A 143,182-nucleotide genomic window follows, 5' to 3' on the forward strand; every position below is an offset into this window, starting at 1 on the left:
ATGCGTGTCATGCCTTACTAAAGCAATCTTGATTCTGCACAATGTGTTTTGGGATAGAACCATCTATAATAATTACTGGGGGGGAGGGAATGGCGTTGTAGGGCATCTCCTTGCTTGTTTATTCCAAAATAAGCACTGCTTGACTGCAATTAAAAGGTAGTATAGGAATAGGAAGAAAAGAATATGAAAATTAAGATTTACCCACAAATACTACAAAATGTGATGGTGGGGTACAGCAAGTGTCAGCCTTTCCTGTGTGTCAACACAGCTTTGGAATCTGAATTATTCAAGACCCTTGGAAGGATATATTTTTTAAATGGTCATGAGTACCAAAGCTAGGTTTGAATTGAAGTTAATGTTCTTGCCCTCAAGCACAATAGAGAGAAAAGTTAGGAATAGTACTCCCTATTAAATTGTAGGTGTTATGGAGAAAATGCAGGAGTCAAAAACAAAGCTTACAGCCCATGGCAGCACCAACATTTTTTGGATGTGAGCAGAAATTAATTTCATTTCAGTGACAAGCAAGAACCAGACTGGTAACTGAAAATTAGACAGAGAAGTTCAATTCTTGTTTAAAACAAATCACAGTTCAAACCAACGAAATAATAATAATCTATCAGAAAGCTGATAGCTGACTAGGTAGCATTCACAGGAATTTGTTTCGCTTCCACAGTGCCTCCAAGTAAGGAATGTGTAGCCAAGGAGCACACCTGCCTCACAGCACAGCTGCAGCCTGTGATGTTACTCCAGATGTCCTGTACTTCCCCTTCCTCCCGCTCACCAGCCCACAAATCCAGCCTTCTCCTGTCCCAGAGCTCAGACAACTCCTGTTGTCCTGCACATCAGCTTCCTAGGTCTCATTTCATACCAGACTATTTCAAGCAGAATAGACTAATGCAGAATAATTAGCTGCTATGCTCATACTTGAGTTTTATTCTTCAGCAATGATGCTACTTTGTCCTTTAACAGGACACATGGAGATTTAGCAATTAATAACACTAACATTTGTTAAACTTAACTGAATTTGAAACAATAAGTTATGAAAAAAAAAAAGATTGAAAGTTTTGTGATCATGCTGTCTTGTCTTTCCCCCTTTTTAAGAACAGCATTTTTTTTAGTTCCATTTCCTAAAGGTTTTAAAATTTTATTTCAATGTTCCATATCGCCTTATGTGATCTCTGCCCTCCCCAAGCCTCCAAGTTAAAAGCTCTAAGGCCAATACAATTATGTAAAAAGGAATGCACTTTATAAAGTTCATTAGTATCAACAACAGTAATACAATAGTATTCACCAGCAAGCACCCAGTATCATAAAGATTTACACAGCACTGCTCCAAAACAGCTACAAAACCAGAGCATTTCTAAGAAGTTCTAGTTGTCAATGTAATAGAAAATAAACCTTTTTTATATACTGTTGCCAAAGAAGCGTTGAGCTGTTTAGTCATTACTAGCCAAGATTATTGCCTGTAACAAAACACATTCTCACTTTGCATTACATTTTCAAGTGTTTTACATTTTTAGCATCTAGTTCTAGCAGCTTGGTTGATTTTTTTGTTTTCTTTTGTTAAGCATGGACTTCAATTTCAAGTTACTATTTTAAACAGTATAAATCATCTGTAGATCAGATAAACTATTAGTCAAAAATGAATTGCAAGGTAAATTATCTTACCATTAATAGCCCACAGGACTTTTTTTTTTTTTTTTGCCACTTTGTCCAAAGATGTTATTTAAACATATACACAGAGAGCACATATGACTTTTCTGTTTTATGTAAAAACAAGTAGGCAACCCTCCACTGCCAAAACTGGTGGTTCACAGATGGAAGAAAATGGAATTAAAGAAACTCTCAAGAGGCCATTTGTATGCATAAATTAATTTCTGAGAAATTCAGCCACACAAAACTGTACTCATCTTCACCTAAAAAGTAAGTACAATTTCCAGCATAAACAGCTACAATAAATCCCATTTTCAAAACGTGCAATAGTATGAAACATGGCACAAAAGCATTAAATACATCACATGAACTCAGATCTCCAGATAAAGGATCTTCTTGAACTTGGTTCATGGCACTCTGAACAAAGAGCGGTGCACAGATAAAGGCTTCAGTCTTTGAAAGTATTAAAATTAGAACTCAAAATATCTTATAGTTGGCATAACTCTGCAAAGCAAGAAATTGCAAATCCAATAAGTTTGTACAGACGTTACTCAGAAGCACACAATCACTAGATTTTAAGCTGCCTGACAATTTTCTCCAGTCTTCTTAATGTACCTGTTCAAAGCAATTTTTTGATCCTGCAGATTAATACTTCATACAGAATATGAAATGCTGTACTGGAACAAACAAGAGCAGACAGCAACAACATTAAGACACGGCCAGATGAACACTAGGGGAACATTCAGGTAGTCAACTTTAGTTACGTTTTTAATAGCCCACTTGAACTCAATTTAAAACAAACAAACAAAAAAGGACTCAAGCCTCTTCCAAAACGGACAAAAACCAGTTCCATGTTTAATCTTATTTTAGCATAGAAGAATGACTTCGTACTCTTTGGCAGGGAATCTATCAAACCAGAACACGTCCTGTCAATGTGAACCTTTCCTGAGGAACAGTTCATAGCCATAAACTCATTTAGAATGTATTATGTAGGAGATGGCAAGTCATAACAGTTTGAGAGTCAAGAACATGGAATGTACCAGTAAGTTTATGAAGAGTGACAGTAGCAGTTATTTACATGTTCAGGGTAGTTTACCTATTCTTTATGAATTACTTCTCCCTTGTATAAATTAGAAAACTACAAAAAGTCAAAACTGAGAGAACTCCTCGTCATCTTTACAAGTTCAAGTAAAAACACCTTTGCAGAACCTCCTTTAGACAATAGCATATTGCTTGTATAAAAGGTCTCTTATTCTATAGAAGTCTTGACAGAGACAGCCTTCCAATCCGATGCGCCCTGTTTCGGTCTGAAACAAAAGACATATTTCAGTTTATTATCTTTACACTAACAAGAAATTTAATTTTCATTTAGAATATTATTTACCAAAGAGTTTAAGATACAGAACACCTACCCTGCGAACAGCCACCAGATTGTTGCAAACAAGCACTCCTCCTACAAATTCAGCTTGTATACCTTCTCGCAAGAGAACTTGCTTGAAGTCTGATAGTCTTGGCTCATTCATAAACACAGACTGGTGACCAAGAACCTTTAAACAACATACAAAAATTTAACACTTGTGCTACTTGTTGTCTTCCATTTTTCCAAATATCTCCTCAACACTGTGTTGGCAACAGCATTGCCTATGGACAGGCTGGGGGACTATAACTGAGCAGGTTGTATTTCTGTCTACTTGCAGCAAGATGTTTCCAGGACAGGATAGCATAGAAATTACTTGTCAAGTAAATAAAGGATTTCTTTCTGCACTCATATATTGCATAGAAAATTGTCCTTGAAGATCTCTTCTGAGACATGCGACAACCAGGGACAGAGCTGCAGTAAGCTGCACTGCTGATCACTACAGATTCATAACAACTGTCACAGAAGTATGAAGAGACTTTAGAGATGTCTCCACTTTTATCTAGCCCCTGAAACAGACTACATTTAGGACTGTAAAACAGTATTGTAATTCTAGGATTAGAAGCTATTTTAATCATTCACTGAAAAATGAAATAATATTCACACAAGCAATCATTTTCATTTCAGAGTAAAGAATAAGATAAAGAGATTAAATTAATGAACTCAGATCACTACTAGAGGCAGAGGTGTATGAATTTCCAAGACATGTATTTCTACTCAAGTATATGAAGTAATTCCTATAGCATCAACAAAATAGAACAAGACTCAAGAGTAAATAAGTAACTGATTTACAAATCCACAAGTACTAATTACAAATTGATTTACAAATCCACAAGTACTAATTACAAATACGAAACATTAATATCTCATTCACAGATAGTCGGTAACTGTGTGCTAGGCACTGTTTGTGAATGCAACAGATCATCCTAATTGAAAAGCTTAAAATCTGAAAGAACAGTAGCAGGCTTAACTAAAAGAAAACCAAACATGAAAAAACAGACTTTCATTTGAATAAGATCATAACTGTCAACCTCTAAGTACTAGAAAGAAATCAGTGAAGTTTCTATACCTCATGAGGTGGCAGAGGTTCCAAAGTAGGAATGATCTCACTCTCCTCGCACATCTCCTTATCGTCATCACCAAAGAGGCTTTTCATGGCCTTTTGTTGTGCAATGACACTAGAGTCTGAAGAAGGCATATCCACTTGCATCTCTAGGTCTTCATCTTCCCTCAGCTCTCCCTCTTCCAAAATAACTCCAGTATCCACTTTTGAAACTCTCATGTCCAGGACACCATCTATCCAAGCCAACTCAGCATCCTTGGCTTTACAGAACTGAAGGGAGCTGACAAGAGAGTCTTTTAACCTCACCTGGGTTGCACAAAAATAAAAGTACTGTTGGTTTGATGGAAAACACATGGAGTTCTTACTTCAAGTTTCCAAAATTAGCAGTTTTCCTTTCACCATCTTTCTGCACAGTTTTGACTCAGTCTTTTGGAAAGAGAAAGAACTTGGTATCTCTAAGACAAGACATTCTATACTTAAAAAACACAGATGGTATAAACTTGATATCAGCAGTCAACTTAAAACAAACCAAAAAAAAAAAAAAAGCAAAGAACAAAACCTTTGTTTTTCCACGATTAACTTAAGAAACTTATATGACTACAAACAAGTTAAATTTATGGCAGGAACAATCATTGCTTTTTAAAACATCAGATTTTTTTTGTGGCCAAGGGATTCTTCAGTTGGCCTTAGTAATTCTATGGAAAATTTACACAGATACATTCAGGTTATGAAACTGCAGCTCCAAAATTCAACCTTCTTTAAAAAATGATAATTAAATTTTATTGCAAGAGGGGATGTTGTAAATATCAGACTAAGTGTCCAAAACATTACCCTGATTCCTCTGGCACATTCCAGGACTCGAACTCATTAAAACCCTACTCTGAAAGACTGCTATCCACATGAGATTGTGCAGGATCACAATAGTAGAATCAAGGCTGCAACTGTACAAATGAAATTGCAACTAATTAACTATCTGCAACAAAATTCACCCAACAGACATTAGGATTCCAAGATCCCACTCCCATCTATTTTTTAATTCAATGTCTCCAATGTACTTCATCTGTTCAGACAGCTTCCAATTGAAAACAAAAAATTTTAATCTTTGAAGACTGAATTATCCCCTTATAAAATAAAACTGAAACAAAATATGGAGCTATTAAATTTTTATTCAGACAAATATTTAGTGAAAAATCAGAAATCTCATTTCTTTCACACTAGCAATCCTCAGAGCTTTAAAACAAACAAACAAACAAAACCACAGAAAACACTGCTGTTTTAAGATTCTCCAAACAAGTTAATTTTGAGTTACTGGAGCTTTCTGCTTCCACGGGTAACAGATTTTTCTCTGTGAAGTCACAAAAGCACCTCTTTCAACAATTCTACTGATGTTTTTCTATTAACTTTAAAAGTACAGAAGGCATGAAAGACCAAATACCTAAACTGCATGTGAGATGCTTTCCTCTGAACAACTTCATAATTTGCATCAGGACCATATGAATTTTCATATGCTTCACACAAAGTATCCGAGTTTTTTCATTTTGAGCTTAACAATGAAAACTAAATACAATGTATTAAAGGAAGTGCAACATTTTATTGTTACCTCACTTTTTTTTTGTGAGCAGAAAAGAGGTGGTGGTAGGCAGACGTACCTTTTTAAATAATTTCTTTAACATTAACTTGCCCCTGACTGTACGTGTTTATCTCCAAGCACTACTTTTTTCTTCGCTAATTCTCCTTTTGAGATTAGAGAAAGAATCCTGAGTTCCAAGCAGTTGTAGCGTACAGTGGTATTTTAAATGCAGACACAATGTATCTACTAAGAGTAAAGCAAACTGACGTTCCAATGGACATAAACTTCGCCTTCTGCACTACAGGCAAAGGTGGACTGATCTCACATTCCAGTTTTGTTTTAAGCACTTCGGAGTAACATTCATTTAAGCATAAGGAGAATGCCTACCCATAAGACAGAAAAAAGCTGCCAGTGTCAAAATCAAGTGGACACATGTAGCATTTTGTGCCTCCTCTCCCGAAAAAACAGCCAAATAAGAAAGCCTGCCAGTACAGCTTTATTATAGTTGACATTACTTACACAAGTAACAAAATCCTGTAGCTTACCTGATAAATGTGAGTTTCACTGGTTGCATCTACAGTTTCATGTAGTTTTGGCATGTAAACTTTAATGTCTTTTCCACCAAAAGCTCTGCAACATTCTGCAAGGTCCTGGCTGGCTTCAGGTGGTCCGTGGACAATGATCAGTTGTCTTGGTTTCATTTGGTTAATAATTTTTTTAATTGAGTCCCCATCTGAGCGTCCTTCATAGTCAATGTATGTAACCCTAGCTCTAGTTTGAATTAAAAAAAAAAAAAAAAAAAAAGAATAACAGATTTTTAAGTTTAAATAAAATATTTTGAAGCACTCAAAGTTAGATCAAAAATTTTCATTTAAAAAATGAAAAATTTTAAAATTATTCTACATCAGAAAAAGTTGTCATCACAAGACATTTTATGGATCAATGAAATAAAGAATTGTCAAATATCAGCACATACATATATTTAACACTAAGTTCCCAAAATTCACTTACATAGTTATCAAAACATGACTTAAGAGTATGTGAATAAGTTCAATCCTTTCTAGCAATATATACATACACACTTCCTTATCTGTGCTGACAAACTATTGTATCATTTGCTCTTCCTTTTCCAATTCTCCTCAAACAGGAACCAAAGTGTATATTTCTTAAGAGTAAGAGCCATAAGATTCTGTATCATGCTCCCAGAAAGACTAGTAAAAAAAATAATTGTGATTAACCTGGAGAAGAAAAGAGAATCCTATATGACTTTTTTTAATTTCAAGCTAGCTTTTTAAACTAATTTGTACAATATCCGCGCCACTATTCTAATAGCATGGACTAAGGCTCATAAAGCTCAAGACTCACTGGATACATACACAGCTGCAAACAATACAATACACAACATTTTCCTACCCACACACTGTATTTCCCTACAAGCACTGAGCTCGGCAGTAGCTCCAAAGAATCCTCTAGCATCAGAGACCTTGGAGGATAGACTCAGGAGACACATGTAGTACTGGAATTCTCCCATTATCCCTTTATATAACACAGGTGACAAGCAGAATTCAAAGCAAAACAGAATGTGAAATATAGGCACTATTAACAGCTGATATTACGTTGGCATGCATTTCCTATTAGCACTTCTACAAAAGACCCTCTTGTTGCATGAGAAATAAACATAGCCACTGCCTATTGTCACAATGTAAAAAACCCAAATGCTTGAAACGCTTGAAGCTTAAAGCACCAGTTTCAGCTTGAACAAGTATTTCTGGAAAGAAGGCAAAACAGCTGAATGCTGGTTACAACACATTGGCCTTTCAAACAGTACCCTCCTAGCTATGAAGTTACCAAAAAATGGAACAAAGCCAGTCCACTCACTTAATTTCCATGGATTCTGTTGCTGAAATACATTTGGTGGGAACATCTGATAAATCCTGGTCCATAGGCTCCTCTCCATTTGTCAAGCCAGATTCTAGTTTGCTTTTTTCTTCTTCTGTTGCCTGAAGTTCTGGAACTAGAAAATCTTCAGGTCTAAAGGATGAAAGGCATTTTGTTTTTAATAGTCTTATAGTAACTGCAAAGCTCTACACAGTATAGAAACAAGTAATCCTCATTATAACTACTGACTTCTTTTAGAATCGTTAGTGCTAACAGTTTTATTACACTTGCCTTCAACATTTTCACATGTGAACACAGCTTATCTGGAAAATATTACCTTCATATCTCAAAACAACGTTTTGATATCCTACAGAACATTAGCAAGGTGAGGGTTTCTAGCATGTACTCCTCACACAAATATTACAAATATTGCTAAATTTTCCTAGGTTGAAAGATGCTCCTTCCTGTCATAGTAAATTTAACAAAATTGTGTCATTTAAAGTAGAAAAAAGTCAAGTTCAGAAAAAATAGTCTTCTCTCTCAAAAATAAAAGAAAAACCATAGCAAAAATACAACATAAGAGATGTAAACTCATGCCAAGAACCAGTGCTCTGCTTCCTGTGAAATTTAGCACAAACTATTTTACAGAAGTCATTCAAATGTTACTGTGTTTAGGAGAGCATATAACAGTGTAGCAAGGGAGAGAATGCTGGTTTCTATTTTTATTACTTCTATTTTTGAACTATTTCATAGCTGTTACATGTTACTAAGCACTATCATTGCTTTCTCTACATACTTGATAATCTCGCCATATTCATCCCATTTAATTCTTTCTTCGGGGGCTGGAAACATTGGGTAAGATTTCTTTGCTTGTTTGAAGAAGCTTCCTTTTCGGCTACCTTCACCCTTCATCATCAAATCATGTTTGGTCTTATGTACAGTTGGCTGATCAATATCTTCTTCGGCATCACTCTCATCACTGGAATCGATATCTGCCCTGAAATGGCATTCCAAGAAGAAAAGAATTTTCTTTCTAATTCAGGTTTAGTGTTACATAAACACACTGACTGGACAGTAACAGACACTAAGAGCAAAGACAATTTATGCATCTGAGAAGCTGTGCACAAAAAGCAGATGAAACAGGTCTATCTTAACGACATTAAAGACAACCATTTCTGACTCCTCAATGCCCTCAGACAAACCTATCAAAACTACGATTTTCATTTATCCCTGTAAACAGTTGACACATCAAGCTGATCACACAAATGTCAACTCTAACAATAACAGCAGAACGCAACAGCCCACATACTTACTCTTTAGACTGTTCTAACTTTTTAGCCGCTTCTTTCTTTAGTTTCTCCTTTTCTAGGTATTCTTCAAGTTCTTTTCCTTCCAACTTGACACGTCTTCTCAACTTATAGATAGAATAAAAATTAACATTACTGTGAGTAGCTGATGTGATTTTAACATTTCTCCTGTACACTGCTGGTAAGATACTATTTATATTTAAGTACCAAGGACAAACACAACTTGTTTGTCACATACAGAACAAGAATATGTAAATGTGTGGCACCTTAGCATGGCAATATCGTGACAATGTTATCAATTAGCAGAGACTAACAGAAAAGCATTTCTAAGGTATTAAAATCAATTAGGTTTACAAAAATTCCTTAGACAAAACATCTTCAGGAAACACTTCTCTTCAATAACTGAATGCGAATACTCTATAATGAGCACTTTTTTTTTTTTTTGACCTTTGTGTAACTAACAAAAACAGAACCTTGCAAAATGCTATACTAGTACGCAAAGCAACATCAAGTTTTGTTTCTTGTTTTCCACAGAACAAATTAGAATACAGGTCACATTGGATAACACAGAAATCTAGAAATAAGTCTAATACTGTAATTGAACATTTCCAATCCAATCTAAAACTAAAAGCAGGCTGCATCATCAGGATTGAAGTTATCATTGCAACCACAGGGGACTCCTGTAAGTTGTAAGATGTAAGAAGTGTTGTTTAATAATAAATAATTATTATTTTCTTAACTATTTAAATATTTAAAAGCAACTTCGTGTTCATCTCTGTGAAGTATTAATTCTACCACACCACTGAAAAACAATTTGCATTTCCTAATGTAGGATCTATTTTTATGTAAATTTATCCTTAACCTTTTATATATGCAACATACTTACTTCAGATTTCCTTCCACCACTACAAGCATTTTCAGCAGGTCAAAAAAAAAATAAATCAGTTTTGCTTATACTCTGCCCACAACAAAAACTTTTAGATAAATAGACAAATTCTTACCTCAATATCTATAACTTTCTCAGAAGGATTATCAATCAGGAATCGTGCTAATGTTCCAGGTGTAGTGCGGTAAGTTAAAATTATAGAGTTTTTGGAATCCTGGCACCACTGAATGAAAAGATCTCTTGAAAACCCACACTCTAAATCAGGTTGACTGGCAAGAACAACTTTTGGACTAGGTACTCGAGCTAGATCAGAAAGACTATGACATAAGGAGAGATGGCGGAATTGAAAAGGATTGTTTCTCTTGTCTTCAAAGCACCTCATCAACTTATCGCTCATCCATTCAACCTAAAATATATATTAAGAAAAAATCATTAATAGGAACACAAGCTCTGTAAAAACATAAAAACCTGATATTAAGTACAGAGGTGAAATGTGTGATTACATCAAGGTTTCTCAGTGAAAATAATAGAAATAATGCTGAGTGTAAACACCACAGAAACGAGTACTTTTTAATAGCTACACTCTATACTGACAAGTCTTGTGATTAAAAACAAAGTAGAAACAAGTATCAAGCAGTACAACAGTAGCAATGACTAGATACTGCCCTACTTGATCAAAACATCTGAGAGACAAATACCAACTCCAGAACAAGGTAACACCCAGTCTTTGGCTTTTTTTTTCCCTTTAAACTGTTGAAAAGAAAAAACCTCTTAAACATACAAACTGTTATCCCCTTCACAATTGCATTTTAAAAATGAAAACAAACCAAACCTGTGATTTGGAGAACTCCACTACATTGTAGCTGACATTATTCAGAAGTGCTAGAGAGTAGACTCCTAATCCCGCATCTTTTGTTCTCCAGATCTGATCAAGAAGTTGAGCAAGTTCCAGAACTCTACCTGCTGTATCCACAGCTATTAATACATTTCCATCACCTCGTAATGTCTCCAAAACATTAGCTAGAAAAAAATAAAACAAAATGCTTACACTTTAAACCACAACTTCGATGTTTGTAGGGTGGTGGTGTTTTTCTTTACCCTTCCTGTATCACACTTACAGTCATTAGTCAAAAGCAAAATGAACTCAGCAATAAATTAAACTTCAAGACAGAGCCAAAACCACATTTCCAATTAAATTAAAATGAGCTGGACTTTTCTTGGTAGTTCTGAAGATCCCACTGTCTTGATATTACTTTCTAAAATAAATAAATACAATGTGTATAATGGAGCTTAAAAAAAAAATTGCATTACAAAAGGTCATTTAAAAAATCCTTAAGTAATCAAATGATCCTGGGTAAAATACCCCACTTTCAAACAGTTTTATATAGGGTACAATTCTTTGTTTTTAGGAAAATGTTTTGCCTACAGAATCGGTACCATCAAAATCTGTTAAATTTTGATAAAGATTCTTAATTTAGATGCTGGTGAGCTTCTTACAGGAAAACAATTTACAGTGGCTAATAAATCCTGTTACTGCTATCTTGAACCCCCAAACAGAATACATACTCAGTAGCTGCTCATCCCGTTGCTTCCTCCTGGGTTGTACATAGGTAGCATTAAATGAATCTGTAATAAGCAATGAAGGCCTGCTCAACATTTCCAATGAACATCCATTCAGGTGGCTGTGGAAAAAAGGCCAAAACTCACTTTCTGCATTTACATTTTACAATAAAAAAATAAAATGGCTAGTTTCCAGATTTTTACATGTACAGAAGTCAAACTCCTCAATAATAGAAAACTACTGTATCACATATAAACAAATCAGAGAGCTTCCTAAAGAAAAGACTTTAGACCAAGAATAAGAGGATGTTTAAAAAGATTCCAAGTCCTAATGTACAAGTAATTTTGAGGCAGTTGACACATAGCATAAATTATATTTAATATCTACAGTTGATCATTAGTAAGAACAAAGGCAGTTTCAATTAGCTTCATTTTTCTACTTTCTTCTCTTCTCATTCCCCAAAAGCCTCTTTTGTATAACTTTAATTAGACCTGGAACAGACCCAAATTAGAGCCTGGAACAGGTTCCCCAGAGATATGGTCAGAGCACCCAGCCTGTCAAGGTTCAAGAAGTATCTGGACAATGCTCTCCAACATGTGGTTTAATTTTTGGAAGGTCCTGTGTGGAGCCAGGAGTTGGACTCAATCATTCCTGTGCATCCCTCCGAACTTGGGATATTCTACAATTCTATGTTTCAATGATTAAATTTGGCTTGATACATAATACAAGACATTAATTAATATTAATGTGGAAAATTATCTTATTTCAATGTTCATTTTCTTGCCTTTCTTCTTTTAAATAAGCATTTTAAAGAAGGAAGACAGGACATGAGAAGAATCCTGTCCGTTACTGTCTAAGGTAGAAGAAAACACATTTTTTTCTTTATCAATGTCTATGCTTTCTACGCAACAATGAGCTTTGTGTTATTATTTTCCTTCTTAAACTCGCAAGAAAAGCTTTTCCAAACTGCACAATACAGATGTTTCTTGCTTCAAACTTACAAATAAATAAATCTGAGTGGAATGAGGAAACCCAGAGTTAACACTTGTTTGAAATCAATTAATCTGAATGCATGTGAAATGAGCATCTTATTTCTGGAAAGGCACTTCCGTACCTATTTATTTCACAAAATGATGCACACCTTACACATCTAAGAAATACAGATAGCTACATTGAACTTACATCTCCCTCTTGTGGTTGAAATCAACTGCATAAACAATTTCTTCCTCTCCATCTTTGACAATCTTCCAAATTGTTCCTCCTATCATGTGACCAGCTGGCAATGGTGTGATTGACAGACCATGTCCTTTGCCTACAAAAAAGAACCGTCTTTTAAAAACCTCTCAATATTTTAGGTATCTTACACGTACTAAAATCCATTACTCTAAATAAAAAGTACATAAATAACTCCACAACTACTACCTGGAAAAAAATCAAATGAAGAGTGAAAATCAGTAGCATCTCTCTCCTTGCCATCTAACCAGTAACTTCATGATGTTACACTTCTTGCAATTCATTTCTACTCTGTCTCCAGAAAAAGAAACTAAAGTGAAGAGCACTTCTTCACGCCACCTCCCACCAGTACTCAGTGGCATTGCCAAGCTGCTATAACTACAGACCTAAACAGCAGCAAGTTACATAACAAACACATCCCAGAAAAGCAAGTCAGCTGTGAAAGGCAGACCCCTCTCTGCTGCACCACAAAATGCTTACTGTATCAGTCACTGCCTGAATACTCAGAAAAAAAAAAAAAAAAAAAAAAAAAGTAATTTACACAAACCAGAAATTCGCCGGAATAACAAACAGGCAAGTGAAAGAATTCCAAGGAAAGGTGTCTACGTGCTACAGTCAGGAGGGATGGCTGATCTTTTCAGCACTACCTGCCGCTTTTCTTACTTTTTTAAATGCACGGCTGCCTCTTGTCACTCATGGTAGCCTTGATCTTTGTCAGAGCAAAACTAGAGCAACCATGATCATTACTCATTGTCTTTGATCCATGACACCAACTAGAACTGCATGACTGCACAGCTTTAACAATGATTAGAACACACATTATCTTCTTAGATGTGTCTATTGAAACTTCACATCACTTCCATTAAATATGAAAAAGGTGTTTTGACACAGTTGTTCACTAAAACACTTATCAGATGTCAAAGTTGGTAGCACAGATATATCCGTGCTACAAATACCTTGAAAAAGGGTCAGCAGCCTTTCAAGAATGGAAAAGAAAAATAGAAATGGGATGCCAAATTACAGGGCAAGAATTTCAGCAGGCAGCACTGAAGAGCTGGGAGATACAGCATCTTTGAGACAAGCTGCTGCTGATCAGCTTATGTGTGTCTGTGCAAGAACTGCGTTTCCATCTCATTCTGATCTTTGAATTCAGCAACAGTGAAAAGATGCTGATTATCTGTATGTCACAGTTCCTAGCAATAAGCTATGCTGAATTTCATTCAGAGTCTACAAAGACCTCGTTAAATCATTCACATGCTAAAACTTAGTATCTGCACATTATTTGTTCTCTGGAAAACTTTCTTTTGTGTTACTGAGGAGCTCTGAGGTATAAGTATTTTTTAGACATGTGAACAAGCTCCAAGAAAAGTTACACACAAAAAAAGGAGAAAACAATGCCTAAATATGCTTTGGCATAGCCTTCTCCTCATTAAGTGGAACTTCTACCCACCTCCATATACAAATACTAATGCCATGTGTTCAGCTGATATAGATTGGCACCATGTTACTGAATTCAGATCTGCAAAATGTGTAACCTTCATAAACATACTCCTTTTAAAAAGTTACCTTAACTGTTAATGAAAGTAAGAGAGACCCTAGAAGCAGTTTATCAAAACTGTTCCTTACAGAACAACTTTACCTTTCAAGTTCACAATCTGAGAAAACTTGAGCTGTTGTATCTTATCAAAGGCTGCATCTACATCATCCAATGTAAAGAGTGTGAAATCTTCAGTATTATGGCGGGACTACAACAAACAAGAAGCAAAGAATGTTCAAGAACTTGAGCCATCTACCTCATCAATGATGTTGTGTATTAAAGTATGAACTTAAATATACCTGATACAGATCATACATAAACATCTGTCCCATCTTATATACAGGAATAGTTGCATAAATGGCACAATTCAACCCCATTTTTCCAACTGCATATGGGAGAGCACCAAGGTGTAGAGGGTCAGGATGAGAAAGGAGAACAGCATCAACCTGGTGGACATGCCTACAAAGGAAGGACAACAGAAGTTGCTGAAAAGAGTTCTGAAAGTAATAATACACTTCAAGCTATGACTATTTTGCAAGCAACTGCACAGTCTGAATACCAACCAAGAAAATTCAGATTCTTCCAGGTTTAAAAAACATAACTAAAAGTCAGAGATATTTCCAAACATTCTCAAGTAACGTTAGAACTTAAATATGCAAGAGAGTTCTTAAAATGTAACTTCAAGGCCCGGGTCATTTATGAACTTTCAAAAGTTTCACATTAAATTGTTGATTAGAAAGACCTTAATATATACTCTGACACCAGAAAGTTCATTAACTGAAGAGTCAAAAGTATTTTTGGTGCAGGTACGTTTATATATCTAAAAACCTAAAACAGACTACAACTTTTTTTCAGATGAGAAAAAACAAATAACAGGATCCAAGTCTCAATAATCTTTATATTGATAAGAATCAAATCAAAACATTTCTTTTTCAAATTGAAACAAGCCAAATTATAACTCAAGAAAAGTGGTATACAAAATTTAGATTTTACTTTAAAAAAATATATAACTAAAAACACAGAATATGTTATGTTTCACAGATTTTTTTATGTTTCAGTCTTTTACCAGCAAACAATTTCTGCATCAGGAAAGCTCACTATAAACATGCAAGAGTTCAGTACTAAAGACTAGACAGGTTGATGTCTTGACAGCACTGAGATACTAACAGAAGCTGTTTTCCAGACTGACAGTTTGTTAAACTTGAATTAAGGGGCAAGAGTTGATCCACTTTATCTTCAGCCTTCATACAATAAGGGCTCTCATTTAAAACTTAGCTAAACATCCTAAATTACTTTAAAGCCAAGGTCAGCCTCCCATAAACTTGATGCAGAGCAGAACATATGTAAAAACATGAAACATCCAAACCAAAACAAACTCTGAACAGTTTGAGAACTGTAGTTAATTGAGGTTACTCATTAGGATAAAGAAAAAAATTTACTAGAGATGTTTTAGCAGTATCATCCCCTTCACATAAAGCGCATTTTGAGCAAAAAAGAACAACTTTGGATATAACATCACCACGTAGATACCACAGACTAGCATTTTAAAAACTTTAAGAAAGAGATAAGTCCTATTTAAAGTGTCTGAGCTACTTACTTCCTTAGGGAATCAATAATGTCCATAGAAAAGTTCTCATCCCAGCCACAGTCCAAAAGAAAGCGAAATTCATCTACTTGCAATAGATAGCAGAGGGCAGACTCCTCCTGCACCCCTGAAAGCGTGGTCAGCTTGATAATCGATGTCATTTTTCTGTCCAAGCGCTTGATCTCAGAAAAAACTAATCTGAATGGGGGAAGAAAGCATTTTATTATGTAATCCAGAGGAAATGTTTATTAATTTAGATCTCCCTCCTTTTCCTTAGATTTCTCTCAAGTTCTGACAGCACGCACAGCAATGGTGGTGAATAGCATTCAATAGGGCTGCCAGGTGCCAACCCCTAACTTCCAGATACCAGCTTTTGATCCTTGGGGGTCTTTTGTTGTTAAGAGAGAGCTTCGAAGTTTATTAGACATATACCTTAAAAAATAAAATAAGGGAGTGCCAGAAGCGGCGCAGGGACCAGCTCCGCGCCTCTGGGGTCTCAGGGGAGCCCCACCGGGGCAGACCCCGCCGCGGAGGGGCCGGGCCGGGCCGCGCCTCGCCGCCGGGGCTCACCGGGGAGGAAGAGGAGGAAGAAGAGGAAGAGGAGGAGAAGGAGCCCGGCTCAGAGCACTGGAGCCTTTGGCCGCCCGGCAGCGGGCCCAGCCCTCCGCTCCCGGCGCGGGTCGCCCCGCAGCGGTGCCCTCCGAGCCGCCGCCGCTGCCTCGAGGCTCGGCCGCCCTCAAGCCCCGCGGGGCGCGCCCCCACCGCCGCCTCCTGCCCCGGCACCGCCGACCGCCATCTTGTGAGGGGCGGGGAGAAGGAGGAGGGAAGGTGGAAGGGGAACGGGCGGCACCACCGCCGGAGAGATGATGGGGGGGGAGGAGGCTCCCCCCGCTCCCTGTGCTGCCGGTGGGCTCTCCCGGCCTGCTCGCGCCGCCCGTTGCCCTTGGTGCGGCCGCTGCGCGGGGCCCGGTGGCGGCGAGGATCGGTAATGGCGGGCGGGCTGTGAGGGGGGGGGGGGTCGTGTCTTTTCCCCTCTTCCCTCCCCTTTTCTCTCCCTGGGGCCGGGAACGGGTCATAAACTTCTTCGGTGTCTCATAAAATCTCCATTGAGGCTGGGAGGTTGTGGTTTGAGAAGGCCGGCGAAATTCGCTTGATGGGTTTCTACAAACGAGCCGTTTTCTCCAGCTGTCAGGTCCCATACGGCTGGTTAGTGGTAATAGAGCGCGCGTCTCTGGGATTTGGTGTAACCAGTGCGCTCCTAATGGTCTGCAGAGCTGCAAACTTCTGTATGGTTAGGTTTTAACGAATAAATTGATCGATTAAGTGTGACTGATTCACTGGTAATATCCGAAAAGAGATATTCCCTTCCCTTTTTAGGATAAAATCCTATTTCCCAGGGCCAAGAGCTGGTTAGAATTATTTCTAAGAAACTTCTGTATGTATCTGAAAACAACATGTATCCTATAGGAAGTGTTCGGTGGCCCACATATCTGTTAGTGGCCCACATATCTATTATCCTATGGTAGGATCCTAGTAAGCGTAAATAAATATTCCAGGGACGCCACAGCCTCCATTTCCAGATGTATTAGCAGCTCTTAACCTGTTATACTTTCCTTTCTAGCAGCCATGGTGAATTTCGCCCAAGTTGTGCGTGATCACTGGGTTCACATCCTCGTTCCCTTAGGATTCGTGGTTGGATGCTATCTGGACAGAATGAACGATGAAAAGCTGTCAACCTTCCGAAACAAGAGCTTATTGTATAGAAGGTCTGCTTTAATTATGACTTTTAAATATGTACATTCAGTTATTTTGACAAGTTGAGTTAAGTACTTCTCTGTTGTTAAAAGTCTTAAATATGAAAAAAAAAAATCAGTGATACTACCAAAATATTGGGGGGGGGGGGATAAAAGTTTCAGCAAGCATTCCTGATGGGTTTTAGGTAGGTCACTGATGCCCTCTGAATATCCCAGCATTAGGACCCATCTTAGTGCTCTTAATTGTGAAAAGAAAGTATGTGTAATTCTATCTGTTTGATCATTTAGCCAATATAACTGATTTAAAATAATCAATTGCACCAGTCAATTATAAGTGTTGATATGAATGAATTTTGTTTGTGGAAGCAAGGTAAAAGCAAACATTTGTGAATATTAAGACTGATTTGTATCTAAATAAACTTAGTTGAAGGATGCAGTACATGAGATCAAAATAAAAAGTAAACGCATACAGATGAATAAGAATAGGAAAAAGTCATCTTAAAATAATAAAACTTAACCATTAAGTCATATTAAAATAACAAAACTTAACCATACTTCACAGCGTAGTTAACATGGCATGCCATTAACTAAATCTTAGTATAGTATTGTTAGTGGCAAGCACTGTTCTTACAAACAAACATAACTTTAAAATACCGCTAATAAGAAGAAATCTCCAAGGATTATAGTAAAAATACCACTTCAAACCTTACTGTAGAGTATACTTCCAAGGAAAATATCTAACAGGGTTTTTTTTGGGGGGGGAATTTATAGGCCAGGAGAAAATGTGTGGGACTGTGTATGTAGCATGCATTTAGCATTATTTTGTTAACTGGGGGAAGCAGAGTTACAAAGTGCATGAAGAACTAACAAGTTAGGGAAGTATTTTCAGTAGGTATGAATTTGCCTACCCCCCAACCCCAAGTCCTTGAAGATTCTACAGGTGGAAGAATGAGTATCTTGCATCTTAATGTTGTTTGTCAATTTAAAATGGAATATGATCTTTTTCAGCTCCTAATTAGTTTTTAGTTAACTCATTATTGATTTGAAATCAAGTAATTTGGAAAAATAAGGTATATTCACTTTAGTACAAAAATCTTTGCCTGTCCAAAGCTTGTTAATTGTTAGCTGCTGGCCGGTTCTCAGTCATGAAGTATGGAAACCATTATTTTGTCTGTGAAACCTCAGTGGGAAACAGTCATTGAATTTTATTTTAGTGGATAATAGCAAGCTTCTGTCTTAAATTTAAAATTATCACAGCACTTATTAACTCAATGCTTGTGTAAATTTGTTATTAAAAGTAATGAATTTTTAAATTAACACAAATGTTTATGTTGGCAATTGCTGTATCTTCACTTCAGGGTATGATTATATATAGTAAACAGTTTGAGCTTGCTGGCAAATTTCTCAGGGAGAATTTAGATAACTTAATGTAGTGCATCATCTGTATCGGTTCTAATTTTACATTACACCATGGGGTTAAGCAATTAACAGAAATAAAAGTCATGCTGCATAGCATGGACTCATCATAGGAATGTTATCAGTTTGATTTTTTTTTTTAAGCTCTGCTGTCACCTAGATTAGTTCTGAGTAAAAAAGTAAGATGATATAATTCTTGCCACTGTTACATGAGCACTGTGCAGTTGCTTGTGACATTTAGCTGTTATTTCTGCATATTACAAAAACCTCTAAAAATATAAGATAACTTTCAAAATCAAGGTATTCTAGAATAATTTATATATTTTAGAAATTATTCTACAAAAATCATCCTAATTTTAGTCTCTTTTCTGTTTGTTTTTTTTTTTCCCCACAGAGAGTTGAAGCCTGGTGAAGAAACAACATGGAAATAAAGACTGTTGATGAAATGAGGAATATTTTCACTTGATTAATTATCTCGTCTTGAGCATTGAAAGAATACAATTATGGTTTTCATCTTAAGACTATATAAAGCTACAGAAAAGAACACCTGCAAGTCCATCACTGCCAATTTAATTTCCAAACATACTTTTTGGAAGATGATTTAATTATATGACTAATTTGCGTCCAGGAAGTCCATAACTGTTGAGAAACTTGTCCCTGTAAGTCATACTCTAGAAAAAGAGGATGTAATAAAGAAAAAAACTATGCAAAAATCAGTTACGTTGTTATTACTCTGTGCGGTGTGGAAGTTTATAGCTGATTTATGAGGTATATTTCAAGGGGATACTTAACAAAGGCCCAAAAGGCGGTTGGTAGGGATTTTTCTTTGTTGTTTTACAGCTGTTTTTGTTGTGTTTTGGAGGTGTTGTTTTTTTTTTTTGAACATGCAGGACTTTCCTTCCCCGTGGCCGCCCAGGCAGGCTGGGCGGAGCGCCGAGGGAGCTGCCCTCGCTGCGCTGTTTCTAACCCGCGCCCCGCGCAGCACTCAGGCCTGACTGAGTAGGAAGAGCCGAGGGCGTCCCTCGGCCGGGAGCCCGGCGTTAATTAGCCAGGCGTTAATTAACCAGGCGTTAATCAGCGCACGCCCCCCTCCCGGCCGGCAGGGGGCCCGCGCGGCGCCCGGCGAGGCGAGCTTTGGTTGGCTGCGGGGGGCACGGGAGGCGGCGGCCGTTGGCAGTAAACATGGAGGCGATCTTCCACGAGCGGGTGAGCGGGCGCCTGGGGGGGCTCCGACGGCGGGGGGCAGCCGGCCGGGCCGGGGGTGCCCTCCCTGAGGAGCCGGGGTGGGGCGGCGGCCGGGCCTCGCCTCACCGCGCTGCCTCCGGGTCCCCCCCATAGTCCTGGGGCGGGCTGAGGGTGTCCCCCCGGCAGGGCAGCGCGGAGCTGCGGCTTCTCCTCCTCCTCCTCCTCCTCCTCCTCCTCCTCCTCTTCCTCCTCCGCGGTGCCCCGTGGGGAAGGGAGCCGCCGCCAGGGCCGGCCCTCAGCGGCTCCTCGCCCCCCTGCACATCTCGGGGGCTTCAGGAGCAGGCCTGGGGTGCGCTCAGGTGCACGCCGCTGTGCCTTGAAGAGAGGCTCCAGTGTAGACGAGCAGGACGGTTTGGGGTTGCTTGGTTGCTTCTCGGCTGAACCTGCCTCGGTTTGGGTTGTGTAATGAGCGAGGAAATGGAGCGCTGGTAAGGAAATCCTACTGCTGGGCTCCTGGGTGCCAGGCAGCTTCCTGTTTTGGCGGACGCGCTTCTGGAAGCTACCGTGAAAGAGCAGTGTTCCTAAATGCCAGCTGTCTGTGCCTCAGTGTGAAACTTAGCTGTTTTTCATGTAATTTATTCACGCTTCCATTGTCTTAAGGGAAGCACTAATCTCTGTATACTGTTCTCACGGATACTTGTTGGCTTACTTAATGAATAAAGTAAGCCAGCTTCACAACTTCTAAAATTTCTTTCCTGAAATCAGCAGAACCTGAAGAGTGTTCTTCCAGGCTGGGTTTGGGTAGCCAGGCACTGTCATGTTAAACAGCTGCTGTTCAGGGGCTCAGTGTTGGATTTCAGCTGTTACACGCTGTGCTACAGTGACCTTGAGTCCCAGTCGAGGTTTGACAACGAGTTGAAAAACAAGCGCACCTTCCTTTTGTCTTGCCTCGCCTGCTGCATGAGGAAATGGGAACTGAAACTTCAAGTTCTTGCAAGTAAAATTTCTTTGTAGTTTTGGAATTAAAACCTGCTGAAATCAAAGTGATGGAGCATGCTAGGTTCCAAGTTATAAACTAGTTGTCATTTATAGCTGCTGCTGGGTTTGGTTGTGGGTTTTCTGGGTGTTTTTGTCTCACGTGAATGTGGAATGTAAGTGGTTATTAGTAAGTTGGTTATGCAGTTCCTAAAGTGCCCGTGTGCCTGTTTTAAATTAGACTACCAAATACGTATATTTGTTGTTGTTATAGGGAAGCCTTACCAGAACCTTTGCCTTGTTTCTTAGGGGGTATTTTTTTTTCCCATCAAGCACACAATTTCATGTCCTGTCAAAACACTTAAAATGCTGAATGTATACACATACACACACCACTTGAATTTGCACACTAAAAATATTTCAATTTAAAAAAAAGGATGAGCAAATATGGTGTTTATAAAGGAAATTGATACACCTTCAACTAAACAAAAACCTAAGCAATGTGGCACTTGTAACAGGGAAGTTGCATTTGCAAAAATGTGGGATTAGTCTGGATTTAAGGAGTCCTCAGTGTAAAAGTTGGCCCTTTCTTTGATAGCATTCAAATAGTTGAAAAGGCTGAAAGCAGGACAGCAGTTTGTATCAGGGTAGGTTTCAACAGGAGGATTTCAGTTTGTGGAAGGATACAGAATTCTCTGCACAAAAATAATGAAAGTAACATCTCTTAGAAACTCTACGATTAGTTTTCTCTTCTGCACTTATAGTTCATCCAGGTTGTATATACAGAAATTGTTTAGTTTCAAGGTAGAACTTCTTCTGTACAAGTACAGCAAGGCCCTTTCAGTGACGCTGTGTTTTAAGCCTGCAATAAAACTCCATTTCAAAGGTATCCTATTACTGATTTCTTTCTACTGATTTCGTACAGCTCTGGTGAAGAAGCCTGTGATTCTTGAGCAGGTTCCCCAGCTTTAGTTGTATCACATGGCCAGCAGCAGGGATGTGGTCCAAATAGGACCGGAACTTCTGTGTCTTGAGTTACTTCTTATGGGGAGAAGATGAGCTGGAGGAGAGCTGCAGAGGATGACGCTTCTAAATTGCATTGTACCCTGGCCGTAGAGTTGCTCCAGCTTTAACTCACTGATCGATTGAGTGATGGTTTTGTAATCAGGAATAAAGGGAACTTCTGAGGTTCCTGCTGTAAGGGAGACCATGAGAGATTCATGCGTGTGACTTGTATGTTGCTTTCGTGGCTGTTTAAAGAGTATTCCTCCAAGGCAGGCTCTTGTCTTCTTAGTTTCTGGGTTTGGCAGGGCGGGGGGCTGGTTTTCATTCTGTGAATTGTTTTTGTTGTTGTGTTTTTTTTTTTTTTTTAATGCATGTTCTTAATATAAATAAAACTGAGCATTGATTAAAAAAAAGAGTAAAGATGCGTTTTAAAACTGATGTTAATCTTGTCTTGCTCTCACAGTTTATTTCTTAGAGAAAGATTGCTTTTGATGGGAAACCATAATTTCTCTCTTAACAAGACAGTATTTTATCTGCACATATGAAATGGTAGAGCCTAACATGCAGTCATTCAGATTTGGTTTTAATCTGTGCAACAAAATGATGACTGTTGATAACTTATTTATTTTTAACTTGGGTTGACAGTCTAAAAATTCTGTATTTTTGCAATCTCCAGTATGCTGGATGTGTAACAAAGTATCTAAAGTGTTTTGTGTTTAAATAGTTTATCCAAAAAATATTTCCAGTGTTGAATGTGCTAAATTCATTTTTTTTTCTTGCTGTCTCATCATTGTCAGCAAGATTTTACAGCCAGTAGGTATGTACTAGTTTCTCTTACCTAGTTTCTCTTCGTAAATTTCATGTGGAAAATGAGATTTCCTACCCTTCCAGCACCTTATCACTTTCAGAGCAATGAAGGAGTTAGTTGCAACCTGAGCTGAATGAGTAACCTGAAAGGAAGGAAACAAATTCTGTAGATGTATACTTTTTAATCTCTTTGAAGTCTTAATGGTCTGAGTTTCTTTAACCACATGTGGAGAGCAGATTGCTGATAGCTGCACCTGGTGCACAGGAAAGTTTAACAAAGAGCAAGAGTTTCTGTTGCTGAGAATATTTGTTACTGGGAATTAGAGAGGAGGAACAAAAAAGCTTCCTCTTTTCATATGGTGATGGTTTAGAAGAGGGCAGAATCCATTATCCTGCTGGTTGAAAAGTACTTGTGTGATTTGGTCAGGCCATAGGCAATTTTATAAAAGTGTTTTAAAAGTGTTTTCCAAAACACTTTTCCTAGAAGAAAATAAATTTGAAGTAAATACAGTAGTGGGTTTACCCTGTTGTATATGTGTGGGGTGGGGATTGGGGTTGTATTCTACAGGTTGCACTATAATACATCTTAAGAAAACGTGATGGGGGGGGGGGGGGGGGGGTGGAGGAAAATTTTGCCAGAATTAAATTGAATGTTTGTTTGTTTGTTTTTTTCAGAGCAAAACATTAACATGTTTTTGTCATTGCTTTGGTGTTTCTTTCTTTTCCAATGTTAGCAAGAAGGCTCATTGTGTGCTCAGCACTGCCTGAATAATTTGCTACAAGGAGAGTATTTTAGCCCTGTTGAGTTATCTTCCATTGCGCAGCAGTTGGATGAGGAAGAGAGAATGAGAATGGCAGAGGGAGGAGTGTCTAGTGAAGAATATCGAACATTTTTACAGGTAAAATTTTTGTAAGTTGAGGTTTGACATTTGCCTGACATCTAATATTGTGTAGCACAGGCTTGCTCTTTTTTGTGGTTATAGAAGGTTCGTTTCTTTTGCTAATGTTTCTTAAGTTTATAGATATTTCCATTCAAGTATTTCAGATTTGTCATTTTTAAATGTTACTAGTATAGCTTCACAGTAATCCTTTTAAAAAAAGGGGGGGGGAGGGGGAGCTATATTATCATCATCTTACAGGTAGGAAGGTCAGGCATGGCAAGGACAAGAATTTTGCCTTATGGTTTTGTAAACTAGTGGCAGGGAGGGGAATGATTTTCCATGCCTGTCTGTCCTTTAAGCACTAAGCATTTCTAATTTAAATGTTTGAGGTTTTAATTAATAATTATGTTTGGGTATTGTAATCAGTCTTACTGAGTAGGAAATAATTAGTTTACGTATTTGCAGTTATTTATTCTTGAAGTTGAATTCTTTCTGACCTTTTATTCTTACACCACATTTCTCTTTTCTCCCTCCCAATCTCACGCTGAGCAGCAGCCTTCTGTAAATATGGATGACAGTGGATTCTTCTCAATTCAAGTAAGTGTTGTTCTATATTGCATGATTTTTTTCTTCATATGCAATATATGTGATTTTGCACATGACAGTGGTTACAGGGTTATCGCAGTGATCTGCAGATTGGAAGAAGCTAAAGTACCTCCATTTCTATTTTTAGAGCGCTCTACAGCCAAAGTAGAAATGAAGTTTTATGTTTTGTTTTAAGGAGTGTAATGGACAAGTAAGTAATAGGAAATACTTAAGCCAGAACACCAAAAAAGGTGTTGAACACTAAACTGGGGCTTGTTTCTGGAATTAAGCTGTTAGCTAAGCTTTGCACCTTTGGCTGTCTCAATAGCTTTGAGAGGTGCTTGTCAGTGTTCCAGAATCCCCTGAGAGCAGAGCCTTTGTCTTATTGTCTGATGTAGGGCAGGACTGTATTTCTACTCTGTGAAAAATGATGAACAGTTTAGCATTTCTTGTATTCTTGATTGTGTTACTGCAGTACTGATGCTGGAAAAAACACTCCCATATATTCTACCTTTTTTTATCCTCTCATTGCTTTGCTCACTTGCTATGTAACTGGCTGACTGAAAGGAAGGTTAATTGTTGATTTAAAATTTCTTACAGCATTACCACAAGTAGCCTTAAAGAGCTCTTGTAAAAGAGTTCAGTTAATTTTTATTTTCAAATCTGCTGATTACCTTTCAAAATGACTTTGAAATAATCTAAAATATTAAGGAAATACCAATTTTGATGTCTTAAGATATGGGAAAAGCTTATAAGCTATACCAATGCCCAGGATTTTGTTATATTTCTGTTCATTTCCCATATAGTAAAAAGAAAGTTTAAAGTCTTCAGATTGATCAGAAAGCTTTGATAGACAGCTCTTTAAAATGAATTGGGATAGTCAACCTAAAAACACTAGCAGTAACCCTGTGGTAATGAGCCTGAGTTGGTGCTGTGACCTTCCAGTGACGCAAATTTCAAATTATTACTGTGGAGAAAGATGACGTTGCACTGAGCAGAGAGGGAGGGCAGAGCAGTCCATTGAGAGCAAAGAGATGATGATATTAGTGTTTGTGGGAGTTGAAATTACAGCTTTGACTGGGGGAGTAAGTTTATTAACATGTCTTAGTTAAATCATAGCTTTGTTACTCCTTCTATGGTAGGCGTGTTATATTAGCATGTAAATTCATGACAGTTGCATTTTGAATAATGTGATTCCTGGTTTTCCCAGCAATGTTTTGAAATCAAAACTTTGAGGAAAAATACAAGTGTTGATAGTGGCTAAAATGTTTGCAGTTGCTCAAATTAGATTTGATTGGTTTAACTCATTAAGAAGTGTTGTTTTTTGACAGGTCATAAGCAATGCCTTGAAAGTTTGGGGTTTAGAACTAATCCTCTTCAACAGCCCAGAGTATCAGAGGCTTGGGATCGATCCTATGTAAGACTCTTTTATTATTGTTTTTAGCACCCTGCTTTCATTTTATGGAAAAATACTGACAATCAGTGATTTAGTTCTGTGTCTTTAAAGTCACTGTTTCAAGCTCTGTTGCATCCTGATGTTTATTTTTTTTTATACTCTGCCTTTTATATTTTTTTTTCTTTCGGTGGTGTGTATTAGCACCTCACCTGTGTGCCTTTATGACATCTTAGTATCTGTGGCATCACGGGTATGAGATTTCAGTAATATGGATGCGATAAAAAGGACAACTTTCTAAGTATTGTAAGTTACAAAAGCAGTATGAGTATTCTGTAACGTCAGCAGTTGTATTACTGAAATTTTATTATGCAAGTTAAAATTAGTGGTAGCAAAAAACTTAAACATTAATATGCACTCCAGTATTATTTAATTTTATCTATACCTTTTGTTTTTCTTTTTACAGAAATGAAAAATCATTTATTTGTAATTATAAGGAACACTGGTTTACAGTTCGAAAGTTAGGAAAACAGGTGACACTGTCTTTTTTTTATTTAAAAATTGACTTCAGAGTGGGGGTGGAAAAAACGGTTGCAAATAGACCATGTGTTGGCCTTTTGCAGGTTTTTGCTGCAGTTTGCTTTAATAGTAGTAATAAAAAAATGACTTTAGTAATTGTTTGTTATATCACAAATATGCCAGGCAGCTTTTCATGAATGTTAGCCTAGGGAAAGATCCTAGGATCTATTCCCCATTGAACCTGTCCTATAGGAAGTTGCTGCTGAGGCAGAGTCTATGTGACCTCTCAAGTTCTTTTCTTGCTTTTCTGCATGAAGAATAGCAGAAAAATGTTTGTATGGAAGAGGGGGAAGTCTTTCCTAAAGATTAGGATTCCTATAAAATGCAAGTTTATTTAATGGACTGCATTATTGACATTGTAAAAATGAGTTGCCAGTAGCCTGTGTGTTTAAATGGACAATAGATGGAAGTAAAAGTTCAAAGTTCTGCTGTATTCATGAATATTTATAATCCTTAGTATTTAAGGGTATCCAAAGGATAAGGTTGGGGAAAATAGAATCATAGCTTTTCACTGTTTTTGAAAACTATCTGAAGCAGTAGTATGATAAGCAGGAAATAACTATTAAAGACAAGGGGTGGCCAAACTCCTGCATGGTACATACGTCATAACTCAAGTCATGTGCAGGTCTCTTGTAACACCAGTACAGTCGTTCTTCCAGTAGCCAGTTAAGCTTTTGGATAAGCTTCTGCACAACATAAATTAGTAGGTTTGGTATGGTAGGTTTTGTTGTTTTTGTCATAAGCTGTTTGTGAAGTAAGCTCTTAAATTCTAACATAGTGGGTGGGAGTCACTTTGCCAATTCAGTTTTCTAAGTGCTGGCTACATATGTTGTCATCCAGTTTAAAAGAAATGCAATTATTCCTGTGAGTAAGCAAACTACTGTTCTGGTTTAGTTGTAAAGTATAGCTGATATTGTTTAAAGGCATTTCTTGTGTATTTGAAATTGAAAAGGCTGAGTGGTCCCTCAAAGCTATGGTGCTCCCTGGTATAAATACAACCACATCAGCTGGAACATTTTTGATACCATTCTAGCTTAAAAGTTCTTGAGTTGGAGGAGGGGTGTATTTTGCTTGTACGTGCGGCTTGTAGCTACACAAAGCAATGAGCTACACTAGGTTCTGTTATCTAGAGTGATGAGAAAGGAGAGACAGAAAAGATAGACTTAGGGCTTTGACCTACTTCTTTTCTGTTGTAGTAAAACCAAAATTAGTTCACTAGACCATTCTCCTCCATACTCTGTTAAGAGTTTGTCAGTAATCTGTCTGTCATATATGTTTACATAACCTTTCAATCCTTTCCCCACTCCTACACTGGTGATGTGGTTTTTTTTTTTCACCTTTCTCCAGTGGGAAGGGGGCTTTTTGACTGAGAAGTCAAGTGATTCGATGACAGAAGGGTAGATACTCACCTGGAACAGAGGTGACTTACAGTATGGGCCTGACTGCAAATGTATGAGCGCATATATAGAAGTTTAGGTAGACAAATGCCTTTTTTTTGAGAATGGAGATAGAATTCTTCTGCTGTCTGAAATGGTGCTCTCTGGTTCAAGTTGAATAATATTGAATGGGTGTGGTATAAAAAAGTTCTTCAAATTGATAGTAATATATATGGGATTTTAAAGATAGAATATTTTACCATACCTATTGAATATATTTGTCCCTAGTGGAAGTGTTATTACCAACTAATTGTCTGCAGGGAACTGGAAATACCTGTGTATATTTTTGGTGTCCACTACTGTAATATTGTTATATTATTCATGTATTATGTTTGAGTTCACTTAATTTTTAAATTTAAAAATTATCCAAGTGTAAACCATAGTTTTCAAAGACATCATGTTTAGTTAATGTAACGGAAAGAGTTCAGTTTGCTTCCTGTACCTACTAATGCATTAAGTTAGAGTATTAATTTATGAAAAATGTCTTCCTTCATCAATCTCTTAACAGTTTTAAAACTAGGATTATGGAGTATTTAAGATTTGTCTGATTTATGATTCCTCTACTGTTATATTTAGATTTTTGTTTTGATGTGTTCCCTGGTACTAGTGTTGAGTAATGGGAGAGAACATGCAATAATTTCCATGCTACAGATCTCCTGTTAGCTGAAGAGTATTTGAAGGGAGACTTCTAGCAGTATAGGTATTGTGCTTCAAAAGATTTTTTAATTTGATTTATTTTACTAGACTGAGTTGGATATTCCATCATAGAAAATGACCACATTGTACAGAAATGGATTACAGAGTAATCTTTATACTAATTTGTTCTCTCAAACCTTTTTTTTTCTTAATTACAGTGGTTTAACTTGAACTCTCTCTTGATGGGTCCAGAACTAATATCAGATACATATCTTGCACTTTTCTTGGCTCAATTACAACAAGAAGGTAATAGTAACTTGCAGATGTTACATTTCACTAATTAAAAGTAGGTAATAATCGTTATTTATTAGAAATTAATGAGTTCAGTTAATTACTCTTAGTTTTGTTACTGAAATAGTGCAATAACCCAAGTCCTTATAATGAAAGGTAGAGCCTTACATTTTAATAAATTGCACATTGTATTCCGTATAAATGTGCATTTTAGAGTACTTGTACACCTTAATGCTGTAGACTTACAATTTATTTTTTTCAGGTTATTCCATATTTGTAGTAAAAGGTGACCTGCCAGACTGTGAGGCTGATCAGCTCTTGCAGATGATTCGGGTACAGCAGGTGCAGAGACCAAAACTAATTGGGGAAGAGACAGCACAGTCAAGAGAACAGAGGTAAGGTAAACAGATTTCATTTTAATAATGTGCAGTGTGATTTGTTTCTATGATAAATGTCTACATGGAGACAACCCTCTTAAGATGTAATTAGAAGTACCTTTAGTTCAATGTTTTCTGCTATTGCACACTATGAAACCAAATTAGTGGAGTAACTAATAGTGCATTTTTAAGTGTGCAATAAATACCATAATTTGTTTTCTTTTTTTTTTTTCCTTTGTTACACAGTCTAGAAGTCTTCTAGAAGATAGCAGTGATTGTCATGAACTCTCCCATGTAAAAAGAGGCTAAAACCAAAATGCTTCTGCAGGTGATATGAATAGATAAGAGCAGATTACCCTTAGAAGTTGTATGTGACTGGTCCTTGGATGTCCAAAGCCAGGTTGGATGGAGCTTTGAGCAGCCTGACCTAGTGGAAGATGTCCCTGCCCATGGCAGGGGGTTGGAACTAGATGATCTTTAAGGTCCCTTCCAGTTCATACGTTTCTGTGATGATTATGATTTTTCCCACTATAGTAGAATAGGTTAGCCAACCTTACCAAACTATCGTTAATGGTAATTGATCTGCAATTAAGATTGTATTCTATCATTAGTAGAAAAGGACAATATTCCCATAAATACATTCCACATCATATAAATAATAATACAACATTCCCGTCAGGAATAATTTGTAAAATTTGTAAATGTTGTGGTGTGCTACTCTGTTGTGATAAATACTGCTAATGTAAAACCTCAGGAGCACGTTATGTACTACTTAAAATAATTTTATCCCATTTTCATTGTGAATAAATTGCATACTGATTTCCAAAAAAAAACGATAAGGCTGTCTTCAAAGGAATGAGTTCATTATTATTTCTTCCACTTCATAGGGGTAATTTATAGTGTTGTGAATTGATGGAATAAAAACAGTAAACTACTTGGCAGTTATGTGAAAAGTATGTATAGCCTACAGAGGATCTTTGACTGTAGTGTAGTCATTAAAGATTCCTTAGGAAGAGGCCACGTGCACTATTATCTGCTGGTGTAGCTATCTTACTAGCAGTGGGTTCAAATAAAAATATTACTGGCTTTTATAGCACTACTACTTCTGAACTTTTTCCTATTAAGCAGATTCTCATCAACATATGCACATAGGTTCAGGGTTTCAGTATTTTCATTTTACAGCTGAAGGCTATGATTGCAATTTTTCCTGTTTTGTATAGAACTGAGAAAATATTTGTATAATATATTAGCACAATAGATTTTTTTGCCAAAGTTTAAAAATAAGTAGCTAAATCAGCACAAAATATTTACTTTAAATATCAAAGTATGATTACTATCTGAATGCCTTAAATGTATTGACTTGACAGGCTACCCAGAAGTGATGTGGACCAAGCAATAGAAGTTAACCATCCTTTTGATGGAACAAGCATGTTAGACGAAGATGAGGAGAATTTTCAAAGAGCCCTGGCTCTAAGTAGGCAGGAAATTGATATGGAAGATGAAGAAGCTGATCTTCGTAGAGCCATTCAACTCAGCATGCAAGGTGCAGTGCTCATTTAAATTTGGCTTAGCGTTCATGTTGCTTATGCTCTAGCAGCTACTGGAATCACTTTCAGCCACTCTTTCAATATGCTTCAGGCTCTCTGAATAGACTGGCTTTGAGGCCTGGAAGGATAATCCAGGCTTTCTTGTAGCATCTTGCTTCCTGCTTTTTGAAAAGTTGCAACTTTCATGTTAGCATTGATCATTAGGAGGCAAGAACAAATTGGCAAAGGGTGGTAGGATTAAAGGAAGACAGTCCTAAGGAGAGAGTATGGCAGTGAAGTTAGCTTAGGTGCTTATTTCACTAACAAGTCACTTTGAGGAGGGTGGGGCATGTGGTTTTTCTTTTTTTGGGGGGAGGGGGCTTTTTTTTTAAGGTATGCTTTTTGCAAACTTCATTTTGCTGTAACTGATAGGATATGTCTTGTTCTGATTTTAGGTTGTCGTCGAAGTGAGTGCTTGAACTCGTTATCAACAAATGTTCCTCAGTTACCACACACCAGTCAGACAGACTCCCTTTCTTCAGAAGAACTGCGAAGGAGAAGACAAGCATATTTTGAAAAGTAAAGTAGCTGATAGAAAACTAAAACTGCATTTGGGAAGTAAATGTCTTATTGTTCAGTGCTTTTGGGCTGTGGGTGGGTTTCTGACTGAGGTCCAGCTTAACTTTTGTCTCTTAACAGGCTTTCATAGCATACCAGAATTTTGCTCTTCCAAGACAGTTCCTATAAAGAAATTAAACCTGTAAATAGAGCAACTATTAGGAGTGCAATATCAATCTTGAGAAGGGAAGCAAATAAATGCATTACAGTATTTCCACATGAAATCCTGTAGATAACTTTTGTAGTCATTTTCTTGAAGAAAAATATTCTTGCTCTAAGACTACTTCTGGTAGTGATGTCTCTAATGAGTGTCACATAGAAGTCATCTAGATGGTGCTTCGCTTTTGTGTTCTTAATATATTATTGTGGTATTGTTATAGCTTTTCCTTGTCTCTATTTCCTGGTGATGAAGGAAATTAAGACCAGGGAGAAATGCTATGGATAAGAGAAGTTAGATTTTGCATGAGAGGATAAAGCACAAATTCTGGTAAAAGTGCAGTTTAGAATATAATGTTGCGAGAACAGAAGCCTGAAGGCTAGCAGGGGGAAACAATTTAAGAGATTTTAAGTATGGGTGTGTTATCCAACCAAACAGCAGCTTATACTACTTACGCTTCTCATTCTTGGCCTTCCTTACAATGAGATGTAGGATTCAGGATTCATACTGTCAAGTCTGATATTAACTTTTTCTTATAAATTTATAATTATTTCAGGCAGCAACAACAGCTGCCGCAGCAAGATCAGACCTTGAACATAGAAGATAAGCCAGCTATAAGCTCAAGCAATCTGGAAGCCGACCCTGGTATTGTTTTTTAAATGTATTTTCAACTCTGAAATTTTTATAAGTTATTTTTCACCTCTGTGTTATGCACTGCTTCCTAATTTTCCTTGCCTGCCTCTGCCTGCTTTCTCACCCCAGCAGCTGTTCAGACTACGCATCGCAGCTGTTACTCTTTTTTGGTGGTAAAGGAAAGGATCACTTTCTTTGAAAAGCCTACTCTGCTGTGAATGTCAATATCCTGTTTCAGAGTGAATTATCAGACAATGAGTTCTGGCTTTGCTTGTTGTTGCTTAGTTTGGCTGGGGCATAACTCAAGAAACTGTAATCTGTGGTGGGATCTGTATGTAAGCTTTGTCGCTATTAAGTACTGGTGATCCAAAATTTGTGTGCATGATTCGATTCTAACTACTGTGCATGGAAACCTAAGTGTAAAATGTTCGATTATAGTTTTAATTAAATAGTTTTTAGAAAGAAAATTAAAAAAAAAAAAAACACCACAATTTCTAGAGGGTGAGCGGAAACAGTAGGTATGAACAGAAGGAACAAAAAATCATCTAACTGCAGTTGAGAACTGTCTGTGTGCATTTCTTACAATTCATATGCATTTGTTTTCTTTAGGAGGTGATATGAGTGAAGAAGACATGCTTCAAGCAGCCATGAACATGTCTCTGGAATCTGTTAGAAACCACTTGAATACTGAAGAGAAAAAATGACATCACAATTTTCCCGTCGTCTATTGTCAAAACACTAAGTCTCCATTATAATCTTACTGTGTGGATGTTGCACGAGCAGGGTTCATTTCAGAGTTTTGGAAGCAGGAATGAAAGGAGGCTGGAGCTCAGAATTTAGAGGGAATCCGCAAATATCAAAAAGTTTGCACTAATTTAGGAAACCGTAGCACTCCTGCTACAGAATATCTGTTGACAAGAGTAGCTTGTTAAAATTACTTAAACTACTCGTGTGGCTGACAGTAGATATGTAGCAGTTGGAACTTGCATTTAAAAAGCAAATTTAAATTGTTTTGAAGAGTTATCTAGAGAACAGAAAAGGGGACAAAAAAATGTCAGCTGATGTCCTTCAGTACCAATACTAAAATAGATAATAAACTGTGTTCATAAATTAGTAATTATAAGAAAACAATTGAGATGGGGAAAAAAATGTTTATCTTAGATAACTTGTCATTCAGAATGAGTCATAAACTTGTCAACTTTTTGGTCCTGCTGTCCACTTTTGAAATGACCCATTCTGCAGGAGAAACCTGAATCCATAAATCCATGCTTGGCAATTCAACAGAAAATCTCCAGTGTATTGTAGATTATAATGTTACTTCTGAATGTTCAGTGACTTGTGAGCTTCTAACACTTTGTGGTTTTCCTTTCACTTCCAACTGTAGGTTTCAGATCCATGTTTAAAGTAGGCTTTTTGCTTTGCCATTTTGTCTTTTTGGCAGATACATTGCCATTACTTTTTTTAAGTAGCTTAGTTAGTTTTTCTTCTGCTCCTTCTGTTTATGCCACTTTTTGCTGTAAAAATATCATAATGGGTTAAACAGGTTTTCTCTTTTACCTCTCCTGGAGTTTTTCCTCTCTGAGCTCAACCCTTTCTTCTGGCCTTTCAGTATAAAAGAGCTGTTAACTGAGTCTAGGAGAAGGGAGATGGGGAACATTTGGGTGCCATAAAACTAGTGCCACACATCCAACGTGCGTTCCTGCAGTCTGAAGTGACCTCTGTGCAAGTAGCTCTTTTAAGAATGAATATTTATGTCTGTGTGGGTGTTCTTTCCAAAATATTTCTCGAGTGTCTGTCAGAATGTTGCAGCTTTTTCAGGAATGGCCTTTATTCATGCACCTTAAAATTTTTTATCATGCTGTTTCTGATGCTGAGAAACTGGGGAGCAAAGGATGGGGGATAGTTTATTCTACTGGTTGTAACACATCTGCTTTGATACCCAGGGTGAGTGTGTAATAGGGTGACCAAACTTGACTTTCAACTTAGTGCAACAATTCAGATAAGTTTCGTTTTCCTAAATGGTGCTTGAAATACAAATTCTGTTTACGTATAAATTATATGGAAGTGTTGTAGGTACAGTATGTAATCTGTATACCACTTAATGCATTAACAGTTAGCACAGGCATTTTAAGAATAATCTTTCGAAGATAAACCCCAAATTCTTTATCAAAATACTCTGATGTTATATCATTACACAATAGTAACAAAGTTAGTATGAACTGAATGGTAGTTAGATGGAAATTTACATTCAGCATCAAGTAGTACTGTACATGAAAGGGCTCTTACCTCTCGGTAAAGTTTTGTTTACAGCAATGGTTTCTTGATAGGTTAGAATATTAAACATGAATGGGCAGAATTCTGTTTTCTGTATGCTAAATTTCCAACCATAATGTCACCATAACCACTGGTATGTGTAAGATGTGGCTTTTGACATGAGACAGCAGTACTTTTTTAAAGTTGGTTTAAAGTTTTGCTTTTTAAGGAATCTTGTCATGCACGTAATCAATCTTTGTAATGTATTAAAGTAATACAGCCAAGTAATGGCTTTAAAATGTTACATGTATGCAAATGCCATTTTGAAATGCTATATTTTTCAGAATGTAGATTTGATTGAAATTTGTATGAAACTGAAAACAGAAAAGGAGTCTGTAAAGCACTGAATTATTTCTTTGCTTGTTTGCAAATTATCCACAGCTTTACCTTTCCTTCCTTTGTTGTGCCATAAACTGATTCTGAAATAAGACTCTCCATTTAATAAGTAGGTGTATGCTGGCAAAGCTTAAGACGTACTTGATACCAGTTCTTGGAACTTGAGCCTTTTATCCTCTGTTGTAAGAATATCATAAATATTTCTGTAGCTATATGGTATAGCAGTCATATTAAAAAAAAAAAAAATAATAATGGTACTCTAGGCCCCTTGAATTGTATTAACTGTAACCTGTGACAACTACATGTTTTTGTAATCACTAAAGCATGGAGGTTTGGATTTGAACTTTCATGTTACTTTGTAAGTTCCTTCACCTAAGTGTTCTAATATATGAGGAATATAAAGTAACAGTGCCTGAAAAGCACAAATCTGTGAGTCAGATTACAGGGCTAGCCATATTCCTTTCTGTGGAGAAACAGCATCACTGTACAAACAGTGGTCTGATGTTCAGAGGAATGTCAAGTTTGGTAAAGTTGGCACAGCTGCCTAGTCATGCAGTTAAGAGGTAATAATTTAAGCTGTGTGTTAATTGCACCAAAGGAGAAGACTAATGCTAATTCTTGACAGAGCATGTTTTATGACCCAGATCTAAAGTTCAAGTTGTGTGGACCTGCCAAGAAGCTGTCAATAAAAAAAAAAAAAAGAAAAAAATCTGATCTCACTTTCATGGTGTTCATTCTTTTAATGATAAATATGTCTCAATATGTCCAAACTATGTTCATAAATACAATATTTACTAATTTAGAACCTATTCCTATTGAAGCTGAAAGATTGTTTCTCCCCATGTTGTAGCTTTAGGCCAAAGTCTTACTGTAAAAAAAAAAAACAAAAAAAACAAAAAAAATTTTGTAATTGTGATATGATATTCAAGGGAAATTCATACTTCATCAAACAGATGTTTACTGTTTTCCTCACAGTCCATCCAACATAATTTGTGGTTTTCTGCCTGTAGAAGTCAAAGGTGTAAGGGGGAATGAGTGGTACTTGCCAGATACCTTCCACAATTAGTTCCATAATTCTGTAAACTGCTTTTGTAGTTTTGCAATGAAGGCAACACGAAAAAGCATTTTAATACAGTCATGCCTGAATACAGTTCTTTTTAGGCATGGTATTATATATATGTGAACTATATAAATTGTCACTTTTTTCTGGGCTTGGAACTAATCTGATATACTGCTGGCTTACTCTCCTCCTACGTTTGGGCTCTGTGCCATTTGAACATCTCCAAGAAAACAAAAGTAGCAAGTTTAAATGTAATGTTCAGCTAGCATGTGCTTCTGATATTTTTTCATACTTCATTACTGTGTAGGCTTCACACTGCAAGGCATGTATAGATTTCTCAACTGGAGTACTACCAACACAAAGTTACGTCTCTGTGTTTTAATATCGGACTACTTCATTTATTATGGATTTATAAAATGGTGGGTGGTGGACTGTGCTTAAAATAACTTCTGCATAAACAAGCAGTATTATTTCCCTATCTCAGACAAGTATTGTTATTTACAAGCTGCTTTTTTTTTTTTTATTACAAAGCTGATAGGGCTCTTTTTTTAATTAAAAAAAAAAAAAAAGAAGTGTTGCACTTATTTGGAGAAGTCTTGAGATTTTTCAAGTATTTAGGAACTATTTCAAAGGAACTATTTCAAACATGCTGCTGAAAATGTACAAACAGGGGTCTTAGTGAGAAATATTATGGGGAAAGGAATTAGCACCAGAACTCGTATTTGTAAATATTATTGTTGCACAATTATTATCACCACGTGCTTTAAAGTTGGCTTTAAAAGATTCCAAAAAAAGAAGCCAAGAAAAGTACAAACTTTTTTTAGGGGCCTAGGCATAAAATGGTTGTTTATGTTACAAGCCAGTACTGTGCTATATTAAATAAGCTTAACTTCTAGGAAATCTTCATAGTTACTCATAAAACATTATTAAAAAAAAAAAAAAAACTCCAAGAGATAATCTATTCTCACCACATGCACATGATCAGTTCTTTGAGTTAAAACCATATTGATGGTCTTCATATTAATATATTTAAACTGTATAAACAGTCCAAATATTTAATTCTTTATATTCAAATGAGTAGTTCTCTTGTATCCAACTTCTTATCTTGAAAGCAAAGTGTTTCACAATAAACTTCATTTTTTAACCTGCATACACACTTTTTGCCTTACTTGCATTTGGGGAATTGAGGAAATGCTTCAGTATTTAATATACTTCTCCTTGTCCAGTTCTAGTTATTCAGGATATGTTAAAGTCCACCTGTCTTTTCACCTGCTTTCACAAAATCAAAATGCTTTTACATTATTTACTTTAAGAAAAATAAATAAGTGTTGCACTTTGTTTTTTTTTTCCTCCTAGCACAGCCACTGCAAGTTCAGAAGGGGGGAACTTATAAAACGATTTTACATTACAAGAGGTGTAATTCTTTAAATGGTACTGGGCAAGAAAGGAGGGAAGTTTTGATAGTCTTTATGCAAATGTTGATAAAATTCTATCTTTTGCTAGATGAAACCTCGTTATGTACAGAACAGTATGGAATTAGGATTTCCTAAGGGAATAATTTTGTTCCTCTCACGCCTGACAGTTGTATGTTAGAATTCATTTTCAGTAGTAGATTTTTCATCTTGAGACTCTCAGTATCATGCTTTTGGCATTAGATTTCTGTATATTTTTTCTTTTTTTTTTTCTTTTTTTTTTTTTTGTATATAAAGCATATGATACTAAGAACATTTTAAAACAGAAAGCTTAAATGCTTTGTCATTGTTTTGAATGGAAAATGGTAGTGCAGTTAAATAGTTTGAAAATTCTGTTTAAATAGATACAAAAGTAAGGTTGTATTTGACTTTTTAAAAATAAATACAGCGTAATGTTTCTCTCTTGACCTCACTATTTGCATATATGGGGTGCAGAAGCATTAAACATTAAAATCTCAAATTTGGTATCAGTGGGCTTTGGATCAGTATATATGTTTGTATGTTAGCAGTTGGCTAGTTTTCTCCTGCTAATAACTCATCACTGATTCTTTTTCATTTGTTATTTCAAGATTAATGCACATAACACCTCCGAGTCATAATTTTAAGAAGTGGGGGAAAAAACTAACAAACAAATTACTCCGTGCTATTTTGTTGACTTCTTTCCCTCTTTAGCTTTATAAAATGAAGGGTGACAGGAGGTGTTTATATCATCTATAAATATTTTTAAGTTTGGATTACATCCTTCATCTTATTTAAAACGTGTTAAAAGTTTTCTCTGAAAAGGAATTAACCACAGACGATTGGAAAAGAAGGGTTGTTTATGTCATACAGACTTTTTATTTTACGATGAACTATGTTAAAGGATGTTCTAGGCACTGCAAAGTGCAGGAGATGCTGGCTTGGGTGTTGGGCTCTCTCCTTTTGGCATTTCTCTTAATAGGGGAGAATTAATTCTCTATTAAAAGCAATTTTTTAAATTAGCAAAACCAATTTAGTTATGTGTTTATGTTTTATACTGTAACACAGTACTAATACCTTCCCGAATTTTGTATAGAAGGTACACTAATTAGGTACTCTAATTCCGCATATTTTTTATTGTAGATAGAAATAGATCTCAAGTGGATGACTACTAGATGATTGTGAGTATGGATAAATACAAAGGTGGTAAACATCGAACTAAAAAAGCTGCACTTTATACACCCGTCAGGGTTGGGGTTACAGCAGCCCGCCCTGCAGGCCCCGTCCCTCACAGGGCCCCGCCGGGCCGCCCGGGGGCGCTGTGCCCGCCTGCGGCCGCCCCGCTGGTGCCGGGGGCGGAGCCGTGATGGCGGCCGTCGAGGTGGCAGCGCCGGCGGCGGCCGGGAGGAGCCGCTGAGGCGAGGGGGGGGTGGGCGGCAGCGCTGCGCTGAGGGAGCCTCGGCCCCCGGGGGCAGCGGGCGGCCATCTCCCTTGCCGGCCGGCCAGGCGGCTGCGGGGCCGCGGCGCTGCTGAGGGAGGAGGCCGGGAGCGGGCCCGGCCATGGCGTCGTGGCTGGGCGGGCTGGGCTCGGGGCTGGGCCAGTCGCTGGGGCAGGTGGGCGGCAGCCTGTCCTCGCTCACCGGGCAGCTCTCCAGCTTCACCAAGGACATCCTGCTGGAGGGCGCCGAGGAAGTGGGCGGTAAGAGGGGGCGGGCGGGGACGGGGACGGGGGGGCGCAGCCATCCTCCCCTCGGGGAGCCCCCCGGGCGGCCGGCGCGGTGCCTGGGCTCGCTTTGTTTGCGTTTTTGTTTTTAGAGGTTTGTTTTCTGAAGCCTCTGAGCGGCGTGGAGCGCCCAGCACCGATGACAGCACAGGGCGGTCATCGCCGTGTTTGTCTGCTTTATCGGAGCCGCCGTTTTTACGAGCTGCTGTAGCGTGGCTCCGTGACGCTGCCGAGCTGCGCTGCCACTGCCCTTATCTCGGGTCTGACGTGTCCCACGGGCGAAGGTCCAGGGCTTCCGAGGTGTTGTTACTCCTGTCTCGGCAGGGCAGGCAGGTTTTGTACAGCCAAGCAGGGGATCGTGGGCCTTGTACGGAGATTAGAGGCTAGCATGGCTGGTATTAAACAAACAATAAGTCAAAACAAAACAGCTGAGACATCAGAGGACAATGTTCAGTAAAGTCATAATAAACTTATTCTAGACTAAATAATTTTCTTTCTGTTTTTAGTAGTGCTTTTCTAATAGGAGTATTTGAGTAAAACTTATGATTTTTATAGTAAAGCAATCATATAAAATGCTGATAAGTATCAGTAGGTTAAAATCACAACTATTTGCCATCCCAAAACTACAATTTATTGGAAAAAGCAATTGTTCGGAACTAAGTGTTAAGGATACCAACCACGGAGAGCTTGTGAATGCTCCCCTTAGAACGTGGATTTAAACAACTGTGCCTTGTCTGCAGCTCCACTGCTGTGAAACGTTGTGCAAGTATTGTGTAAATCTTGATAGCAGTGTGACACTAGTGGTCTGATACAAATGGGTGTTTTTATCTATGTGTAAAATGCTTAGAAGAGAGAGATTTATTCTAATCGAGAAATTACCTTTTTCTTGCTTTTCTGAAGGATATGCTTTGAATTATTTTAAATTCCCAAATCCGTATTGGTTTAGTTTGGAATCTTAACTTTACACTGATAAACCATGTAGTCATCTAGTGTCTTTGTTTTCAGGTTTTAAAATCTGAATTTTGATTCTGATACACAGATCTGTGCCTCAGTTGATGCAGGACAGAGTTGGCATTCAGTAGCTGCTTTCAGATGTGCTGGGAGACACTGCTAGGTGCTGCTGTGAACAGCTTCCATTTCTTAACAATTTTAGGGTAGAGTATGTTGTTATGGGGCAGCAGGCTTACTGACCTGGGGAGGTAAAAATCCAGTGGCATCTAAGTGTTCCACTCTCTGAAGACTTTCATACGCCATGTGGCCTAAAGAACGCTTCTCAAGTAGTTCTTTTCCTTCCTTTTTATCCTAATTTTTAATGTTATCTCTTACATTTGCTACTTTGCCAGCCAAACTAATGAAGGTGTTTGTGGATTGCAGACACTCCCATCTTCAATTAAACAGTTTTTATGGGTGTAACACAGCCTCTGCGGCACTTAAGCAGCATCAGTGTTAAGCATCACATAGGAAATTATAAAATACAGTATTTAGTTGCACAATTCTATTTATTTCAAGTTTTTGCAAAAAATGTCAAGGTTTCATTATGGCCAATAAATTATGTTTCATTAATAAAAGGAAATGTTCTATTTTTACTACTCCTATGTCCTACTTAATTGGTAAACAGATTATTTGAAGAAAGTTGATCTTTAGAGGACAAGGATCCAGGGGGAGAATAACGTGTTGGGTTTTTTGTTTGTTTTGTGTGTGTGTTGGATAAATTGGTATGGTCAGATTGTTTTGCCTTTGTAAATGAAAGTGAGTTTTATAGGTTTTTCCCCTTCCATATGGAAGGGCAGGAAGGATTGGTGTTTTGTTGTGTGCTTTTTGTTGTTGTTGTTATGTTTTGTTTCTTTGTTTTCCTGACTAAATTTAGTTAATCACTGTTGTGTGTACCTTATGGAGCTAATTGTTTTTTTGAACCTTCACATGAAATTATTGAGAAATAATCACGCACAACAGTCATGTCAGGAGCAAAGTCCTGAATGAAAAACTGATTCCGTGACACACAACAGTTAAGTAAAAACTTTTTCAATTCACTTATTTTAAAGCTTATTTCCATACTTTTGCCATTAGTTTTGTGATCCAACTTAAAGACTAAATAAGTTTCAAAAAGATTCTGGTCTGAAAAATAATGTGGTCAGATAAAAGCAGCTATTGGTATTTACATAGGAATGAATGTTAAAGCAGTCTAAAGAAAAAAATACTTATTAATAGCTGTGCTCTTAAGTAATGTCTGCTCAACACATTAAGAGTTGGTTAATGAAAATGAAAATTTTCCCTTTTCTTTCAGATGCAGCAACAGAGCTACATGTGTCCAATTCCAGACTCAGAGAAATAGAAAGTATTAATGCAGCACTGAAGTCCGAAGTAAGAAATCTTGAAACATTACTGTAATTAAAAACAATAATTATGATTTTTTTTTTCTGGTAAAGATGAAATGTTGCATCAAAGTTGCTCAGCTTTGGGAAGAACTAGAAACAAGGGTAACAGTGGCATTAGAATGCATCTCTTTTATTTGCTAACTGCCATCACAGTCAGGGGGACAAATATATTTATAGGAATACGCATGTGGTGTGAGCTTTCATCTTGTGCTCACTGGTGCATTCTGCAACTGTTGCTACTCATCATGGGGCCTTGTACTGTAGCAGTAGACTCTGGCTGTGAAAAGCTTGCAAATGCAAAATTCTTGTAAGTTTTGGTAAATTTTAGTTGGTAAAGGGTTAATTGGTTTATTGTATTTCATATTGTGGTGGTTTTACCCTGCCGGGCAGCTAACTCCACCAACAACCCTCTCACTTCCACTCCTCAAAAGAAGAGGGGGAGAAGAAAGTATGATGGAAAGAAAAAGGCTCACAGGTTGAGATAAGGATAATTTGATTAAAGAGAAAAGAAAGGGGGGTAAAACAAGCAAAGGCTGTATGGAAGCAAAGAGTGGGGAGAAAAGTGGGGAGATTATCCTCTACTTCCCATCAATGAGCAATGTTCAGCCATGTCCCGGGAAGCAGGGCCTCAATACGTGTAGCAGTTGTTCGGGAGGACAGATGTCTTCATAACGAGACTGCCCCCTCTTCTCCTTCCCCTTTCCCATCTTTTATTGCTGAGTGTGACACCATATGTCATGGTATATCCCTTTGGTCAGTTTAGGTCAGCTGCCCTGGCGATGTCCCCTCTCTACCTCTTGCCCACCCCCAGCCTGCTGGTTCTGGGGGTTTGGAGAAAGTCTTGTTCCTGTGCCAGCCCTGCTCAGCAAGAGGCAAAGTGTTGGTGCTATATCAGGGCTGTTGTAGCTGCAGGTGCAGAGCACAGCACTCTATGGGCCACCACAGGGGAAGGACACGTATATATATTCCCGCAGATCTCCATGATGCCTGGTCACGCTTGGCAGCGTGTCTTTTGTTGCAGGCACTAAAGATGGGTGAATGTGTTTCCCCCACCCTGATGCAGTTTTCTTTCTGTTGTCAGTGTAGTCATTTTGATATAGCTGCAGATGCTTGTGCTCTTCCAAGGCTGCTTGCAAATCCCATGTGCCCTTCAAAGGACTGTTGGCCTTGTGACTCTTTGTAAACCAACCACCTCAGTGTATGTCATCTGCTCTCAAGAGCGTTGAAAAGCTAGATAGTATTTTGGGGAAGTAACAGTTTCCTGCTTCTGTTTTTAGACTCTTGTTATTTGCTGTTGACCAATGTCAGAATAATGGTCTGTATGGATCTTAGCTCCCGTTAATGCTCTGTGGCTATTTTTAAGTTTCACATGTAATTCAGCCTTGAATTTTTCTTCTTGGCACTTATGACTACTGTAAATGGCCATGTCATACAAAAATGGAAAGTGGTCCATTTTTGGACCACAAAATCAAGTTCATGGGTGTGAACGTGATTTTAGGACCACACATGGAAGTTAGAGTTAATGTGTGTTTTGAGTCAAATATGTGAAAAATCTATATATTTAAATAATATTTATTTTTTTTTTACTGTTCAGCAGGCTTCTGCTTTTCTAGTTCTGTAAGAACTATTCAGAATTTACTAACATCTATTTCTCATTTTTGCTAGAATGAGAGACTGAAAAAAATCTGCAGTGATTTAGAAGAAAAGCATGAAGCAGCAGAACTTCAAGTAAAGCAGTTAACTATAGAGTACCGAAATCAGCTGCAACAGAAAGAGGTATGATACAGAGTAACATGTGTAAGTATGTCCAATATGCATTATGTTGTTTTTTTCTGTTACAGTGTCTGTGGCCTTTCAGTTGAAGTGTCAGTTGTAAATGTACTGTTATAGATTGGTTCTTTATTAATATAGACACTGAGAGGCCAAGACATGAATTTCATTGAATCATGTAAAGTAAGCAGTGCTGCCAGGAGATAAATGAGGAAAGAGAAAACTGGGAATATCATGTGTGTATCAGAATTTTTGTTTCTGTAATCACTGAGAAATGATACTTTTAACTGCTTTGTATTTCTAGGTCAATTGCCTTTTTTAAGGAAAACATTGGGAGCAAACTCCTTTGAAACAGTTACATTGTCTGTTAATATTGTAATTATTTATCTTAAAGTAACAATTAAAGGAAACAGCTACCTTTCATAATTTGAGAAAGTGCAGCTTTGGTGTAAACACCAGTTTTATCACCTGCTGTGTAACATGAGCTTTTGTAGCCTTTTAAATGAAGACGGTTGCCGCTATGCCTAGAATATTACACAAAATGAGTTTTATTTCTGCTTTATTTGTAAACACATAGGGGAACTAGAGGAAGCAGAATTTTGAGATGTGTAGAATTCTGCTCATAAAATATAACAGAGTAGTTATGGGAGTATTGCATGCAGCTAATTTTAGCTTAGTGTAAGTAAGTTTGCAATATAGTGAAAGGTTGAGCATAAAATAAATCAAATATAATGTAAATAATATTTATAATGCGAAGTTTAATTTCCATATTTGAACAAACTCTTTAAACATATATATATATATTTTTTTTTTGGACAGCCTATTACCTTGAATCTTGATATAGTACATAGGTATCTAGACTGCTGAAAAACCTCTATGGAAGTAGGTGTTGAAATACTTAACTAAAAAGTATTAACACTTTTAATATGTCCCTTGTGTGAGATGCTTTGTAACACATCAGCTAAGACTGCTTTTCTCCATTAGGAGAGTGTTGAAGGGTTTTTCTTCCTTTATTTTTTTAGTGGAAGAGACCAGTAATTTATGCTGGGAGGGTGATGTTTGGTTGGTTAATATTTCATAAGAGTATATTTTATTTCATTATTAGTAGTATTTATAGTATATTAGTATATACTATAGTATATACTATATATATATAGTATATACTATATGTATAGTATATACTATAATATATATACTATAGTATAGTAATATATATATATTATAGTATATACTATATGTATAGTATATACTATAATATATACATTAGTATATATTATTTCATTAGAGTATATTTTGATATTCTTACTGAAACAATGCATTATATTCTATATGTTCAGGTGGAAATCAGCCATCTGAAGGCTAGACAGAATGCACTGCAGGAACAATTGCAGAAAGTACAAACGGCTGCTCAGTCATCGCAGTCAGCTGCTGGTTTGCAACCAGCTACTACGTCAGCTTCCTTTGTTCCAGTGGTTAGGCATTCCTCAGGTTTTGAAGGAGATGACATGGATTTTGGAGATCTAATCTGGTCTCAGCAGGAAATAAACAGATTGTCCAATCAAGTTTCTAGGCTTGAATCTGAGGTGGACCACTGGAAGCAGATTGCACAGGTGAGTCTTCCCTCTGTCTTCCCCTCCAAATTAGTATTTTCATTGCATTTGGTGTTTCTGGTGTCTTTATAACTTCATGCTGTAAAATTTATAGAAGCAACATGATTTGATGGAAGAGCTGAAACCTAATGATCTTAGTCATTTTTTTATTTTTTTTTTGCCATTACATGACTAGGGACACATTCCGTAAATGTTTTCCCAATGCCTTTTTGTGATGCTTTCAAGTGTGATTTGTCAAGTAAGGAAAAGCTTGTCATAAACGTTCACATAAAATATTAATACTACTTCAGGGTTTCATTTTTATGGAGCCTTTCAAAGAAACACTTTTCTTCTAACTATCTGTGATATCGACTGCTTATTGACAACATGATGCTATCAAAAGTACTAGATAGTATCACAATTCTTGATATGTCAGTTATACTTTATGGTCTGTGGATGCAAGAAAGGCTTTCAGGCTGTTGTGTGAGTCATCATTTCTCAACTATAGCCTGATTTCAGAGATAGTACTTGCTCTACATGGAAATACAGGAGTAAAATTAAGCAATCCTGTTGCTTTGTGTAACTAGGTGCAATAGTGTCATGTCCCTACTTCTCCTCCACCAATAATTTTACATTTGCATCTAATAAAAAGAAAAATCAATAGAAAATTATTATTTTAAAAAAATACACTTTTCTAGGTGTGTTTTCAGCATAGATTTGAACTTTATTTCACGTTAGAAGCTTCGTATTTACTTCATGTTACCTTTGTTGTTTTCTACCTTTGATTACCAAAAGAGGATGTGCTTACTTGAAAAATGAGTATTAATCGTGATCACATGGAGGTGTAATTTTTCTTTTCTTAGTCTTCCAAAGTGCAAGGGACGAATGTTGCTGAACAAAGTGAAATATGCAAGCTGCAAAATACCATTAAGGTAAGATGACACCTTTGACAACCTAGTCCTAGCTTATGCTGTATTATTAATGGTTTTGTATTGATGGTTTTGCACATGCACAAGTTAAAAATGTTTATAACACTAGCAGTTACATCTTCTCTGTTTAAAAATGCATGTGGACATGTATTTGTACTACTGGTTGAAATGTTGCTGTGCTAAATTTCAAAACATGGCCAAGTATTCTGAGAAAGTGAGGGTGTTTATATAATTTCATGTATATAGTATCTAAGATTAAAAGAAAGCCATTAGCATTTATGAGGGCAAATCGCTTTTACAAGATATTGATTACTTGAGACTGAATTTTAGATACACCAAGTAGTTTTTCCTCCCTTTTCATAAACACCTGGTTCTTCTTTCATTGAAGATGCAAAAAACAAATCTTCAAGTCTTCCATGAAAGTTATTAGAAATGTCCTGCTGTATCCACTTCTTATACTGTAATCTTTATGCTATCCTTTTTTAATATTTGCCATTGTGTAGTTGTCTAGTGCATACTGTTTGCAAAAATATATTTTTAAACAAATGACTTTTTAAATGTTTAGAAAAAAACTTGGCCTTTTCTATGAGAAATCTCTTAATAAATCTTTTGATTTTACTAGGGAAAACTTCTGTTTCTTTTGTACTGTTTTTTTCCAGAGCTTCTGTACTGTATTTTACCATTCTGTTTCTCTAACAATATTTTTAGGAGCTTAAACAGAATTTAAGTCAAGAAATAGATGAACATCAACATGAACTTTCAGTATTGCAGGATGCACACAGACAAAAGCTAATAGAGATAACTCGTCGACATCGAGAAGAGCTGAGTGAATATGAAGAGCGAATTGAAGAACTTGAGAATCAGTTACAGCAAGGTCTTTGTTACCACATGCTTGCTTTTTGAGATTACTTTCTGGTTTAATATGCAGTGAATTTTGGTTAAAGTATCAAATATGTATGTAGTAGCAGTGTAGTAAATATTAAGTTGATTATGTTTAGAAATTTGCATTTCAACTTCAGTTCAGTCTTATACTTAAGGTGACACATGTCCTGGTATCTTTAATTCAATGTGGTTGGGTTGAATGCCTGAATTTTTTGGAGAAGTACCATCTGCCAGTTGGGTTACTAGATGAAAAGCTTGAAGGTTGCCATAAGGACCACATGTATGTCTGTGGCGTGATTAGACTGTAGAAGTTGTTCTTACAAAGAGCCTTTGTTATATCTTGAAGGTACTTCATATTCTCCAAAAAGTTAGGTCAGTTGGGGGTCTCTTCTGTATTAATTTTAGAAAACTGACAGATTCAATGTCTTAATAAGTTAGTGTCTTTAATCTTACCTGCGCTTTCTGGTTAAGTATATGTTAATTAAATCTTGAACTATGTGTCTTGCAACACCTTTTAAAACCATTTTGAACAAAGGAGTTTGTAAGTACTTGAAGAGCTGTTTATCAGATCATTCACATACATGATAACTGCTTCAAATGTTAGTTCTATTTATGTTAGTTGTCTGTTGATGATGATCATGTCTTTGTTTGGTACTATAGGAGTGTAATTAACTTTGCTTAAAAGTTGCTAGTGGGTTAGTATTGCAAACCTGATCTCTCTTGCTTTTTAGATGGTGTAAGCACTGATGCTGTGGATAGCTCTAAAACTGGTGAACAGAAAAAGAGTGCTCAGAATCTAGAAGGAGGAAAAGTAGAAGACTTGCAAATTGTAAAAGACCTAGAGGATGAAATAAGAAGATTAAATCAGAAATTATCTTCCGCCAAAGAAGAAAACAAAATTCTTTTGAAAGATCAAGAATTGTTAAAGGTAGAAAAAATACAAATAACCCAGGAATATGAAAGTCTAAAATCTGACTATACTATACTTCAAAGTTCTGTCACAAAGCAAGATGCTCTCTTGAAAGAACAGGAGAAGAAGTTCCAATCCAAGACAACACTACCAGAAGATGTCGTCAGACTACAGCAAGCACTGTTAGGTACAAAGATGATGTGGGTTTATTTTGTTGTTTGTGTTTTTAATATATCTTCACATATTTCCAACTTTAATGCTCAGAATTTGTTTCAAGGATTTGGAATTGAGTAAGTGAATATGTACCTTTAAAAGCTGCTGCTTTAAATAAAGGTTGTCCACTGAGATAAGGGCAAGCAGAAAAGAGAGCCTAATTAGGATTAGCATGATTCACGTGGGGGTTTCTGTTTCCAGTAGTAATCATGTATGCCAGATGATAGTCTAATGTTACTGGTCTTTAAAGAAATACTGTAGGTTATCTGTTTTAGAGTCATGTCTTCATGTAGAAAATCTTTGGTACCACAGTGTAGCACTTAGGCAAAACTTTAAGTTGGCATAAGTGGATTCAGTTGTGTAAGTAATGCCTTGCTTCACTTTGTTGATTGATGCTGCATTTGAATCTTTTACAGCACTGTTTCTTAAAAAAAAAAAAATACAATCTTGTCACAAAATGCTGTGAAACTATTCTCTTTTGAGCAGTAGAGTTCTGCTGGGACAAGGTAGGAGGATGTTTTGGGTTGTGTTGTTATTGTTTAGAAAGTAGTAAAACTATATTATTTCTGTCTTCCTTTATAGAAGCAGAAAAGGAAATAGCAAGACTTTCAAGTTTAAATCAGGTAAAGTAATTTCTAAATTAAGAAGCCAAAACGGTTCATAACAGTAGTAACTGATAGAAAACATGTTCTTGGCAGTATATGTTTTTGGAGCATTCACACTTATTTATAATCTTGTAATGGAGGCAATGGTTTTAAATTAATTTTATAATTGCATGTGGAAATCAGAAGCAATAGAAACTCCACAGCATATTCTGTTGAAGAAAACTAGTAAAGTTGCACCTATCACATTGTTATGTAGGCTGCTGTATCATATTTTTCAAGTATTAATTGTAAGTTAACTTCCCTTTGAATTATTAGATGGATAATATTTTAGTGTAAAACTGTGTTCATATCATAGAGGTATTTATTCATCCATGGTCCTTCACTGATAAATATTTATTAGTAAAGACTAGTTAGAGGTTGTGTTTTTTTAAATGCTCTGGATCTTTACCTGGAGTATTCCACTATTTAAACACTCCTTCTATTTTTATAGGCCGACAGTTTCACTCATATGGGGAAAGATATGCAGGCATTTACACCAGATCTACAGGTTCTTAAAGAAGAAAACATCAAACTTAAAAAAGAAATGGTATGTATCCTAGATTTTCTGGACAGTGTTGTTTAGCTATTTCATGCTGTATAGAAAAAATATTAAAATATTCAAACACCTTTTTGGCATGTAGTACTGTTTTACTTTTCATTTAAATGTTGTTAATATTAAATTGATTGTTGTAGTTGGATGAACACGCCAGTCAAGCGTAACATCTTAGTGTACAGCTATTTTAAGTTTCTCCACTTTTAATATTGCATAACTTTTTTATTGCACAGAAACATGAGTAAACTTTTGAGGAATTATCAAATGCGCTCAGTGTGGATACCAGTTATCCGGTACCTGGGATATTACTTGTGGAGACCTAGAGATCCTAACATAAAAATGCATGCTTTGTTTTTACCGTTGAGGAAAAAAAAAGAAACCTTTTTGAATCTAAACAGTTTACAAATTTTGTCAAGACAAAGGCTAATACTTAATACTTTTCATTTGACCTAAGGAGGGACTTGAGAAGGAACTGCTACATGCACAACATGAAAATAAGAATATTCTTTCTACATATTCTGAGGATCAGAATTCAGAGATAAATCAGTTAAGGCAAGATTTGGAAAGGAAAGAACATGAATTAAATGAAAGTATTGCTGAAAGAGAAACATTAGTAGCAGAATTGGAAGAACTAGACAAGCAGAATCAAGAAGCTACTCAGGTAATAAACATTAAAATTACCTACTGAATTTGGAAAATAGATACTTTTGCGTGTGTTTGTTTTTTAAGCTGATCTTCACACATAGATAAATGAACCTCTGGCAAAAAAAAAAGTCAGGATCAGTGTTTCACCGTTTCTACCATATTGATGTGAAGTTCTGAAGTGCAAGAAACCCACTTGTTATGGACAAATCTGGCATATCCAGAATGGGTATTAGTTTCCGGAGTCTGGTTAAATACCACTTAATTTTTCTTTGCATGTGCAGAAAAGGCCACAGATTACATGTAAACAGAATGAAATACCTTTTTGTGACTGTCCTGATATATTTGACCTTTAAATATATAGTAGCAAAACATGTTTTTCCAGTATCAGTTTACTTTATAGAATTGAACACATAAAATATTTTTCTATGAGATAAATCCCAGCAAGTATGTTAATACATAGTTAAGTGAGAAATTGAAAATTGGCTATACAGATATATACTCAGTTGTGGTTTTTTGTTTGTTTTGTTTTGTTTCTCACTTAAAACCTTCCTGTTTTTATGTAATGGGTGTTTACTGAATACCAGTTTTAACTTCTGTGAAAAGTTCTGTCTCTTAGTTCTCTTTGAGTTCCTTGGTTTAGATAGTTAGGGTTCTTCTGGGGGGAGATGGTGTTTTTGTTTTCAGCAAAAGGCAATCTATTTCTTCTATATTTGTTTTTAATTTATTTAGTATTGACTACTTGATACTACTTGCCAACTTAGTGTTTTGTTAGTTTTTTTTTAAGTAGGAAACATTGTTTCCAGGCAAATTTTTATTGCTCAGTTGATAAAAACAAAATACATAAGTCTACTGGTTCTCCTTTCCTAATAAATTCTTGTTTGTGTTCATTTCAGCGTGTGATTACACTGAAAGAGCAGCTGTCAAAACAAAACACACAAGCTGATAGTATCACCAAACAGCTGCAAATTGACATAGATTTTGAAAGAAAGAAAGTAGCAAAACTGGAAATGGAGAAGATGGAAACTATTAAGGAGTTAGATAGTCAGAAAGAAAAACTAAGCCAATGTTCATATGCACTTAATGATTTGCATATAAGTAAACAGCAGCTTCAAAATACTATTAAAGATCTTCAGGAACAATTAAAGAAGTCCCAGGACTGTAACTTGCATAACAAAAAAGAAATTAAAGAATTGCAGCAGAGACTAAAAGAAAGAGAGGAGGAGCTTTCTGTATCCTTGAGCAAGTTAACAGAAAAAAGTAACCAGGAAGCTAACTACAGTTGTCAAGATCTGATTCTGAAAGAAAGAGAAGTAGAAATTTCAAAACTACAGAATAGCATTTTAGAAAATAAACAAATAAATGAAGACTTGGAGAAATCTCTATCTGATCTCAAAATAGAAAATGGAAAGCTATTAACAGCCTTTGAAGAAATAAAACAGCAATTAAATGATGCCATTTCTGAGAAGAATAAAGTTTACTTAGAAAAAGACACCGTTGTGGAGGCCTTGAAAATGGAAAAAAAACATTTGGAAACTGAATTAAACCAGACTGAAAAGCGTCTTTTTGAGCAAGCACAGAAGTATGAGCAAACTATTCAGGAATTATCGAATGCACGTAGTATGGACACCACTGCATTGCAGCTTGAACACGAACGCCTAGTTAAACTGAATCAAGAGAAAGACTTTAAGATTGCAGAATTCAAAAGGAACATGGAGCAGATGGAAAGTGACCATCAAGAAACAAAAGAGATGTTGACTACTAGCTTAGGAGGGCAAAAGCAGTTGACAGAACTCATAAAAGAAAAAGAGGAATTTATTGAAAAATTTAAAAATCAAGCCTTGCAGGTAAGGCAGGAACTTGAGGAATATAAGAAAGCTTCAAAAAAGCAGGATGTCTTAAAACAAAATTTAGAAGAAAAAGACAAAAGTCTTGCCATCATGAAGGAAGAAAATAATCATTTGAAAGAAGAAATTGAACGTCTTAAGGATCAACAAAGTAGATCTACACCTATGGTTGAGCCTAAAACTCTAGATATTATTATTGAACTTGAAAGTGAGGTAACGCAGTTAAAAGTGATAAAGAATAATCTTGAAGAAGAAATAGAAGTTCTTAAAAAAACAATAGAAGATCAGAATCAGAAAACAGTGCAACTTCAGCAGTCTTTGCAAGAGCAAAGAAAGCAAATAGATGAGTCTAAAGTTCAGTGTGAACAAATGAATGTCACACATGAAAGACTTTCTTTAGCGAAGGATGAGGAAATTAAAAATTTACAGAAGACAATTGAGCAAATTAAGACTCAGTTGCACAAAGAGAGACAGGTTATTCAGACTGATTCCTCTGATCTTTTTCAGGTAACGAAAGTTCAGACACTTAATGGAGAAAATGGAAATGAAAAACACGACTTATCTAAAGCTGAAATTGAAAGACTAGTAAAAGGTATCAAAGAAAGGGAGATGGAGATTAAGCTTCTAAATGAAAAGAATGTTTCTCTGAGTCAACAAATTGATCAGTTGTCTAAAGATGAAGTCGGCAAACTTACTCGGATCATCCAAGAGAAAGACTTAGAAATACAGGCCCTCAATGCTAGAGTTTCCTCAGCTTCCTATCGGCAGGATGTTCTTTGCCTTCAGCAGCAGCTGCAAGCTTATGTCATGGAAAGAGAGCAAGTATTAGCAGTTCTAAGTGAAAAGACAAGAGAGAACAGTCAGTTAAAAACAGAGTATCATAAGATCATGGATATGGTGGCTGCTAAAGAAGCGGCTTTGGTAAGGTTGCAAGAAGAGAATCAAAAGTTATCTAATAGATTTGAAAATAGCAGCCAAGACATGTTTAGAGAAACTATTCAGAATTTATCCCGTATCATTCGAGAAAAAGATATTGAAATAGATGCTCTAAGTCAAAAATGCCAAACCTTATTGACTGTCTTGCAGACGTCCAGTACAGGTACTGACAGTGGTCCAGGAGGTGTTAACAGTAACCAGTTTGAGGAACTTCTACAAGAACGTGACAAACTAAAACAGCAAGTAAAGAAGATGGAAGAATGGAAGCAACAGGTAATAACCACGGTTCAGAACATGCAACATGAGTCAGCTCACCTACAAGAAGAGCTACACAAACTTCAAGCACAGATTTCAGTTGAAAGCGATAGTAATTCAAAATTGCAGGTAGATTATAATGGATTGATTCAGAGTTACGAACAGAATGAGAAAAAGCTGAAAAGTTTTAGTCAGGAATTAGCGCAAGTTCAACACACCATAGGACAGCTTCATAACACCAAGGATCTTCTCCTGGGTAAACTTGATTTGGTAACACCATCTGTAGCAATGGCTTCCATCATTTCACAGCCTCCGGTCATTCAAAGCAGTGCTCCTGAAGTGCTCAGTGATGAAACTAAACTCCTTCAAAAGGAATTGGAACAGCTGAAAAAAAAGTTGCAAGAAAAAGATTCAACTATTAGGACTCTTCAGGAAAACAATCAACGATTATCAGATTCTGTGGCTACAGCATCAGAGGCTGAAAGAAAGAGTCAAGAGGGGACTGATTCAGAGATGAGGCAGATCAAAGAAAAGCATGATGTCTTACAGAAATCACTTAGAGAAAAAGACATACTGATTAAATCTAAAAGCGATCAGCTACTTTCTGTGAGTGAAAATCTTAGTAACAAAGAAAATGAAAATGAACTTTTAAAGCAAGCGGTGACTAACCTTAAAGAAAGAAATCTAATTTTAGAAATGGATATTCGAAAACTGAAAGAAGAAAATGAAAAAATAGTTGCAAGTTGTAGGGAAAAGGAAACAGAATTCCGAGCACTTCAGGAGACTAATATGCAATTTTCAATGATGCTGAAGGAGAAAGAGTTTGAGTCCCACTCAATGAAGGAAAAAGCTCTCACTTTTGAGAAGTTGTTGAAAGAAAAAGAACAGGTATGTGTGTTCACATTCGTTATCTTGAAATTAGTCACTTGGTAGTGTGTTTTCATGTATATGTAGACATGAAGTATTTGCCTTAAATCTGTTTGTGGCTTCTTACTGCTTTGCATTGCAACAAAAATCCTTCCCCACAAAGTTAAGAAATGAAAAATCAACAGGTGAGTGGCTTGCAGTTGTATCTGTTAATTTTGTATTCATAACCCATGTTCTTCATTCATTTGAAAAATTCTCATTTACTGAACAGCTGCTCAATATTTTGGCTTTTGCCTGTTGTTCATTAAGTGTACTACGTTGTTTTTACTGTATGTTGCTCAAACTTGCAGAGGTGGCAAAGACTAATTTCTCAATGTGTTTTCTTCAAGTGTCTTTCCGATTTGGTCGCTTCACAGCATCACTATGAGATGAATGGGTTCACACGTCATCTTTTATAGCTGGAAAAGCTTTGGTAAAAAAAAAAAAAAAAAAAAAAAAAAGATAAAAACATTGGACAAACTAAATTAATGTTTTCTCTTCCCAATTTAATATATGGAAAAGTAGGTACATTTTTTTGAAGTGTGTTCAGAGAAAAGTTGCAGTGGCTTATGAATTACTGTGTAAGTAATGTGAGAAAGAATCTTTTTTTAAAGGAGCCAAAGAATTACGTGGCATTGTTGATACTCGGGTCAACAGCATGTTGTAAGAACTGCTACTGCTGGCATTAAGGAAGCAATATGTGAATCACCATCCTTTTTGAAACACAGGAGTTAAGTACAATGCAACAGAAAACATTTATCAAAACTACAGGAAAAGAACAGAACTCCAGGATATCGATATTTTTTATTTGCTTTGTAGTCTCTGAAACTTAATCTGTCCTAGTGGGCAGTCTTTTCTGGTAATTATTTCCAAATATGTCATCTTTCTTCCACTGTGCTTTTTCTTTTCAGGTCCCCATTCTTTTCATCCTGGTGGCTTCAGTTTCCATTATTCAGTCTTTTCTCAGAAATGTTCCCCTGTCATGTGTTTCTTCTCCTTGCTGCATTTAACATCCTTTTTTATTTTCCAAAATTCTGAGCATTGCTGGTTATCAGAGAGTGATGTTTATGCAAACCATTACAATATAACCTGGCATTCATTTTATCTCCACTATATAACAGAAAATTTCACATCTCTTAAAAGCATTTTCAAACTACCAAATAAATGTGCAGTGTAATATATCCAGGAATTTATCATCTGTAAGTCCCAACTTTGATATATGCGAAAAAATAGGATTTTTTTTTTTTTTTTTTTTAAGTAGTAAGATAAATGTTTAGCTCTGTTTGTTCCTAGTGGTTGTTTCCCCATCCTATTCTGAATAAATACTATGGAATTAAAAATAGAATCTTTAAGGTATCAAATTACAGTTACATTACTTTTTAAAAAAAAAAAAAAAAAAAAAAGCTTTGAATTATCATTGGGACTAATGTTAATCAGTTGTGCCAATAAGAAATATACACCTTCTTACCTTTTTTTATTTTATTTTTTTTTAATTATTCTAACTCCAGTAGCTGCTGCTCCTGGAAGCCTGCAGTGTCTGGTTAGGTTCTCTGTGTGTTGCATGTCTTTGCCCTGCAGACCTCTTCACTCACTGACATCTTGGGCTTTCAGTTTCGTAAGCGTGGAACAATTGTCTGGACTTCTTTTTTCTTCACAAATCAGAGTTCTTTTTGCAAACTCTGTGTTCACCGTGGAGAACTATGAAAAATAGTGTTCAAATGTATTTTGTATGGGTGTCAGAAGATAACAGCATAAACAGCAAATTTGTGTGCAGGTTTGCAGCTCTAATGAAAACAAAAAAACCCTGTATTCAGTTTCATTTATAAATAATTGAAGCTTATAAGTATTAATGGTGAAGGAAAAGATTGGTTTACTTTTTACCAACATAATCAATAAAAATACCTGCTCTCAAAATAATATATGAGATGAATGGTAAAAAGGATGCTGGAAAGTTTCAAGTAACTGCAGATGCATCCATTTATTTAGGCTGTGTATGTGAGTTGGAGGTAACAGACATATTTCTTCATGTGCTTATCCTTTATGTAAAGTTGTAACAAATCACTTACAATGAGAAATAATATTCATTGAAATATGACAGTTGAAAATGTGGTGGATGTTGCTGCGATTCTTTGAAGGCTGATCTCTAGAACTGAAGTCACCTTATGGCTTAGTTTTAAGGATTACTTCATGTGTTTAGTCATCTTAACTTCAGGCCAGTTGACATGCCGAGGCAGGTGCTTCATATGTCCATGTCCTAATAAGCAGGTACCACAGAGAAAACATTCCACCCATAGCAGAAAACCTGAAAGTTTGAAGTATACTTGTGACTGTAGTGCCTTTTAGGAATAAATTTTAGTTTGTTTGGTAATGTGTGAGGGAAATCACACTCAGGGAAAATACTCTTCTGGAGTTTTTTTCTGTGCTATAGGGCCATAGGTGTCTTGCACTTCTCCTTGTTACATTAGTATTTTCTTTCCATTCTTCTGGGCAAATAATACATCTCTTTCAGTAAGACTGCTGTGTTTGAAATCCTCTGTGTCTTCGACAGGGCAAGACGGGGGAATTGAATCAACTGCTAAATGAAGTTAAATCAATGCAAGAAAAGGCTGTTACTTTTCAACAAGAGAGAGACCAAGTTATGGTAGCACTCAAACAGAAGCAAATGGAGAGCAGTGCCCTGCAGAGTGAGGTATACCACCAAGTAACTTACAACTGTAAGAAATAAAAAAAATAAAAAATAAAAATAAATTGCATCGTATAATATTTTCTGCATTATTTTTGTTAGCAGTAACTTGTGAAAAATGTTTGAAATCAATATGCAGGCAATATGCTTCAAAGGATGTTTTGTTTGCTTGCATTATTTATGAAAACTGATAGTACAAGCAACTTAAGGTATGTTCTACACAGATACAGCATTTGCGTGAGAAAGAGCAGCGCCTAAATCAGGAACTGGAGAGGTTACGGAATCACCTTCTGGAAATGGAGGACTCCTACACGCGGGAAGTGTTAGCTGCGGAAGACAGGGAGGCCAAGCTAAGAAAAAAAGTTGCAGTTTTGGAAGAAAAACTTGTGTCCTCATCTACTGCAGTGGAGAATGCCAGGTGATCTTTTCATTTATCCAGCAGTGGCACTGTGAATTTTACAGTTTTCTGGAGTGATACTGATAGCTTTATTTTATTGAATTAGCATTCTAGAGCATGCTAGCCAACTGAGAAAACAAAAATATATGAATTCCTGTTATTCTAAATCAGGAAAGTAATTTGAAATTTCCTTGGCAACTGTTATGAACCAAGAAGTTATTTATAATTTTTGAAGCAACTTTAGAAATCTCAGATCTTTGACAGTGCTTAGAACTAGAAACAAAAAAAAACAACAAAAATCTGTCAACCCATCAGTTGAACATAATTGAATAATTGAATATGTCAGAGCATAAAAGATTAACTTAATTGCCTTCAATGTCGAGGCTTTATTCACTTTGAAAGTGCATTTGAAAGTGTTTTATACACTTGGATGCACGGGTGTGCTTGTGGTACTTTGTGCATTGCTTTTGAAAGGAGTACCCATCCTTACCTTATACATTATAGCATAGAGAGGTGTATGCTGCTGTAAACCTTCTTTAACATACATATAAAGCAAGATGCATAGATGCTCTCGTAGGTAGCATAGTTAGAAAGGCTAGAGTTAATTATGGTGTTTTTTTTTATTTACCATAATCATATTTTTCAGTTACAACAATGAAAACCCAAGTATTAAAATTACTCAATGCCTGTCTTGACTCTAATGTAGGCTTGTCGGTTACTTTGAGCAAGATTACTTTTTTACTTTAGTGCAGTTGTCCAAATGAACAAGTATTTCAATCAAATATATCTACGTAGCTGGAGTCTTTCCTACTTCTGAAGTGCTCAAAATGAGCTCTGCTCAACATTCTCAGCAAAGAGATTTCTGAGCTGAGCAGACTGTTGTGGAAAATGTGGAAAATTGTGAAGAAAGTTGAAGAGCTGGGAGAAGGCTCCGTAAAAACTGGCAGAATGTTTCTTAATTCTTCACCAAAACTTGAAAAATGTCTTTCAAGAAGTGTAGCCCATTTCTTACCTAGTATGCACTGTTAAGAAAGACTGAAATGGGAATAAATCAAGTTCATAATAATTCTGCATAATGGGAAGTTTAATGAATATTCGGTGGTGGTCAGGATGGATATATTGAGGTCTGGGAGACTTGCTTTAGAAGTAATATTTGATAGAAAGAACTTGATACATGCAGTAAATGAATCAGGCAAGGTGTGTATGTGGTTTCTTGTTTGTTTTTTGTTGTTAAACATACTTTTCCAAAAATGGATTAAAAGATTATTTTTGTCTTTTTCTAATGCACTTCAAACAGAAGTTTGTTCTTATTTTTGGATTGCCAAAATTTTATTTCCAGGCATATTTAAAATGTGTTGCTAGGGTTTTAGTTGTTTGTTTGTTACTTTGGTTTTGAGAGGAATTTGGGGAAAAATGTTTTCATTTTTATAATTTTTAGTGAAAATTAAAGGTAGATTAATTTTTGATGTGTTTTAATTTTTATCTGTGATGACGTCCTTCATTATCTCAGTAAATAATTTGTTTTCATTAAGTCATCAAGCTAGCCTGCAGGTCGAATCTTTGCAAGAGCAATTAAACTTGGTTTCCAAGCAGAGAGATGAAACTGTGCTACAGCTCACCATCTCACAGGACCAAGTGAAACAGTATGCGTTGTCACTGGCCAACCTGCAGATGGTGCTAGAGCAATTCCAACAGGGTAAGTTTTGTCAAGAAGTACCAAAGACTGCAACACGCATTTTTCAGCTGGGATAGTTACTATATTTTGGTACTTTTAAAAGCATATAGTTACTTGGTTTTCAATTTGGTAGTTTAAATTTCAGAAGCTTTTGTCTTTTAAAAAACTTCATTAAAATTCTGGCCCTGTGAAAACCAATGGTCAGTATCCTATATATGAAACTAGAATTCCACCTCTACTTTGTGAAAACCAGACGTGATAATGCTAAGGTTTTGCAGTTGTGTATCCCCCAAAATAAAGATACTTATTATGAACTGAGATTTTTTTTTTTTTTTATTTTAACCCATTAGAAGAAAAAGCCATGTATTCAGCAGAGTTAGAAAAACACCAAAAACAGACTGAAGAATGGAAAAAAAAAGCTGAGAACTTAGAAGAAAAAGTTGTATCACTGCAGGTGGGTTGAATAATTAAGTTGAATACAAATTTAATGCAAATTTTGACTTTTTTTGAGCTATTGTGTTAAGTGTTACTGTTTCAGAGTATACAGTGTTACATAGTTATTTTGTCTTCTCTGGTTGAGGGGTTGGAAACAGGATGAGACTGAAAGAAGGGCCAGCAAGGTAGCATATCTCTGAATATCCTATTTCTGAGGGTGTTTACAGTTCAATTATTCTAGAGTACAAGTGATTGAAGCCTTTGTGTCTGTTGTGTTTGATGTATGTTGTATCGGAATAATCGTGATAGTGAACTCATGCTTCTCTCTCTGTCCTTTTCTTACCTTCTCTTCAGGAAAGTTTAGGAGAGGCAAATGCTGCACTGGATGCAGCATCAAGGCTTACTGAGCAACTTGATGTTAAAGAGGAGCAGATTGAAGAGCTTAAGAAAGAAGGTAACTTTTTTTTTCTCTGCTTAAAATATTCCAAGTAGCTGGGGAGTCAATATACATGTAGTGTTCTTAGAAGTTTACCAAAATGTCCTTTATGAGGGAAGAGAGTAATTCTGTGCCACCTTTTGAGTATTCACTCAGTTTATAAAACAATTTTAAAAAAGGTGTTTTCCTTCTGTTAGTGATCTCTCTCAAGAGAAGGCTTTCTAGTTTTCTTCTCTTTAGACACCAAAGCCCTTGATTTAGTTCAGTGTCTCTGTAAAAAGTTTGTGAAATATGAAATGCTGTCACATTTTCCAAAATAATTACCATATTTCACATAGAGGGAGTTACTTTGAGGCAGAGAGAAATTGTATGCTGTTGAGATGCAGAGAGAGCAGCTCTTGCACAGGTATGAGACTGACTGAAGAGATTACATGGAAGGCCTTGGACTCATCTTTAGATTGTATTTTTAGATCTCATTTCAAATAAGCTTCCTAACTGCTCATGTTTAGAAAGATGCTTTCATACTCTTCTAAGATTAAGTACTCTGACATTTGATGAGCTTCATTACTTTGGATGTGAAGACAAAGCTTAGCCAGACAGTAAAGAACTCTGCCAGGAGAAACAGTTTTGAAAAGGAAGAATATTTACAGTGAGGGTGGTCAAACAACGGGATAGGTTGCTCAGAGAGGTGTGTCCATCCATGGAGATACTCAAAACCCACTTGTACACAATCCAGGACAATCTACTCTCTCTGACTGCTTAAGTAGAGGGGCTGGACTTAGTAACCTGAAGAAGTCCCTTCCAACATAAATTATTCTGTGGCTTTGTGATTCTGTGAATGAAAGGGAAAAAGAAAATGATGAAATCACTTAAACATAAAATCCATGATAGATACATAGTCTTCTCTTTTATAAACACCTCTAGTGTTAAAGCTGTATAGAGAAGCCTAAAAAGGCAGAACAACCTATTAGTAAAAACTGATACCATTTCAACATATTTCTGTTTTATGGCCTTAAACTTTATTCTAATCAAAAAAGTTAAGGGTAATTTCTGTACAGTGTATTTGAATACCAAACATCCGTAAGATCTATAAGCTCAGACTCAACTGGAGATGATATAATAGGTATACAAATAACATAGCTGTTTTTTCTTACTGCATTAATTGTAGTTTTCATGACAAAGGAGTTGTAGCATTTGGTAAAGCAGGACTTAAAACTAATAATTTTGCTGGATTTCTGTACATAAATCTCAGCCCTGCTCTGTAATTCTGTCTGGAATATCTCCTTGAACCAAGAATGAAAGTTACCTCTGTCTAGTTCCATGATAGTTCTGATATGGGTGAACTTACTAACAGTACCAACTGTCGAGGGAGTATTAAGCTCTTTCTTTATTGTTTTCCTTCTAGTTTCTTTGTTTATTGCATTTTCCTACTCCATTTTCCTAGCTGAATCCTACTTTCTCTTTTCTTCTCTTTCTGTGGGTCGTTGCAATTTGCTGTTACTGCAGCATCCTCTGTTAGGGTAGGGTCCAGCTGTCACTTGTATACATGTGATTAATCTGAAGCCAGAGGAAGACTTCTGATTGCTCTCTGTAGGGGGCTCTCAAATGGGAGTTTGAAGGGCAGAGGCTTGCTCACTTGCAGGTCACTTAACAGCTTTTACCTTCATATTTTTCCCTCTATGTCTGTAGGAAATATGGGGGTAAAATCGTTTAATTAAGGCTTGCTGTGGGAAGGTGCTTGTAAAGTCATCTCTGATGGATGTAGTGGTAACTCTTTGTTCTGCCCCTATTCAACTAATTGATACTCATTTTTTCTTGAAATATATTTCGTTTTCTTAAAGGAGACTTGTTTGTGGTCTTGTAATTAGTGTAAAAAGTCATTTGAAAGCCGTTGCAATTTCACCAAGAACTCTATATAAAGTTACCACTCTTATGCTACACAATTGAAAGGGCGTTTACTTAAATGTTGTTGTGTGTAAGTAAAGTTCAGCATCCCAGTGGGCGTCATAGCAGTGATCTGAGTTCACATGTGAATTTTACAGCTTTAATTAAATTTCAAGCTGCTGCATGAATCATGTACCAAATCAGTAGATTTATTTTTAATTGACTGATCTTTATATCTCTGTCTTGCTAAAGACATCACAGTAGAAGTCTTAGAAGTTTTCAAATACCCTGGATTGAAAATAATTCTGACATAGGCAAATAAGGCACCATTAAATGGGTAGCTCAACCCTACTGGTTAATTTAGATAGCTAAACTAAATTAAAGCAGGGGGGTAACAAGTTAATGGGTTTGAACTGCGAGAGAAAATTGGGTCTCAGTATTCTATCAAACCATGCTGTATTGGCAAGCAATTTACTTGTTTAAAAATGTGAAACAGGGTTGTTGTATAAAGGAAACAGCACTTTAATGTTGTTGTAGAATAAATCATAATTTTTATTGAAACAGAGACCACTCCATTTTCTGTATTTACACAAGAAAACATATAGTGTCTTATTGAAAATTGGCCAAATGCATTCCCAGACAGAGTTTTGTTGGCCAAATCTTTTGAAGGATTTCTTTATGGATTTTTTTGGCAGGAGAAGTGATTTTAATGGAAAAGTATAAGATGTACCAGATGCAGTTTTCTAGATTGCCATAAATGGTTAACAAATTATTGGAGACTGCTGTAAATGTCTGGTTTACAGCAGCCCGTGCTCAATTTTGGCTCAAGTCTTTTTTGTTATTCAGTCTCTTCACATACAGAAAGTATGTGTTTAAGTCCTTTTCAACTGTAAGATGCTGTTTTAGAAGGAAATATTCCATTTAAAAACTATTTAATTTAGAGTTGTGTAATCGCTGTGGGTGAATGTAGCCATGTAACTGTCCTTAAAAGACAGTCCTCTTCGATTTAAAAAAAAAAAAAAAATCAGGAAAAAAATATAGAAAAGTCTTAGAATTAACATTTCACTTAAATTATTAATTGCTTTTTTTAAAAAATAATTTTGTAGATTTAATTGGGGGAAAAAAAAAAAAAACAAAACACTTGCTCTGTAAAGCAGTAGCAACATCATGAGATTTATTTAAACCTTTTTTTCAGATGCCATTTCTCTGAGTTTTTTTTGTGCTGGTGCCATGTTGTTAAGTTACTGGTATTAGTAGTTTAACTCTTACTCCTTTGAATTCTGTGGAGACCCAAATAACTCAAACTCCATGTATGTTCCTGCAACTGCTGTTATTCCATAAACATATTGGAACTTTTTTAATTCAAATTTTGGGGACCTGCTTAACCACATTACAAAGTAGCATAATTTTAAGTAACATTCCCAGCATGGCACTTGTTTGTTCTACTCTTTATAGAAGTCATGTTTGTGAAGTAAAGAGTTTGTTTACATTTCTGGAGTATTTGAATAGGACAATTAGTTTCTATCCATTTCACAGCCTAGTTCTTTGTGTATATACCAAAACTCCATTCAGGTTCTCATGGAGTTACTAGTGTTGAGAACCATGTTGTGTCAGCATAGCTATGGCATGCATTTATTGAAGATTGAATGTCACGTGGAAATGAGAGTGGAATGTTTCTCATGCATCCCAGGTGATCTGAAACTTATAAAAATTCCTAAAAGTCACCTTTCATCTTCCCTTGTCTCCACATTCTCTCAAGAAAAATAGAATTCTTTTAAATAGCTATAAGGTATCCACTCATTTCTACAAAGGTGTTGAGGCTTTTTAGAAATCAACTATAAGGCAGATGCAATAAAAGTATACTTTTTCAATGAAGCACTTTTAATCCACGTGAACACAAGAGGTTTTGAAATAGTAGGAAGATTAAGTCATTCAGCGGCTTTTCCATAGGGTTTGAAAACATCTGAAGGATTCAGCATTATGAAGGGAGGGGAGAAAGCTCATACAACTGCAGCTTATACAAGTTTGTCTTCACATTGAGGGTCCTTATTATGTTGTTTGGCTTGTGTATGTTATTAAGACTTGTGCTTTTATTAGGAAAAAGTAACTTCAAAGATACCATCTTGCAGAACCAGAGTTTGCTGAAAAAAATATTTTTGCTGTTTTGAAGCTTATCTTCAAAAAATTCTTTGTACCTTGTAACTATCTGTTTTCTTGTCTGTGGGCATTTTGTTATGAGTGTCCTTAAATCCTGTGTTAGGGAATAGTTTTTTTCCTATCAGCTTTCACTCTGTGCTTCTGCGTAAGTTTGTGTAGACCTGAATGTCAGATATTTTTATCCAGTTTCTAAAGTAGCCAGATTTTACAAAGACAAAACTTTGGGTCTTGTATCCTCAGAGTCAGGATGTTGTAGAATGCTTCCAGTAAGTAAAACCTTTAGGAGAATCTCTTTCTTCATTACTTTTTGAGTTTAGTGGGAGGTCAGGGGAAGCCTGAGTTATTGACAGAGAATTATCAGGGTAATCAGGTGTATCCTATATTTAAGCTATCATATAGTCTGTGTTAGTGAAATTATAGAGAAATTGTAGAGAAATTTGTGCTAAGGAATAATTGGACAAGAGGGAATGTATTTGAGGTTAAGTACTGAGATCCAAAGACCCAATAACAACATACGATTTATAATCAGGTTATAAAAAGGATTAAGGATTGCCACCATAGAATATACACTTTTACCAAGAACATCTTCCCAGTTCTGTGTGATATAGGTGGAACAGAGCAGCTCATCAGACCTTATGTGGTTGATTTCTATTCTGGATGTTTCTGTACTGTAGCTTTGAGTATTGTTCTGGAAATTCTAGCTTATGAATTCAGGTAATAATCACTTACTGAGTTGACACTTTTTTAAGAAATCATGTTGATGCTGCCTAAAAATATATGTGTTAGCATATCTTGATAAGTGTGTATTGTAACAATACATTTTGAAGCAGTCTGTAAATTTATTTGCTTTGACCTAATATTTTATAGGAGAGATCAGAAAAGAAATGTTAGAAGATGTACAAAATAAACTAATGAATCTCATCAACAGCACAGAAGGAAAAGTGGACAAGTAAGTCTCATATTACTGTAGATTTCTGTTACTGCGCGTGATGTGCAGATAATGTAACAGCTGTAAGAGTGGTGCAGAACTGAGCTTCTGTATGTAAGCTTGTAATGTGCTTTCGTTATCTTTACATTTTTCAATTGCTTGGTGATTGTGAATAGTAATCTTGATTATTAAAACCAAAGTGTATAAATTTATATTATTGATGTGTTTAAGTAGAATTACACTTCAATAGCATGAGCTCTGAAAACGGAGAGTTCTAGTGAACATCTGTTACAATGCAACCAAGGTGTGAATGGCATCACCTGGATGCTGTGCAATTTGATCTCTCAGTCTTTTTGTTCTTTCCCTGTGTTAGATCTGAACCTAGGATAGGCAAATAAGTTCCCCTGCTCCCTTCTTAGGTCTTATTTTGGGTCTGTACATAAGTATCTGCTTAAAGGTTCTGAGTCAAGATTTGAGAAACTATATTTTCCTGCATTGTGTCTCTTGCATCAAAGCCTGGTAATGTACAACTCATTTTCACCTTACTGCCTTAGAGTATTTCTACTTTTGTCCAAATTGCAGCTCTTTGTTTTAAAAAGTGTTTTAACTTGGAGAGCAGAGAAATCTGTGAGGTTCCCTTTTAGTTCTTTGTACTGGCTTGTTTATTTGGGTTATTGTAAATCAGGTAAAAGTAAGGAAACACTGATGCATTTATTCCTCTTATCAGCTGCTACTTCAGAGCAGGCAGTGTAACAAGCTTCCTTTGTTTTGCAGGCTCCTGATGAGAAATCTCTTTGTTGGACATTTTCATACTCCAAAAAATAAACGTCCTGAAGTGTTAAGGTTAATGGGAAGTATCTTGGGAATAAAAAAGGAAGAACTTGATCAGGTAATGCTTCCTGAAAATTAGGCTTCCTTCATTTGCAGTATGCTTACCTGAAAATAGAATGACTTGCTACTAAACTAAATGTGACTGTCCTGGTACTTCCTGGGGTGAAGTGTGTTTTGTTTGTTTAATGTGGGACACACTGTTCTTAATGGAATCTCATGATAACTGTATTTAATATGGATTTTGTCTTCCCGAGGAACACTAATGCAGAAAGGAAAGGATTTAACTTTATGGTGTTGCACATAATAGCTGTAATATGTTGGTTAAAGAAAAATAAGACAGTTTTATATGTACCACTAGGTATTGTGAAGAATATGGCTTTTATATTTTTACACAAAGAGTTAGGATTTTAGACTGCCATTTTTCAGGAGGGAGAGAATGAGGTTTTGATAATAATTGAAGTTTTTATTTATCTGTAGGATTCTGTGGGATTCCCACATCATTTGTAGTGGATAAACATAAAATGAGAACAGTTTTTGCAGTTTTTTATCTGCTGCTTTATTTTTTGTTTCCTAACTTTTTTTTTTTTTTTTTTTTTTTTACACCTTCTAGTTACTATCTGAAGAACAAAGAGGAGTTACAAGATGGGTGACTGGCTGGCTTGGTGGAGGAACTGGGTCAAAGAGTGTCCCTAATACACCTTTAAGGCCAACTCATCAGAATGTTTTTAATAGTGTAAGAATCAATCATGTACTCTCTGTGTTTGAGTAAAGAACTGGAGCAGTTGTGTATTAGTACTGAAGTTTGGTTCCTAAGTATATTGAGCTTAATGTACTGATCCTACTGTACCTTGAAGAAAATTGCACAGTCATAAGCGTTGAGCTAATACAAAACTCTGATTACTGTTCCGCTGGCTCCTGGGATCAATGACTTCTTCCAGTATGGACTATATGCTATAGTATCATATTTTGACGACAATGTTCCCATTTGTCCTTTAAATTTCACTTTTTTTTTTAATTCAAGACATTTTGTCAAACGAAAGCATTGTTGGAGGAGTGATTTGCTTGAGTGTGGACACAGGAAGTACTTGTGATGTCTGTAGCATCATAGGTTTCTTGAAACAATTGACTTAAATCAATAATGGAACCATGGTGGAAGTGTATGTGTTATCTTTAGAGTGTATGAATTTCACATAAATGCCATTCACTGAGACAACAAAAACTTTGTATTTTGAAAATAATTTACGTTGTCCCTCACTAAGTAGTACTTTAAATACCAGTACAGAGTTCTTTGGAGCCTGCTGACAGCTTTTGTTTTTTTTAATGTATTTATTTTTAACTTAAGTTCTGTTGAAAAGCATGTAAAATATAACTTGTACCATCTTGTAGTCTTTTTCAGAATTGTTTGTGAAATTCCTTGAAACAGAATCTTGCCCAAGCCTTCCTCCACCCAAGCTCTCTGTTCATGATATAAAACCTTTAGGAGCAGCAGGAACTGGTAAAGCTGGCAGTGTTCCATCCAGCAGTCAGATACAAGGTACGATCTAAAGAAATATTGAAACTTTACACAGATATAAATAACTAACCATAGAGTTTTTGAGAGGACTTAAATGTTTCCATGATTCCTCATCTGTGAAGTATGATTTTTATTTTTTTTTTCCATTGTGCCTTCCCCCACAATGTTCTACTCTCTCTCTTCTTTCTCTCTATTTTTTTCCTGCACTGGCCACCCTCTCTCTTCACACCATACCCCATTTCCTAAAATGAACACTGGAAGGATCAAATTCCCTTTGATACGGAAAGCTTTAACAGCACCTTTTAAAGCTAAACAGACAACTTCATATGGTGTAGTGGTGAACCCAGCCCTGATTTTCAGCATCCCTGTTGATCAGCTTGGGTCTCACTGAGTGAAAAATGCAAGTAATACCAGCCTTGTAGTGCCTCTCGCATATGTAGAACCTGGTCACTCAGAGAGAACTGAAGTAAAATCAGCTAAGTACCTGGCGTGATTTGAAATCTTTGTAAGCTGTGCATGAGTCCTTGACTTCAATTTTTCTGAGGCTGAGAGCAGTTATGTTTTTATTTTGCATGGTAAAATTTATAGTTTTTGGCTCTCATTCTGATTCTATAAGGAACTGTGTACTTTATATAAGTAATATAGGATTGAAATAATCAGTTGAAATGGACCAGGTTGTGCTGAATTTTTCACGTGCATTCTGGACTTTAATACAGTCCTGCTGATTTGCAGAAGCTTTTTTTGCTTGAACCTTGTAACAGCTGTACTCATGGGGGAGAGTGAATGATGCATGACATGTATCCCCAAACCTATATGTAATATATATTACATATATATATGATATATATGTAATATATATGTATTTTCAAAGCATATATATATATGCTCTGAAAATACATTTTATTTCACATAAAGTAGTTGGATGTTACAAAGTATAAACATCTACTTTGAAATACCGATTTATCTCTGAAAGCAGTGTTTACTTTTCTAATAAACCAAAATTTAATTTAATTTTCTTTTTACTCTTCTTGCTTGTAGTTTAAGAGTACAATTGGTAAAGTATGCTTTTAAGCTATAGAAGTACTTGTAATTTACCTATATGAGCCAAACCTTCTGGCTTGTTGATGTGTTTTAAGTTTTTTGGTTCCTGGAAATAAACCATATGGTAGTGGTTTTAAGTATCTACACACAAACACATTTATGAGAGTTATGATGTTTATATGATTGTAGATCTCTTAAAACAAAAAATCTGAATAAAGTCACTCATCCAACTATTCATTGTGACAAGGGAATTTCAGTTCAATTTCTGCTGTATGTCTGATGTAGGAATCTTGAGAACAGGTTACATCTGGAAGATAGGATTTTGATGGGGGAAGGTGAGAAGGGGCAAGTTGATTGTTAGATTAAAATCATTTAGGAACAAAGATAATAAAAGTGACATTTTGACAAATAGATAACAAAGATATGTCAAGACTCACATGTGACTTAGCCCTTGTAATGATAGATTAAGTTCTTGCTTCAACCTGACCCTGGGGCAGCTTCCCCTGTACACATGGAGTGGGGAACCAACCTGCATGTTGTGTTGTAGTGCACGTACAAGGGCCCTTATGTCTTGGCATAGTGCTGGAGCCAATGTGACAGATACTCCGTGTCTGGTTTTGCATGAGTGAAGGGAACCCCTCTGCACAGGGTGTTTGTGTTCCATTTCACAGAGCAAGTGTCTTGGTTTTCTTTTGCATAGCATGAGGTGCTGCAAAATTTCAGCTGCCAACAAGCACAGGTCCTGGAAGTGCCTTGGTGTAACTGGTGACCTGAAGTGTAGATGTAGGGAATGGTGAGCAAAAGAAGCCATGGCAGATGTGATTCAAGGTGAGAAAAGAGAGAGAGAAATAAGTATATGAGAGCATCTGCAGTGCACAGAAAGAAGATAAGATTTTCATGTTTGCAAAACTAATATGCAGTTGTAAAATTTGTTTCATGGCAAGTGCTCTGAAATTGGGTAGGGTTATTAAAACTTTCTAATGAAGTGATGGCTTTTTTGTTTGTTTTACATTTCAGATTCTGCAGTCTCAGGAATCAGCAGAAGGCCAGATGCAAATCCATTTCTAGCACCTCGATCTGCAGCAGTGCCTCTCATAACTCCTGCTACTAGTTCTGGACACCTGCTTATGAAACCTATCTCTGATGCCTTGCCTACTTTTACGCCACTGCCAGTGTCCCCTGATGCCAGTGCTGGTGCTGTACTGAAAGACCTCCTGAAACAATAGATGATTTTGAATCAATACGATGATAGCACTTTAAGGAAAATGAGAACACTATGCTGTATATAATTTACCACAGTGAGGCCTTCTGTAAAAAGTCATATAGTTGTTTGCAATTGTCTTGTTTTTCTTTCTTTTAATTACAAACTAACCAGTGCTTTGGAAATTGAAGGAGCTGCGTTCTTGGTAGCAGGTATTCATTTTGAGTAGGGGTTAGATTTTGTTGCTAGACTGTCACAAGATAAATTGAAGGATTTTTAACCCTTAGTTACACTCTGAGTCATTTCAGTTACCTGTATATAGAAAGCATTACTTTTTGGGTGTTGAGATCCATTTTTCCATTAAAATAATCTGCCATTGGCAGTGGACCTTCAAGAACCAGAATTAAAAATGAATAAATAAAAACGCCTAGCCAAAACTCATCTTATTTGAGGTGCTGAATGAATCATACGAACTCCAAACAGTGAGGCAGTGAATATATGGGAATGTGGTTACTGAGTAACTGCAGTTCCCCCCCAAGCTACACAATTTCTTATACTAAGTTACATTAAGATATGTATCTCTTACTTACAATATTGATCATGTTTGGGGGCATTTAAGGCATATTAATCTGTGCACAAAGATTAGAGGTTTTTTCCCCAAGCCTAACAACTGCTTTCAGTAGTCAAACTCATCAGCACCAAGGAGTTAACTGTGGAGGTGAGTGCTTCATTTCTAGTGGTGTCTGTGTGATGAAGAGTGGATAATATAGCAAAAGATAGATTCATATATATAAAGATACTGTACTCTAATGCTCTAAGATGTATATTTGACAGACTTTTTATCTTGCTGGAATTTGTAGATTCAAATACAGGCTTAAAGCTTGAAGATATGTATAAAATTTAAAGGGAAGAACATGCTTACTTATCCCAAATGTGTAAATAGGTCTTTGTAAGACCAAGGCCAAAGTCAATTATTCTGTAAATTTTGCTGTGATAACTTGTACACATTGTTGGCAGGTAAAGGATGAAGTTGCATACTAAAGGATACAAATCATCTTGCAAAAGTAGTGAATCTGAGGTAAAATATCTTCATTTTAAAATGTGTAATTTCTAAACCTTTTTATATGCCATTCCATGTTTAGTCAGTGTTAAAAGATAACTGTTGTGCAAGTTCTATATTAGAACTGTCAACCTTCTCATCTTCATTGAGATCCTGGATTAAATTGTTGTAAGACTTGTATTTAAATAAAATTAATCACTGAAACTTGTACAGAATCAACCAAAATAATGCAAGAAATCTGCATTTATTTATATAAAGGTCAAATAGTGAATTTCTTTTGTTGCCTTGAAATCTAGTGAAGTTTGTTTTAATTACTGTATTTACCTTGAGAACTGCTTGAGTTCCTTTTCTCCAGTGTGTCAAAGCTTCATTGAAGATTTATGCAACCCTGGAAAAGTAGATTGACCATATTGAATTTTTATTTAAAAGTTTTTGCTGCCTTGTAGACAAGGTAATAAATTTGGCAGTTTGACTTCTGATAGAATAGCAGCAACAAGTAGTGTACCAAAGTATATTCTACATTATGTAATAAATGTAATGAGAATTTAAAATTGTGTCTGCTGGGAACATTTCTGTATGGTACTTCAAATGTACATCTTCATTTAAACTATTGGACTGGAATGGGTAAACTCTTTTTCTATAACAAATATAAAGAAAATTGAAATCGGATGGCTTCTATGCAGTCTTGTTCTTGTAGTCATGTTTATTTGAGGATATGCAGCTGCTTCAGAACAAAGTTGCTTTTTGGTAAGTCAAAGCACAAAGAAACGTTCACATTTAAAAATCAAATGGATTACATACTATAAACTGCAAGTGGACTCATGCTGATAACTATCCTCTGAATGTAACAACTGAGCAGATCTTAATAACTTCAGTGTATTTTTTTTTAATTTACTTGCAGAGAACTTAATATGTACCCATTTCTCTTCTAGGAAGCTTTATAAGTACCAGTAAATAAAACATGGTGAGACTGCTTGTTTCAGGATTCTGTAAATCAGCTCCATTTATACAGTAAGTTATAACAGTTTGAGGAGGGCAATTTAAAAGCCACACAAAAGTATTGAAGAACTTCAGAGTTCCTTGCTAGGCTACTTTGGAGAGGAGAAAATCCTCTATAGGAGGGATAGAAGAGGCTTAAGTCCTAGGAGAAGTGTTGAACTAATGATAAAATTCGCCTTGCTTAGAGGTTTCTGCTCTAGGGCTTATTCTACAATTGCATCAGTGGGTTTTATTGCTGTGTTAGAGATCAAATGTACTCAGTGTTCCAGCCAGTGCTTTCACACTGAAAAGTGTAAACTACATAGCCTTGATTCTTTTTCTTAAGCTGTCTCACAGATTATAATAAACCTTCAAGAGTTGTTTTTACTGAAAGATTAGTGGAAATATTTTTTTCCTCTGATTTTTCTTCTGTGTTTACTCTGTGCTTGACAACTGTTTTGTATATATTTGCCAGTTTCCCACATGTAAGTTTGTGACTCATGTAGTCTATCCTGTTAATTGTGCAGGTCTTTCACACAGAGCAAGGGGAAAAAAAAAAGCCTTTGTAGAATATGAGCAGGTGCAGTAGCTGGAAATTCTTCCTTATCAGTTGTTTTCATCGTGTTTTTGTGAGGAAAAAGGGTGTGGTGCTCGTATTATTGGTCTCATGGGCTGTTGGATATCTTTAGTGTGAAGGTAACAGAATTCTAGTAAGGAATGGATATAGCAAATTTGCTACTAAGGGGAAGATAAGGGTTAGGATTTTCTATTCTACTGTAGATTGTTTCATCATTTCATCTTCCATCATGAATGAATGTCATCCTGCATTGAGGCATTCCACACAAAGAGAAAGAAATAACTGACCGTTGTAATTATTATAGTAGAATGATGTACTTTTTAATTAAAAACCTCCTAAATTATTCCATTTAGTCACGGACATACAACATATGATGAATGACCAGTGAAGAAATATTTTTTTTGCCGTGTTCGTTCCCAACCTCCATTTTATTATTCCTTCCTATTCATGCTCTTGCACATTTCACATTAATAGTTACTACTCAGGCAAGCTACAAGGAAAACATAGGGCAGTGACTGAAAACAGCTGAAGAGACAGTGGAAGATACTACTTTATAAGTATTTCATTATCCCCTACCTCATGAAAGCCTTACAGTTTTAAGCCACGATAGTCTTGTTACTGCTGGCTTTGATGAGTTTCTTGCCACATTACATTGTAGATGTTCAAGAGTAATTTTCTCAACTGGCTTAATCAGACATACTTGTAAATTTGATGTTGTTTCCTCCCAGAATATCCTAGTTTAGGAGCAGATTTAACTGGAATGAAATTAAATTCTTACTTTGTCATGTATTTGAGGAAAAAAAAAAAAGACAAACATCTGTTTTAATATGGAGAGACATTAATATACTGTGGAAATAGCAGGGATAATGGCTTCATGCACTCTTTCAAACATAAGTCTTTGATTTATTATATATTCAAATCAAAGTAGTCTGCATCAATACACTTTTGTCCATGTTTAAAAAGATAAATATCTAAAACATATCCTCCTGTGTGTGCCACAGTTATGGCAGTGCTGAGTAAGGCTTGAGGAATTAAAAAATACAGTATGCATTTGCTTTTTTTTTTTTTTTTTTTTTTTTTTTTTTTTCCTTTTTGCCCCCTTTCAGTAAATTGATAGTTTGTTTCCTTAAGTAGTTGTCTTTCAGATGGAAAGCTTCTAATTAACATTTCTAGAAATAAAGTATAAGGATGAGCAGCCTACTATTTTTTGTTCTTTTGGTTTGTGCCATTATATACTGCTGAATCTGTTTGCAGCCCTGCAAAACTTAAATATGGAAACCAATCTGCAATTTAAAAATAAATAAATAAAGGAACAGACAGCTGCTGGCTTGATATTTAAAGAGGAAAAATAATTTGTACATAGCATGTTTACAGCAGTAGCAACACTGAACCTTGGTTTGTTGTATTTGTCTTAAGCTTATAGAACAGCATGACATAATATATTTCAGTATCTGAAAGCGTGTATCTAACACTGAAATATATTTTATAGCAAGTAATATTTAAAGGGTATTATCAGCATTATGTACATAAGAATTGTGCCTTTGTTTGCTGGTTGTATTAGATTTATTGCAAGGCTAATTTAGATGAATTTATTCCAAATCAGAAGCTCAACCATGCTGCTAAAACTCTCAAATACTTTGTCAAGCAGAATAAAATTGTGTCAAGTGATTAAAGGCTTATTTTCCTTGTAGGAAATAATAATTAGAAGATAACAGTTTATTGCTTAATATGTTAAAAAGGTCACTTTTCATTCACTAATTGCTGATGTTAAATAATTTGGGGTCGTTCTGTACCTTCTTTTTGAGCTTGTGGCATTGCTCATTAAGTCTAATTTCTTTTTTAAGTATTCACAGATGTTGTACATCATCCTTGAGCACTGACAGTAAATTAATCTTTTCTCCACCCTTGCGTTAAGGTTCCCATTAGACAGTTTCTCACAGACCAGATTTTAAAATTAATATCACTTGCACTCGAGTTTCCGGTGGTCTGTGATGGTTGGCTAATAACAGTTACTGTGAATATTCACCATATCACCAAAAATATTTCCCAGGCCTCCTAAATAAGTGGACTGAAAACACCCTTTTTCTCTTTTTGTAGCCATTTTAATTTGAGTTCTCTTAAACTATATGCATTTTTTTGTTCTCATTGGGAACCATATCCGAGTGTTTCCTTTGAGGAAACATGATGTAGGTCCCTTGCTACTCAGCTCTCAGGTACATGGAATGTTACACTCAGATAGGAAGCACCTCTTTTTAAATTCCTGTTCTGGTAATTGTTTCATTTCTATTGTCACAGTAATATTTTCTTTCAATGTGAATTTATGTGACTTATAGTTCATCCCGTAACTGTAAATTATTACAAGTGTCATAGTACCACAGTTGGCATAACTCTTGTGGTCACAGAAACTGAGCGTGTATGCTTCCAGATCACCTAATTATACAAAAATTAATATCTTTCAAATGTTTGCATGTAGACTTGGAGTTCAGGGATGAAAATGGAGTGACACCTGAAATAGGTAGAAGCTAGAGAGATGCAGACTCGCACCAAGTCAAAAGTTCCAGGTAAAAATAAGGGGGGAGGACATCACAGACTACTCTCATCACATTTCTGTTATCATTTATTAGTTAAACTAGAAAATGTGTCAGAGATTAAGAAAAACATAATGCAGATGGTAGCATGGTCTCAAAAGACTTGTTTGTGAGTGAAGTGCATCTGGTAAATTAATACTGTTAAACTTGATCATTGTATTTCGGCAAATTCAAAACTGTTCATTATGCTCTAAGATGCAAGAACAATCCCTGCTGCTAGAGATCAGAGCTTTTCCCCTCTTTAAAAAAAAATAAAAAATAATAAATAAAAAAAATTAACCTCTGAACCTTAACGGAATTTGTCTGAATACATAAATAAGGAAACTTTATAGCTAATGTTATTGCATCTAGAGCTGTTTTCTGGTCACTGGTGGTAGTAGCTACACCAAGATTCAGTCATGGTGTTCTGTTTTGCTTCAGAAGGGTGGATTTCGCCCTATGTTGACAAAGGAGGAAATGGCTGTAGCTTTATAGTATAAAGGAAACGTAAATCTGAGCGCTGTCTGGATATAGTTTGAATATCAACCAATATAGTTTGAATATCAACCAATATCATCAAGGTAAGGGAAATCCTGGCAGTACTTCTGTGTGGTTAACCCTAAGTTTTTCATTTGCAAAATCTGTCTGTGCTTCACCCCATTGGATGTCAAGATGGTCATGCAAGATGGATTGAATTACAACATGGCCAGATTTGGTGCATAGACCAAATTGGTTTTAAGGCAGCTAGGTAGCATTTCTTTTATGTCATTATGAAAATAGTAAATAGCTGGCACTGTAGCACAGCCACTTCATTTCTAATGATTGTTGATGGACTAATTAAATAGTCTAAGGAGCCAGGGAAAAGAAGCACATAACACACTCAGAACAGTGTGTATTTTATTGTTTGGCAGCTTTCTGTGAAGGCTTTTCTACCAAGCAAGCAAAGTCAAATGAATGATTTTGACCTAGTAAAAGCAGATCGTTGGTAGCTCATGAATTCCTAGAATGGGAAGAACTGCTAAACATAACCCTCTGAGAACAGGAAGCCAAGAGTTACAAATCTTCAAATCTAAACTTTTGTAAATTATCATGCATTTAGCTCCATACTCCCTAAAGTATTGAGAATTTGACTTTTGTACGCTGCCCAGAGAGACAGTCTGGGGGACCAATGCCGCAGGATTAATATGAGTAAATAAAAGTAATCTGCTTTATACAACTTAGGTACCCAGAATCCACATGGTTCCTGAACAATAAACAGTATTATCAATAAAAATATTTTTAGCTTAAATAATAGTGGCAAATATATAAATAGTACAACAGCAAGAGATAATAGTGGTTTTGAGCAGATAGGGCAGGTTGGATAAAAAAGCCATTTCTCGAATGGGAATCTGTAGAAAAGATGTGAGTTGTAACAACATTTCTTGAGAGAATTCATAATGACCATGAGAGTGGTCCTGAATATTTTCAGGTGCAGGCGTATGAGACACTGAATATAGGAGGGGAAATGAAGGATTCAACATTCCCTTGGTCATAAGGGGATCCAACCTCATGAAATTTTGAAAAATTGTCCTTTATGCAGAAATATTTGGCTGTCTTCTGCAACAGTACTCTTACAAGGTGTTAAAGTATTGTGTCTTTAGTCAAACTTGTTTGTAAGGAAAGGGTTTTATTCAGAATTACAAGCAAATCACCAAGTTGATTCTGATTCACCCGTATGTTTCAGTTTATGTGCCATATCATGGATCCAATGCTAAATTGTACCAAGAGTAAAAATATAATAAAGCAAGTGGCTTGAAGTGGTATATTACACTGAAAAATATTCATCAAAACTGAAACTTCTTTTGGAAATACAATTGGAAAATATTTAGACTGCACTTTGTTCTGTATGCTGAAGTAGTGGGTGCCAATAAAAATGTAGGCAAACAGGAGATTGCCTTATTTGTGACAATAGGAGCAGGAACAGATGTGTTTAACAGTTTTTGGTTAACTTAAAGGAGACTTATTGTGAAACTAAAAAAAAAAAATACGGGTACGGGATTCTAAATAAAAACAAATGAGTCACAAAAACTAGGCTTGCCAGATCTGTCTGGACCCAAATGTAGCCTCTGAACAGTAGTGTCTGCAGAGTGCTCAGGGTCAAGGATCTACACAGTGCTACCTGCAAGCGGAAATCTTGGAGAGGGTTCCTTTGTCTTTAGGGGACTTTGACAGAGCAACGGCTGTGGTGTGCTGCCCAGAGCCTGCTTACCTTGACTGGGGGTTCAGGGAGCCCCCAGGACTCTGGCTGTGATGTTCTCCTGAATTCAAGGAGCAGCTCCAGCTTCTTTGTTTGGTGCTTTTTAATAGTCAGATGCTTTGCAGGCATCCTGAAGCCTGCACTGCCCTCGCCAATTGTGCCTAATAAATCTAGTTGTGTGAAGGAAAAGATTTCCATTGGAAAGGGGAAATAAAGGGAAATAAAAATTTCCATTAGAAGGGAAATATCAGAAATCCTTCCAACTGATCAAAACCTGAAGGGCCAACCTTCCAGTTCTGGAAGGATAAACAAATCCTGATGAGAGGCCAAACTGTGTCTGAGTCGAGCCTGTAACTCATAGGAAGAAGCTTACACACACACTGTCACAGTGATGCAGTTTTGTCTTTCTGCTTGGCAGTTAGACCCCCAGTTGTCCATTGTACTCATGCATCTGGCTGCTATTGAAAATAGAGCACCAAGGAGAGGAGATGGATTTGAAGTTCCATTTCAAAAAGCAGTTGGACTTGCCTTGCCTTGGGTCCTTCCCTCATTCCCCTTCTGTCAGCAGACCTACTTACACATCTTAGTAACAAGACCCTGGGAGCCTTAGCCACCTCTACTAGTGTCAGTGCCCCCTCACTGGTCCTTTTCATGGGGTGGTTACAAAGGCAGTAGATTAAAATCTAGGTTTAGAAAGAAACGGTAATTCTTATACTCAAATTCCCAGGTTTTTGCTGGGAAAATGTGTTTCCTATCTATAGGTGCCAGCTGGGAGATGGTTGGAGCCAGTTTGTTGCATGGAGTAGCAGGGTAAACATAAACCATGGATCAGAACTTGTTTTAGGAGATATGTAGCTGTTAAGGACAATATGCAGCCAGAGCCAGGCTTTATCAGCTCAGCAGAAACCCTGTTGGGCTGTCCAGGACCAGCCACTGTGGTGAGTGTCTTCATCAGCATGCTTTTGTTAATGAGCAGCAGCTTTGAGATCAGGCTTCTTGTGTTGAAACCATTTTGTGCCGATGGAATCAGAGTACTCACAGCTTCAAAGATGTTGAACATCATCAGCTCAGCACATGATGATGTGAGGCCTTCCCTTCTAATTACGCAGCAGTGTGGATTCTTTAGCAGCATCTGACAAGGAATTTGTGAATGTCCTTTGGAAATCTTAGGTAAATTATATTACTTCAGTTTCTCATCTGCTTACTCACCTGCTCCTTCATAAAGCTCTGGGAGATCTGTGAGCTGTGGCTTCCTATTATGATTGTCACAATGGCTTCTACTCAGCTCCCAGTGGGCTTGTGTTCAATGATTCTATTTTTATTTCTAATTCAATACCAGTTTGCCTGATGTGGTAGATTTACTGTTCTGTATTTTATTACGCACTATAAGGAAACCTATTAAATGCAGTATCATATCTCGGTGCCTTTTGTTCTTGTAGTATTAGCACAATTTTGTGAGATTTTACACTTAGGACCATTTCAGCTGTTATATGTGTTCAGATTTAATTCATAACACTTACTTTGTGTCAGGTGAGCTCTGATGAATTGTTACTCTTTGTTTTGTTGATTTGTTCTCAAGCCTCTTCTGCTGGCACTTCAATTTTCGGCAGGTTCTCCCAAGTACCATCATCCTTTTTCTTTCTATTTTTTAAAACCTTTAATATTTTGTTTTGTATTTTTAATTCCATGACGGGAACATCTTGAGGTTTCTCTAGCAAGTACAGATGAAGAAGAATAACTTAATTTTCTTCTGTGCTTTTATCTTTTCTAAGTGCTATTTTTATACCTCATTCATCTGCTGGCTTTGCAGACTGTTGGCAGTTTTCCTGCTCTTGGTGTGTCTGAAAAATAATTTATTATTAGCTTTTATGTCTCTTGTGATTTGTTTCTCAAACTTTCTTGGCCTGCTCTTCAGTGCTTTTTACACTTAACCTGTCAGAGTTTTTGTTCCTTTCTATTTTCCTTACCTGGCACAACTTCAGCTTCTTGAATTTTGCTCTGAAATAGTGGACAAAATGGGGACTTGATCGCTTTATCAGGCTTGAGCAGTGGAGTCTGTTAGCCATGCAAGCACCTCTGTAGGGAGAAGAGTCCATTTCCACCAAGTTTTAGGATGGCTGCTTGGGGTTCTGGGCCCCAGCAGCACCACTATGGAGTGGGGCTGCCCAGAACAGCCAGGCTGCTTCTGCAGGAGGAAATGCCAGTCCTGTTGAGCTCCTTGTGCTGTGGCAACCAGCACAAGTCAAAGCACAGGACAGCAGATAAAGGAAAGAAACAGCCTGTGCGGTAAGCTGCATCCTTCACAAGATATTTGCTTTGCAAGATATTTGTAAGCACTACAGCACATGCTCAGCAGAATTAACAAGTAATAGGAGCATCACTGCTTAGCAGGATTCCTCGCAGCAATGGCACCTATAGCTGTATGAATTGCTTTGGGACAGGAGTCCTCATTGCTGCAAATAATGAGCCTGAAAATAATTAAGTGACACTTAGAGGTTTTATTACCCAGTTCTGTAGCCAATTTATTTCCAAGTGGCGTGGTTAACTTATGAAACCCCATTGTAACAGGTAAATTATGAAATGGTGTAATTCTTGCTCTGGGAGTAGGTAAATTAAGTGTAGTAAAGTGTAAGGGTTTCAAAATGAAATTGAAAGACAATTTCTAATAATGGGGTAGAAAATTGTGTGATTTAAAAAAAAAAACCCTGTTTTACTATACATCTCACCTAGAAGACCACTCACTCCAAAATGAAATCCAAAATCATTAAAGAGAATTTTAAATTGTCTTCTGGGGTTAGGAAAACAATTAAGTACAAAATAAGTCAAAATTAGCCCTCTCCTCATAAGGAAACTTTCTGCCAGTTCTATATTTGTCTAAAACAGTAATGGATGAGTATATCCATGAAATTATTAGATAAGGAAAAGATCCAAAAATGTAGGCATCCTTGCTGATTGTTTTCTTGGAAAAGGAAACCAGAAGTTTTTGCTTATATTCGTCCATAAGAATGAAGCATGTTTAAAAGGGGAATGTTTTCCACTACCTGGAAAGAGAGAAGCTCTGGAAGAGAGCTATGATGTCAAATGTTTTTCTACTCTGGCTTCATCAGCAGGGTTCTGGCAGGTGCCCTTACCAAAATAGTGCACATACTTGTGAACGTTCAAACACCCCCTTTGGGAGATGGCATTTCTACAGACTTGTTTGGGTTTGCTCTGAACCTGAAGTGTCTTAATGGAAAATGCAGTGCATGCTTGATGCTACAGAGGGTAACATTTTGCTCTGGATAAAAATGAATTGCTTAAGCAGACAAAAGAAAAATTAAAAAAGGAGAAAGAATCCTCAACTAAATCTGAGGGAAACAAAATATGTACATTGCATGTGACGGAAATAATGCACCTGGGAGAGGAAGGCGGAGAGGTGAAGTGATTGTTTACCAGCACACGTGCCCCAGCAGGCAAGGAATGCTTCCAGGGTATTGTGGAGTGGAGAGCTGCTGCCTCAGGTGTGCCGCTCTAACGTGCACCCTGATGCTGTGGTGAACAGACAGACCCAGTATGTACAGCATGGTGCACGAGTTAGTAACGAACCTGAGAAACCACAAAAAATGGTGCAGTCTTCAGATACTACAATTTAAAACAACTTGGTCCTGTATTTCTAAGGGAGATTTTAGTACATATTTTGAATTGTCTGGTCATAGTTGGAGACTGCTGGCTTATGTATTGCAGACACTTGCAAAGACTGAATGTTGGCTTGCTCAAATAGGGAAATAAACTTTAGAATTGGTCCAGAAGTATTAACAGTTTTATGTCCTTATTTATGGGAGGTCATTTTAGGCTGAAACTGATCATAAAGGATTAATGCTTGCTTCAAAAGGGAGCTGGTAAATGTCACAAGATTAAAGAGCATTGTTTTCAACCATGCTGTCTAGAACATTTGACAAAAATGCAGAGGAGAAAAGATTACAACCTAGATCATGTACATGCCAATCTTACAAAATAAATAATAAACTGAAATGTCTGTCTAGTTTCAGGTATAATGTGAACTGCAGTTCCCAGAGCATGAGATTTAAAAGTGAAGAGGTAGCCATGTCCTGATGCCTGGGGCATTGGCCTGAGCATTGTACTCTCAGATACCAACAGCTCAAGGGGAAGCTGTCAGTTCTCAAGGAGATATTTTGTCCTTAGGTACAAGATGATTTTCTATATGCTTTTAACAGAAATACAGTTTTGAAAGCATAAATGAAGGTCAGTCAAGGATATATTAAAAAAAAAAAAAAAAATCAGCAAGGAAACGAATGAATGTTGTATGCTGTTGCAAATAATAATATTGAGGGACATGCAGAGGGTTGTCACATGCATTAAAATTGCTGTGAAAACCCTGTATTTTTCCTGGGACAGCTATCAAAAGTTTCGATTGCTTCTTTTTTTTTTTTTTTTTTTTCTTGCCAAGAGAAAGAGGCCTGCCTAGAAAAAAAACACAGCTAAACAGGTGATCATGAACATCAAACTTGAACTCGCTAAAGGTAATACACCTGAAATAGTTTTGTAGATGATGCAGTTCATTGGACATTGGTTTAAGGCATTTGGGTTTTGGCAAGTACCTGCTAGACCCTAGTATTCCTTATTTCATGGGATGATTAGAATGTTCTTAAAGTAATAAAGTTCAGTTGGGTACCAGTCCATGTTTAGCGTTGCTGCATTTCAGAATGGAGCCAGAAATGTCTGGGTTTTCCACTGACTACTTTTTATCTTAAAGTAAATGCATTATTAGCAACCAGTATTGGAGTGACCACAGACCTATAGTTATATAGAGAAAAACAAAAACCATGACATGGTGCTCAGAGAACATTTGCTGCAAACATTAAAATAGCACTCTCCTTTTTTTTTTCCCTGGGGAGCAGTGCCATCAGCAGCAGCATTACTGCATCATACACTGTTGTCAACCCCAAAGAATGCATGCTTCAGACAGACAGATGACATCCCCATGCAGAAGGGAAGGAAGAGATACAGTATTGGCTCATTGTTCTGTGGATAACTCACACAGGTGGTAGCTTTACCATACTGAGACAACTGAACCCAAACAGATAGCAGCACAACAGCAGCTTTTATGTTTTCTCCTTCCTAAAGACAGTAGTGTAACCAGCAGATCAGCACTACATGACAAAACATCTTAAAGACTGAATTGCCAGTAGGTTTTAGTTAGCACGAGTGATGTTTTCAAAGTTATGCATTCTGTTAATTTTCATCGTTAATTATTATTGTGTTATGTTTGGCTAGGAAACGAAAATATGTTGGGAAATGTGCTTTTGAGCTTCTGGCCGGAGCCATCTGGAACAGGTTATTGCGCTGCTTGTGTTATGAGATAGCATTTAGAAGTCAGCCACTGAGTGAAGCCAACCTCAGCTGACAGCATAAGGTTAGTCTGTCTGTGGCAAAGGAGAGGGAACCCTCCCCAGATACCAAGAGTTTGCAGTTGGCATTCTGTGCTAGGAGGTGAAAGAAATATGCCCAAATCCCTCCAGGCAGAATTAAGGTTTGAGACCAAGTTTCACGTGTGCTTAGTGCTGTTCAGATGGCAGCAGGGTGATAATTGTTGCCTGTTGTGTATTATATTGACACATGACAATATCAAAAGCTTGCTTATTTGGCAGTCTCAGGAACATTTTGATCAATCTCCAGGGTCCAGCCTGTGAATCTCATTGGTGCTTGGGTGCAGTCAAAATGCAATCGATTCTGCAAATGCCCAGCAGTTGTGCTTTAAGTGTTTTACCAGTTTTTGTGATAGAAAATTTGGTCCCGTGAGTTTTGGTAGAGCAAAATGGATGTTTTAAGTATCTAGAGTTTGGACATGGGCCTTTAAAGTGTCAGTTATAGACTTTTTCTTTTTCTTTTTTTTTTTTTTTTTTAATTTACTGAATTCAGGTCTGCATGACTGTGTAAAAGATGTCTATGACTTGTCACTTTCAATGGCTTTGGGCTTGCACATTTATCACCATACACATCTGTGTAATTTGACTCTGCTCTCACAGTTTGACAGTGTCCTTGGGAATGTTCAGAGAGAAAACTTGAAAAAATTATAAGATCTAAGAAGGGTGTTTGGTAAATATAATACCAGAACTTAAAAAGAAGATGAAGTGTTGTAAAAGTTAGTAGATGACAACTTACATTTGTGAAGCAGACATTTTGATCAGGAATGCTGAGTGTAATTAATTCTCCCTGAGTTCCCTGGCCTAAATACAGCTTTTGTCCTTGCATTCAGAAGCTGTTACATTACATTTTCTGGTGCTGAGGGTCACTGTTTACCAAGTGTTCTGCATTATCTACAGGAGCATGGTGCAATTCATACATTTTGTGGAGGGTAGAGTTAAGGTTATGCTACACAGCTTGTGTGTCCTTTATGTTTATATATTACAATTTTCAAAATCCAAGTCTTAAACATAATTGGAGCTATAGTTTCAACCTTAGCTACGCACAAAGAAAGCTTTCAAGACCATATTCAGTTACTTACCAGAACCCCATTTTGTACTGTGAACACCTGCTCATGAAGACAAAGTCAAGGTAGTCTAAATAAGTTAGTGGATTTTGGAACAGGGGGAAACAGTTGACCATTGAAGTGAGAGTGCTGCTCCACCTAAGTCAAGCCACCAACCTAAGCATAAATGGTGAAGACATCAGTAGATAGTGTTGAAAGACACATTGAATAATCTGTCCATTTATGGGGTGAACAAAAGAGGTTGTGTACCGCAAATATCTCCCTTTCTGCAACTTTTCATATGAAAGGAAGATGTGAGAAGGGTGTGGCTACACCTCATTATTTTGTGGCTGATTGTAGTTACTGAAAGGTACTGCAAAAATTTCACTTAGCCATAACATTAAATCCTTTTATTTAGGAAAAAATATAAAAATAAAACCCACCACACTCTGAACTAGCCCAAGTTGTGGTTTCATATGCTTTTTATATTCTCAATTTTATCCACTCAATCTATCTGATGGAGTCAGGAAAAAGCAAAACATTCTTAAGGGAGCCGCTTAGGTGATCAAATCTGGATTCATCTCCTCTCTCCAGCGCTGGAGCACCTCTTCCCGTTGGCTGATGAATCAGGAATCTTTCATCTGGGGCACTTCTTTGTGAGCAGATTTGTGCTGAACCCATACAGGGATTCTGGCATGCATACTATGATTTTGCCATGTAAGGTGAGAAAAAATCAGCGAATCAGGAAGTGAAGCATCAATAAATGTAAGAAACAAGTCCTTCATCCAGAAATATGGATCCTCAGAACATCTACTTTGCTGTAGAGCTGGTTCTAACAGTTTCAGTAGATCTTCATACACCTAAAATAGAGAAAGTGATGCTACTTTTAGGCTTGCTAGCTCTCCAGATCACCGAGTGTGTTGAGCAACACTAGATCTAAGATGGAACAATGGTATAACTAACAGTTAACCTTTACCACAAGCAAAACTTGCCCAGTCCTTGCTTTCCAACTTCTGTTGGTTTTCTGATCCACGACAAAACTTTACTCTCAATGTGCTCGGTTGGATTGTTCACAAGTATCTTCTGTGGGTTTTTGGTAAGTTTTGGAAAGTCTATTCAAAATAAATTAATTGGTTCTTGTTTATCTGCAAATATATTGACACTAGGAAAATGTTTAACTTTCCACACAACACAAGTGATGTAAGGAAGTCACTGAGAGACAAGCTGTCAAAAGTGGCACTGAGCTTCTGGCACTGTAATTTTTGAAAAATCATTTGGACAATTGCAACTAGTTGCATACAGAGCTCTTGTGCTTTCCATTGACATAAATATGACTTGTGGGTGCTCAACAGCCTTGAAGAAGCTATATTTTTGTATGTAAAGATGTTTATCCACACTTAGAAGCCATTTTTATGAATATCTGTTCTAACAACTCTGTTTCTTAGTTTCTCAGTCCATAATGGAGAGACGTGTGATAGATTTTATCATGTCGGACCTTTCATGTTTCTTGAGAATAAAGGGTTTCCTAAGATGGAAGCGTCTACAAAAACTGTAAGTATTCATTTCATGTCTATGTCTGCATTTAATTTTAGTGTTCATCTGTGGATCTAGCACAATCTTTGCAGCATCTGATTGCTCACATCTCATAAGTGTACTGCTTGACCTGCTAAAGATCTGCCTGTGACAAAGTTGCAAAACACCTGAAAAAGTACTTTATTTCCTTCCTCTTCAGTCATAACCGGAGATCTGCAGGAATCATCTTTCCTGAGAAATTGCATTTCACAAGCTCCCTTAAGCACGGGGTCAACTTGAAAAGGGCCAGTGTTTGTAGACAGACCATTTGCTTTTGTTTGAATGTTTAATTTGTTTATTCCTGTTTTCAAGTAATCCCTAAGCAATATAGTTCCTGTAGCTGTGATGGTTATGAATTCAAGTTATTCACCTCCCAGAGGGTCAGAACTTTCATCGCTATGCCATTGGCATGAAGCAGTGAGTGTTGCATATTCATCGTCCGAGACACCGGTTAGAGGGCCTCAAAAAAGCCTGACTTTTTTGTTCTCAGAACAAGGAAAACAATCCCTTCCCTTCTCCGGTCCCTTGATAAGAGTTTCTGTCCAATAACGGTGCTCTCTGCTCTGAGGCACATTTAACTGTGAAGTTTGCAGCGGGAGAGGCTTTCCTTCAAGCTGTTAGTGTTTTATCCTGGCAGGCTCCTCGAGATTGTTGTGAGGAGTCTAGCCAGTTGGTGAGCTTTGTAATCTAAACCAGCTGTCCCAGGCTGAGGCCCCCATTTGCATTGTTTAACATACTTAGAAAATGAAGTGTTCATTTTTAACATTCCTCCTCCAATTGGTTTAATGCTGAATTACAGAAGAGAACTAAGCAAAACCAGGTGCTTTCTCTGTATTCTCTCCAGTGTCTGAGGAGGTACAGACTGCTCCCGATCTTCTCCATTACTTGCTATTTCATTCTTTGGACTATAAATGACTGAGGAACTGAAGTGCTAGCAGAGGGTAATGTTTGGAAACACTTTCTAGTTATTCATCAGCACAGGCTCTGTTTTTTTTCCACCTTTCCCCAACAGTTTTGGACATGCAAGGATTAAAAAGGTAAGTGCTATGCATGAAACTTCTTTACTTACTGAAGGGAAACTTACTTGTGGAAAATATCTGTGGCAAGGATTCAGTATGCCAATCCACTTGCTAAATCCATTTGCAAAGAGACGGGATCTCAATGGTTAGAGGTGGGGAAAGACAATCTGTCTGTTATTAAAACTGTGCTATCTCTGAAGATTTTCTTCTTAATCTGTGCTTATATCCTCCACTTTAAGAACCCCAATATCGGTGGGAGTGCTGAATTGCAACTGCAAACAAGCCCCCTGGCTGCAGTGATTGATTTGAAGCTAATTAGTTACTATTGCAGAAGTTAATTACTAGTTTAAAATACTCTGCCTGCTGGACGAGCTGCTGTGACCAGCTGAATAAAGCATTGATAGGCTGTGCTGTATGTCTGCTGATAATTCTTGAGCAGATTTGAGATCTCAAATAATGGGCAAACTGCGATGGTGGCTGCAGACAGAACACGTATGAGGCAATAAGGTCACCCCCACCCCAGGAGGGAAGAATATATCATCTTGTAACAGCGGAAACTAAAGACCGCCTAGAAAAGTACGAGTTCTGTCTGACTGATTTTATGGCAGATTTTGCTAGTGTGTACTGCTCTGCAACACCGTGAAGTGCACCCGTGTCGCTATGTATGTTAACACACAGCTATAACCTGTTGTATTTCCTTCTAGTGCTGCCCTTGCTATGCACAGAGTGAGTGTGCAGAATTTATACCCAGTGCCAGATTTAAAACATCTTCAAAAAAATTTAAAGGATTAATAGATGAAGTGCAAGCCTAAATAGATAACTCTGTACTTTGAATGCTTTGCATCCGACTCTTACAGAAAAGTCTGTGTAGAATTTGCTTTTCCTTGTCACTTAGAGGCTGCCAACAAGCACGATCTGCCTCCGCAGCACTACGAACAACCATTTTAGGGTTTGTGTTTACTTTTCAGAGCTTGTGCCTGTTTCCACATTTCAAGCAAATGTGTCCAAATGTGTCGGTCTCTGCTGGTGCATGGTTTTGTCTGATGCATTTGTAGGTCTTGTTCAGCGGCTCAGTTTGCACTGGAAATCGGAGACAGCTCTAAGAGAGAAAGTTGGCAGCTTAGTGGAGTAGCAGAACTGAGACTACCTAAAATATCCTGTGCTTCCTGTGCTGGTTTTGTGGGAAATGTATACAATTGCCGTTCAGAACTAGAATCCAAGCTAAACAAGGTGGGGGTTTAATAGTATTGAGAAGAAATTTTCTATAAGGCAGAGGCAAAACACTGAAATCTGTAGTACAGAGAAAAAAAAGGTATTTCTTGCTGTCCTTTCCTGCTTTCCTACTTGGAGGTGGGGGGTTGGTTGACCGGAGAGCTTTCATGCTCCAGGTAAAGAGTCCACTATATAGCCACAGAGCTCTGTTAGCGAGGGACCCTCTTCTCTCAGCTGCAGTGAAGAGACCCAGCAAGTCCCGCTAGATGCTAAGATGACTGGGGAAGTCTCCACTGAAGATAGCAGCTTCTAGTAGCTGATGACCTGGCACAGTGTGTCTACTTGCAGAGCAATGTAGTACTGAAGACTGAGGAAAGGGACAGAATCTGGCCCCAAGAAAATGGATTAATCTCAGATATAGTCTCCTGGGGATGAAGTGCGGTTTAGCAGCTAGCGCAACTGGCGTGGATTCAGGACCTCCTGCATGACAAGCCTGCAGTCCTGCCAATGAGTTGCTCTGTGAGCTTAGGAAGGGCCCATGTGCTGGTTTACCCATCTGTAAAATGTGCACAGTGTGCATGAAGAACTTGGATATTGTCAAAAGAAAGGTGTCAGAGAGAGGCAAAAATGCTTTACTGAATATTATGTGTTTGTTCATTAAGCAGCTACTGCGTGGGGTGGTATTAAAAGAAAATATTAGTGAATACTTATGTACAAATCAATTCTGATCCCAATTTCATAAAACCATAGCAAAATTAATGACTCTGAGATCTGAATCTGGCCCACAATCATATTGCTCTCTCTCCAGAGGCCAAATTCATGTTGACAAAACTCTGGAATGCACTGAAGTGTCACTACAGATTAACTTGTCCGTGTGTATTTAATTCTGTATAACGAGCCTGGATATCAGAAGGTTTTCAGCCTATTTTCTATGCACATTACAGGATACTGACTGCTTTCACACTGGCCGTCTGCCTTTCGAACCCTGGAAAAGCACAGGTGAGAGGTGCACAGAGAGATCTCTGTACTGTTTTATACTGAAGCACTATATGGCATGAGACTTAACTGGCTAACAGGTGAATAGGAAGCTCTGTGGTCTGGGGTTTACATGAAAAGGAAGCTGTGTGGTCTAAGGGTTTAGAGGGGAGGACTTGGAGCCAGCAGGATTCTGGAGTTGAACAAGGACTTAGCTTTTTGACTCATCCTTGCCAGCTCAGCAAAATATCCCTGCAGAAACCTGGACCTCACTAAAAACCTGATTCTGCTTCTGAACTGAACATGTCTGAAAAAGGAAATAAGAAAAGTCATCCCACAAGAGCAGGGACAGTTCAGTTCTGTGATGGGGAACACCAATGTTTGGAAAACTCAGTCACGTAAACAGGCATGTTCTGTGCATAGCAGTCTGGCAGAATCTTAAGACTTTGTTTTTGGACTGCAAGCCTGAATGACTGCATCCTAGCTAGGGCTTCGCTTTAATTTGTGCCCAAAGCCATTTTTGTTCAAGATGCAGGGCTTTTGAGGGTGGATGGAAGTAGAGCAGTCCAGTTCTTGAAATAGCAGAAGCATTAGTTCTTTGTGTTCTTGGGCTCCAAGTGGACTTTAAATTAAGAAAAACAGTTCCCAAAGGCATGTTAAGCTTGGATTCCTAGTTGATAATCCAGATATGCTCAATGTCCAGAGCTGTGTTTCTAAATACCTTTGCCAAAAGACTTTGAAAAGTAGTTGTGTTTTTCTTCTGTTAGGTTGAAAATTTCCTGCATGTGGCGTGCTTACTGATATTTTTGTGAAAATTGGATCTGTATGGGAAATGCTTTTCATGCCCCTCGAGAATTTTTGAGATGTCTTTAAGGGTTTGTTTTTATAATTTAAAAAATATTATTTCCAATGTTTTTTTTAATAGAAACATCTTGTACCATAAATTAATTTTGAAGTCCAAGCAAAAAAACAACTTGAAACCAAATGATAGCAACAAATTCTTTCTGAAGATATTGAAACAGGTCATTTCAATATTGGAAACTTTTCTAGAATAAAGCTTAAGAAAACTGTTGAAATCACTTCTACAATAGTCTCAGTGTTTCTGAATCATGGTTTACTGTGGAAAAAAATAATTTTGTTAAAAACTAACCCAACTTTTCCATCTAACCTAGTTGTAGTGTGTGAACTACAGCACAGGAGAAAATAAGAACAGGTTGAGTATGTAAGTTCTCTAAAACGTGAGGCTGATTATACATTCACTCATCAGAATACCTTCCCCACCGTGATACCAAAGTATCTTGTAATGCCAAAATAAATGAAGGCAGAATTCCTTCCCACATGTTTGACACTATTACTAGTGGTTCTGTATATTTGGGCATGCAAATGGCAGGTGCAGTTCCAATAGTGCCATGTATTTCGTGTCATGTCCCCTCCCAGCTTTTGCAGTGGCCCACTTCCATTGACTAATCTATCTCACACCTTGTCTCCAACCTACAATTCGCTACTTCTCCAAACATATGCAAAGTACTTTAAGGTTTTCCGTTGTTTTTTTCCACAGAGTCCAAAATGAGTGTCTTTAGCATTTAACAACAACAACAAAAAAGGAGGAATCCTGAATACACTCCCACCACGTACCCTCTGGTTCCTTCAGTGGTTTTTGTTTTCTTGATGTCTCTTGCCCACCTGCCTTCCCATTACCCACTTACTGGAAGGATCGACTTGTGTCGACTGCGTGGCCCACTGCCACATGCCCAAAGGGTCTGTCAAAAACTAGGGAGAACAGGGAATCATTTTAATGGGTTTTGACAAAAGTCACTAGTTAGAAATGCTGAGGAACATGGATTAGGTGTTGAAGACTCCAGGTTCCAGCCCTGACCAGCAGTGTAGGATAGGAAGAAACGAGGTTTCCAGTGACTTTGTATGCATAGAACACATGTTGTGTACAGATTTATCCCCTAAAAATCTAAATGTTTTGTGTGAACTAAAAGCCTTACTTTTTTAAGTTTGTGTTTTAACTCTGGCTTCAGGTCAGCTGGCTAGCTTCTCGAGAGTTATGTACTGAACCATCTACATGTGGAGTTTCAAAGCATGTTAGAGAAGTCAGCTAGTACCTCTGAACTGATGCCCCCTTGTTCTGGCAAAAACAAGATCCCAAAATAGAAGAACACAGCTTCTGTGTTAACTCCTGGTAGGGAGTGTGTGGCACATCAGGTGTTGGCTATCCCAGCATATCCCAGCAGAGAGTAACAGCCTGAAACTATCACCACCTGTGGAAGTGGCCTTCTGGGTTAAGGGGCTGTCAGGCGCTGGAGGTCTCTGGTTCATTCCTCGTTGCCTGTCCTTTAGGGAAGGGACTTTATTTTGGTGTCCTGAACATTCTGGTGTAGTGCTGAACAGTTCTACTAAGCGTGATAACCCAGGTGAGCATCTGACTCTGCAGCTGTCTGATTTCACAGTTACTGAGTGTCCTTTGTTTTCTCCTTTTAGCAACAATGCACTAATGGGTTTGACCTGGACCGTGCCTCTGGGCAATGCTTAGGTAGGATTTTAATTACATCAATGAACTTAATTCGGGGTTCAGAAACACTGCCTTTGTTAACTTTGTGCTGTTCTTGGTATGTTTTAGGTGAAAAGTCCTTGCTGTGTGATAAATGTGTGTGTGAATAAATACATGTGTGTATATATATAAATGTGTGTGTGCATTTACATAGCCCAAGGATATATCGATCTGTGACACGGGGATACTAACTGGCTGTCAGTGCTTCCCAAATACTTGTAATGCAGTGAAATGAGTTTGGGAGCTCAGTCGCATTGCTAAATAACAAGGGTTGTTCATCCTCCTTCTCTGTCTCCTCCAAACTCAGTGTTCTGTACCTGCAGGCCCCAGATAAAGTTTATTACTGCTCTGTGTTGAAACTCTAGGACAATCAGTGAAGCAGGTGTAGGGAAACATTCACTTTACCCTATAGCACCTTTTCATAAATGAATGCGAAGGGAGGCTCTCAGTCTCCAGGGCAGCATCTTCTGTGTGAATTAAAGTCCCTCAAACAATGAGGGGGAAAATGAGCAGCAGGCTGCTTGCTCTGTCATGGCAGTCAAATGCTTCTGTGCTCTGAGAACCAAACAAACATTCAGTTTGGGTAAACCACTCGTATCTTTCTAAATTTGATTCAACAACAATCTCAATTGGAACAAGAAAGAGGCCTGAACCACGTCCCCAGATCTGAACATCCCTAACTTTTTCTGTGGGAGGGAGCTTGGGAGTTCCAAATCAGAATCCAAGTTTCACAGCTGGGCAAACCAAGCCACCAGTGTTTGAAATCCTGATCTGCATGTTGTGGTTTGGACAGACCCACTAGCAGGAATAGGCGGTAGCATGCTGTAGCCATGTGTAAATCAGTGTTAAAACCGAACATTTATAGAATAACAAAGCAGGCTTTCCCCTCTCCCTTTAATGCTGAATTAAAACAAGTAGAACACAGGATATATGGAATATATGGGAAGTTTCCTGATCTAGTGCAATCTAACTTTAAAGCAAGGATCTGCAAAGAAAGATTAGCCCTTCTGTTCAAAGAGAGTATCAAATTTTTAGCAAAGTCTTGATTAAAAAAAAAAAAATTAACTGTTTTTCAGATAGCTCACGCTAAGAAGCAATCACTCACTTAACTTCTGCAATTTCCTTCCAGATATTGATGAATGTCGGACTATTCCTGAGGCCTGTAGAGGAGATATGGTGTGTGTCAACCAGAATGGTGGCTATTTATGTGTACCCCGAACAAACCCAGTGTATCGATCACCATATCTGAATCCTTACTCAAATATTTATCCACCGCCCCCAGCACCAGGCCCAGTTCCTAACTACCCTACTGTTACAAGACCTCTGATATGTCGATTTGGGTACCAGTTGGATGAAAACAACCAGTGTGCTGGTAAGTAGTAGAAATCTTTATTCTGCATTTTTATTTACATTAAAGCTTGTCTGACATTAAAGAAACAATTGTCCTACAATTGTCCTTTGGTTATTCTTGTGTCACTGAAGCCCAAGATGCTGAAACTTATTTTAAAGGGTGTGAGCTGTACATTCCGTATAGTCATAACTCAGTGCAAGCTAAGACATGTTCTAGTCTGATTATTTAATGAGGAAATCTGCTTCTATGAGAGAAGTAATCTTTTTATGACATAAAAAAACATCTGATGGTAGGTGATTTGTTAATTAATCAAAAGGATGCCTTTCATGCTTATGATTTTGTCCTTGAGAGATGGCATGGCCTGCATTTGAAGTATTAGGCTGGGACTGAGGAAATACTGATTTGGTTCTTGGTTGTATGTGACCCTGTCCAGATTTCTGGATGTAGGTCTTTCACCTGTAGATGGTATAAATAAGAGTTGTTTCTTCCAATGCTTTGTGTTCTTCATTTAGACTATGATGCCTTTGGAGTACATCTTATCTAGAGGGTATTACACAACTCTTGGTACTACTACCGGTGCCTTAATGACTATATACTTCTCCAGCTGAGACTGGAAATCTCTTGTTCTAGGTACTGCACAAACACACAGAGAAAGAATTGCTGCCCCAGCAGACCTTTGATATTTTCTTAGGACCTTGGTGTTCCCCAGTCTCCAATAATAATAATAATAAAATAAGTAACTCTGTGTTCTTGTGTTGGTAGTTCTTCTATTGCAACTTCTGGCTAGACTTTGATTTCACTTACTCCATTTTATACCAGGTTTACCATACATCTAATCTGGTTCTGTGTTATGCAAATTTATGGGAGATTTGGAATAAATCCCTTTTGGTTTGCTTGCTGTTGATGATGTCATGTTACAAAGGAATAGAGAGAAAATTTCTGAACTAATCCAAAGGAAATTCCACTGGCCAGGATATTCATTTTGATGCCAGACTTGGCTACAAGAGATCAGAATCAAGCTAATCACTGGTGACTGTCAGAGTAAATGCTGCAGATGTAGCTCACAGGTCTACCGCAAAGTTGGTCTCTAACCACTGCTTCTGGGTCTCAGTTTTCTATTTGTTATTGTGTGTAGCTAACTCATATAAAAGTTTTGGTGATTTTTTTGTTGTTGTTGTTTTAAATAGAATTGGTCTCTGACAAGTATAAAAGCCCAAATCAATGGAGATGTGTGCTTTCAGTAGAGAATTTTGTCTGTCTGCAAACTAAGGAATTGCATTTAATGCAGAACGTTTCTATTTGAATTCTGCTGCAGAACAACACGAGCGGAAACTGACTTGTCTTCTGAGAAGATTTTGCCTTCTTGTCTGGAATTTCTGGCAAGACTTGGTTTCTAATGATGTACTTCATTTGCTTCCCTATGTGAGGAGATCATGATGTGTCTCAGGAGACGTGGAAGTACAAATTTAAATTCAAATTATTTGGGGCACATTTTTCTATAGTTGAATTATTGATCTCACTATTATCCAAGGTAGCAGAAATACATTTTCTAACTAGCACTAGTAGTAATATATACTGTAAAATGAAATAAATAAACACCTTTTTAATTTTATTTTTTATTTTTACAAAGAGTTTTGAAATCCTGGGATAACTGTTGAGTTTGCTGTAAAAATAACCATGTATGCCATTCAATCCTTTAAAAATTTCAGCCAGTCCTTCTGGTGTTAGTGAACAGATCATCTTAAGTTAAGGATTGATTTGTAGGCTTTCAGGAGTGTTTTTATTTTGCTAACTTTGATGTAGGTGAATCAGGAAATGGGACAGTTAATAGAAAAGAAGTGCTGAAATCAAAGGGGAAATGAAATCCCTATATTTACTGTCTGGCCTGCTGCACACAAACCATACAAATCAAAACAGGTGGATTTTGGAAACTTTGACAGTGGAACTTCCAGCCTGTAAAGGCTGTGTCTGTTTCCATCCATGCTGGCAGAAATGTGAGGACTAATTCTTAAATCAGGGCTGTTCGCTTCTGTCACTTTAACTTTCAGACATGGGAATTTAATTGTGAGGGAAAGTTTGGTGAATAGAGACATTAACAAGAATAGATGGGAAAAGACAGACTGCTATTTGAGTATCACAGTTAGCTGGAAACAGTTTTTGAAAGTCTACATCAGGTTTGAATTTGGGCGAATGGTAGGTCATGTTTGTGTTAGAGGAAGAAAAATGAAACTTAAAGAAAACAAGACCTGTCAGATTGAAAGGGTCTCTGCTGAGCTTAGGTTTCATTTTTGATTTAGTGAAATCCCGGGAGACATTCACTGTCTTGATGCACTATTTATTTTTGTGTCTCTGTGCCGTAGGATGGAAAGTGTAGGCACCAAGAGAATGGTGTGAAGCACTGCATGTCTCACTGCAGTGGCAGGAGAAAGGTCTTGTCCCGTTTCCAGGACTTCTGGTGCAGTTAACGGGGCTGATGTTCAGCCTCGTGCATGAAGGTTGTGGATGTGAGGCACCAGGGGAACTTGAGAGGGTCCCCAGGCAGCACCGAAATTTCACCCAAGTCATTCAAGAAAGGCTGAATCGCACGAGTCACAGCTCCATCTTACGCTAAGCAAATTATAAGCATTGCTCACGTTAGTGGTATTTTGGTCCCTGTATGCTTCCCTGCTTGTCAGCATTCAGCATGCTCTTAGGCTATGAAGCACTTAAAGGGTTAATTTTGTGGTGGAATGGTTGAAAAGAGTAAACTGGAAGTTCTTCTGCCCAGTAGCTGAACCTCTATATAACTTACAGGTTTGTTATGCTGGGGTTCTGGCATCTCCTTCCAGCACCTTCTTTCCAAATAAAAAATTAGACACAGGTATTTCCATTAAGGATGATGAGACTTTTTTCTATTGACTTCAGGGGAAGCAGAGCTAGTCTCATGCCAATGTTTCTGAGAAATCCTTTTTTTTTTTTTTTTTTTTTCTTTTTTTTTTTTTTTCTTTTTTTTTATGGTCAGATATGGGGTTACAGATCTGGGCCACATTTTCTATGGCTAGGCCAACAGAAATCTTTACTTTCTCGTTGAATTCCAGTCAAAACAGTTTATTAAACACAGGAACCTGCCCTGGGAGATTTGCAGCCTCAGCTTTGAAACACTGAGCTTGTTCAAGAGACTTCCAAAGTGAAATAGGATAAAAATTTGATCTGGAAGCAGTGTAAGACTTAACAAGCTCTTTTTTTTTTTTTTTCTTTTTCTTTTTTTTTTTTTTTTTTTAACCTCCTTATTGCTAGAGCTGACAGAAAAGGGGAAGGCTATGAGAGGGTCACTCTACCTGCCTGCCAAGCCTCCACGTCCTAGGCTCTCAGAAGAATGTGCACCCCAGGTGTTACAAATAACATTCTCCTCTTGGGGGCTGATATATTGCAACATAGGAAAAAAGAAATCCAAGCATTTTTTTTTTTCCTTTCCAGCTTTTTTGGCTTCTACCTTTTTGACCTGGATGGTCACAGACAAGAGTTAGGTGTCCACGTTCCTTCCCCATCATGTTCACTGCTCAGCCTTACCAAGGATCATTTCTGGACATCTTTTCAAGATCTCCAGGTCTTGTCCCTTGTGAGACAAAACATTTCCTGGCACAAGTACCTGATGCAATGAGGTGTCCCAATGACACCTGTTAGTGACCACTTCGCCCACTCCAGTGTCCTCCAGATGATGCAGAAGCAGCTGTAGCCACTTCTGGCAGCAGGCAGAGAAAATACTTCAACGATAATTTTGTTTTTAAATCTTCTGTGGGCCTGATTCCTGATGGATGGATGGGTATTTTTACTGCTGGAGTTGCTGAATGCCTTATGGCTTGTATGTATAAATGTGCTGTGCTTTCAAATGCATGTGTAAATTCATTCCAAAGCAGGTTGGGAATGATTTACAGCCACAATTAATGCTGGAATAAAAGACCACATTCAGGAAAAAGCAATGAACAACTAGCCTAAGAGCACTGCTCAAACTGTTTGTCTTCTAATGCTACTTCTCTATAAATACTGAATGTTTAGTCATACTAATGACTTTTTGTTTGTGGCACTTGCTCTCGTAACAGTTGGCAAGATTAAAGTGGAGCAAGGGCCCCTGGTCTTGCATTATACATTTGTAAGTTGAGAGTTCTTTCCAATTTCCCTTCGCTCCACCTTGCTGTTTCCTGATTTACAATGATTTTTAAAACATGCCTCGAGCACAGATCCTTCTGGGCATTGTGGAGAAAACTGTAATGGGTGGACTCTTATTTTTGCTTTTTATCCTGTTAATGTAGATGCACAATGTGAGGAGATGATGCGGGTGGGGAGGCATCTTAAGAGGACTGAATGGAGGATTTTGAGCAAGCAATCAGACTGCAAAGATGGAGAAGTACATGTTAGGAAGGGTGTAAGTGTCAAGCAAGATGAGTATGACCTAGAGATGGAAAGAAGGGAAGAGTCCAGTGGAGGAGATAATTTTTTTTTTTTTTTTTTTTTTTTTTACAAATCTTTATTTTTGAAACAAAGGCTAAAAAGAAGAAGCATAAAAACAGCGGGAAATGGAAAGATACGCTTTCCTAGTGAAGTCAGAATTGTTCTGCAAGGCGTCCTCTGTGCAGCAGTCATTGCTTTACCTTTCCTCACTTCCCAGCAATGGCCAGGACTCCCGACATTCCACACCTACAGATCCCCAGCCTGTTGACCATGGAGTGAAACTCCGTCCTTCAAAGCATTACCTTTGCACAGATGGGTTTTAGATCATTATCATTTATATTGCTAGCATACCTAAAACCCACATCCAAGCCTGCAGTCGTACTGACCTGACCTCCACTCAACCTCACGAAGAACAGCCTAGATGAGTTTTCAAGCAAAAGGAACCAGATGTGTCTTCATTTCCCTCTCCTCTCCCCAGATGTACACAAGAAAGTGAAATGAGGTGCCCAGGTCTTGTGGCAGAACTGTGGTTGTGCCAGGGATAGAGCCCAGAGCTGTGCCTTAGCCACTGAGCCAGAATGTCTTATAATAGCAACCCTTCTGCAGTGAGCTCTGTCCTATTAGAAACAGGAGGAAGAAAAGGAGTGAAATGCAGGAGAGACTGTGCCCTGGGAGGGGCAGTATAAAGGAGAAGATAAATGGAATCTGCTCCTGCCATTATCTTTTTTAACCCCAGTTGGCTCAGCTCTGTGTCCCAGGAGACAACATCTCCTGATTAAATTAAGGGTCATGATATGTTTCCTTTACTCCTAAGATGGTTTTCTTGACAGCTTTTGTACAGGGAAATATAAATTTGGACTTTGTGCTGCCATTGTAACAGGACAGTTGCCTCTCAAGAAAGAGTTGTGGTTGGTAGCTAGGGCTTGGGCTGGAGGATTTTGGACTTGGTTCCTGACTCTGCCATAGACAAACAGGCTGTGTATTTTGGGACTCTAGCTCATGATGTTTAAACTGAAAAAAATCTTTTCTGGGGTTGTACAAGAATCATTTCAGGAACGGATGATAGCTTCTGAGGCAGATTCCTGACTGCTATCATTTAAAAAATAGTAATCAAGAGGAAAAAAAGACCCAGCTTAATAATCTGGCAACAGTGAAGCTTGAAATAAGGAGTGGGGAACTTACTTCGCTAGTGCATTAAACTGGTTCAATATCACAAGGCAGTTTTGTCTATGTTTCTGACCAGATGAGAGGAGAAGTGCCAGAACTTCATCAGTATTTCCCCTTTACTTCAAAAATACCTGTGCTACAAAAGCTTTCAGTGGTTATTTGATCCTGTTGCTTTTCAGTCACCATCTACTTATTCTGTGATCGTTTCTTTTTTTCTCCTTCTCTCCGTCTCCTTCTCTGGAGATATTTAAGGCCCGTCTGGATGCCTACCCGGGCAGCCTGCTCTGAGGAACCTGCTTTGGCAGGGGGGGTTGGACCCAATGATCTTTTGAGGTCCCTTCCAACCCCTTCAATTCTGTGATTCTGTTTCAAGTTCTAGCAAAATTCTTGATGATCGTCCTTTGATTATCTCAGGTAACGACAAGAAAAGACAAGCCAGGTAAAATAAAGATGTGGAGAATACAAACTGTGTGCTCTAAGACAGGATCATATGCCAGGGACTGACGGTTATGATATGTGCTCTGTATGAACATCTGATATTAACGTTGTAGAGCATAGATGTACTTAACATAGCCCTGTCCCACTGGATAAACCCACATCATTCGGTTCCAGACAAGCACAGTTATAATTATTTTGGGTCCAGAGACTCGGTGCTTACGATCTGATGGTTTGATCTATTCACAAGCCCACCAGTCTGCTGAAAGGTAATTGTGAGCTGACCATAAAATATTCATGGATGAAAAGGTACATCTGAAACCACTCAGAGCTCCTTCCTCCCTCAGGAAACCATTGCACCAGCACAGAGGAGGGACTGGGGCTGAGGAAAGGTAAGGCTCAGCCTGTCCCTACAGCAGTGTCCATCAGCAGGGTCATTCCTGCATTCCTTCACCTCACCACCAAGCGTATCCTACCCCAGCAGAATTGACAAAGGAAAATGAGGGTGCAAACACTGCTTTTCACTGAAGGAAATGTGTTTGTGGTGGAGGGATTGACTTGATAGAGGAGGCTGCTGTATGTGTCTGTAGCCAGGTAAACTGAGCCTTCTGTGGCTTGGATTATTCCTTCTGTCATTCCTTGCTAAGTGCACTGTAGGAGGAGCACGGTCTGGTGGTTAAAGCACAGGAGTGCTTCATTTATTTGTGAAGCTTCTACTACTCACACAGAAATGGATAAAGCTTGAACCAAGAAATATAACATGCAAGCCAAGAAAGCTGGCATATTATTAAGAAAACTGGCATCTCTACGTGGAGTGAAAAAAGCAGGCTCCTGGGTATGGCAGAATGTAACAGTAAACGCAAGTCTTATTGATCTGCATGTCAGTGCCTTTCAGGCATCGCTAGCTGGCCATATTAGTGTGCAATGATGTGAGAAGGGAAAATAAAAATAAGTGTGGCTATGGTATAGTCCCAACTGAACTGCAGTCAGACTGGTTAAATAGCTGCAAAGTCAACTGGAGGCCAAAGCTCCTCTCAGCCCTGTGGTAACGGCCCCCATTGATTTTGAAGATCTTAGGATCTTGGAGCAGAAGTTAGAAGAATTAGAAGAGTTCATTAGGTTTAGTTTAATCTGTCTGAGCCTAAGGCACTGACCCCCCTCAGAACAAGCTGAATCGGCTTATGGACAGGGAGTCTGCTGCCATGTTTTCCTCCTGCCAGATTCCTGATACCATGATGAAGGTTTCTTAGATGCTGTGGGAGAAGAGCAGAGAGCTGGTCACCTTAAAAACTGTGGCAGCCAGGGGAGTGTTTGAATTTGCTTCCAACTTCAGCTTGAACTCAGCTGTTTCTGTCTGTGGATGTGTCTTTACCTGCTTATTATTAGGGAGTGATTGAAAGCTTACTGGTTTTTCTGTAGTGAGGCTGGGAGGGAAGCATAGTGGTATATGGAGGGGGACAGCAGAATGGGTCACACTGCAAAATGTACCTGGGTCATATGCAGAGAGGGGACATGGGCACAGAATGGACAGCATTCATGGCGTGTTGCATGTCCAGGTTCAGGAAGGTTGACGTTCCTGTAGACTGTCCTCTCTCTGTCATGATGTGCTTCAGCTTTCTCTTTGCCTTGGGGTTGGGTGATATCTTTGGTATCCAAAGTGGCAAGAACCCAGGAATCCCATCTCCTTAGCTTTGAAGGCTGCAGGGGAAAAGAGCATCCAAGAGAAAGAGGTTTAGCCTATTCACTGCATTGTGGTTGGTTTGATGGCCTCAGTAAAGCTTGGTGTCTCTGAACTGGGGGTTATTGGTCATTGGGCTATGAGCCAGACAATACAGAGCCTTCAGCTGTCAGCAAGAGCCAGTTGGCAGGAGGCTCTATGTGACTCAGTTAAGAGGAGCACTGCTAGTGCCCAGCCTGCCATATCCCCAGGCATGTGCTGGCCAGGGCAGGGCTCTAACCCCTGCTGTTAATCTCTGAATGATTCCTTAGACTAACCACTAAAAGCGGTTTGATACGTGGGGCTTTGTGGCTGCTTTGCCTTTATTATGTCTTACTTCTAGGGATTTCAGCAGTGCCAGATCAGTTAAAGCCACCATGTACCGATTAGCTCTGTCTGCTCTGGAGCAGACTGAGTGAGAGCTTTCCTTTGTGGATAGCTGTCACGCGAGGCAGACCTGCCAACCAGGCGGTTAAGGGGCTTAAGGAAAATCAAGTCACTTGATGGTGCTGGAAGACTGACAGACTTCACAAGTACCCTTCCTCAAGCCGCTGGCCTTGTGGCTTGCTCCCCTCTTGTTTTCCTGCAGAGTCTGTTTTGGCTGTGGGCGACAGTCCATGCCTAGCGGTCTGCTGGGAGCCTCGGGGACGCTGCTTCTGGGAATGCCTCCTTCTCTCCCTCCCTTTGGCATGGCGTGCAGAGCTCACTGTGTCCTTCCACAACAGAGTGTCTTTCTTTAACTGTAAGGCTTATTTATTTTTGGTCCTGTTAATGGCACCAGCACTCTGCTCAGGCACATGTTAATCGTCGCATGCATTAACAGCACCCGCAGTGCCTAGAGATGGCAGCATTCTCAATGGCTTACAAATCACCATTTTTCTTGGCCTCTCCCTTATATTTCTTGGGTCAGCTTTGTTTCTTTTCTCTTGGTTCCAGCCTGAAATTGGCTGTGGTTTTATATCACAATCAAGACGTAAAGCCAAAATATATAGCAAATATGTATTGGCTCCTTTACCTGTAGAAATCAGCCAGACGGGTGGTATGCTTTGCCAGACTCTATAGATGGAGGTAATGTGCTGGCATTGCTCTTTTGTCTTGTCCCCAGGACGCTGGATGCATGGCAGAGCTGCCACGCAGAAATGTGAGAGCTGCCTGATGTTGTGTGTGGTTTAACGTGTTCTGATCCCTCCATCTGCCAGTTGACTGGCTTCCCATTTTAGTACTTCAGTGATATGACAGAATTTCTCAAAGGAAAAAGCTACCGGGAGGTGAATGGGAGTTGCACTTCGCCGGCCCGGCTCAGGGGAGCAGTCTCAGTGTTCTGCCTCGCACCTGAGGTGCGCTGGCCATGAGGACGATGAGAAGGGCCAAGTTCCTCTTCAGTTTTGACACCAGCAACCCCCCTCTGTTTTTAGTTCATCTCAGCCATAATTTATGGTTGCAGGTGCCCTGTGGTAGAAGGCTGTGCTGCAGTGTAAGGAGAAAGATGGTCTGGTTGATGGGTGGTGGTACAGGTCACAGGACAGCTGAAATGAAGAGCTGGGCTCTCAAGGCTTGGGCAGGCCCCTTGCTCTCACTGACCTCCACTCTTGATGGAAGTTTGACATGCAAATGCCCTTTATTCTAGCCTACAGTCTTTTGCCACAGGCTGCTGGCACAACCTCTGACCTTGTTGCTCACTATTTTTTTCAGCATTGACCATTTACCTGAGGTGAGTCTAGATTTTCAGGCAGGATCATTCAGCACTTTCTGAAACGTAGGGTGTGTAAGGGGTCTTCATTTTGGACCTGGTGGTGCATGTATACAAAAGCACAATTCCTTCTGGAAAATTTCCTTATCTGTGCTATTGCCCATCTCTATATCGATAGCATGCCACTACAGTGAGAATAAATCCACTCGTGTTCATGAAGCATTCAGACACTGAAAGTGCAAGAACAGAGAGCCTAGGAGGAGGGGGAGAGGAGGTTGTCAGGTCCAAATGAATATAAGTGAATCCATGCTCTGATGTCTGAGCTGACACTGGTTTTTGTTCTCTTTTATTTTTTTCCCCTCAAAAAATAATCATAATAATAATTTTTCCTAATATTTTGAGCTTTCATTTTTCTAATGTTTTGTTTTGCTCTGTGAAGTTCTTGTTTTCAAGCCAGCCTGAGCAAGTGAATCATTAGTTGGTGAGCCAGTAAATGGCTTGTTGTATCAAAGGCTGTTTTTGTGGTACAACCCCAGCACACCTGTAGGTAACAAAGAATGGGGAGACTGAACACCCAGTAATACGCACAAGTCAACAAAAGCTACGGTTGTGGTCAGGAAATTAAGGGACTGGAAACCCAGCAGTAGGTGAAGAAATAATCTGATGCTGGGCTGTCTGGTGGGAGGCAGTAATATTGAGAGCAGTGTAGCACTGGGCAGTTTCCCAGTGTTATAAGGTTTCTCATCTCAAAACGCTGAGGGAATACTCCTTTGATATGGTTCTAAGAATGGATCCAAACTACTGACATAAGGCATAAATACTATCAGATAAATGTAGATAAGTTTATGGAAATACCAGTACAGAGCAGCAGCAAGCTGGGGAGCATTACTGAGGCTGACTTTGTTTGAAGCAGTCAAGTATGCTGTAAAGCTGAGGGTAGGATGGCAGCAGTAGGAACTGCAAGTGTCAGAAGCAAAAGTTGTTTGTTGTGGGCAGTACAAAAGAATGCTTATTCTTGAACATGGCATAATTTGCTGAAATGAGGGGAAATTGTTTTAGATTGAGAATAGTAAAATCCCTGCGGATACAGGGATGGGTCAGGTTATACAGGAACATACTAGGTGTGCTACAGGGGTGGAATGGTACTAAATGTATTAGCAGAAATGTTTAAATACTGCCTGAAAAAAATTGTTAATGCTCTCTTGCACCCGTCAGGGTGTGACACATGTTAACGGGTATCTTTAAGTTGATGTGTTTTTTTAGTCCTTTGATGCATTTCCAGCTTCCAGTGTGCATGGAGGTACAGAAGAAAGTTGCCTGCTTTATCAAACCCTGTGAGGTTTGTTAGCATGGGTAAGGGCCTCCACCCATTACATAAGTTACTGTCACCATGGTGGAGGAATGCAAAGCTGAGATAGCTCAGAGGAGTAGCCTGAGGTCCCCTTTCAGGAGGAGGAATCTTGGAGCAGCGTGAAGTGGGACTGCCAGACTGCCACTCCTTACTCCTGGAGCAGGAACGGGGCCAGGGAGGGGAGGTGTGGTCCCAGGGCTGTGAAGCACTGCTGGTTTCCTGCTATTGCAGCCCCTTTGGGGAATCCCAAACCAGGCATAGTCCTTGGATCTCTCATTCGTTTCAGAGGCAGAATTCAGCAATATATAAGGCACTGGTTGCCAGCGAATCACAAAGCATTGCATCTGAGCCTTAATCCAGAAGCAGACTGGAATTATTTTAATCAAAAGCAGGGCTGACTCTGAGATGGAGCAGCCCATATTGACAGCTTTCGGTGTGGGTTTCATGCAGCCTTCCCAAAAGACAGCAGTGTGCCAGCTTTAGGAAGGAGGTGTTCTTCCCTGTTAAAGCAGTCCTGTTTGAAGGTGTGGTTTTGCAAATCTGTTTTACGTTATTCAGCTAGTAAGCAGCATTTTAGGGCAAAATTCTCAGTGAAATAAGTGTGGGTTTGTTTTTCTTGTTTATTTTGTTTTGCTTGCAATGTTACAGTTTGGCTCTTGAGCGTTTTCAAGAGGCTTAACTAGTTGTAGATGAAAAGTGGCATAAGAGAACAATAATAGGCTTGTACAGGGTTACACTTCGTGCTTGTATGCACTGCTGAGGTCACCCCAGAGCCTTCTCCAGGCTGGACAGTCTCAGCTTTCTCAGCCTTTCCTTATAGGAGAGATGCTCCAGTACCTTCACCACCTTTGTGGTCCTTCACTGGACTCTTTGCAGTATGTCCAGGTTCTGGGGAGCCCAGAACTGGTCCCAGCACTCCAGCTGTGGCCTCACCAGTGCTGAGCAGAGCGGAAGGCTCCCCTCCCTCAGCTCCCTGGCAGTTCTTTGCCTGATGCAGCCCTGAGTACTGTTAGCCTTTGCAGCAAGGGCACTTTGACTCCCATTTGATCTGGTGCCTGCCAGAACCCTGAGGGCCTTTTCTGCCAACCTGAAATTTTAACTGGAAAAAGTGAAAATTTTATCAACATATTCCCTGGGCAGTTTTCAAAACCTGCATGTAGATTTGAGTCCAAAGAGCTGTGGCACTGAGGTGTCATATGCCACCAGTAAATGTAATTAGCATCTGATAATGTGCTTTGCATCCACCAATGCCCCAGCTGGTCACGTGCATTCTGAAGCTGATGAGGGAATTGTCATCACAAGATACAAAATACCACCACACACTGCTCTGCTAAAGTCTCAATCTCTCTGCTAGAAGTTTGAGACATTAAACCACTGTAGAAATGCACGATCCATCAGTAGTTCATTCCCTCTGGCCTGAGAGGACCCTGGAATGCTGAATTAACCTTGTCTGCGGTATTCAGTTGGAGATAAGAAAACCACAAATGGAGAAACTCAAGTCATGCTGAGGATTTGCTAACTGTGGTCTGGGCTGGAGATTGTGCCTTTTAAAGCGTGTCTGCTCTCTTGTATGACTAAGTATGACCAGAGTTCTTGTGCTAGTAAGGGGCTACTAACGGCAAGTAATTATAAGGGAAAAATATATAGGATTTAGCTTTTCACTAGAGCAGATCCTCATGATGGAAAACTCACTGGGATGTGCCTTCTGAAGAGTAGGAGGAGGAGTTTGCTTCAGGAATAGCCACAGACATGTTCCATCTGGTTGGGAACATCACCTTTTTTGTTTATTTTCTGTTTTTTTGTTTGTTTTTAAATATATGAACCGAACATGTTTTGTTTTCAGGCCAGGTCACTTGGAATTGAACCATTTTGGCTTGAGAAAGCTCAGTATGAGCATACATCTTTCTGAGTTTTGTAGGGCCTGTGAGAGCTATGGGGACTTCCCATGCCGTTGGCAATACGGCCAGCCACATGGCCAGCCCTCAGCGCTCACTGGAAATTTCTGTATTCTGGTGCAAAGAGACATACCTCGAGATTCTCGGGTGAAAAAATCATTCAGATCTGTGTGGGTGAGTAGGGCAGTACCTATTCGAGCTGTAGCTGTATGGCACCCAATGAAATGATCCTTCCACCTTAATAGTTTCTGGTAATTTAAACAGAGATGCACAAAATATTGCCAATGTGAAGCATGCTGATAATAAGGTTTACAACTGAGCTGTGTACAAGCTTTCTAACATCAAAGTTAATGTTTACATTAAGATATATGTTTATGCTAGGACAGATTAAATCAGAAGTTGTTCTCTTGAATTTACTGGAAACAAAGGCTTGCAGAAAATGAACTTTGATCTCAGTCTGCAGTAGAATTTGGATTTTTACAGATAAAGATTTTATTGTGGTAAAAGAATGTAGTGCTGTCCCGGTTAAATGAAGATGCTTGTCTGAAGCCATGAGATAGCTCAGGGTACCAAGGAGTTGTGTCTGTAGGCTTAGTGTTTTCTCTTAGCTGGCAAGAGCCTCTTACTGCTTGCTGCCTTCAGCCATCTTGTGTGAGTCTGGGAGAAGATGAAGCCCGATCCATGTCAGAGGTGCACGTGGACAGGAATGGGGACAAGCTGCAACACAAGAAATCCTTTTTAGATATAAAGGGAAATATTTTCACTGTGAACGTGGTCAAACACTAGAACAGAGGCTCATAAAGCTTGTGGCTAAAGGTTGTACCCTTGAAGAAATTGAAAACTCAGATGGAGAAGGCCCCGAGCAACCCGACTGAGTTGCTCCTGCTTTAAGAGGAGCCTGGGACCAGATGACTTCCTTAGGCTGCCCCTGCCATACCTTGTGCAACGGCTGTGTGAATGAAGTGCCTGAAGTGCAGGCCACTGTGTCTGATATTGGATTTAGCCTTTAATTTATCTCTGCCTTAGACTCCAATAGACTTTGGGTTGTAACATCAATTTAGCACAGGCTTTGAGCTTTAGCATTGATTTTAAAGTCCTGAGAGATCTTTGGGTGGAAGCTGGCATAGTGAAATACAAACAATGATCAGAAAGGAATATCAGCTTCTCAGTGGAGTGAATCCTTGGTTTCACTGAGTGCAAATCGAGTCAACGTCATCCAGATCAACACAACTGGTTTGTGGCAGAATCAGTAGAGGAAAAGTCATACAGAATGGTTTGAGTTAAAAGGGACCTTAAAGATGATGCAGTTCCAACTCATTGCCATGGACAGGGATACCTCCCACCAGACCGGGTTGCCCAAAACTCCATCCAGCCTTGCCTTGAACACCTCCAGGGATAGGGCATTCACAGCTTCTCTGGGCAAGATCTGCCCTTATCTTGATTTATTCAATGATTCCCAGGTCAGGGACAAGGTTCATGCAAGTGTGAAGTAATTTTTACTAGATGTTTCATTTGCTGCAGTTTCAGCCCTACATCTTGGCCTGCCTGGGAGTTTCATAGTCTCCCAGAACTTGTTGTGTTCCTGCTTACAACTTGAAGTTTTTGGGATTAAACAAAACACAACTTTCTCTACCTCTAAAAGCTGGGCAGATCTGCTTTGAGCTCTTACCTCAGGATTTCACAAATGTTGAAAGCTTCTGTGTTTATTTATGTTTTAAAGGTAACTGGCTTTAAAGGTTTTAAAACAGAGCGAGAAAGAGGAAGGGAAAAAGCCCTTTGAGATGAAACACCTCTTTTTCCAGTGAGCCACGAACTGAGTGTAAAGAGAGCAGGAGACTTGCCAGTAGACATCCACATCACACACTGATTCGAACAAACCAAACCTCCCCTATCCACACAGTTTTCCCTTATCCAGGAAGGTTTGCAACCCAGTTGGCCTGCAGCAATTTTTGGAACATTGCAAGGAAGAATTCCAAGCAAATGTGGCTCAATCATTATAAAACAGTCGATGCCAAATCTGAGTTAAAACCAGTTATTTGAGCAGGGATTATAGGCATTTTCCAATGATCACTGCCGCAGAAATAAATAAATAGATGGTTTGCTATGTATACACTCAAAGGGGAATATTGCCCAACATGCATATCTCTTTGCTATTAACAGTAATGAGGACACAGCTGTCTGAGCCTGGAAGCCAGTATTTGCACAGGATAATTTTCAAGGATTTTTCTGCTCTGCTGGCTTTTGTCCACTACCCAGTCTTTGTGTATGAAAGAGCCCCAAAGACCCTAACATTTATACAAGAATTACCTTGGCTTTGCGGTGCTTTTGAGATTGTTATAAAGCGTGCTGACATATGGACAGATTCGAGACTCAGATGAAATGTGAAAAACAGTCTTCTCCTCTGATAAGCTCCTCCGCTCCCTCAGTGCCAAGCATAACACTCCCTTTGCAGTCTATCGCCCCAGCTCTCAGAGCAGCTGGCAAGGGCCGCTGCTATGGGCTGGGATGGGAAGCTCTCCCTCCCATGGAGTGCACAGTTTCTAACCCTGCCTGCAGAACTCAGGGCTGAGTTTGGGCAGACTAGTGATGTGATTTGAGGCAGGTGTAGCTGGGCAGCTCTACATAGCCTCTAAAGCAAAGGCAAAACTGCTCTGGAGGCATGTGCTGCAAGCACCAGGTGTGTGGCTGAGTTATTTCCCCTGGTTTTATCAGCTGGGTTCAGGGCATGGGGGACAAGGTCTTTGATTCCTGGGGAAAGACAAAACACTGCAGTCTGCATCGTGTGTGCTTTTGACTAACGTAGTTCAAGTGGCATGAGACCATGCCACCTCCAGCAGGAGCCTCCTTGTATCCCCGGGCCAAAGAGCTTTGAATCCAGTCCATTCCTGGAGGAGATGCTGGTGATGATTGCTGAAGTTTTGTGACAGATCAGCTAGTGATGAATCTCGTACCACTATTCCTGTTCCCCATAAAGGAGATCCCTTGCATTCTCAGGTCTACAATCCTTCACTTCCACGGCTGTCTGCACCACGTTTGAGCAGTGGATAAAGCTTTTGACATGTGATATGTCAGAAAAGTCTGCATTTTAATGGAAGAAACAACTCTTCCAATAAAAGTTTTCATTATACCTTGCAGGTGGATATTTGCATCCCTTTATTTTCATTGTGGCTTTAATTTCTGAATCCATTTGGATTGATTTCTTCTGCTGTATTAAAAATAAGGCTGTTCTCCTCTTTACTGGTTATTGTGGTCTACTCGCAGTCTCAGACCTATTCAGTCTGCCAAAACACTTGGAAAAGGAGCTCTTAATGACTCAGTTAAAATGTACGGTCAAGAAGTTCACTTATTAGAGGAAATGTAAACTGACCACCAATTGGCTAAACCAGCTGGCTGGACTGTTTGTGCTAGTGATTTCTCAAAGCTCCCTGGGGAACGAAAGCAGGAATAGCAGTTCTCTTCCTCTAGTTCTCTCATGTTTTGTTCCCTTACAGAAAAGTCTTTGAAATAATTCATTGGAGGAAAAGCCAATAGGATTTCACAGAGATGTTTAAAGGCTTTAGGAATACTGTTTGAAACTCCTATAGTTTTAGTATAATCCTTCTCACAGGATCCTTAAACATTATCTCATGGAACTGCAGAGAAAATACAAAATTCAGCCATAGAAAAATTCCCCTTTTCAGTGTTAATGGTTTGACTGCTATGAAATTTTGTTAGCCTTCTCTAGAGGTTTTTGTATGAGACTATTTCAAGCAATGCAGCACAAGAAGGACTTTTTGCTAGAAGTATGTGTTAAAGTCTCAGTTGCCTGTGCATTCGCTGGCTCTGACTGCACACCTTTTTCTTTTCCATTGCAATAGAAAGTGTCACTTACGTAACCTCCCAGCAGCTGGGAGTGTTCTCAGTGTGTGCTCATTGGCTCCTCTTACCACGATACCAGCAGATCTCAGTGTAGCATATGATCGTATGAAACAGGTCACTTTGAGGAATGGATTAATACACCAGTAATGTTCCATTTATTCAGCTAAAAAGTATTTGCTCCCAATGAAGATGAAATCAGTGATGTGAGCAGCAGCTGCTTGGTACCTCCTAAATCAGCAGGTTCGGTGTAAGCATTGGAATGCTGGCAATTCTTTACCCTGCTCCTCAGGATACTCAGGTCATTCTTGTTCTGCTGCACCACAGCTACTTGGAATAGCTTCAGTCTAGAGGGGAAATAACTGAGATTCCCACGTAACATGTTCTGTGCAACTAATGGTCAATATGGTTGGACTTGGTGATCTTAGAGGTCTTTTCCAACCTAAATGATTCTATGATTCAATCAAAAAAAAATCATAAGTACAGAGAATAAATGCATGGCCTTCCCACGTTTAAGCAAAGCTCTTAATTGCAAGTACTTGTTTGTCTCATTTCTGATGCCAAAATTAACATGTAGACCGTGTATTTGTGTGGAGGCACTCAGGGAATACTGGGAAGAGTCCATGCAACCAGCCGTGATCTTATACCAACAGGGAGCCCTGGGAATTGCTGGAGGTGAGGAGCTGTGATCATGCAAGCTGATGCTGAGCCAATGAACCATGCACAGTGCTGTTGTGAGCACAACAAGAGGAAGAGGCTGCCACCCTTCTGTCCCCGTGCTGTACACTTACATGCATCACTGCCCCATAAATCTCAGTCACAAAAGCAGAACTAGAACTGTGCTCAGAGAGCAAAGTCCTTTCACAGTTAAGCTGCTGTTTATCATCTTTGAGTAATGCTGAAAGTGTGTTAGCAAAGGAAACACTCTGATAGCTGGCAGGAGATCTAGAACCTGTGATACATGTTGAGCAATTTTCAGACCAGGCAGAATGAGCAGCAGTACAGATTCATGGCTCACATTAATATCCCCTTCCAGGCTGACCATCTATTTGAAAAGAGTAATAATAATAATTTAATCCTTGTTTACTGATCAACCAATAACATAATGCATGTGGGATGCACGTAGGAAATTAGTTCAGCCATCAATGGCCAGTCCTCAGACACTGAACTATGCAATTAAACAGGTGTTTGGGGAGTTGATTTGGGATCGTGTCCAAGCTCCATAGGGTCAGTCATCCTTGGAAAAAAATACTGACCCCACACAGCAGCAGTTAGAGTTTGGCTTCAGTATGCACTTTAGGAATGTGGCATTGTTATTTCTCCCCTTTTCTTATCAAATATAATTATCTCAAGAAAAAAAAAAAAAAAAAGAAGAAAAGAAACTTGAAAAAACATGTGATTTCACAGAGTAAAAATCTACTACTGAGGAAATTATTTCTTGGTGTCCAAATAAGGAGTGGGGGAGAAGTTTGGGGAAAGTGCTCTGTTCCAAGGACTTTTGGAACTGATACCTATGTTACCGAGCTCAGATGTTTAGTCCTGGCCTGTAATTATTCCTACAAAAAATAGACATCCAATCTTTGTATTATTTTAAAATGGAGCCCTGAGGGTTATAAATGACTGAGTGAGCTCCAGTGTTTGAGCAGACAGATTCTGGAATGAGCTCACGGCCTTGAGCCTCTCTGCAAGAAATGTGTATCTCTAGGGTGGTGTGAGCTCTGGGTTTGTGCTGGTACAACAGCAGGAGTGAAACAGACTGAATAAAATAAAGAAGCATGGCCCCCAGAACAGCCCTTCCTATTGGAAGGAGGAAGAAAAGCTCCATCACAAACTCCTTTTACTCTCCAAGACCAGTGCTCTCACAATTGTTTGATTAATCTTCAGCCTTACTGCAGTGAAACCTGTGGTGCTAGTGGCTCTCAAATAACAGCGATGGCAAAAACATGTCTGCTTTTGTCAATGGTTGGTCACAAGAATGAAACACAGCCACAGCTACTACTGTGACCCACAGAAATCCGTGGCATGATTATCAGAATTCATTACTTAAGAAAGGAAGTCATGCATGCTTAATATGTTCCAAATAGAACAAAATGTAACAGTCCATCTGTGAAGCAGAACACATTGCCAAAAGCATATCGTCTTGGAAATCTTCTGTCCACATTGGCTTGCCTCTTGAATACAGTGTCCAAGCAAAGTTTCTGTTCTAATCACCAAAGTCTCCAAGAATGTGGTTCTAGCTCAGAGATGGGAAGTCCACGTCCACCTCTGAGGGCTCCCTGCTCGGGGCGTTAGCACCTTGCCAGGCAGCAGGGAAAGGAACTGTCACTAAGGGAGTGGAACAGTCTCAGTACCCTCAGCATGGACCTCACTCATGAAGAGGTAAGGTGTAGTCACCAATACCACCAATTTCAACACAGGCAATGGTCTCCCTTGTCGCTGTAGTGGCAGGTGCAAAGTGTCTTGGGATGGAGCTTCTGCAGTAAACTGCAAGCTTTCCACATGTTCTCTGTCAGGTAGTAGGCAAACACATGCAAAGGTCAAAACGAAATTCATCAACATATTTAACTTTTTTTTTTTTTTTTCTTCTAGAAGTAGCTTTTTGTCAAGAAAGTCTTTTCCTGAACTCTGATATTGCAACTGAACTGACTAGCTAATTTTTAGGGCATTCTTTCAGTTAGAAATACATCATTAGGATTTTGTTTTCTGCTGTACTTTATAATGCATAAAGTCGTTTTTATGCACAAAGTCTTGTTTTTCTGAGTACAAGAAAGGCAAATGGTGCCTTTGCTTACAGTTTTTGAACCTCATCTTCCAGAGAGCTGCATGTCCTAAGAACCTTCTCTTTCCTGCTGTCTTTCCACTTCTTGAACCCACTCAGCTTGCCAAAAAATCTCCTAGTTCTTGCATGTCCAGTTCCTCAAAACTGCAGTTTAGTCCTCTTTGATTCAGCTACTCATGGTAATAGCTTGCATTCTTTCTCTTTGTTGTGTTTCATGCTTCACAACAACATAATCATTCTGTGTGTCTTGAAAGAAAGGTGGTCAACATGCCCAACATCTGTGGTCTGACAACTTCCAGCATAAGAATGATATCAATATTTTTTTCTGCAGTTGCTACAAACATCAAATGTATAATATCTCTCATGCAAAATTCAATGTATTAATCAAATTATTTTTTTTTTTAATGAAAAGTTGTACATGGGTACTTTAAATCTGCAAAGGAGAAAAAACTTGGAAGAACTTCACAAATTCCTATAGTCATTTAGAGTAATTGTGGCCATGCAACCTTCCCCAGCAATTGGTGTTTCAAGTGCATGACTCATGCTACAGCACATTTTGGAGAAGAAATGTCATTCAGGTATAAAGCCCTGCAGTAATGGAACATTTACCATGTGCTATGCTATGTTTTCCAAATCAGTAGTAATGCTAAAGTTTGTGCCTTCTTTTTATTTTGAAATTTTCTACTAAACGTCCAAACTTTTCACTACATTGTCTTTTGCTAGATTTAGCAATTGTCTCGAGCTACAAATTTTGTTTCCATGCAGATGTTTAGAGATCACTGTCAAAATACCATGAAACTTTTCTTAAATAGATTAATAAATGGAGCGCTATCTTGCTATGAGACAAGCTTTCGTGACTTGGAAGTACTCTTCTGAGATTTCCTGATCTTTTTGCAATATTGCTATTTGAAGTGCTGACACCAGAAATGTATTTCTGTAATTATTTTAATAATGCAATATACAGTGGTAAGAACAATTTCCTGTGTCTACTCAGTGTTCTCATGTTTACGTTTGCCCTTTTAGCAATGCTGTGTCAGGAAAAGTTCATTTTCAAATGATTATCATTCATGACCCTGGGGTTAATTTCACGACCAACAATTTTTACTGTTGATATATGACCTTGCATTTGTCTGCCTTGAAATAAACTTTCAAATGCACACACGTACCAGCAAATCATCTTTTGTATGAGTTCTGTTCCCGTTTTAGTTCTTGACTCCACCAATTTACAATCCTATGCATTTTATCCCAAATGTGGAAAGCAGCGGACCAAAAACAGATCTTCGTTATTTTGTAGCCACTCACGTTATGATTCCACATATATGATTCTCTCTTGAATTTTCTGGTCTGGTTTTAGCCTCTTTCATATGAACAGCATTGAATATTCCTGGTTGTAATTCAATGGGTTAGTGTTTTGTTTTATTTCTTACACTGTGATTTCTTGTATTAGTATTGATATGAATGAGAGTAGACTCTGTCCTGCATCCTTTGTGGCCATGGAGCGGTATAAAAGAGCACTGCATGTTAGCCTCCCTGGTGAGATGTGGTAGTGTCCTGCAGTTTGATATCTAGGCTTTCTTTCTATGTGATGCCTTGATTTTATGTATGAATAGTATTCAAATTGTTTATTTATTTACAGACAGTGACTTAAATATGTCATTCATTGTTCTATGACGCCACTAAATTCTAAAGAATCTGTGAAGATTACTGCTAGCTTTTACAGATGATGAACTGCAAAGCTAGAAATTTGCATGCTAAACACAATTAGTTCATTTATTTATTTTGACATTGCAAATGATATCTATCCAGTCACTAGGCGTCTTGCCATCCATTTAAAATACAATCTGTACCAATAAAAACAAAGCATCAGCACGTCACATCCCACAAAAGACAGCCAGTCAGCCAGAAATGTAAGAAACCACTCTCTCCACCCTTCTAATCCCCAAAGGAAACCCCAATGCCCCAGCCACCTCACCTCTGTCAAAATGTCAAATAAACAGAACATCACACCCCAGGGTTGCTAGACCAAACCACCGCAGGCATAAATTGTTCAGACAGACACCCTGAGCTAAGGGAGAGGGATGTGGTTAATTAGGGAGTGTTTGGGCTCAGGATCTCGCGGCAAGGGCTTTCTGACAAATGAATGTGGAGATCCCTCCTACTTGCTCTCCCATTCAGTCAGTAAACCAAAGGTCTTTAGATCTTGTGGCTCTGAGCCATGGTGCTTGGTGTTCATTCTAGGTGGTATCTTGTAGGGGCAGAGAGCAGTGGTGTGGAGGGACTTTGTGTCTGTTCTCAGTAGTCAATTGGGAGGTAACAAAGTGTATTGTTCCCACTTCAGGTCAAATTTTATTTTCAGTCTGGACTTGTGCCCTTGTAACTAGCTGTGGGATCAGTAATATCAACACAACAACTAGAAGGTCATATGAGAGAATATGAGATTATAGATGACTGCTAATTTGATAGCACGCAGCATAATCAACCAGAGTTGGCCAAGCATTCCTAGGCAAGGGATGTTCTGCACAGGGATCCACCCTGCCCTGCCTTGGTTCCCTAATGCGGTTTCAAGTGCTGAACAGCTGCTCTCTCAAAGTCAGGAACCTTTAAGACACCCAGGGTCACTATTCACTTGGGCAAATTTGGATTTATTCAAACCAATTAGGTATTGTGACTATCTTTAGCATCCTCCTGTTTTCATAAGTAACTTCCAGGAACAGTCTCAGTCTTGTCTGTAAGGGTAAGAAAAGGTGTAGTAGCTAGATAACTTGCTCAATTTGCCACTGACAGTGGCAGTAGTTGTCTCTGTTTCAGTAGCTACTGGAAGCTACTGAATTTTTAACCAACGCATCATTAGGGCAGGGCAGTAGGGCTGGGAGAAGCATGGGAGAAAGCAGTTTAGCTGAAAGGGCCTTTAGTTGCCCCTGCAGTCTCCTGGTAGAACATACATGTAATGCTTTCAGAATGATAATTAATCTACTTTGGCTCTCACCAGCCAATGTAGAGGCTGCATGAAATTTCTGAGAAATTCTTACAATAGGGGCAGGTGGTGCTGGGCTACGCAAAGTACTGGAAGTCAGAAACGCCTGTGGCTGTGGTGGGTTTACGTGGCAAGGTTTTGGTAGCAGGGAGCCATAGGGGTGGTTTCTGTGAGAAAGATCTAGAAGCTGCCCCATGTTTGGGAAGGGCCCCATTGTTTTCCAGATCTGAGCCAATAAGCGATGTTGTTTTGCGCCTCTGTGAGAGCATATTTAAGACAGGGAAAAAAAACGCTGCACCAGACAGCAGCCGGGAGTGAGAGAACAGCCTTGCAGGTGCCAAGGTCAGTGTAGAGGGAGGGGGAGAGGTGCTCCAGGCGCCGGAGCAGAAGTCCCCTGCGGCCTGTGGTGAGGACCATGGTGAAGCAGGATGTCCCCCTGCAGCCCATGGAGTACCACGGTGGAGCAGGGTTCCATGCTGCAGCCCGTGGAGGAGACCACGGTGGAGCAGGTGGCCCTGCACCGACGGAGGCTGCCGCCTGTGGAAGACCCCTGCCGGAGCAGATTCCGGGCCGGACCTGTAGCCCGTGGAGAGGAGCCCACGCAGGAGCAGGTGACCTGGCAGGAGCTGCTGCCCGTAGGGGAGCCAGGTTGGAGCAGTTTTCTCCTGAGGGATGGACCCCGCGGTACGGACCCATATCTGGAGCAGTTCTGGAAGAGCTGCTGCCTGTGGGAAGCCCACACCGGATCAGTTCATCAAGGACTGCATCCCGTGGGTGGGACCCCACAGCACAGGGGACGAGAGTGACCGAGAAGGAGCGGCAGAGAAGAAGTGCTGTAGACTGACCATAACCCCCATTTCCCCGTTCCCCTGTGCCGCTCGGGGGGAGGAGGTGGAAGAGGGTGGATGGGGGGGAAGGTGCTTTTGGTTTGCTTTTTCCTTTGTTTTCTCACTTCTCTCGCTTGTTAGTAATAGGCAATAAATCTTACTATCTCCTTATGCCGAGTCTGTTTTGCCTGTTACAATAATTATTGCGTGATTTTCTCGTCCTTATCTCAACCCTTGAGCCCCTTTTCACATATTTTCTCCCCATTCCTCTTTGAGGAGGGGGAGTGAGAGAGCGGCTGTGGTGGAGCTCGGCTGCCCACTCAAGCGGAACCACGACAGTGGCCTGTTCTGGTTTCTGTCTTGTTGAGTGGTCACAGGCTAGGCCCTTAATTCCTTAGCCCTGAATTTCCCAGTTAGAATCCAGGGGCACTGATAAGTATCATTAAGTGGGACATTGCAGGGTTTTGTAGTACAGTTTAATTTGTTCTAGGATTGGAAGGCTTCCAATAAAAATGGACTAACTATGAACTGTCTCTTAGGATGCAGGTAATGTTTTCTAAGGATCTTGGAGATGAAAGGCACTAGAAGTAGGTTCAATATTATGAAAACCATCCTTCTATATCTGTGATGGCTGGCACCATCTGATGCTTTCACAGTACTGATGCTGAAATCATCAAATATCACCATCTCTTAACATCTTGAATGGGGGACAGTGAGGTTTCTAGGGTTTCTTGCGTGCTTACTTCACTTTAGTAACTCTTCTTCTCTCCAGAGGGTTATACCTAACTCTGGGACTCAGATAAGTCATTGTGGGATTTCTGTCAATGGTGAAGTCTGCAACACAAATTATGCTGGGTGAGAGGCATTATTCCAGGTTCCAAATAACTGTATCTCAGGGACATCTTAACACCAGGTGCCCATATACAACTGAATACAGTAACCAACTGTATTATGTAGTCCTTATAATTTTTTATTCTATGAATTTGTCTAATCTGCTTTGAGCCTACCGACAACTTAGTGTCATGTGCATTTATAATCACAGTTTTACTCTACTGTTGTATATCACCCATGACGAGGGCAGAGATGGTCAGAATGGGCTTTGAAGTGGTATTTCCAGAGCATGAACACATCTAGGATCTGTGTTTGAATGGGACAGAAATAATAAGCTGTGCAATCAAAGTAAGGAATGATTTGTACATTATTAACTAGCTGTCAGGTTGTTTCCATTTGCAAGTTTCCACTCTACAAAAAATGCCCTGGGAATGTTTTGATATAGTTTCTACGCTGGCACTTAAGTCTAGTGAATCAAATGTAGGCAGTGTCTCAAAGTTTTGTGGCTGGTTTTCTACCCAGTCAATACAATTTATTTTTTCTCCCATCAAATATCTAATTTTGACTTTATTAACCACAGCTTTATTAACACTGTGTAAATGGGCACCCTCTGTCTCCCAGCACTGATATTCTTCAAGAGGATACCTAATGGTCAGCAAATTGTTGCACCAACATTTTTCTCCATGTGCAGACATTGGCTTTCACTTAATGAGCCCATGTAATGTAAATAACTCCTGGCAGACAAGCTGGGATTATACTCTGTGTTTGAAATGAGAGGGCTGCTTGCCAAAAATTATTGACCTGATTGTATTGGCTGAGCCTGTTAGAATTTAATTGTGCATCATGGTAAAGAGCAATCTTAGAGAAAGATGGAGATGTAATATAGAATTAGACATATGCACTCAGGCCCAGGTAAAAACATAACTGATGCTACCAGCAATGCTGTTTATACCTGTTGCATAAAACTTCATTAATGAAGTCAGTGAGGTATTATTCAGTGTATAATGAGGGGAGTCAAGGTGTTCTGCATAGAGGACGTCAGGCTGATTAGGTTTTCTTGGGGAGCAGAAAATCCATGAGTAGCCTTCATTGTAAACAGTTGTGTTCAAATGAAAGTCTCCACTACCACTGTGAAAGGTGAAGACTGGGAGTAAGCAATCAAATCAGAGTCAAGGGGTGGTTGAGGGTGGAAGAGACCTCAGGAGGTCACCTGGCCTGACATCCTTACTCAAGCATAGCCACCTATAGCCATTTGCCCAGGAACACGTCTAGATGGCTTTAGAGTATTTCCATGAAGGGAGAAATTGGCTTGGTAAATAATAAAGAAAAGAGGGGCCACCCATTGTTTTCTCTGCACCACAGCCAAGTGGAGGATTTATGGTGTTCAAACAGCATTGTTGCTATACCTGGTGGTAAGACCGTCACCGCCTTTTTGTCTCCATTGGGCCTCACCTATTAATAATACAGGAAGCAGTGGGCATGAAAAATGAAAACCTCTTTCTTTTTATTTTTTAAGTTCAGGGTAAGCAAGAAACAGAAGAGTTGGCTAGATCCCAAGGTTTTGCTCTTCAAACAATAAGCAAACATGACAAATAGGATCTTTTTTCATTTAGAAAACATTAACGTCATTCTTATGAAATTTGTGGTTAGATAATATGTGTTCAAATAGTACCAATTATGTGTGATATGCTGTATGAAGTGGGGGGGGGGGAGGGTAGGAGGGAGGGGCTGGAATTTTTAGCCCAGTCTCAGAAGCAATAGATGACCTGAACAACGTATAAATGTGTCTTTATAGTCTAGACTTCTTATCTTACACTTTCCTACTTCGCCCACCATTTTGCCAGCCTTTTCTCCAGCCAATGAATATGTGGGAACATATTTCCGACAGAGTTAATTACCTGTAATTGTGCCACTCTTGTTTTCTTACCAGGTTTGACTTGCCATAAATTACTGATACAGATGTTGGCAAGATAAGAACTCTAGACTCTCCCCATATCTATAATATGTATGTATTTATTTATGTATCAGAACATGTTAGATATGCTGCTGTGCTAGACTGGATCCGTTAATTCATGACTGCTAGCATTTTCCAGCTCACTGAGACATAATTCCTACCCTCTGCCACCTGCTCCAGCCCAGTGCATTTGGGAGATACTTTTAATCATGACCCTACAAAGTCTGGGTTAATAAGAGTCAGGGAGGGATCAAGGGAGTAGCATTGCTCAGATGACATAGTACTTCAGCAAAGGCCAATGTACAGTATGCTGGAATAAAAAATAGTTTAGGTATCAATAAATAAAACATAGAAATCTGAGTTGGCTGAAAAAAATGACACAATTTATCTTCTGATATTTCCATTTCTGACATCTAGAGGCAAGCCCAATGCCAGAAACATCAGGGAAGAGACTGAGCAAGGAGGGATTCAAATTGAACTTATGACTCTGGAAGGCATTTTTAATCAGTTAGGTTCCAGTGTCCTCGCTTATATAAATGTAGGAATGTTATTCACCTCCTTTGCAAAAAAAAAAAAAAAAAGAAAAAAGGAAAGCCCACAACAAAAGCACCCTAAGGGGTTGTAATAAGAAAAAAAAACAAAGACATTAAAAACAATAAGGTCGGTTAAAAAAATAAAAAGAGTTTTATTTTCAGGAAATTGATTCCAGGGAAGTCTACTAAGTATACTTTTTTTCTTTTTTTTTTTGGCAGGTGAAGGTTGATATTTTCTTAACCTTATGTCAGAAAAATTGCAGTGAAATATTCTGTGTTGGTGGGGGTAGGAAGTAATATTTTGTATATGTCTGAATCTCATGACAGTATTTGTGCATCTCTTGAGCCTTCTGCTCATCTCTTACTCTGCAGCCGGATTGCATTGCCCTGTCAGCAGCCATTCCCTAGGGCTGAACACTGTCCTGTAGCATGGAAATCCCAGGTCAGTGACAAGGAAAATGTGGAAGTAATGAAAAGCATCCCTTTCCCGAGGTGCTTTGTGACACACTGGGTCATCTGCGGAAGGGAGAGATTTGATGAGCACACTCAGTTCTCACAGCCCTCAGACATTTGTTTTAATGAATTTTACTTCAGGTTGTAGTCATTCTCCCTGCTCTGCCACACTTTGGCTCCTCACATAGACCCTGTGTACGCGTTGCACTAAGAGTCCCTCTACAGTTCAAACAGCTTCTTGTTCTCATTTCTAACACGTTATTGCTTTATTTCTCTGTTGCAGATATTGATGAGTGTGCTTCAGATTCTCACCAGTGTAACCCCACCCAGATCTGCATAAACACTGAAGGAGGATATACTTGTTCCTGCACTGAAGGCTACTGGCTGCTAGAAGGCCAGTGTTTAGGTAAAAACCTCATGCCATATACGATTTGCATATCTGCATCTGTGTTTGTGTGCCTGTGAATAGCTGAAATAACTTCACTGAGCATCTTTGTCAACTACAGAGTTAAAGCTTTGGCTATGCGGAAACTAATGTCTTCCATCTTCACAAGTGCCAACAGCACACTGGCAGAGAGACTCCCTCATGGAACAAAAATGTAGATGTGAATGCCATATGACAGCATCCATGTTACACAGGGGATTTTCATATTCCCAGTCTGAAGGATTCCCTTTCATATAAGATCAATTGTTAGGACACATACAAAAAGATTTATTCCCAAACAGACATGTCCTTTCCACACAGTTATAGTCCAGACCAGCAGAGATAACTATTTCATACCAAGAAACAGGCCCATAAATCCCTAGATTCAACCAACCCTTTTGCCTGAGGCAATAAAAAATATAACTGAAATTCGTGCTATTTCTGCAGCTTCCAAGCAGTTTTATTTTGACTTTTTATTTTCCTTTCAGCAATGTCCCGTTCATCCTTTTAGCTCATCCTCTCTAAAAAAACATCCCTCAACAAACAGCATGGGAAAATCTTCCAGTTCCTCTGTCCCCCAGCCCATTCCCCTCACTTGATGTGCCCATGGGATTATGAAGTGGATGTTGATGTTAGGTACAGCTCTCTGAGTGAGACAGGACACAACAGCTCCTTTTATATTTGCTCTTTTTTCCCCCCAGGCATGGGCTGTTTGCCTGCCAGCTCTGCGGAGCGGGACTGTCTTGTCACAACACCTCAGCTGGAAGGAGAATGGGGTTTCCCTGCCCATTTAGCCCTGGAGCTTCTCCAGCTGTTTTCCAAATTTGTCCTCCCAAATACCAATTCCAGTGCAGGGCTGCCTTGTGGCTGCTTTTCTAACTACTGCAAGCAGCTGCTGTGTAACTCACCTGGTAGGCATGGGGTAGCTGGTGGGGACAGAGCTGATCCACATCCAAATGAGGGTCTGTGTAGCTGTACCTGCTCTGGGGAGTCATCATCTTGTAGTTCCCCTGGGATATGAAGTCTCCAGCTCCTTAATATCTGGTAATTCCTCTTCTCCTGGAAACCTCTGTACTCCCTCACAACTCCTAGTGATCACATGGAAGAGAGGAACTGGAGGTGGAGAACAGCTCAGGGATGCAGATGCACTGAGCTAATCCCAGGCTGGGGTTGCACAGGCATATGTGGTAGGGAGAGGATGAGGGAGGGGGGATTCTATTCTACATTGACTGTTGTGTTACCCATTTACTTCTCCCAGTTACAGCCCAAACTTAATGACTGTGTGCAGCATTCAGGGCTTGGACACAGATCTAAAGCACTTTGCTGCTTGATGGATATACCAGAGAACTGAAGTGGCTGCTTTGCTGAACTGATTTGAATATCTGCTTATGCCATTTAGAATAAGCAATAACACCCTAGTGTTGTCCACATTATGTAAGCACGGGGTGGATTATTACAAGGCAATGCAAAGAGCTAGAAGCAAATTTTATTTAAAATCTCTATATTTTAGTGTGTCAAAAGAGTCTCAGTTTTCCATACTTTCCACTGGCCTTGGAGAAGGGATTTGTGCTGGCATAAGGCAATAAAAGGCCATTTAATGTAATCAGAGGTCTGGACTGAGTTTTTAGAGCCATTTTCTCTGTGTGTGTGTTTGTACTCTTAGTATACCATAGTTACAAAAAGCTAAACTTTAATGTAATTATCCCAGTAATGCTTACACAGGAGCAAGTGAAGCAGTGTCCACAGGAACCACCCACAAGAAGAAGCCTTGAAAAAGTCCTTATTCTCAAAATGTAGTGTTCTTGAGATAACAGTCCTGCAAAATCCAAAGCACGTATTTAAAGTAATACACCAGCAAAATGAGATATTAATTTACTTAAAACCACTGTCACTTTTTGCAGGATTTGGACCAAGCCCAGTGCTGGTGTACATACCACAGCTGACCCTGGCTTTTGGTTATCTTGCAATTAAGAGTGAATTGAGATGTAAAAGCTAGTAACAGTGAAACCTGGTGCCATTGTTCTTGTTATTTTACACATGGAGAGTATTTCCAAAACTTTTGACGTTTTCAGAAAGCCTTTGTGAAACTTGCTATGGCAAAACTGACCTATCAAGGCCAACAACATAAACTTGAATTACAGGATGTAGCTACTTATAAAACAGATTCACAACATTGTTGTTTTTATGGTATTACCACATCATGTAAATGTTCCAGTCATTCAGGAATTCATTTTCCCAAAACATTCTTAATATTTAACACCAAAACAGGAAGCAGTTAACTAAAAAATAATGAACTGCTGAAATTCATGCTGATATATATGTGTACTTGTGAACCATAGGAAGAATACTGTCATTCTGATTTTCTTGTGCATTGGAATCTCTCATAAGGGTCACTTCACCAAAAGCTGTGCCTTCACGCTGTAATCACAAAACCTTAATAGCAAACTGGCTGCAGATTTATACACCTGGTTTCCTACTGCAGAAACTTTATTTCACACCTGTAGAACTGCTTCAAACTAAACTCATGCAAAAGTGGTTTAATGGAAAGTAGAATTAGATTCAGCAGATCTGGTGAAAGGAGCATGAAAACTGCAGAAGATCTAATTCAGATATTACAGCTTTCTGAAATTGCTCAAAGCTGTAGGAGCTGGCTTTCAGTCTGGAGTGCAAGCAATTTCTAGTTAACTTAACAGAAGTTGCAGCATCAATGAAAACAAGTGCAGGCATCCTTCTCTTGAAGCAGGACTTGCATATTTGAATGATGTCATCTTCCTAGCTTAGCATTTCATTGATAGAATGCCCTTATTTCATACCCTCCTGAGAGTCTTAGGAATGGACATTCAAAATTGTCCCTTGTATGAGTCTTTCAGCAGACAGGATTGTTATTTTTCCAACTCATCCCCAGACTTTTACATAATTATTGTTTTTCCATATACCGTTCTGTTTTCAAATTGGCAAAAAAATAATGTACTGCTTCAATAAAACATCCCATCATGGCCATATTTACAGAAAGCATTTAAATAAAAACTGTCTTCCAGTACCTGGTTTGTCATCTGCTGTCCTTACAATGACTCTAGAGATCAGCAGGGATGGTTATTGAATAAGGAGAAAGACGTGATCTGTGATCTTATTTGAATTGCCCATAAGAAAAACCTAAGCAGGAACTCAATGTTTAGAACATTATTGGAAGGCTGCAAAGTTTTCAGAGTAGCCATAAAAAAAATCTCCATAAATCAAAAGCCAGTTTATACCAAAGGAAATGTAAAGCCTTGGACAAGACAACTTCTCCAATTCCTAGGCCAGGAACAAAATTCTTTTAGCACTTCCATCAGACATAACTTACAGCATTTGATTGTGCTTATAACAGTCAACTGCATGTATTTCTAATGCTGCATTTCAGCCCAAACTGCTATTTCATTTTGGCAGCAAATTTATTTTTTACATTTTAGTATGTCATGTAAAGATTCGTATAAAATGTGAATGTGACTGTTGGACAAAGGGTCTTTAGAGAACGCCCTGTCTGGGGAAAAACAAACAAACAAGCAAACAAACAAACAAACAAACTGTGTTTGGTAATAAATACTTCATGCTTTTTTAGTGAGTAGCTTTGGTATATGTGGAGATAAAAGGTATTTCCCTCTTGATTCTGACGAAACTTTGCTACGAGGTTGGCTGTGCTGGCTATCAGATAGGCCTTGAGGTAACGTTTACAGGGACTGATTGGGCCTTCTGATCATGTATCATTGAGCTAAAGATCAATCAATGATAATCAGTTTATATGACCGACTGACAGATGTCGATGTGGAAAAAATGCATTACTGGTTCTTTTCTGCAGAGACATGATTGACTAATTGGATCTGAACACCTACAAGTTTGGCTGTTAGTCTGTAACCACTGTCCTGGGTCACTTCTCTGTTTCTGGTGCTATTGATTCAGTGTACTTGATGCTTTGTGTCTGCATGTGAAAATGCAGATTGCTCTTATTTTTTTCATTTGTAGACATAGATGAATGTCGCTATGGCTATTGCCAGCAGCTCTGTGCCAATGTGCCCGGTTCCTACTCCTGCACGTGCAACCCAGGCTTTACCCTCAATGATGACGGAAGATCATGCCAAGGTACTGTGTATGCTGTACCATAACTGAAATCTTTGGTCCCAACACAGCAACACTCTTAAAACTTGCTTACTTTTTAGCATAAAAGTAAGCTTCCCAACATTGCTTTTGAAATGTTGATAGTTTTGTCTTTTTGAGGTATTTCTGTAGCTCCCATGTGAGCATATGTTTGTCACCACAGTACCTAGGAGGGGCTGAGGTAACATATAGGTAGCGACATGAGCAGTGTATCCACAGATATGCACAAGGCCAAACCCCGCTAAAGACACTCACTGAAATTACTGAGATTTAGGCACTGAAGTATTTTTAAAATCTGAGGCTGTGTGACCCACCTGAGACAGGAAATCTCTGTCAGATGAAAAAATTAGATCTGAGGCTCCCAAGCTCCACATGAGGGTCCTGAGCACCTGACCACTTTTTGCTGTGATGTGCAACCTCTCCATGAAGCCTCTCCTTAGCTAAGCAGCAATGCAGAGCATCTTCCCACATTCTCCAGGAAATGGTCTGTGCTAATGATGTGAGGACTCTCCAGAAGCTGCTAATATCCTAAAAGGAAAAAAGAAAAAAAAGAAAAAAAAAGAAAAAAAAAAAAAAAAAAAAAAGAAAAAAAGAAAAAAAAGGCTTTGTCATTGCCCTAGATTTCCATAAGGACCAATCCTCATTGTATTTAATTCCTCAGGTGTATCCTGCTGCATTTTTCCTCAGGTCTGTTATAATCTGTATAATCAGTTCAACTGTATAATCAGTTCAACAATTTTAAAATTACAGGATAAAGAGAGAAGTCCTTGTAATCAAATTTTCACCCCATCTTCCACGTTATTTTTTTGAATTAAGGTATTCCCCAAACCTTCACTTCCATGCATGTTGTGTTTCCAACATGCTATTTCCAAACATCATCTTGAATCCAAAAAAACATTTCTGACTTGGTTATGTTTTTCAGAACAAACCATTTTTACTGTACAGATAATCTCTTTCAAATGCTTTACAGTAATGAATTGAAAATAGAGTTTGGGGAGAAGTCACTGATGCAATGAGCATTGGTTTCCCACAGATGTGAACGAATGCACAGGCGAAAACCCTTGCACTCAGTCCTGCGTCAATACCTATGGCTCTTTTCTCTGCCGTTGTGAACCTGGCTATGAACTGGAAGCTGATGGAGTTAACTGCAGCGGTAACTGTCTTCAGTTATTTGTTGGGTCTTGTTTCTTTAATTCTATTTGGCTTTCCTTTCCTGAAGTATTGTTTTGTACATGCTTTTTTTACAAGTCTTCTGCTTTGGTCTATGGTTAGCAGCAGGATAGCCGCTAATCTGATTCTTCCAGTTAAACTACACAGCAAATGCCCAGAAAAGCACAATGGAGGATGGCTGCAAATAGTTTTAAAGAAAAAAGCTAAATATTAAAAAGCTTTAAGATAACAGCAAAACATACAAAATGCTTTCTAGTGATAAATGGGAGCCTTATTAAAGCAAGTAAACTAGGGACAGTCCTAGAACATTCTTCTGTGATTAAAGAAATAGTCATGCAAAAAGCACTTTTCCGTTTGCCAGTAGAAGGCATGTATTCCTCTTGCTCTTACAACTGCACCCTTCTGCCTGAAACATTCCCTCTTTTCCTTCAGATGGTTCTGGCTGCACTTCAGAAGTAATATGTGGTTTCTTAGCAGAGCTGATATGTTCAGTTCACAGCAGATGAAACTGTGCTTATGTCACTCTACTTCTCCCTCTCTTGTTTTTGTTTTTATTTTATTGCTTTATTTTAATTGAAGGCAAAACTTATTTCTGTGCTTAATGTTCCCACAGCCTGATAAAATTAGAGAATCTAGCCAATATTTCTTGGAAGGAAAAACACCCTGGAAAATACTTGTTTTTTAATTTACAGTAAACAGATGTAACATGCTGTTTCTGAAAGAGAAGACATGTGATATGCAGTCTGTATATAGATTAGTGTATCTGAAGTTGTTCTCTCATGCAAATCTCCTTATTATGAGGGAGAGTACAAAGACCTAAATCTCTAAAGGGTCTTAACATATAGAGCTGCAACACCTAACTTAAGATTTCTGCTTTCCAGTAGAATTTCTGCTTCTAAATTAGACTTCTCTGCCTTTTTACATGCTCCTGAGCTAGCTGAGGGCCTGAATCAACTAAGTTGAGTGCAATACCACACAAACATTGCCAGTATAAAAAGGTGCCAAGAGAGGTTATGCTTAAACCTCATTTGTGGCTGAGAGTTAAGCCTCCAAAAGGGATTTTCCACCACTCAGATTTAGGGCAGAAAAACATCTCTTGACCCTTCTGCACAAGCAAACACTTGTTGGAAGTGGGTGAAATTCCTCTGAATGAGATTCTTGCATTTCACAAGCAATCACTGGACATCACTGAGGCTTGCAAAGGGAATGACCCCTGCAGATGCAGTAGACAGAAGCACTGCAGAAGGGTTTGGCTGTGTCTGACCCATGTGGTTAAGCAGCAGCAATGTGGGGCCCTTGGGGCTTTATGTACCTTCAGTACTTGACAGCAGCTGCTCACAGGTTACATGAATCTGATGGTGCTGGAGGGCTGGGCTGCAAGACCTAGAGAGGGTGGGCGATATCCCAGTGCCCTTATGGAGTGCTTTTCTCAGTGAACTCGCTGGAGCAAGCCACACACTAACAGGACTGTGTAGCTGTGAAGTTCCCTTAATCTCTCTTTTGATTATGTGGTTGCAGACATAAAGCCACTTAAGCACATTTGGACTTCAAATACTTTCTCAAGTGCATCTGTACAAAACAACAGAAGTGTATAGATGGCCTAAGCCCAATTTAAAGAAAGGGAAATTCAGTCTGAGGAGTAAAAGTGATTTGCCTGGGAGAGTCAACATGTCAGAGCTGGGAATATGAACTTGGGAGTTCCTGGCTGGGACTATGGCTTTTGTTTCTTTCTTCCCCTGAACAGAGAAATAAGGAAATGATTAACAGCAGCCTCCCTCAGTCTAGCGCCTTTGCATGTGTTTTCTCCTCGGTCAGCCATGCCTCCATGTGCAGCTCAGAAGTTCATCTTTCTACTTGAGCGCAGTTCTGCAGAATATGATGACTGATCAATTCATGAGAAAAGGGGAAAAGAGATCATTTTCTGCTTTTAATCAGAGGTTGGACAGCCTGTTTAGCTTCCTGGGTATCTGGGAGAACTCTGGGCCTTCTAGTCGGTCTGACTCAAGCAGGGATGAGCTCTGAAGTCTTGCTTGGAACGCCTTGCAAGTAACTGGCTAGAGGCTAAGAAGCATGAAACAGCCAGGGCTGGCTGCAGGATTTCTGCTGGGACCCATGTGGCCCTGGGAAAGGGAAGTTTGCTCTCCAGAAAAAGAAGAAGAAAAAAAAAAGGAAAAAAAAAAAAAAAAAGTAAAGAAAAGCACCACCAAGTCTCTACTTACAAATTACAGTTGCAGATTTGTTATTGGAGTACCGCTATCTCTGACGTAAAACAGAACCGAAAACACAGCCAACTGGTGACAGGTATTCAAAAAGAAAAATAAATATATAAGAGCTATGCATTGTGTTGTGCAGCAGCCTTGGTTTCCCTAGGGAAAGAAAAAAAAAAAAAAAAAAAAAAAAAAAGTTTAGCCAAGAACCTGTTTAACAGTATTTTGCCAGGCTGCCTCAGAGCACTGAGGAGTTGGAAGGTGCCAAACTCCAGCTGGGGTGATAGGCACATAGTCTGGATGGCCCCTGCTTGTGGGACTGCTCTTTTGACTGTGAAGCCAAAAACTCTAAACTGTATTTTACCGTTGCAGACATGGACGAATGCAGCTTCTCAGAGTTCCTCTGCCAGCACGAATGTGTGAATGGGCCTGGTTCTTACTACTGTATCTGTCCTTCGGGCTATAACCTGCTTGATGATAGCAGAAGCTGCCAAGGTAAGAACATTCCAGCACCCAGAGGGACTAGCAAGTAAGTCCTGAGTCTGGAAAGAGGTTTTCAAGGACTGAGATGCTTGGTCTTGGCGTTGCATAAGTGACATACTCATAGGGGCCAATTATGTGATTCTAGTGAGAACATCATCACACGAGCAGTCCCACTGAGGTCAATTGGTGTAAGGAAGGCTTTACTGCCTAAGAAACAGCTACACAGTAAAGCCCTCAGATGCCTTCCTCTCTGCTGCACGTCTCTCTTTGGTTTTCACATTCTGTAAGGTCAGAAAGCTTGAGCAGCCAATTTCTTTTTTATTTTTGCAGCACTTAGCATATGGAATCACTCCAGTAACGAGAAATGAATGGAGTAAAAACTGGTCTTAAAAGAGGGGCCGGTTATCAAAAAGCCACTTCTCATGGTGCAAGAGCATTGCAAATTTTGGGGCAATTCCTTATGATGGACATAGCAGTAGAAGAGCTGTGCCTTGCATATACATCCCTGCTTGTCTTTCTCTTGTTTTTTTTTTTATGTTTTAGATATCAATGAATGTGAAACTAGAAACTTCACCTGCACTCCACAGCAAACGTGTTTCAATATCCCAGGAGAATATAAATGTTTAGACCCAGTAAGATGCGAGGATCCTTATATCCAGATTAACGAGAAGTGAGTAACATACCCACAGCCATAGAAGCAAATTTTGTCTGTGTGAAGCATATCTAGTGAACCAAATAAGCTATATTTTTGCAACACAACCATTAAGTGTACCTAAAGAGCTATAGATACCTGCTGTTGCTGCATTTACCATTAGTAAGCTTTATACAAATAATAAATTGCAATTCCTTACCAGGTCACCAGGTGGGATATGATATGATACTCAGATGTGTGGGAAGTTAAACTGGAAAAACACTTATCAGTGAGTAGAAAAAAACAGCAAGGTTTGTAACGTAATGAGACATTTACTTACATTACTAATTGACTTCATATATGCTCAAAAGCAGCCCATTTGTTAATATGAGTATTTCCTGTAAATATTAACTAGCTCATGTTCAGGAAGTACTTTAAAAACATTAGATGCTAGTTATCGCAGGGTCCAAGTAGTTTCCTGCTGCTTAAAGGCTAAATGTGCTGAAAAGTCCACAGACTGATTTGCATTGTCTGGAAATTGGGTATATCTGAATGGGGCTATTAGCACTGTTCCTGTTTAAATATGGAACTATTTGGGCAAACAAATCGGGGGGAGGCAGCACATTTCTAAAAGTTGCCTGATTCTTTCACATTTTTGTATGTACCTGCCTGGGCCTCAAAATGTTTCAGCTCCAGCTAGATCTCTAAGTATTGCAGGCCATAGAATTTCATCCATAGTGTTTGCACTAAACTCAATTACTTGGGATTACTTGGTAGCCTAATGTATTTTATAGATAAGCAAGAGGTGAAGAATCCACGGCTTCCCATGACAATGCATTCATGCCTTTACATTGCTTTCTGAACTAGGACAGCTGAGGAATGGACAAGTTCTTTTCTGCCATTCTGGCTCTACCTATCTTCAGAGGTGGCAGAATCTTAAATTAAATGTTTAAAGTCTATGTATCTAAATTCCTCAGAGCCCAACTGCGGAGTACTTACAAATCAGCTTTCACCAAAACTCTTGATCTCTGAGCTTTGTATTTGGTGGCTTTGGCACATATCTAGATGTGACTGCATTTAATTTGTGGCATACGTCTAGAAGTGGTCAGTATAAAAGACAAGCAAATTCTTTGCATCTGTGTTCTCTGTGGAAAGGATTGGGTGTTTGTAATGCCAGGAACTTTTGTATGGAGGATTTGCCAGAGGAATTGTCTGAAGTTGGTGTTGGTAGTGGAGGTTATAGAAAAAAATAGAGGAAAAAAAAAAGCAGCTATTTTCCATCCAGTAAATTCCCCAACATGGATTTTATAAAGGGACATCCTGCCTCAGAGCTTTATTGGAGTTCTCTGAAGAATTCAGCAGCTTATGGCTAAGGGGCATGGACTGATAGTCTGCTTGGGTTTCCAAAGGCTTCTGAAAATAACCCTACTTTAGGCTTCTATGGAAATTGAGCAGTCATAAGTAAGTGAGCAGCCCCTGGCACAGACGGATAAGAGGTTGAAAGATAAGAAGAGAATTGCAGAAGAAGCCTCAATGACTGCAACAAAAATGGCAGATGAAATTCAGTGTAGATGAATGTAAAGTTAAAATACAATGCCAACTTCACAAGGTAAATAAAGAGCACTTATCTGATTATAGTCCCTCCAAAGCAAGGTTTGAGGACTGTTACAGGTAGTTGCATAATCTGTCAGACTCACCAGAGAAAAAGCAATCTGAAATTGAGGTATGGAATATCCTTAGAACACGTGCCATTGTGTACCCATATCTTCAGGATCGCACAGTTCCATCCCCTCCTTTCAAGAGCAATGTAATGTAACCAGACAAAGGTTCATAAAGAGCCACAAAGACGGTCAAAAGCATGGAACAGATTCCTTGTGAGAAGCAACTAAGTTTAGGACACTTCAGCCATGAACAGGGTCAAATACAAAAGCCTGCATTACACATGGAGCATGAGCAGGGATTGACGGTCTGCTCCCAAGAGCTGCAGGCATCAAAGTCAGCAAGAGGCTGTGCAAGGAGAGGCAGAGAGATGTTTCTGCACTGCTTGCCAGAGGCTGTGGAGCCACACAGTTCCATGGATGCCAAATGTTCCTGGGGGTGCAAAGGAAAGCTGGACAAGTTGACGGATAAGAAATGCATTGCAGGCTAACAATATACAGCAGACATCTTAGCTTCAAGAACCCCAGGGTGGGTGGAAGGGGGGAGTTCAGTTTAAATTACTATCAGAACAAACATGTATAGGGTATTCTACACCTGCAGAGCTGCCTTAAAGACAGCACTGATTTTCAAGTATCTAAGAAGACATAGGATGCCAAGATATTTTGGCAAAGCCTGGAAGACAAGAAAAGAAGTCAGGGATATAAGCAGACTGAAGTAGCACAGAGAAAAATAAAAATAAAAATAAGCAAATTCATTACATTTTCATTGATTCTTTTAGCTGGTTGGCAACTTGATTTATTGATTGATTGATTGATTGTTCTTTGCAGCTGTATCAGCATGTAAAAAATCAAGTAAAACAGGAATTTGTAACCACTGATGACAATCCTATCTCTCTTTCAGCCGCTGTATGTGTCCAGCTGAAAATCCTGGCTGCCGAGATCAGCCATTCACCATCTTGTACAGAGTCATGGATATTGTGTCTGGGCGGTCAGTGCCTTCTGACATCTTTCAGATGCAAGCAACAACTCGCTACCCTGGAGCCTACTACATCTTCCAAATCAAATCAGGGAACGAGGGCAGGGAATTCTACATGCGGGTAAGTCTGGCGCTGGCTGGGAGAAAACCTGGAGTATCTTCGTGTTAGCGGAATTTCTTTCTGACAGCAGAACTCTTCTTTCTTTTACTAAATACCATTCAAACCTTCAGTATGAGACATTTTTACATGCAGACATGCAGGTCATTGTGCTGGTCTGGCTTTGATATTCCCCTTAAGTGATGTTTGGTGGCTACTGATGGCTCCCATGATTGACAGAAAATGGTTGCATGACAGATTTCAATAGATCTCAAAACATGTTCCTCATGCGAGCTTCAGTGTAAAATTCTCAATGTTAAAAAGAAATAAAAAAAGGTTTCAAAATTCCCAAAATGACAAGTGGTCTAGGAATGATCATGCACATCTCACAAGTTCTTTCCTGTTACAAAGTAATTACTGATCCCACTGACCTCCCCTATTCAGGGCTGACCTGGCACTTGCTAAGGCTCCATTGATGAGCTTCACCGCTCAAGTCAGCTATTTTGCTTGTATTTATTTATCACATCCCCATTCATTTGTCACCTAGACTACTTTGCTTGCACAGCCCGTCCTTTTCCTTCACTGGCAACACGTTCATGTGTCAGGTTTGTAGCCAGCAGGTGGTGCTTATTCCTTGTTTTGAGAACAGCAGGAGCAGGCAGAGAAGCACAGGGCCCCCCGGGCTGCTGCTGGGTGGGCTGCAGTACCAGGGCCACAGCCTGGCCCTGGACAGCCCGGCCAGCTCCTCCTCACCATTTTCTTGGGCTTCTATTATCAAATACAACATAAATGCTTCTTTTCATGGTAAAACAGGTCCCACTTTATGTACATAAGCTTCTGTTGGAAACCAAATTACATTTGGTTTTAACCTCCAAAACTCTAATTTTTAAATTTTCATAATCCACTGTTCTGGCCAGATATTTCAAAGCTCTGCTTCCACTTACTAAAAGACAGATTTTCTGATGTGCCTTCACATATTTAAAGCTCTCTTCAGAGGGTGAGGTTTTGCAACGTTAACACGCAGTTGTACAACCAACCCTGATTCCACTCATAGCGAAACATCTGTTCTCAAAGCTCTGGTAACATAACCCCTTCTTGGGGTTTGCTGCTTCGAAGTAATAATAGCTTTTGCATCAAATTAAATAATAACTGACCAAAAAATTTTGACATTATTTGTACATACTCCAAATCCATGTTTTCATCTTTTCCCACTCAGACAATAGCAAATTTCTATGCACAATAGCTTCTTTTATGTGCAGGGCTCCCAAAGGCTTTTAAAACTGTAGAAGGTGATAGTTCATACAAAACACTGAGATGGAGCCAAACACTGAATTGAAGCTCTCTCTCCTGTGAATTGCAGTAGCTTCTAACAATGCAACAGAAAATAGTGTTATTTTGGCTGCTCGAGGACTGTGGACATAACGTGGTCTCACCTGACATGATAGCTTTCATGAACCGTTTCTGGAAATCTCACCTGCTTCCTCTTGTTTTGTGTACAGCAAACGGGACCGATCAGTGCTACCCTGGTGATGACCCGTCCCGTGAAAGGGCCCCGTACTATTCAGTTGGACTTGGAAATGATCACTGTTAACACCGTCATCAACTTCAGGGGAAGCTCTGTCATCCGGCTGAGGATATACGTATCACAGTACTCATTTTAACCCTTGAGTTGGTGCCCTGTAAACATTAAAACAAAAGACACGGCTCCTCCTCTGCAGAACTCTCTCCTCAGAAGCCAGTACGTATAGCAGCTCAAAACCAAGTCAGTATTTCCACAGACCCAGTGACCTATGCCTGTCTGAGGAGAGAGGCCTCTTCATGCACGGCCCCTACCAGGATGCAGTCCTCTGGAGGTGTATCGGCAGCAGATCCCATACAATTCTCTACGTGGTCATGTATTTTAAGGACTCATTTTTCCATTGTAATCACTTCTAGGGTATGAGTCTACGTTTCAAAGACTGTGAACCTTTGTAGCTCCAAGGCAGCTTAGCAAAAAGCACCAAAGAAACTGAGGAAAAAGCTGGCTTTTGCAATCTCGCCTGTTTTTCTTTTTTTTTTTTTCATTATAAATGGAAAGCAAACGAACAAGTAGAACCTTCTCCCCAACCCCCCAAAAAGTCACCTGTTGAAACAAAGGATCTCAGAAGTGCTAATTTACATTTCCAGTTATCTTTGAAATTATCCGTCAGGCACTTTGTCTTAATTCACCCTGCATTTGTCTTACTTTCACCTGTTTTTCTTTGATTCTATTTTATACTTAAAATTCATTGTAAATTCAATCCAAAATACATGTTGTACTATGTAATCTTCTACTTTCTAACAAAGTGTCACATCTTTGGGTTCCTTTCTGTATTAAATCTTTCTATATAACAGAGTTCATAGAAATCTATCACTGGATGGCATGTTTTACAATGTTTAGGGTGTTATGCTTAGTTACAGCCAGATTCTTTGGCACAGACCTCCACTGCCAGAATAGTGTCCGGGGCTTCAGAGCAGATGAGAATTAGAACTTTCACCTGGTTTTCAGTGGAATAATTGCAAACAGTTTGTGATGGTTATAAGGTAACAGTACTACCTTTGTAGTTAAGGCTGCAGCTGACCTCCTGTTCAAAGACCCCGTGGCTGAGATGCGTCCAAATTCCTTCAGAGAAAAAAAAAATGTTCTGTTCACAGTCTTTCTCCTACATTCCTAACATTGGGGGAAACAAGCTGGAAAAGACTAGGAATGGTTGTATCATACATGCCTCTGCCACAAAGCAGACCCAGCTATACCAGTACCCAGGCCTCGAGTGATGGGATCCCACAGTTTTCCATAGGTAATGTCTTCTCAGGTATAATTGCTGTAACCAATAGAAAGTTTTTCCTAAAGTCTAATCTGAATCTCCCCTGTCGTAATTTAAATCTATTCTTTTCAGCCTACTTCCAGTAGAAACAGAGAACAGTTTATCTTCCCGATGCAACAGTCTTTAACATGTCTGAAGACTGTTGTCATGTCTCCCCTCAGACTGTTCCTCTCTAGTCTAAACAAACCCAATTCTTTTGGTCTTTCCTCATACATCACATTTTCTGGACCTTTGATCATTCTTGTTGCTCTCATCTGGATTCTCTCCAGTTGGTTCACATCTTTCTCAAAGCGCAGTGCCCAAAACTGTGAAAAGTATTCCAGCTGAGGCCTCACAGTGCTAAGCTAAATATATATATATTTATATATATATTTATATATATATATATATATATTTAGGAGTTTGAAAATAAAACTAAAAATAATTGTATAGTTTGGAAGTATAATCCTCACCTTGTTGAAGCCATTGGCAGGTCAGTGTTTTATTTTGTAAGAACAAGGGTTCCTATACTTTGTTATTAAATTTCTCTGAAGCAACTGCTTTTGCTTTTTTCCCCTACTTCTTCCTTACTGGTTTATTTGCTCTCCAGCATTGCTAGGACAAGAAACATAACCTTTGCTTGGCCTTTTTGAGGACTGAAAGTTCTTAATGCTACTTGGGAAAGGGAGTTATGTAAATTATAATGAGAATAGGCTGGAGCAGAGTAGAAGCATTATGTGAGGTCTTCATTAAAGTGGGAGTATTAAATGGGAGTCTACACAGTCAGAAAGTTATCACAACACAGGCTGCATGGCACGATCAGAAAAATGACTTTCTTGTTCCCAATAAGCTTAAAAGTTAGCCTAGGGTTGTTTTTCCTCTCCACTACTTCCACTCCAGTAGAAGTGACTGCTCTTTTTACCAGTACTTAGCTCGAAAGAAGCCTGATGCAATGGCCCACAGCAACAAAATGCTAAATTGAGTGTGCTTTAGCAGCTTCCATTCCTTAATAAAGTTTCCGCCTTGATGATGCAACATCCTGGGGTCCGGTGGCTCAGAGCTCTGTACACAGGCTGTCCTTTATTATAAAAACAGAATAGGTTGAGACTGACTTTAGTGGGCCAAGCAAGGAGCAGGAAGCCAAGGAGTTTTGTGAGAAGCCAACCTGGAGGAAATAAATGTAGAGGAAACGTGCAGAGGAACATCAGAAACAGGAAGGTGCTTCTTGAGTGCGTCCAGGCTCATCGTATGCCACCCTCTTGGAGGGGAAAATAGAGATGCCCAAGAAGGAGGAATGTTATTTTATAACCACGGGCTAAAGCCATGTGTGGGTCCCATGTGAAGGAATGGAGACATGGGAAACAAGCGGGCTCTGGTGGCCCAGAAAGCAGCCGTGGGGCAGGCAGGATCTTAAGCTAGGGGCATTAAACTCTCAATGTGCTGAGGGTTTTACCAGTGCTTAAAAGCCTTTTTTCTCCTGATTTGTGTCCCTGTGTTATCACTTCTTTGTGCCCAGCGGAGGAGTCTTTTCTCCTGCCATCACATTGCCTCCTGGAGACGAAGTGCACTCCCTTAGATATCAGACAGTTCCTCACTTCTGGGCTGTTCTCCCATGGCCCCCACATACCAACCTGGTTTAACCCTAATTTAGAAACATTAAAAAAAAAAAAACACAGAGGAATTCTATAACAAAACACTTTGTTAAAAGAGTAAAGCATGAATGCCTGGTTTTAGAAAGGTCCAGCAAATACTCATAAAACAATATTACACTTTCTATATAAACATTCTGCGCTTTAAAAAGAAAAGTGAAAAGTCTGGAAATAAAGGAATTCAGCCACTTCTCAACCGCCATAACATCTTTCATCACTCACTATCACTCCAGCCAACTTTAACTTCGCCAAAATATATGCCAATCTCAGAATAATAAATTACTAGCAGTTTATAACATCTAAACTCTCCATTTCCTATTCAAGGGTCTGTTTTCAATAGACCATCACAGGCTCATATATTACAGCAATTCTCACCAAATAAAAATAAAAAAATAAAAATAATAAAAAGAAAAAAAATGAAAGAAATGAATATACATGTAAGGTTTTTATGGGATTAAAGTTAAAAATGCAAGCTTGCAACTGCTGTATGCATACTTGTTCTCCTTGGAGGCTGGGCCACCCTACAAATAGATAGAATCCCAGCTTCAGGTCTGGAATTTTATCTGGGTGTTCCCATTACAGGATTTTCTAACATGAGGCTTGTTACCATACAGTTCACAGACAATGTTCTGGCCAACACCAGATAAGGGCACTGACCTGGGCATGGGTACGTGCAGCGCAGTGTGATGAGGCCATGGCGGAGCTGGGGAGGGACAGCTTTCTTCCTCGCCTGCCTCTTGGCCATCATATCTGTGTAAACACAGGCCCTCAGCAAAGGGATTGCCTCTCGGTACGTGTTTGTACAGCACCTATTGCCAATGCAATAATTGTAATAAAAGTAAATAAGAGCAGAAATTACAGAAATCCTTGATACAGATCACAGCGACTGGGAGGGAGAACATATTCCAAGAAAGGAGCCAAGTGATTCATGCTATTTGGGCTAAGTGCCAGGGGGAAAAGAATGGCAAGAGACAAATGATCCGGTGCTGTAGAGTTGGATGGGTCCTACCTAGCATATTTGTCTTTGAAATATTTCTAGAGGACTGGCTATTTTTTAACACAGACAACAGAATATTATTTCAGAGTTTATTATTTTAAGAGTTTGCTGGATCCCACAGAATTACTTTTCAACTTGTGCATCTCTGATAGCAATAATTTTGGTATGAATAGCTAAGCTTCCTGGAGTGCCTGGTCACCCACCGTCACCGAGGTAGCATTTGTTGCCATTCCTGTAGGGCTCTCTCTTTCTCAGCTGGGGAGCCTGCCTTCTGTTGGCCCAACCTTTACAAGAGTCAGCTTTCGTTGGCTCAGAAATGTGGTATTTGCATCAGCACAACTTATTAATTCATTTCTCTCTACCTAGAACAAGCAGAGCAATAGGATCAATACAGTCTGTGGTCATTCGAGTTTTCCAATCTGGCTTATTCACAAAATTTGCTGCTGAATCTTTTCTGTAGCATGTAGTTGTATTACAACCTCATGAAAATTCCATAGTACAAAGTTGTTTCGAAAATAAAAAAAGAAATAAAAGTATGCCCTAATGTTATTTAAGCCTGAAAGGTACCATTGTTGAAATAAATCTGGATGGAAAAACCCTCAGCTGGTGTTAATTTGCATGACTGCTGCTTTTCAATGGAAGGATAAAAAGCATACTGAGGCTCTGCCCTGTGTGCATGTAAAGCACTGTGGATGTTTCTGTATACACGAAGAATTGATGTAAGCCAAAACCAGTGATAATTTGGTCTGCGTTTGGAAGTTAAAGAGTTTTAAGGTGACATGACACAAGAAAATTGTGTTTTCATCTGACATGAGCATTTATAAGTGATTTAAACTGATCACATTCTGTTGTTTTAGGTCTTTGAACCAATTATGACTAGTTCAACCCAAAAGCAGGTGCCATGCATGAAAATTGAAGCTGATGGTTATCATTAGACCTTCTGCAGAAAGCCTGCCCAGAAAGGCAACCTGTGCTGAAGAGGCAGTACAGTAGGGAGTGTAATGATCCAAAGTACTTGTGCGGGGCTGTCTCTGACCCTGCAGTTTTTTTCCTCACCTGTTTCAGTGCAGGGTGCATCTGATGTTTGTGCACGTAGGGGGTGGCCATCTCACCTATTGCAGATTTTATTAGTTCAAGCTTCTGAGATCCCTGTAGTGATTCCCATTGGCCAAACTGATCCCTGTGTACTCAAGGAATATTGGTGAAGTCACATGAGGGAGCGTTTGGGTACCAGGCAGACACACTTTTACACTGCTAAATGAGTAACGATGCAGTAACCTTGATGTAAGAACTGAGGAATGTAGCTGGATAATAAAGGGATCTTTAGAAAACACTTCAGCAACCAAAAACTCCCCAAATATTCAATCTCCTTCAACTCCCTACAGGGTCCCAGTATTACTCATTCTCCCTTTTGAGTTTGTCCTGGACAAGTGATCTTATTATGGTCATGCACTGCAAGCACATGCTGAGTGCACCCCACCTCTGCTCTAGCACTACCTAACATTTTTCACTTTGCTTCTTGGAGACCATTTGTAGGTTCCTCGTCTCTCTTAGTCTCTGACTGACCTCTCTTGCTTTTCTCATAGCCAAGGCAAATCCTTTATTTCACTGCAAGGTTCTTCCACGCCCACAAAAAGTTCTTCAAGTGTTTTGCTGGAAACGCAGGCACTATGGTGGCCTTCCTGCTACTCCTGTACCCCTCTCTCTGCAGTGCCACCAGGCATCCTTACAGCAAAGCACTTGGCCTGATGGTTGAAAGGATTGCCCAGCCTGCTGCCAGAGCCTGGTTTCATGAAGAGGTTTTAAAAATAAACAGCGCACCCCTCTCACTCTGAAGGAACCAGCTGCTCTCTTAGGTCTTGATGAATCACTTTTCTCCTGAAATTGGGTCTGCATCATGCTGTCTTGACAGTCACACAGCTCTCTAAGAAGCCTGATAAGGCCATATTTATGCAATACATCCCTAGGATGTTCACACTCCGGATGGGGTTTTCCCTGTTTCCAAGGAGTAATTGGCCCAGAGAGAGCGCAATGTGGTCACGACTGTGCTGAAGTCAGTGATTGCTAAGCACCTCACATCAGGTCTGGATCTAGCCCAGTTTTAAGTCTTGAATCTCAGTGTCAGTGGTATAAATGTAAACAGATATGTATTACTTTGACAGTAGAGTTGAAAGATTGTTTCTAGTAAATAAATAGTAGTATGACTGCACTCTCTCTTTCTCTGTGGAACTATCTTTGGGTACTTCAAGATTTTCTGAGACAACCTTTGGCACTTGAAGATTCTCTCTGGTATTTCAGGCCCCACACTGATGTGTTTCCATGAATGATTCCTCACCTCTAGTCTTCAAAGGCCAACCCAGACCCTTGACTCTACACATTTCTAAACTATCAATCCATGTGCAAGTCTTTGCAGAGTCATGACTCACACCTCATTCATAGAAATTGTTCCTTGAGTTATCTCTGTAGTTTGTACGGGATTACGTTGACTTCCTCAAGTCTCTGTTCATGGTGCGTGCACATGTGTTTTTCAGGACAGAAACCTCAGTCTGGAGACTGTTCATCCACAACTTGCTGCAAATGTTCTGTATTCAACAAGTGAAATCATAGCTACAAAGGTTAGTTTTGACAAAATCCTCAAAACATATGGTGGTGGGAGTTTTTCCTGTCTGCCTCTGCGTAATACAAACACAATTCAAAAGTCCAGCCCCAGAGTTCTCTAGTATGCATAATAAATCATTGTTCTTAAGAAATTTCACCCAATAAACTCATTCTGTAGATTATCTGAAATACAAACAAAGAGGTAGAAGTCATGCCAAGATTACACAGATTTGTTATTCAAATCAGTATCACCAAACCTGCATCTAGTTAATCATTTTAAAAGATTCCTTTGGACTTTGGCATCTGATGTCATCCAGGTAGTGGAGGGGGGACAGAAAAACCAGCTGCTTCCTAAAGGAGCTGCTCTACAGAGATCCTGGGACTCCTACAGCAAGCGGAAAGAGCTGCCAGCCCTAGTCAGCACCCCACGTCAGTAAATAAGGCGAAAAACTGGTAGAGATCAGTCCTTAGCTGGAGGAGAGATATCTTCATTCACTTCTTAATGATGCCAAATGGAGATTTACCTGATAACGCGTATAAAAATTCTCATTGTGTTTATATGTATACAGAAAATTTTAAGTGACATTCCCAAGCTGTGGCCAACCACATGCATACTCCCTGCAGCGAGCTCTAGCGTAACCCTCTGCCATTCAGTGTGAGTTACAACAGTGTAAGTGACAGCAGACATTCCCATAGATTAAAAAAACGAGAATTAGTGAGGGATAAAATGGCAACTGAACCAGAAAGTCAACCAAAAAAAAAAAAAAAGAAAAACCTTTGTCTTTAGTTAACCTTCAGTGCTTTGGTTATGATATCATTGCTGTGGACAAAAATAATGAATCAGAAACCCAAAATACCAAAAAGGAGATTATGTCTTTAGATAGATAAGCATCCAAGTAGCCTATAAACAGCTCTGGAATTAAGACATTCTACATGAAGTCTGGAAAAGGAAGAATTAACTCCTAGAAATCCAGCATCCTTGTCTCCTACCAGCATGATTAAGCAAAGATAAGCCTTACCAGTGTACAAATGTATGGCTGGCTGACATATGGACTACAGAAGAGGCAGGCATGATCAGAGACAAGGAAAGTATAAAGCAAGATCATGTAGAAGTACTAAGGAATGGTCTCAGTTTGCAGGGTTTCTGAGACAAGTCTTCTCTCTCCTGCTGTATTTGAAGCATTTTAACTTTTTTCAGACCTTTGAAAGACAGAAAACTGTTCACAGTCATTTCATTATTTATTTTTTATTTTTTTTAAATAAAAAAAAAGGAAGGTAGCTTTCATTTGTTTAAACGGAGCATTGGTTTTCAAAAAAGCCATGCTGCCTGGCCAACCTGTCACCCAGTGCATGTGAGATGCACTGGGCGCTGCAAGCCTGTAAGTATAATTTAAGGTATAGCACATACAGCACCACCTTATGCCACCAGTTTCTCCTGCAAACAGTACATGTGCAGAGAGAAAGATTCACTGCTCAGCTTGACAAATGCTCCACAGAATTTCTGCTTCTGCTTTAACACTCATTTCCCTAATCCCTACTTGCAGGTTGTCCAAATTAATAAGCATATTTTGCAGTCATAATTATTTTCAAAAGAGAAATATTGTAATTTAAAATGAACAGTTTCTATGACCCTCATCCTGCCACTTTAACCTCCAGCCATTTTTTTATTTGCAGTAGAAAATGAGTTTTCAACTCTTGTTTTATGACTTGTGAACAACTTATATTGAATATGCCAGCAAGGACTATCTTAAAGCTTTTTTGTTGTTGTTGTTTAATAAATAAAAATATATATTGATAACAAAAATATAATTGAATTATGGTTTGTTTTGATCATTTCTTGGTTTAATAGAGATCACAGAGCATCATTGTAAGCGTTCTTGTCAGGATCAGCCTGGATCAGTGTAGACAGGGATTTGTGCAGTGAGCATGAGCCTATGAGCAGAATTTGGCTTAGCTCTGCAGAATAAGTTAGTCTCCTTAATAAGTACCATTAATGTAAGGTAATTTGGGCTGAACTGGTTTTCTTATACATAAATCATTAATTAGTAGCTAGTTCTGACTCCCACCTGCACTACATAGCTTGTGATTTTAGTACAAGAAAGGTTTTTCCACCTACACACTAGTCAATGACCCATGCCTAATGGATGTTTGGTGCTCGTTGGTTGGGTTTACACTTCACAGGTGGAATGTTCTTATTTCAGCAAATTGTCAGGGCAGAAGAGGCTGGATCTGGTTTGTTTTGTGGGAAGTGAATAAACTTATGTCACGCAGCTGTTCTCTCTCCTTCTCATCACACAATTCACTGCAGAGATGAGGTAGGTAATACGACATTCACTGGGTGTTTGATGTTTTACAAGGCACTCAGCTGATAAAGATCTCTATAACTGTTTTGAACTCAAATGAACTGCTGCTGCTCACTTGCAGTTTCACAAGGACACTTCAGTTCCCTTCACTGCCCTGCAAATGCATTAATTCTGCATCACGTGCTCAAGAAATACTGCGCTGAAAGGAAGCTGGCTAACATGCAAAGCGAAAGAGGCTGAGTGCAGGAGCTCTGGGCTGAAGCAATTCAACCAAGAAGCAACTGAGTCTCTAGAGCTGCTCAAAGAAATAAGAAAATGGGTCTGTGACCTGTGACCAATGCTTCCTGGATGTTCACTCCCAAGCAGGGTACCTGGTAGAAGTGGGCTGACCAGGCAAGCTGCTGAGCTGCTAGGCCTTCCACTCATCTTGATAGAAAATGGCCAGTAGGAAACAAAGCTACCTAGGCTTCGCTGTTAGAATACAGTTCTACTGACCTAATTTGAGGTTTTCAGACTTGATTCACTGCATCCTTCTCTCTCTGGATGCTTCTAGTCTGCTTTTCAAGTTGCTTTCATTATACGTGCTGTTGTTTGTCTTATCTGGGGTTGCATGTGGGACTGAATAATGTCGCTCCTTCCTCTATTTTTGCTCTTTTCACAACACAAGAATAATCTGCTCCTACAATGGCTTTGAAGATAAGGATACCTCCATTCAGCAAAAGCTCCCACAGAGGTGCAAATGAGAGCTCTGTGGCAATGGTACCTCTGGAGATGACTTGCAAGTGTGGATGGGAAAAGCAGGTTGCACTTTCTTTTCTGTCAGGTCTGTCTAGCCAGCTGGTAAAGGACACTGTACTGCTGGAGAATCAGGGCTTGGCTGGGCTGTAAAACTAATATGCTGCAGGGATTTAAACTCCTGCTGCACTTCCTTAAGGGTAAGCTATGAACCATATTTCCTTGAGAAGTCCCATGGGCTGTGTTCTGTGCACCAGAGCTCCTGCCTTCTTCTCCCCTCTCTGGTTTTGGTGGCACTGGTTACTCCTTGGGCCCACAGGTGTTGCTGAATGCTGTCAAACTGTCCTCCATGTCAGCCAGCGTCTAGCTATCACCACACCAGTGATGGAAAAAGTGAGTCCTGTATGGTTATTCCAGTGAGCCAGGTGGCAGCTCCACATCTCATAAAGGTGAGCCTTTTCGTACAAGTGAGCACTTCCTTGCACCAGTAACTCATTAGGACAGCATGCAGCTCATTCATTTTACTGCAAGGGTTCATAGTCTATACCCTCTTCATAAGGACTCTCCCAAATACAAGCTGATATGGTGATCTTTAACAACATTTTTTGTGCTTTAACAGCATGTTCCTGCTGTTAAATGTCTTTTTTTCTTTTTTTTTTTTTTTTTTCTCTCTAGCAAGTGTTATTTTTCTTTTCCTGGACTTTTGCACAGTTTAGTCAACATATTACAGAATGATCACCAAGGCCCCTTAAAAAAAAGTTGTGAAACACATCCTCCTTCTGTTTGCTAATAAAACTCTTTGTCAGGCATGGGATCGCTGTATCAGGTTAGCAGAGGGCAAGCAGTTTGTGGCAACCAGTGCACTGGCTGAGAAATGTTTGATTAGGTTTTCTAAGATCTTGAAGAACAAGTTCAATAAATCCTTGCTAGCTTGAATGAGTGCACCTCTCATGTCCCACCACATTTTTCATTATGTCACTTGGATACAAATGCACGTGTTTTTAATGTGAAGTTAATCCCTGAGCTGCAGTGAAATGATTAACCCTTCACCCTTGAATTCCTTGCTACCATATGATCTAGTTCTTATGGAGCTAAAAGTTAAAGCAATAGTGACAGCTGCAAATACTTGAGGCGAGTGGATATTTGTTCATTATGGAAGGATTTAGTCGTACATATATATATATATTTGTCTTGGGGAGCACAGGTAAGGAACATGGCACAGCTACTGTGTCGTGCAAATAAATCTTTGTACCTACAGCTATTACTGCTGCATCAGGATTCTTGAAAATAATCTTTCTAGAAAATACTTTGAAGAACAGACATCCTGCAGTTTGCAGCTATTAAATCTTCTGTTAAAACACAGGTTCATGACACCTGTGGCATTCAGCTCGCATGTAAGATCAAGATGTACCAAGAAGGTACAATCCACTTAAGTCTGTTCGTTACAGCAGACACTGAAGAAGCTGCATGTTCTAATCTCACTGAACGTTTATGCATAAAACCAAACACAAATTAAATACGCAGAATCCTCTGCCTTGGGGAGAGGGGTCACACAAGGATATCTTTATTCATGCACTAAAATCAGCAGTGATATGGGTGAAGGTTTTGACTGTGGCATGTTTGCTTTCCCATGGCTTGGAGCTTGCTGGGTGAGGTACAGCCATTGCTGCAAGAGGGCGTTCAAAATGACAGCCAGGGGAGGTAGGCAGCAGGTTGACTTTGCCTTATGTTGTGTAACTTAAGGGTGCTGTATATCGGTGTGCTTGTCTGGGAACATGGCTGAACTCCCTGCAGCTGGGTTAAAGCTTTAAAACTAGGGTAAAGTCTGGTGGTAACTTCTGTTTCTTTTTGTGTTATTGCTTATGTGTTTTAAGCCAGACTGTTGTTTTTCTCTTTGCCTCCCCCTGAATGATGTAGCCAAAGCCCTAGCTAGAAGGTTAGTGTGTGCTCTCACACTGAACTGAGTAATTTTAGATGTAGAAGCAGCCTTCCAATTTCTGTGGGTGACCTGTTACTGGCCTGCATTGATGTACCCTCAGACTTCCTCATTTCCATGGTGCTGGCAGGCTTTAAAATGGCATGATTTCTGGGATGGCTTTTTGCCCTCAGCCCCATTAAGTGAGGTAAATTAAGTTTGTTTTCACCTGAAAACAGATTGGAAAAATGTTTTACAACTTGTTTGTTTTACAACTTGATGCCTTTCAGGAAGGACGTTCTGTGTGCTACCCATGCTCCAGTGTGTGGGTGACACCTGGCTGGCCCCAGTACCCCAGGGAGAGGAAAATCTGCTTGTCCTCAGGCAGGCCTGTGTCATTTTTTGGGGAGAGAGGCCAGCTCTGAGGCATTGACCAGACCCCAGTGAGATGACAGTGGAAAGACGCAGGGCAAGGCAGTGGCACCT

The 143,182-nt window shown here is 38.8% G+C and overlaps 5 protein-coding genes across 8 annotated transcripts; 4 read left to right on the top strand and 1 right to left on the bottom strand.

Annotated features, from left to right (window-relative positions):
• Positions 1-1,224: 1,224 nt before the first annotated feature.
• On the bottom strand, positions 1,225-16,470 carry CPSF2 (cleavage and polyadenylation specific factor 2). Of its 2 annotated transcripts, none has more exons than XM_032188206.1 (15): positions 16,261-16,470; positions 15,703-15,888; positions 14,405-14,564; positions 14,208-14,313; positions 12,518-12,647; positions 11,341-11,456; positions 10,607-10,794; positions 9,890-10,180; positions 8,895-8,995; positions 8,378-8,578; positions 7,582-7,734; positions 6,249-6,474; positions 4,140-4,439; positions 3,066-3,200; positions 1,225-2,960 (listed from the first exon to the last, which is right to left on the bottom strand). In XM_032188206.1, exons 2-15 carry the CDS (start codon positions 15,849-15,851, stop codon positions 2,868-2,870), a joined length of 2,349 nt encoding a protein of 782 aa, XP_032044097.1. In that variant the 5' UTR covers positions 15,852-15,888; positions 16,261-16,470; the 3' UTR covers positions 1,225-2,867. The 2 variants fall into 2 exon arrangements, with proteins under 2 accessions (XP_032044097.1, XP_032044096.1); XM_032188205.1 differs by lacking the exon at positions 16,261-16,470 and adding an exon at positions 16,123-16,217.
• A 131-nt stretch (positions 16,471-16,601) lies between these two features.
• NDUFB1 (NADH:ubiquinone oxidoreductase subunit B1) lies at positions 16,602-19,576 on the top strand. 2 transcript variants are annotated; one of them, XM_032188484.1, is made up of 3 exons: positions 16,602-16,675; positions 17,312-17,456; positions 19,255-19,576. In XM_032188484.1, the coding sequence occupies exons 2-3, from the start codon at positions 17,317-17,319 to the stop codon at positions 19,289-19,291; spliced, it is 177 nt and encodes a 58-aa protein (XP_032044375.1). In that variant the 5' UTR covers positions 16,602-16,675; positions 17,312-17,316; the 3' UTR covers positions 19,292-19,576. The 2 variants fall into 2 exon arrangements, with proteins under 2 accessions (XP_032044375.1, XP_032044376.1); XM_032188485.1 differs by having other exon boundaries at positions 16,605-16,675; positions 17,315-17,456.
• Positions 19,577-19,861: 285 nt separating this feature from the next.
• On the top strand, positions 19,862-35,279 carry ATXN3 (ataxin 3). 2 transcript variants are annotated; one of them, XM_032188314.1, is made up of 11 exons: positions 19,862-20,066; positions 23,567-23,731; positions 24,266-24,310; positions 25,630-25,715; positions 26,158-26,224; positions 28,561-28,648; positions 28,896-29,028; positions 30,378-30,553; positions 30,992-31,115; positions 31,868-31,956; positions 32,554-35,279. In XM_032188314.1, the coding sequence occupies exons 1-11, from the start codon at positions 20,043-20,045 to the stop codon at positions 32,646-32,648; spliced, it is 1,092 nt and encodes a 363-aa protein (XP_032044205.1). In that variant the 5' UTR covers positions 19,862-20,042; the 3' UTR covers positions 32,649-35,279. The 2 variants fall into 2 exon arrangements, with proteins under 2 accessions (XP_032044205.1, XP_032044206.1); XM_032188315.1 differs by lacking the exon at positions 19,862-20,066 and adding an exon at positions 20,450-20,533.
• Positions 35,280-38,585: 3,306 nt separating this feature from the next.
• Positions 38,586-70,167, top strand: TRIP11 (thyroid hormone receptor interactor 11). The gene is made up of 21 exons (XM_032187627.1): positions 38,586-38,782; positions 41,091-41,167; positions 42,847-42,957; positions 44,289-44,561; positions 45,404-45,472; positions 46,178-46,343; positions 47,083-47,448; positions 48,057-48,097; positions 48,570-48,665; positions 49,126-49,332; positions 50,210-53,239; positions 55,806-55,946; positions 56,165-56,358; positions 57,870-58,033; positions 58,363-58,466; positions 58,802-58,901; positions 63,792-63,873; positions 64,627-64,741; positions 65,294-65,416; positions 66,070-66,217; positions 68,255-70,167. The coding sequence occupies exons 1-21, from the start codon at positions 38,644-38,646 to the stop codon at positions 68,461-68,463; spliced, it is 5,955 nt and encodes a 1,984-aa protein (XP_032043518.1). The 5' UTR covers positions 38,586-38,643; the 3' UTR covers positions 68,464-70,167.
• Positions 70,168-84,479: 14,312 nt separating this feature from the next.
• FBLN5 (fibulin 5) lies at positions 84,480-138,535 on the top strand. Its single transcript, XM_032188083.1, has 11 exons — positions 84,480-84,934; positions 87,073-87,127; positions 89,591-89,642; positions 90,790-91,032; positions 118,184-118,306; positions 122,324-122,440; positions 123,489-123,608; positions 126,205-126,327; positions 126,859-126,985; positions 129,506-129,701; positions 131,177-138,535. Exons 1-11 carry the CDS (start codon positions 84,918-84,920, stop codon positions 131,336-131,338), a joined length of 1,335 nt encoding a protein of 444 aa, XP_032043974.1. The 5' UTR covers positions 84,480-84,917; the 3' UTR covers positions 131,339-138,535.
• Positions 138,536-143,182: the final 4,647 nt, after the last annotated feature.

Source organism: Aythya fuligula, chromosome 5 (genome assembly GCF_009819795.1).
Source record: "Aythya fuligula isolate bAytFul2 chromosome 5, bAytFul2.pri, whole genome shotgun sequence".
Taxonomy (NCBI): domain Eukaryota; kingdom Metazoa; phylum Chordata; class Aves; order Anseriformes; family Anatidae; genus Aythya; species Aythya fuligula.

Excerpts from the sequence above, each read along its gene's own strand:
- NDUFB1 (XM_032188484.1), top strand. The coding sequence starts at position 17,317 with ATGGTGAATTTCGCCCAAGTTGTGCGTGATCACTGGGTTCACATCCTC. Across the intron at positions 17,457-19,254 it reads AAGAGCTTATTGTATAGAAG|AGAGTTGAAGCCTGGTGAAG; the intron begins GTCTGCTTTAAT and ends TTTTCCCCACAG.
- ATXN3 (XM_032188314.1), top strand. The coding sequence starts at position 20,043 with ATGGAGGCGATCTTCCACGAGCGG. Across the intron at positions 25,716-26,157 it reads AGGCTTGGGATCGATCCTAT|AAATGAAAAATCATTTATTT; the intron begins GTAAGACTCTTT and ends TTCTTTTTACAG. Across the intron at positions 31,116-31,867 it reads AGACAAGCATATTTTGAAAA|GCAGCAACAACAGCTGCCGC; the intron begins GTAAAGTAGCTG and ends TAATTATTTCAG.
- CPSF2 (XM_032188206.1), bottom strand. The coding sequence starts at position 15,851 with ATGACATCGATTATCAAGCTGACCACGCTTTCAGGGGTGCAGGAGGAG. Across the intron at positions 6,475-7,581 it reads ACAGAATCCATGGAAATTAA|AGCTAGGGTTACATACATTG; the intron begins GTGAGTGGACTG and ends AATTCAAACTAG. Across the intron at positions 2,961-3,065 it reads ATCTGGTGGCTGTTCGCAGG|ACCGAAACAGGGCGCATCGG; the intron begins GTAGGTGTTCTG and ends CTTTTGTTTCAG.
- FBLN5 (XM_032188083.1), top strand. Across the intron at positions 126,986-129,505 it reads TATATCCAGATTAACGAGAA|CCGCTGTATGTGTCCAGCTG; the intron begins GTGAGTAACATA and ends TCTCTCTTTCAG. Across the intron at positions 129,702-131,176 it reads GCAGGGAATTCTACATGCGG|CAAACGGGACCGATCAGTGC; the intron begins GTAAGTCTGGCG and ends TTTTGTGTACAG.
- TRIP11 (XM_032187627.1), top strand. The coding sequence starts at position 38,644 with ATGGCGTCGTGGCTGGGCGGGCTGGGCTCGGGGCTGGGCCAGTCGCTG. Across the intron at positions 63,874-64,626 it reads ACAGAAGGAAAAGTGGACAA|GCTCCTGATGAGAAATCTCT; the intron begins GTAAGTCTCATA and ends TTTGTTTTGCAG. Across the intron at positions 64,742-65,293 it reads AAAAGGAAGAACTTGATCAG|TTACTATCTGAAGAACAAAG; the intron begins GTAATGCTTCCT and ends TACACCTTCTAG.